The 118,008-nt window shown below is 39.9% G+C and overlaps 7 protein-coding genes across 10 annotated transcripts; 5 read left to right on the forward strand and 2 right to left on the reverse strand.

Moving 5' to 3' along the window:
• Positions 1-3,949: 3,949 nt before the first annotated feature.
• LOC119495891 (1-phosphatidylinositol 4,5-bisphosphate phosphodiesterase beta-1) lies at positions 3,950-36,499 on the forward strand. The gene is made up of 32 exons (XM_037782803.1): positions 3,950-4,290; positions 7,969-8,046; positions 9,717-9,785; positions 11,509-11,649; positions 11,722-11,801; positions 13,869-13,922; positions 15,002-15,077; positions 15,620-15,720; positions 17,549-17,712; positions 19,285-19,431; positions 20,602-20,759; positions 20,965-21,047; positions 21,157-21,241; positions 22,012-22,177; positions 25,235-25,290; positions 26,096-26,192; positions 27,936-28,020; positions 28,391-28,515; positions 28,888-29,042; positions 29,157-29,324; positions 29,411-29,510; positions 29,780-29,884; positions 30,012-30,124; positions 30,203-30,353; positions 30,495-30,548; positions 30,976-31,153; positions 31,398-31,530; positions 32,477-32,553; positions 32,856-32,945; positions 33,082-33,139; positions 33,335-33,421; positions 34,877-36,499. Exons 1-32 carry the CDS (start codon positions 4,192-4,194, stop codon positions 35,027-35,029), a joined length of 3,486 nt encoding a protein of 1,161 aa, XP_037638731.1. The 5' UTR covers positions 3,950-4,191; the 3' UTR covers positions 35,030-36,499.
• Positions 36,500-41,644: 5,145 nt separating this feature from the next.
• napba (N-ethylmaleimide-sensitive factor attachment protein, beta a) lies at positions 41,645-50,887 on the forward strand. 2 transcript variants are annotated; one of them, XM_037783321.1, is made up of 10 exons: positions 41,645-41,886; positions 45,032-45,111; positions 45,687-45,803; positions 47,024-47,070; positions 47,841-47,918; positions 48,030-48,085; positions 48,635-48,719; positions 49,286-49,390; positions 49,687-49,755; positions 49,848-50,887. In XM_037783321.1, the coding sequence occupies exons 1-10, from the start codon at positions 41,789-41,791 to the stop codon at positions 49,998-50,000; spliced, it is 888 nt and encodes a 295-aa protein (XP_037639249.1). In that variant the 5' UTR covers positions 41,645-41,788; the 3' UTR covers positions 50,001-50,887. The 2 variants fall into 2 exon arrangements, with proteins under 2 accessions (XP_037639249.1, XP_037639250.1); XM_037783322.1 differs by lacking the exons at positions 41,645-41,886; positions 45,032-45,111; positions 47,024-47,070 and having other exon boundaries at positions 45,696-45,803.
• A 1,982-nt stretch (positions 50,888-52,869) lies between these two features.
• cdc5l (CDC5 cell division cycle 5-like (S. pombe)) lies at positions 52,870-63,098 on the forward strand. The gene is made up of 19 exons (XM_037782583.1): positions 52,870-53,081; positions 54,192-54,295; positions 54,674-54,835; positions 55,027-55,154; positions 55,455-55,554; positions 55,656-55,782; positions 55,894-55,985; positions 56,255-56,399; positions 56,502-56,693; positions 57,265-57,413; positions 57,503-57,674; positions 57,850-58,014; positions 58,488-58,568; positions 59,004-59,255; positions 60,791-60,898; positions 61,025-61,114; positions 61,205-61,336; positions 61,699-61,779; positions 62,669-63,098. The coding sequence occupies exons 1-19, from the start codon at positions 53,037-53,039 to the stop codon at positions 62,780-62,782; spliced, it is 2,439 nt and encodes an 812-aa protein (XP_037638511.1). The 5' UTR covers positions 52,870-53,036; the 3' UTR covers positions 62,783-63,098.
• A 125-nt stretch (positions 63,099-63,223) lies between these two features.
• Positions 63,224-74,005, reverse strand: supt3h (SPT3 homolog, SAGA and STAGA complex component). The gene is made up of 12 exons (XM_037782584.1): positions 73,904-74,005; positions 71,997-72,100; positions 68,093-68,177; positions 67,464-67,550; positions 66,787-66,883; positions 66,497-66,651; positions 66,303-66,378; positions 65,273-65,385; positions 65,074-65,178; positions 64,801-64,929; positions 63,801-63,890; positions 63,224-63,347 (listed from the first exon to the last, which is right to left on the reverse strand). Exons 2-12 carry the CDS (start codon positions 72,086-72,088, stop codon positions 63,306-63,308), a joined length of 1,071 nt encoding a protein of 356 aa, XP_037638512.1. The 5' UTR covers positions 72,089-72,100; positions 73,904-74,005; the 3' UTR covers positions 63,224-63,305.
• runx2a (RUNX family transcription factor 2a) lies at positions 73,887-77,636 on the forward strand. The gene is made up of 6 exons (XM_037782588.1): positions 73,887-74,017; positions 74,867-75,057; positions 75,267-75,426; positions 75,665-75,769; positions 75,857-75,925; positions 77,164-77,636. The coding sequence occupies exons 1-6, from the start codon at positions 73,996-73,998 to the stop codon at positions 77,493-77,495; spliced, it is 879 nt and encodes a 292-aa protein (XP_037638516.1). The 5' UTR covers positions 73,887-73,995; the 3' UTR covers positions 77,496-77,636.
• Positions 77,637-77,756: 120 nt separating this feature from the next.
• LOC119495793 (follistatin-related protein 1-like) lies at positions 77,757-87,405 on the reverse strand. Of its 3 annotated transcripts, none has more exons than XM_037782587.1 (11): positions 85,142-85,708; positions 84,827-84,901; positions 82,295-82,384; positions 81,555-81,684; positions 80,265-80,294; positions 80,047-80,174; positions 79,799-79,917; positions 79,245-79,357; positions 78,943-79,053; positions 78,686-78,783; positions 77,757-78,221 (listed from the first exon to the last, which is right to left on the reverse strand). In XM_037782587.1, exons 1-11 carry the CDS (start codon positions 85,166-85,168, stop codon positions 78,213-78,215), a joined length of 930 nt encoding a protein of 309 aa, XP_037638515.1. In that variant the 5' UTR covers positions 85,169-85,708; the 3' UTR covers positions 77,757-78,212. The 3 variants fall into 3 exon arrangements, with proteins under 3 accessions (XP_037638515.1, XP_037638514.1, XP_037638513.1); XM_037782586.1 differs by adding an exon at positions 86,609-87,405 and having other exon boundaries at positions 77,873-78,783; positions 85,142-85,216; XM_037782585.1 differs by having other exon boundaries at positions 77,873-78,783.
• A 3,958-nt stretch (positions 87,406-91,363) lies between these two features.
• On the forward strand, positions 91,364-112,277 carry LOC119496237 (gap junction alpha-5 protein-like). Its single transcript, XM_037783406.1, has 7 exons — positions 91,364-91,795; positions 100,351-100,487; positions 106,485-106,649; positions 108,115-108,423; positions 109,338-109,403; positions 109,513-109,661; positions 111,505-112,277. Exons 2-7 carry the CDS (start codon positions 100,419-100,421, stop codon positions 112,013-112,015), a joined length of 1,269 nt encoding a protein of 422 aa, XP_037639334.1. The 5' UTR covers positions 91,364-91,795; positions 100,351-100,418; the 3' UTR covers positions 112,016-112,277.
• Positions 112,278-118,008: the final 5,731 nt, after the last annotated feature.

Raw genomic sequence — 118,008 nt, forward strand, 5'->3', positions numbered from 1 at the left:
TTTTTGTGAATGGAGTCTGGTGGCTATGAAGAGAGCGATATAACAGCTTCAGTTCCCCGTCAGAAAGGGCTGTCTGATGGCGAGGTAACGCGGTGGAAATATTCTAAATATAGCGTACACTTAAACTGAAAATACGTTTTTCTGCCGCTCTAGTTCACAGCCGCCTTATTTCGCCGTCAGACAGCCCTTTCTGACGGGAAACTGAAGCTGTTATATCTCTCTCTTCAAAGCCACCAGACTCCATTGACAAAAACAGCAATTTTACCTCTCAGAACACAGCAATATACATACGACCCCACTTACGACCCTCAGTTATTTCTAAACTTAGCACAGTGAACGTTGACTCAGCTAGTGCTAGTGTGAGTGGATAATGCAGATGGAGTCAACCTTTAAGACATTCATTCACCAAAAACGCCAAAAATTCTCTGGTTCCATCTTTTGGCATGTTTTTTTCTCTGTTTTATATCGCTGTAAATATGATATCTTTGGGTTTTGGACTGTTGGTAGGAAAAAACTAGCAATGTGAAGACATCAGCTTGGTCTCTGGGAAACTGTAATGGGAATTTGTTCACCAGTTTATTGACATAATAATTAACCAGTTCATCAAAACCATATAATCAGATAGAAAACATTAGTTTTACTTTTAGTGGCATCTAACCATGCTGTTTTTGTTGGTTAACTTTGGTTTTATTTGGTCTCTGACATTTCTGCATCGGCTACAATACAGTGGAGATGAATGGAATTAAATCTGTGGTTCTTCATGCAATGAAAAACCACAATTTAACATCTCTTTCCAGAAAATGTGGCAGCTAAATTAAAAGATGACATTTCAAATTTTGCGATCGTAAGTCCAGTTTCAGACTTGCTAAATCAAAATCAAGAGGTAGTAAATAAAACATTTTGACTTATTATCTCATAATCATCATCCCTGTGATATCACAGAGGATGCATTTTATTGCATCTATGTTATCTGCTGTTCTCTTTTACTGAGATTGAGTTTCCTGAGATTTGACTTCAGGGCTTATTGTTAAACACAACACGCAGAGGGAGATATTACAGACGTTCACAGGGTCGTGTCCTTAAATGTCCTTTATTCCTCTGAATCATTACACTCACACTCTAAACCATGTTTCTCTCGTTTACTGGACTCTTCATGCACTAAAACTGCCAATTTTCACATTTTGTATTGAAAGGCAGAGACACGTTGTCACTGCTTTCTGCCCGTTTGTCATTGACTGTTTGGTTTTTATAATAATATTGTTCCAATACTCCGTTATTTAATCTCCACTGTCTCGCCCACTCTCCTCCTTCCTCTCTTCTAATTAGTTGTCTTTGTAAACATGAAAAAAAATCTAATTCCAGCCTGTGTATTTTTAAGTACACTATGTCACCAGAAGTGTGTGGACAGCCTCGTACATATTTTTCGGGGGTTGTTTTTAATTGGCTTATAATTCCAATCAAGGATGATCATAATGTTACAGCATAAAATTATAAAATTAGCTTCCAACTTTGTGTCAACTGTTTGAGGAAGACCCTTTCTTGTTTCAGCTTTACACAAAGCCACGTCTATAAAGAAGGGGTGGGCAATACCTGATATGTTTTATTATCGGTTAAAATATTTAAATCACGATTAAATGATTATTTTTTATCTGTTGAAAATGTACCTTAAAGGGAGATTTGTCAAGTATTTAATACTCTTATCAACATGGGAGTGGACAAATATGTTGCTTTATGCAAATCTATGTATATATTTATTATTGTAAATCAATGAACAACACAGATCAATGACAGATATTGATCCAGAAACCCTCACAGGTACTGCATTTAGCATAAAACAATATGCTCCAATCATAACATGGCAAACTGCAGCCCCACAGGCAACAACAGCTGTCAGTGTGTCAGTGTGCTGACTTGCCCCAAACTGCATGTGATTATCATAAAGTGGGCATGTCTGTAAAGGGGAGACTCGTGGGTACCCATAGAACCCATTTACATTCACTGATCTAGAGGTCAGAGGTCAAGGGACCCCTTTGAAAATGAACATGACAGTTTTTCCTCGCCAACATTTAGCGTAAGTTTTGAGCGTTATTTATCCTCCTTCGCGACAAGCTAGTATGACATGGTTGGTACCGATGGATTCTTTAGTTTTTTAGTTTCATATGATACCGGTATCTTCACTCTAGCTTTAAAACTGAACCATTAGACCAAATGCGCACAAATACTAAAGCAATAATCAGAGCAACAATGCAAACACAGTGAAATATGTCAGTGTATTGGAGGTACAATGTAAAGCCACAAACAACAAAAGAAAATGTCCTTTACAAAATCAAACGCAAGTCCCAATAATATTCGCCAATAATAAAGAGTCCAGAGTCGGGATACAACTCACGATTATTTTCATTGTCGATTAACCTGTCAATTATTTTCTTGATTAATGGATTAGTTGATCAGTGTTTCTCAAAGCCAAACATGACGTCCTCAAATGTCTTGTTTTGTCCACAACTCAAAGATATTAAAATTAAAATAAACCAGAAAATAATCACATTTAAGAAGCTTGAATCAGAAGATTTACTCAAAACGTTTAATCGATTATCAAAATAGTTGGCGATTAATTTAATAGTTGACAACTAATCAATTAATCTTTGCAACTCTAGTCCAGAGTTCAACAAAAAACACACCACTTTTCAAGGATTCAGCAATAAACAACACAAGAAATTCAGTTTGTTCAGTTCAGTTTTTCCCCTCAGGAGTGAATCATCTTCCCAAACAAATCAATTAAGGATGTCTGTTCATTTTGCCAAGCATAAATATTAAATTTTACTATTCTCTGTAGATCACTTAATCGGCTGCATGTTAAAAACACAAGACAGTTTTTTAATATTAAATGTTTATTGTGTGAATTTTCTGAACTAACACCTCGAGATGGGAGTGAGAACGTGTTGCTTTTAGATTTTTGTATGTAGTCAAAGTTCTTGTATGTCTGCTTGTGTTTAAACCACATTTAACATTTGAGAAGTTCTCCTGACAAATGAAAAAAGGGGTTTCCAGAAAAGGATATAAATGTCTTAAGAAAAAAAGTATTGTTTTGGTTTTAGTACAGAAGTATTGCATTAGAAAAAACAAACAATACCCAGCCTTAGTTAGAAGAAGGTGGAATATCATCAGTGTTGTTGCATAACATATTGACGCTATCGTATCAATACCCAAAACGAAGCATCATTAGTATCATCCCCACTAAAAGAGATGAAAAACCATTTCCCCAGTTTAGCGTGGAAGAACTTCACTGGCCTGCAGAGCCCTGACCTCAACTCCACCCTATGCCAACGCTGACTGCAAGCCAGGCCTTATCTCCCAATATCGGTGCCAAATCTCTCCTAATGCTGGCCAAGAGTAAATCCCTGCAGCCAGCTCCCAAAATCTGATGGAGAGTCTGGAGCTAGAAGAGTGGAGGCTGTTACAGCAGCAGCAACAGCAGCAGATTGATGCCCATGCATGCTTTAGGAAGGAGAATCACACATATGGATGTAATGTTCTGTGTCCACATACTTTTGGTAATGTAGTGCATGTAAAAGTGGCCTCGTTTGACCGTAATCCTGGTTTGGCTTGTTATCACCCTCCTCTAAACCGCCCACTCTCTTTCCATTTTTTTCTCCCACTATAGCTCTTGTTTTCCCTCCTTCCTCTTCTTCTCTTTTCATTCCTCTCCATCTCTCCCACTCTCTTCTTTCTTTCTTTTCTCTCTCTATCTCTCCCTGTCGCTCTCCCCTTCTCTTATCCCTCCCCCATCTGTGGGAAGCTGCGGTTTGTGCGCATGTCGCCGATGAGTCAATTTGTGGAGGCAGTGCACGCACGCACACACATATCCTGTCTCCCACGAAGGCATCTGTTTCAGTCTGTCTCTCTGTGAGATGCAGCACCAATAGAGGAGAGAGGGGGAGACAAACAGAGGGAGGGAGGGATAAGAAAAGACAAGAGAGAGAGGAGACACAAGAGAAGGACAAATTAAAATAATAGTGAAAACAAGTGACAGGACAGAATCTGAGCAAAGGAGAAGGATGCCGCTGCAGATGAGCGTCTCTGCCTGACTTCTGAGGAGTTTGGGCTCCGACATGACAGAGATGCGGCATCCAAGTGTCCATCCGAGAGCCTGAGCATCTTCCAGTTTGTGTGTTGGTGTGTGTGTGTGAAGCCATGGCGAGCGCTCAGCCGGGGGTCCATGCATTGAAACTCCAGCCTCCCTCCGTCTCTCACACGCTGACGACCGGAAGCAAGTTCGTTAAATGGGACGAGGTAAGGACACTGAAGTACTTAATGCAACAAAATGTTTTCTGCTTTTTAATCTCATTACATTTTGGGGTTTATTTCTGTAATATGTTGCATATATTTTGTCAGAATAGTATCATTATTATGAATTGAATTGAAATGGAGCGAGAGAAAAGGAGGAGGAAGAGGAGAAGATGTGCCATGTTGTCAGATGTGTTTACTATTCATCTGTTGATTGAGCTTTGGCAGTAAGTACCTGTGGATTAGACGCCAGCAAGACAGACAGGAGAGTGGCAGTGTGTGTGTGTGTGTGCGTGTGAGACGCTATTGTGGTCAGTTTCTTTATTGCCACCTGTTGGAATCAAAACCATTAGTATGCATTTACAATGTGTGTGTGTGTGTGTGTGTGTGTGTGTGTGCATTTAAATATGTATAAAACATGCAGAGCTCCTCCAATGTGCACAGTCAAACACATAATTGTAGGTGTGTGTGTGTGTGTGTGTGTGTGTGTGTGTGATTGTGTGTGTGTGGGTGTATGTAAGTGTGTGTTGGTATGCCGAAGTACGGAGCCTTGACAATGAGAAACGTGCTGTCCGGTTGCCATGGTAACTGGCATGGCTACCACCACCTAAACAGATCTGATGTGTATGAGAAGGGATGGATGGTTCGTGTGTGTGTGTGTGTGTGTGTGTGTGTGTGTGTGTGGGTGTGCGTGTGTGTGTGTGTGTGTGTGTAAATCAATGCATTGAGCCATGTAATATAATATCATGAATGTTACTTATGGAAAAACTAATCTGTTGAATCTCTGCAGTGGTTGAACCAACTGTGTGTGTGTTTGTGTGTGTGTATGTTTTGATATTTGAATATTTTCTGAACATGTACAGCTGGGCTTTATGAAAAATAGAATTGGTTGCTATGCCAACGGGTGACAACCAGGGGATCTAGTTAACCATCTTCTGAGCTTCTTCCTTCTAGTTTTTATTCTGTTGAATGTCGGCTGCACTATTTGTGAGGAAAACGCCGAATCCGACAGCAGAATGCACGACCTTTTCTGAACACATGCAAAATAATACACAAAACTTTATAAGCACCGACATCTATACAAATATTTTCTGTTTTCCCACAAGAGTTCAAATGTTTTTCAACTTTTTCGTGAGCTTTTTACACTCAGTAGATATATTTCTAATTTCTGAATAATCTCAAATTTAGTTGAAAAACCAAATTTATTTCTCTAAACAGTAGAAACAGCCTTTTATGAGCTCTTCCCTAAAGCTGAAACCTGTAATGATTTACTGACACTGTCACCTACCCTGTTCTAACAGTTTAAAACATTAAAACACTATATTTATTTATTTATTTATTTATTTATTTATTTATTTATTTGTTTGTTTGTTTATTTGTTTATTTATTTATTTATTTGTTTATTTGTTTATTTATTTATTTATTTGTTTATTTGTTTATTTATAATCAGTGCCAAAATGCAGAATCTTATCGCACAGTGAAAAATAAAGATGTGGCGGTTCGAAGAGACCCGGGCTCACATCCCTTCTTCATTCAGTAGTCAACACTGTTCTCTGATAATTATGACAACAATCTTGCCATAACCTTAACACAGTGTGTTAGTCTGATTACCTTAACAGTTATTAATTTCTCATGATAATAATCTGTCTTCAAACTCAGTTAAGTACTCAACCATAAACTCAGAGGATCCGAAAAATGCAATAGAAATGACCTATTCTGTCATTTAGATATGAAGTCTTTGTTTTTAATTTATTATTATTATTATGGTATCCATCTATATGTTGGTGTCAAATTAATAAAAAATGCATATTTCACCAAATGTTGATCAGGTTATGCATGGCACAAATATGACACATGATGCCTCATCACCTTTGCTGTTTGATTTAAGTTAATTTTCAGCATTAATCAGATAATGTTTGTTTGCTTTGTTGTGTTTTAGAGCACAGATGAGCTCCTTCCTGGATGCATCCTGTTCTGTAGCCCTGAATATCATAAAGCACACTGTTTATTTTGACTACAGTGTTGCTTATATGCAGCTTAAGTTGCTGAATTCAAGCTATATTTGACCTATCACATGAAGTCTTTTAATCTTTGATTTTAGACATCTCATTTTGGATTAGCTGAAAGTTGGACGCTATTTGATTCTGGCCAACATTTTCAGTCCAAAGCGTTTCCACCAGTGTCTCTAAAATTAAGCCACTTCTATCCGACCTCTGACTTTAGGTAAAGCTACTGAAACCATTACAATAAAATACTTGTTTAACTGACACAGTGGACTTTGGTGCTAATTAGATTTTTACTAAACTTCTCAAAATCATGCATCTTTGCTCCATTATGTATGTGTTTATTTATTTGTTGTTTAAAAAAAGTAGCTGTAGGTGTCTTAATTATTGCCTTCTTGTCAATCGTTCATTTTGACTTCAATTTGGCTGCAAAGATAAAGATAAAAGCACAATGAGTAGGATTTATCGGTTGCAGTTGTAGGTTGCTGGGCGGCTTTAGTTCAGTGGGTAGTGCAGGACGTCCTTTAAACGCAGAGTTTGTGGTTCGATCCCCGGTTCCTACTGTCTTCGTGTCCTAGTGTCTGTGGTTAGGGTGCTCGCCAGCGGGTGAAAGCCAGCCCCAGATTCAATCTTCTTTTTGAACAAGCTTTATCCGCTTGGCGTTTCGCCTCGCTATCTTTACATTTTTTCAGCGCTGTGTCTGCCATTTTCGTAGCTTCCTCTTAAAGGCGTGCTTACGATCTGGCACGTGGTCGCTACGTTTTTATAGAGGTTGACACCCAGAAACGTCCCGAACCCAGCAAAATAAGAAACTACATGGCAGACGGTAGAGTCTCTGTAGATACAGACACCGCAACTCTGTCTCCTCCAAAATGAAGTTCCCATAGAACTAAATCGCATCCTCAATTACGTTCCAACCGGATTACGGACGCGGTTTTATGATTTTTTTGGCAAGTTGTTGATGTATAAATTTGTATTTTAATGATAAATAACAATTCACTAAATTTATTTCTATCTATTTCTTATATTTTGTTTTACAAAGTTAGAAAAGCGATGTCCTGATGTTGCCTTGCACATAAAATAATGATCCCAGTCTCTTCCACACAGTGAGACATACAGCTGATTAATTTAACGCTGGTATGGGATTGGTACTCGGTATCGGTATTCGGTATCGGCCCAGGTATCGCTATCGGGACTGAAAAAGTCTCGTCGGTGCATCCCTGATATCCACATGAACCGGTCCTCTGAAGGCTCTGCTTTATATAAAAGTGCAAAAGCTTTTCAAACAGCATAAACATCAGGACAGCTGCACTGCCTGATTCCACCTGGAGCCAATTACAAACTGGCATGGTGGGTTACTATGGCAACTGGGACAATAGTTGGATGTCATGACAACTGAACTGAACTTTAGTGAGATTTTTTTTTTTTTTTTTTGTCCGAAAATCACTCATCACCGATAATGTGTTGCATAATAGTAATTCTGCCTTTTCTTCAGTGAACAGTGAGCCGCTCCATTGTGAGATGAGATATACAGCATAAAGTCGTACTTTCTACGGGCACCAATGCTTTATGTTATATTGTGGGAATGTTTGAGTGCATTATAAAGTGTAGGATATGTTTGCAATTTGAAAGCTGTTTGCTGTTGTCATGATTTTTTTCTTCTACCTGTCCTCCTCTCTAGGATCTGTCCACCGTGAATCCGGTGGTTCTCCACGTAGATCCACATGGATTTTACCTCTACTGGACCGACCAAAACAAGGTTGAGCACACAGACACATGCACCGTATTGTCTCTACCTGGAGGCCTATGTTGTTAAGGAGCCAGATGATGAGGAACACATTTAGTTAATTGATTGAAAGTCCAAATTTGACTCATCAAAATTCAGTCCTCAAGTCATCAAACCTGGGCCTTGGGTTACCTTACCCCTTTTTATTTGATGCACTCCTCATCTGAATTAATTGACACTTGAAGAGTGCAGGTTGCTACTTTAGTGAAATCTCCATTTTAAATGAGACTCTCCAGATATTTAGTGAATAATTTTCCATTTTAATATTTTACTAATTACATATTAGTTGAAATATACAAGAGCCGTGGTCATTAGTTCCTATCCAGCCGATAGCTGCATCCATAACAACAACGTCACTAACCACGGGTTAAACTGACTACAAACAAACTTTAAAGATGGATGTGAACACAGCTTCTCTTTGGAAAGAAATGTGCTAATACAACACCAGATATCCTGATATAGAAAATGGCAGAGTGGTGCTGATGCTACATTATCCGTTCTTTTCGTACGTTCGCTATAGAGAGGCGACGTCCCTCCCCTTCAGGTGGACCCCATGGGACCTGATTTTGGTTGATAGTAGTCAACGGCAAGAGACAAATCATTTTTGATCCCGTTTGAATTCCGGCATGAATCACATATCTGATGTTTATCAATTTAAAACATCATTTTGCAAGTCCAGAAAGTCTCAGTTCGTCGTAGTATCCTTTAGTTTAGTGTGAAACCGCTCAGTGAACTACATCTCTCGTCTCACACAACATACGTCACCAACACTAGCTAGATAACTTAGCTATGTTCCACACACAGATGTAGCCGTTATCTGACCGGATGTGTTTTATCAGAGACTCCTGGTCTCTTTATCAGCCGGGAAGAGAAAGAAAGATCAGACATGTTGCTGGTGTGAGTTCATCGCAGTAGGAAACACACAAACATCATAGCTTCAGAGAGAGAGTTGTCACTTACGCTACTTTTGGGTGTGTCGTCTTTCTAATTACGTATTTTCACAGTCTGATAGAGTTTTACAACAAACTGAGACTTTCTTGATTCCAAAATTACGTTTTGAATTGGCAAACATCAGATGTCATGGAGCAATTCAACAGCATAAAAAAAATGTTTGTGTCTTGCCGTTGACTATCGTTCGGATTTTTTCCGAGATAAGGTCCCATGGTCCGCGGGAAGGGGCGGGGCTTCACCTCTCTATAGCGCGCTGCAGGATGACGTATTGTTGTAGACCAACCAGGAAGTTGGCATCACCCGGGTTCCCTCAACAAAAAGCCAATCGGATGTTTCCATTGGGTTTTAGATCATTACAGAAAATCAGCTCTGTGGCAAACACACGTTTGCAAAAGCAAACAGACAGCATGTGATCATCGATTGTCACAAACACACACACACACACCCTTTCTCTCCAGGTGGGTTTAATTAGCAGGAAACAGGATGAAGCATTAGCTCCAGCTGACTGTATGTATGTGTGTGTGTGTGTGTGTGTGTGTGTGTGTGTGTGTGTGTGTGTGTGTGTGTGTGTGTGTGTGTGTGTGTGTGTGTGTGCGTGCGTGCGTGCGTGCGTGCGTGCGTGCGTGCGTGCGTGCGTGCGTGCGTGCGTGCGTGCGTGCGTGCGCGTGCGTGTGTGTGTGTGTTTTCTGTAGGAGACAGAGTTGTTGGACCTCACCCTCGTAAAAGATGTCAGAACGGGGAGAAGCACCAAAACACCCAAGGTACCATCACCTCTCTGATTAGCACTTCTTTGTGTTATTATTATTTTTATAATGAGCTTTTCTCTGCATCTATTCCCTCTCTATGTTTTATTCTTTTACTGTGAGATTTTTACTTTTATTTCTATTTTTCTACTTTCGTAATGTTTTATTTAATGCTTTGATGTCCTGTCATTATATTTTATCTTCCTACCTCTGGAAGGCTCTTTGGGTATGTTACTTGAAAAGCTCTCTATAAATAACAAAGAATATGATATATATAGTTCAGTGGCGGCCGTATTAACACCACTATCCAGCTTTTAATCGTGATTACAGTGGCTGCTTCTCAAATTTACAATTATCTTCTCCCCTCTGTTACTTCATCCAGATATTGATGTTCATATTGTTTCGTCGCATGTTGTAGCAGAAGAGAGGCTCCTCAAAAACTGGAGGATTCCTCCCAACTAAGTCTTTTCAGTTTGGGCAGAGGAGGGTATTAAAGGGTGGCTCCATTATGTTTTCAAATCTGGACATTCACATTTTGGTCAAAGTACGTATATTTTAGCATCAAAATGGTGTTTTTATCCAATACCTGACGTAGGTTTCTGCATGATGATGCTGCTATATATACCTGTATATATACAGTATATACCAGTCACACAATAACACAAACAAACTAACCGATCGATGCAGCGTTAGAACAGCAACTCCTGTGTTCTGCGAGATAAAATTACTGGTTTTGTGAATGGAGTCTGGTGGCTTTAAAGAGAGCATAGATAACGACCTCAGTTCCTCGTCGGAAAGGGGCTGTCTGACAGTGAGGTAAAGCGGTAAAAATATTCTTAATATAGCGTACACTTAAACTGATATTGATTTTTTTTTAGGTGGCTAAAATATGTTTTTCTGCTGCTCCCGTCCACAACCGCTTCACCTCGCCATCAGACAACCCTTTCTGACGGGGAACTGACGTTATATCGCTCTCTTCAAAGCCACCAGACTCCATTAACAAAAACAGTAATTTTACCTGTCAGAACACGGGAGTAACATCGGCCCCACTTACAGCTAACGTTGACTCGTAGTGCTAGCGTTGAAAATCACAGAAAAGAACGCAGATGGACCCGCCCTTCAAACTTATTGTGATGACGCCCAAATTCTTAAAGAAATACATAAGTTACACTGGAAAGATGGAGTCAATTAGTTGGAATTATGTCCACTAATAAAAGTGAAATACAAAGACCGGCTTATTATTTTTTACTTTTATTCATTGTTGTTTCATGATGATATTTGGGGCATTCACTACGTTATACTTTAGTATTTTATTACATATTATTGGATCAAAGGAGCCTGAGATTGTTTTGTACATTCATGACTAAATACATTTTGTGTATTGAGCGTATTGGATAGCGTAGAGACAATCCTGTATGCGCTCCAGAACCAACACGTTGGCAGTTTGCTCGGGATCAGCAGTATTCCCACATGAAATGGCACATGCCACTTGTGCCAACTTAAACTGACAGCCTCCGCAGCCAAGAAGCAAAACACCACGTGTGCCATTAGCATGGTAAACAACATATTTAACACATCGCCGCGTCGTGACTGAGTTCTGCCTTCTAACAAACAGCAGTTTTAACATGATTTTTTTTTAATGTTTAACCACCTGATATTTCACTCATTTCTTCATCCGTCTCCTCTGTGCATCTCCTGCATCTCCCACGACAACTTTTTATTATACCGTGTCGTCCAATAGGAGGCCAAGCTGCGGGAGCTGCTGGATATTGGGAACCTGGTTGGCCGGCTTGAGAACCGAATGGTTACCGTGGTTACCGCCTCAGACCCTGCGAATGTCAACCAGCTCAACTTCATCGCTTCACAGGAGGAAGAAGCCAAGGTATACCCAAATCACTGATGATGATGATGACGATGATGATGATGATGATGATGGAGTGTCTTGTTTCTGTAGGCGTGGTGTGAGGAAGTGTTTGCTCTGGCTTCCAACCTGCTGAGCCTCAATCTCAACAGAGACCACAGCCTGTTGAAAGCGTGAGTACACACACACACACACACACACACACACACACACACACACACACACACACACACACACACACATACACACTCACACACACTTTGAGCACACTTTATCTTCAGTCTATTTACTTGTTCTGTGTCTGTGTGTCCTTTTTCCTCTGTGCCGTAGAGCTCCATTGTTGTCCAATACTTGTTAAAAACACATCAGTGAGTCACACTGTTGCTCTGGGTGACATGTTCCTTCATCACCATCAACACTGTACTTTATTTTGACTCAGTCCCACGTACACCGTCCTGCTGCTGTAAATACTCACTAGATGTACAGTAGATTAAATTTTGTGTTAATCCGCAGCTGAAAATAATCCCCAGCAAAGAGGGAGGCATCATGTTTTCAGGTTGTTCGTCCGTCCCGTTCTTGTGAACGAGATATCTCAGTAACAAACATCCACTTGGATTTAAGAGAATGAACTGATTCGATTTTGGTGGTCAAAGTCAAAGGTCACTGTGACCTCACAAAACACGTTTTTTTGCCCATAACTCAAAAATTCTTATGCTAATTATAACAATTTCACACAAATGTCTAACAGGATAAAATGATGAAGTGATGATATTTTGGACAAACATGGATGTGTGCTGCAACTTGACTGGTTGGCGGAGACCTACAACCACGAGGTGGTATTTCTAGTTTCAACAACTAGAATGGCATTCGGAGAGCACAGACCTCCGCCAACGCGTGACTTTAAAAACAGATCACAGCTCACAGCTGGCGGTACCGTGAGGTGGTCGGCTTGTTATTAACACGGTGTGTTTCCGTGTAACGTATCGGCGGATGCCTCTCTCATCCAGCAGCCTTGTTATGTCTGAATAACGTTACACTACGTTATCCCTCATCCCGTCATCTAACGCTTTGTTCTTTCTGACCGCGGACGGCCAGCAGTTCCCGCACACACATCCACACATGTATCTCTCTGCTCTCAGAAGGAGGCGGGGTCACGCGTCATCAACACCTCATCAGTTACACTGCACCCTGTGGTCTTAATGTTCTGGCTGATTGGAATCCTTAAAAATATTCCTGAATCCGGATCATGATCTGGATCGCCACCAAAATCTAATGGTTTGTTCATTGTGTCACATCCTCCAAATAATGTCATTCAAATCCATAGTGAACTTTTTGAGTAATCCTGCTAACAGACAAACCAACAAACCAACAAACCAACAAACCAACGCTGAAAGCTGAAAACGGTGAAAACATAACCTCCTTCCTAGGCCTTCAGCCTTGGCGGAGGTAATAAAGATATATATTTGTAACCCGTTTTAAAGATTTACATCTTCAGCAGGAACTAATGCATTGTTGGTTTTCATAGGATTTGTTAGTAATGACAAAAATATAGCATAATACAAGTCATATCCTTGAAAGGTATTTAAAAAAAAAAATTTTTTAAAACATTTTTAATGAGACCTTTTTTAAAATCTTATATAAACTCATCAAGTTACTTCAGATTTCAAGTAAATTTGGATCATCAGGATTAACAGACTGTTGTCATACACCGCTCCGTAGCTGCACTGTTGGTTCCAATAAGCATAAAGGCATATAATATCTCATTCTTATGTATATGGTGCTAAACAAGTGGCGGTTACTTTGGTGAAATCTGCATTTTGAACGAGGCTGGACCAAATTCTCTCGGAAGTATTTACCTACCATTTTAATTTTTTAGCATCCAACATTGATATTGTTCCCATCTGCATGTAGCTCTGTTTTAAATATGTGATCGGAATAATTTGGATCTGTTTGTGACCTCCATCAGAAGATAACGTAACGTTGCCCCGTATCAAATAGAAATATCACTTCATTCTTCAATGTCTTTGCAACAAGGACACTAAAAGGATGTGTTACCCTGCAGACCTCTGTCTGATAAAGTGAGATATCTTTGCTCAACACCTCCAGCATAATGTTGCTGTCTGTCTGAACTGTAGGTGGGGGGATTGAAGAAGATTCATTGACGTCTATGTTCACGGTAATTTTGCACGTTGTGACATTCATATCTGAACTTGTTCTCTGTTCTCTGTTCTTTGTTTCAGGTATGTTCGGTTAACTCTCCAGCCGAACGCAGAGGGGAAAATTCCTGTCAAGAAGTGAGTTCTTGATTATTATTACCCTCCTAATCTTTAATCAATGGTTTCTGTGTTAACTTTGAGGCACACGTTACAGTAGCTGGTGCAGAGAGGATGTGAGAAAATAGCCCGACGAAATCTGTAGAGACACGCACAAACTGAAACTTTGCTCTTTCCTGTCCCTTGCTTCCAAAAATAAACTTAATTCCATGTGCACTTGGGAAAGCAAAAACAGGGACAGGATCCATGAAGGTGCTTAATTCAGCACTGACCTGGTAATCAACCGCTGCCAGAGCAGGAGATGGGATAATACAGTTATGAAGGAAAGCTGTACTTTAGAAGCAAAGCAGAATTAAGGTCAGTTGATGTATCTTGGAAGTCGAGTGGAGGAGAGGTGAAGTTATGAGAAAAATTTGAAAGTTCGGGGAGTTGAAGGAGAGAGTTTAGGGGATGTTGAGGACATTCATGTTGTCGGGGTAGAATTTGTTGAAGGGACATTTTGGGAGACCTGGAGGCAGAGGTGTGGACTCGAGTCACAATGACGATGACTTTAGACTCAACTTGACAAAATAAAAAAAGACTCAACTTGGACTTTAACACCAATGACTCAAGACGTCAGATGGACTTGAGCCTTTTGATTTGAAAATACTTGATACCTGTCATTTAAAAAGTGTGTGTACGAGGACCAATCAACGGCCCGGTACCGGAGGTAGATGTTGGGTTAATAGATAGATAGATACTTTATTGATCCCGAAGGAAATTTAGGCATCCAGTAGCTTAAACAACACATCCAACACCAATACACCTTAAAATGAGATCAAATCTAATTGAATAAAGTAATAGCAGCAGAAACACAGCCGACACGCAGCCAACACACGTCTAGTGTGAACACCGGACTGCTGCATCACGCAGCCACCATGCGACGCAGACGCCAAGCGCTCCTGACGTTGGTAGTGTGCCCATGGCTTTAGAGGAGCAAATTTGGAGTAGTTAATTAAAGGGAGGAGATATTCTAAGAAGCCAAACTGTAGGTTTCGTGTTGGTGACATGTTGTGGTTCAGGGTGAGGTGATAACGTTGTGATGTCATTGTCTATTACAGCATCGTTCGACTGTTTTCGTCAGACAGAAAGAGAGTAGAGAACTCCCTGGAGAGCTGCCGACTGCCATACGGACGGGTAAACACTTCAAATACGCTTGTGTTAATATTAGTGGCAGTAAACAGTGGAAATACATGAGAGTTTATAGTTTAAAAATGCCATGAAAAGCCTTCCCTTTGGATAACTACACATAAGACACACAGTCTTTTTAAAGTCTATCCTTCATGTCTCTGTTGAGGCGTTTATCTGATGCTTTTTGTCCAGAATGACTCAGAGCACGGAGGGGTGGAATGAGCTCAAATATATCTGGGTCATCAAGTTTTGAAGCAACCAGTGAAAAGCAGAAGAAGTCAGATTCCCTACTCGCACCGAATCTCACATTTAATATTCCTGTGAGCACAGAGAGCTTCTTTTTAATGGAGAAGAGTTGGGAAATAAATCAAAGATGAGGAGAAATGTTTGATTATTTTCAAGGTTTTAAAAGAATTTTTTTTTTTACAGCAGAGTAGGAAGAGGATAAAACACAGAGAGATGCTGATGCAGTGTCTTTGACGCTGGCAGTTCCAGTTCTGGCTAATTAAAATAAAGTGGTTAATGTCCATGTCCTATATATCTGACAGGGTGACAGTATCAAACTGGAGGACTTCACGCTTGAAGTTTACAGGAGCTTTTTGGACAGTCTGTGTCCTCGTCCTGAGCTCAGCAACATCTTTAAACTGCAGTAAGTATTTAGAAAATCTCCCGGTTTCACAGCTTCAGTCGCTGACCTCTAATCAGCTCAAAGACGTGTTAATGTTAAACAAGCTACTCTGCTTTTTTTTAAAGTGTGTTGTTATTTGCTTCAGGCCAGTTTCTTTGATATGGGGAAGGATGATGAATAATGACTCATCATCTGTCCCACTTGTACATAGAGAGGGATTAAAGAGAGGCTGCGTCTTTCACTTTGGAGTGTTAATCACAGTATTAGCTCTTATTATGTTCAGCAAATTATTATCATTATTGACTAATCAATTGATGATTTTCAATGAATTAGTCTAGAAAATGTAAAAAAGAAAAACAAGCAAAGATGCCTATCACAAGTTCTTCATCTTCCGCATAATCACTTTTAGGGGTGCAACTAACGATTATTTTCATTGTCGATGAATCTGTCGATTATTTTCTCGATTAATCGATTAGTTGTTTGGTCTATAAAATGCACAAAGCCCAAGATGACGTCCTCAAATGTCTTGTTTTGTCCACAACTCAAAGATATTCAGTTTACTGTCATAGAGGAGGAAAGAAACCTGAAAATATTCACATTTAAGAAGCTGCAATCAGAGAATTTTTACTTTCTTTTCTTAACAAATTACTCAAATCAATAAATCGATTAACAAAATAGTTGTTGATTAATTTAATAGTTGACAACTAATCGATTAATCACTGCAGCTCTAATCAGTTTGTCTGAATAACAGTTTAAAAACAGGACAGGATTCAGTTTATGATGATGTGAGATTAAAAAAATCATACCAACAACGACACATTTCAGCTCTAATTCAGACAGAAACATCCACATTTCCTCTACGGTAATGAAATAGGTCTGTTTATTCATCAGCTTCATGTTTCTTAACTCGCGCTAAGCTCTTTAACATGTAGTTTAATTAAAGAAGGAAGAGCCTATGTGGAAATAACATGTGGATGTGTTGCCACTGTATTGGACCTCTTGTTTTTTCAATACTTTTTAAGCAAAGGCCAAAACCTGCGTGCTGCGATGACGAAAGTCAAAACAAAGATAAATGGATTTCCAGCACCGTAAATCCCTCAAAGTAAAATAACTGCTTGATCTCTCCGTGTCAGTCTGGCTGACCTTTCAACCGGATGTTGGGATGTCCTCTGACGGAAAAGATGAAGCAGTAAAATAGTCTGTGGGACAGATCATTAAATTGATTAACCTCACCTTCATATATTTACTGTATATATATATATATATATATATATATATATACATATCTGTACTGTATATGCAGCTGTTGCGGCCCAAAAAGTAGGTGCTTGGGAACGCTTGCAGCCGCGACGGCCTTGCACTTGCCTTTCAGCACGCCTGCCATTGACAACAATGGATTTGAGCTTACAAAAGACGTGGCATGTGTTCGGCCCCCAAGGCTGTTATCTATGCGCTCTTCAAAGCCACCAGACTCCATTGAAAGAAACAGTAATTTTACGTCTCAGAATACAGGAGTTGCTGCGATCGGTTAGTTAGTTTGTGTTATTATGTGACTTTGGTTCGTTCAGATTCACCACAGTCACACAATAACACAAACAAACACCCAAACTAGCCCTTTAAATGCAACATTATGTTTCTTAAATTTACTAAGATTAAATAGGTATTGTATTGTTATCACATTTAAATTCATAGATTTGCACATCACACAAAGGAACTGTAAATGTCCGGCCTCTTTTTAAATCTGGCCCTTCTGAACTAGTATCTGAATATTGTGTTTTAAAGGCTCATGTAATAATGTTCTGAGGATCTGTAGACATCCTTTAGACATCCTGTAACGTCTGTTCTGTAGAGGATGGGACGACAGGACGCTGTCACTCGATCAGATGACAGAGTTCATCAACAACAAGCAGAGAGACCCGAGGCTGAATGAGATCCTCTACCCGCCTCTTCGTCCTGCACAGACGCTCTCTCTGATGGAGAGGTACCAACACGACCAGGCTCAGCTGAAGCAAGGTACACACACACACACACACACACACAGCCCGGAGGGTATCTGCTATTTTCCCACTGTATTCGTAAATAGCTTGATGCCATTAGCTAGTCAGCTGCGTTTGTTAGCAACATGCACTTTTTGTATTTGAACATGGATTAATGCCAGAACCCTCTTCCAACCCACCCACATACCCTCAGAGTGTAAACTGCTAAAATAAGCTCTTGAGGTGCTCACATTTGAGTTGGATCCTGCCAGAAGAAAATTTGGCACCGACCTCAAATCCACCACCACCTCTCACATGATTTATTTTTACTATCTGTGAGATAGAATAGGTAGATTTTTGCACACGTATGAAGTAAGCCTGCTCCCTCGCATCGGTCGTTTTGCTAAGATTCCTTTCGATAAGTAATTTTTTATGCTTTTTTATTAACCTATGAGCACATCTCTGGTAAACACAAGATTTAAAGTGGAGCTTTTGTGTGAGAAACTCAGTTTTACTGATCTATTTATTAAATCAACTCATCGATCAGTCAACTTAGAATTTCTTTGGTCGAGGACAGCCACAATATGAAGTCAAAATGAAGCTGTTATTGTAGGCAAACATTGTTAGTAGGGCTGTCAAAGCTAACGCGATAATAACGCAAATATGTTTTAACACCATTCATTTCTTTAACTCATTAGCGCAACTTGTGATTTTTAGGTTTTAGCGGGCTCAGTTTTAAAGCTAGATTGAAGATACTGGTATCATATGAAACTAGAAAACCTGATGAATCCATCAGTACCAACCAGGTCATAGTAAATTGTATTTCAAAGGGGTCCCTTGACCTCTGACCTCCAATTCAGTAAATGTAAATAGGGACCCACGAGTCTCCCCTGAAAAAAGTCTGAAAAAGTCTGAAAAAGTCTGAAAAATATAAAAAAGAGTCTAAAAAAAAGTCCAAAAAATGTCCAAAAAAAGTCTGAAAAATATTTTTTAAAAAGTCCAAAAATATTAATAAAAGAGTCTGAAAAAAAGTAAAAAAAAAATCCAAAAAAAGTGAAAAATATTTTTTAAAAAGTCAGAAAAATATAAAAAAGAGTCTGAAAAAAAGAAAAAAAAATGTCTGAAAAAAGTCTGAAAAATATCTAAAGTCTCCCCTTTACAGACATGCCCACTTTATGATAATCACATGCAGTTTGGGGCAAGTCATAGTCAAGTCAGCACACTGACACACTGACAGCTGTTGTTGCCTGTTGGGCTGCAGTTTGCCATGTTATGATTGGAGCATATTGTTTTATGCTAAATGCAGTACCTGTGAGGGTTTCTGGACAATATCTGTCATTGTTTTGTGTTGTTAATTGATTTCTAATATTAAATATATCTATACATTTGCATAAAGAAGCATATTTGTCCACTCCCATGTTGATAAGAGTATTAAATACTTGACAAATCTCCCTTTAAGGTTCATTTAGAACAGATAAAAAATGTTTGATTAATCCTTAACTATGGACAATCACACGATTATTAAATATTTTAATTGATTGACAGCCCTAGTTTCTCACTTTTATGTCCTTATATAATGCGTGTGTGTGTGTGTTTGTGTGTTACGTAGGTGTCATCTCCCTCCAGGCGTTCTCCAGTTATCTGTCCAGCGATGAGAACGGAGTCATCCCACCAGAGAAACTGGATCAGTCTGAAGACATGAGCTACCCTCTCTCTCACTACATCATCAACTCATCACACAATACCTACCTGACAGGTACACACACACACTTCTCCAAGGATTTTTTTTACAGGTGTGAGGTGATGATTGTCCAAGAAAAGGTGTGAGTGTGGGCGAACCGCAGTCTGGACTGATTCTAACTATTTAATCATTCAGTTGGTTTTATTTGTTGTGACTCAAACAAACATCTGAAATCTGTGAGCAGGATGACAGTTTGAATTGTGTGAACAAAGCCGACTGTCAGAGGAACATAAAGCTCCACTCCGAGAGCCATTATCGTTCTTCAGAGTGACGCAGAACTCAACAACATCTCAGAAAATCACCTCCACTAAACACCTGATAGGCATTTATAAGAAAAGGGGAGATACCACAGGTGAATAGGGTAAAACATCTAACTAATAGGTATCACCATGAAACTTCCTTAGTTGATTTCCTACATTAGGACAATTATATTTTGTATTACAATTTTTTTTAAATTGTATGTTTAAATATGCAAATGATGCATTATCTTATAACATATGTGCTAATTTGCATACATTTCCAGAACAGAAACCTGAACACTGGACAAAGCCAGGTTCAAAATTCTTGTTTCATTTTGTTGACATATTAGCCAAAGGTTTTTACAGAGGGAAGTTTGAATATCTCTTTTTATCACTCCTTATCACCATGAAACATCCTCAGTTGATTACTGACATTTAGACAATTACTTTTTGTATTACAAGTTTTCTGAAGTTTTCTGTTTAAATATGCAAATGTGACGTTATCTAATGTTAACTTCTGGTGAATTTGGGAGAAATCTACAGACGCAAATAGAATAAGTAATAAAATAAACACCTAAATGTGTATTTTGAAAGTGTTTTTTCTCCACTAGTCTGAAAGAAGACATTTTATGGAAGCAAAATAGCCCCAAATCTTGGTAACATAGAAACAGACCATTAAGTTTATTGTCTATATCTTGCTTTTTTTTATTTAGTTTGCTCATAAAATCAATAAGTAATGTAAAGAAACGGCAACAAAGATCTCCAACTCTGGTTAGAACAAGAAAAACTCAGAGTGACTTTCCCACTAAAAGACCGTAACAATATTGTATTCAGTTATTTTCTTTACAACCTTTCTATCTCTATTGAAGTGTTTCTAATCATCGACAGTGTGGACCAGAGGTAGCTCTGTAGTTTAATCCGTCATGATGTCTTACTTGTGTTTCAGCGGGCCAGCTGGCGGGGAGCTCCTCGGTGGAGATGTACCGCCAGGTTCTTCTGGCCGGATGCCGCTGTGTGGAGTTAGACGTGTGGAAAGGACGAACTGCTGAGGAGGAACCCGTCATCACACACGGGTTCACCATGACGTCAGAAATCCCTTTTAAGGTCCGTTATCAAACTTCCTGTTAGTTCGTGGTCATCGATCAGCTTCACAGAACAACAATACGTTGTCCGTTGAACATGTTTGATGTTTGAGGTACTTTACTGGAGTATTTAATTTCAGGGGGTACTTTTTACTTCACTACATTTATTTGACGACTACAGTTACTTATTGGATTAACTGATCGACAGCCCGGTTTTTATTTTCCAGGAAGTGATTGAAGCGATCGCAGAGTGCGCCTTCAAGACGTCACCTTTCCCCGTCATACTGTCCTTTGAGAACCACGTGGACTCGTGAGAACCTCTGTCATTATTTATTTGTTGATCTATATATGATCTATATGGATGGATTACAATGTAAGATGTTTATCTCTCTATCTTTCTCTCTCTATCTATTTATCAGTTTGAAGCAGCAGGCTAAAATGGCTGAATACTGTCAGTCTATTTTCGGAGAAAGGCTGTTGATCGACCCTCTGGACAAATACCCTGTAAGTGACACACACACACACACACACACACACACACACACACACAGTACAAATGTTATATTAATAACAGTTAATAACTGCTGAACAAATTGCAAATTATTTATGTATGTGTTTCTGGAACATTTCCAAGGGAAGTTGCATGATTTCAATTTAAAAATCCTACTATTTAACAGTGAACTTAGAGGAAGGACTACTGTACATGCTTTCATGTCTGTTTTGATTATATTACTGGAGTGAATATATTTTATATTTTGTATGATATTTCAGTTAAACAGCAGATAGTAGCCTCGAGCAAAGTACACCGTTTGTTACTCGTTAACACCTTCTGCTAGTGTTTGCTAGCTCGCTGTGGGATGTAGCTTGATCGAGCATGCTAATTAATCTATTTACATTCATTCTTTATTGTAAAACATTTCTTTTGTAAATTAGTTTTTCACTTTAAACCCTCAGTTTGCACACAGCTCACATTAATACCTTTCCCCATTAGTTACCATGCTAGCTGGCTAACTCACCACATGGCACATTTCACACTCTATATATTTGAAAATGAATGCATTTATTTGGCAAATGAATGGATAATGTCTGCTTATGATGTGGTAAAATGTTTGTTTCTATCTGCATATGAAGTGATAAATACAGGCTGAGCAGATAACCCTGATATTTCCATTATTATCCCCGTTAATTCCCACACCTGAATATTCCGGGTCTCTATTGTTCGCTAACTACAGCTATGGATCAATCATCATCATCTCCGTTGTGTGTGTTTGTAGCTGGAGTCGGGCGTCCCCCTGCCCAGTCCTCAGGAGCTGATAGGTAAAATCCTCATCAAGAACAAGAAATCCCACAAACCCTCCAACAACACCGACACCAAAAGACTGACGGACCAACCTGCCAATCAGAGCAACGAGCCGGTGTCTCCTAGCAACAACACGGGAGGTAAGACACAAAGACAAAAGCCTAGAAATCCATGTGAAATGTGTTCAGCTGTGACAGTCTTTGTATCAAAACACAAAAACAGGCTTTAATGACGGCTGGTTTCTCCGGCTACAACGACTGCATTTGGCTGAATATTAACACCAAACAGTATTCAGGCTTTCATTTAGCGGCTCTAATTGTCAAGTTTTTTCTTTCAAACTGCTTCCACATGCAGCATGTGTCCACACAAACATGAGTCACCACCAAATTATCTTCAGTTTGAAAAGGTACAATGAGGCGCTGCAGCTCCGGCACTGCCACCAACGATCGCTTTATAAAGATTCAGACAGCCGGGTTTATTTTTATGTTTTTGTTGAACAAATAAAAAGGAGAGAGAGAGACCAAAAGGATTTAGAGAAAGAGGACGAAATGTGACAAATATCACACGTTTATTTAAAAGAAAGAATACCATAAGCATGGCAGTTACAGAGTTTATCTGACTGTAGCTTATAAAACACCAAAAGTTTAATCATAATATTATCACACAAAATTATGGTAATATAATTGGATTCAGAGTCTCCGCAGGCCCCGATCACACCGAGACGCGTCGCTAGAAACGCCGACAAAACTATTGTGGCGTACGCTCATCTCTTGTGCTGCGCCTTGCGATTTTCTAGGGCCTCCACCTCTTAGTCGAATTGTCGACTACTCGGTCGTTTTGGTCTTAGTTGACTAAGATTTCTTTGGTCGATAAGTCATATTTTATGATGTTTTCATGCTGAATGACTTATTTCTAAGAAACTTAGAAGCACATCTCTGGTAAACAGCAGATCTAAAGTGGTGCTTTTGTGTGATTCTTTGTGGAGAAACTCAGATCTGTCGATTAAATCAACTAATCGATTACTCGACAAAATCGTATGAGTCGACTGAGAATTGATTTGGTCGATTTGGTCGAGGACAGCCCTACGATTTTCTAGCGGTTTTTAGACGCACATAAAAGTTAAAATACTCTCACTTTACAGAGCCAGGTGTGGAGTCGCACCGCTCGCTAATCTCACACTTGGCCCAGGCAGCCATCAAATCAAGCAAGAGGCGGGCTTTACTACTTTAACACTTCCTTACTGTTTTGATGCCGGTAGATGCGGTAGGAACAGCGGGACAAATGCAGAACACCTTGTGATTGACAGGTCGCTACCACGGCATTGTCCGGTCTGGGAGTTGTTCGTGTTTTCGTCTTACAACTTTAACCCTTTCACAGTGTGTTTTCACTTCATGAAAGTTAATTATAACCTTTTGGTCGTCTTAAAATGTCTTATTCAGTGTTCGGTTGTATTTAGCTCCGCCCTCTCGTATCACTTGGCTGCAAAACACCATGACGGCTAAAATGCTGAATAGATGCTTCAAAACCACAGTCCACAAACCAACGGGTGGCATCCCGGTGACTACGTCCACTTCTTATATACAGTCTACGGTAGCGACGCGTCTCGGTGTGATCGGGGCCCTAGAAGTTTCTCTGTCAACCATAATTTCTATCACGACTTTGACCAAAGTGACAAACCTGCTCCTCTTGTTCACGCCGGTGTCTTTGGTTTTGTTCTGCACCTCATTGGGGATGTCTCAGTAATGAGCAGGACATCCCAGAAGAGGTCGGAAGCTCAGAACAGCAATTAAACAGCGGTGCAGGCGGGAATTAGGGAGCCTTATTGACTCGTCCGTGTGCACATCCTGAAAGCAGGTCTGGGACTGAGAGCCCAGCCGTACAACAAAGAGCAGCAGCCGTGCTGAAGTACATACTCAGACAGCGGCCGTGACCCAGTCAGCGACCGCTTGAGTGAGCTGAGTAATCACCTGCAGAGCAGTTAAAGCAGTGGGTTGTTTACAGAACCACCGGCATCCGTTTGCTTTATATATTCTGATATTTTGTGTGTTTACTACTTGAAATTGTAGCACAGATTTGTATATTACTCAGATATTATGCATACATTCATTGATTATGTTTCATTCTTGCAGACTGATTGCAGAGGACACTTGTTGTAAACAAGGAAACATTTAACCAGCTGTTCACCATATTGTCGTGTAGAGTCTGGATGGTAATTTAAGGCCTTGTCCACACGTACCCAGGTATTTTTGTAAAAGTAGCCTTTTCTATGCGTTTGGCCTTTCGTCCACACCCAGACGGCGTTTTAGGTTACTAAAAACGGAGCTTTTGTAAACCTCTGAACAGAGTTTTTGGCTCAAACTGTAGCGTCAGAGTGTGCACCGTTATCTCCGTCACTAATGAGACGACGGCAGCATAAATACATCCATGAACATCAGACGTGCTAACAGGACTTTCTACATGTTTACACATAAATGTACAGTTACTCTTCCACTACGTTTATACAGTATATGCATGTGGCCCAAACTGCCCACTGGCTTTGAGCCTGCATCAATTGTGTTTTTGCATTTTCGTCTGGACGGAGATTCTTTTCAATCGTGCATGTGTCGACGGAATTTTTTTGGAGAGGGAAGGAGTTAAAACGCCGTTTACTAGTCCTATAACACATCTGATCAGCTGTTTTCTTGCACCTAAATTTCTCGCATAGAATTAACTTTTTCGAACCCCGTTTCAGGACTTGTTTACATCCACACTAAAACGTTTTCTTGTTAAAACACATAACTTTTTCAACGTTTATGCCTAGCATCCACACTACTCCGACATTTTAACACCCCTAAAACAGAGACGTTTGAAAACGCTGCTGACCCCGTTTTAGTTTTAAAACTCAGAGGTTGTGTTTTAGTCTGGACGCACAGAAACGGAGACCTTTGAAAACGATGACGCAGACGCCCACGTTCGCTTCTTGACAGGTTCTTATCAGTCACGATGTGTCCTTTGCTGATTCGTCACGTGACACTTTTCTTTGTGGTTACTCTCATTAAACAGAAGTGTTTCTATATGATGCTGTTTTATGTGCAGCGAGAGTACAAACCTTGTAATCAGTTATCTTCAGCTGAACACACCTGAAGGTCAGGTTTTTTCTTACTGAAGGGGTTAAGAGACGATGAAGATGAAGACTTGTTTAACTTTAATTTTAACAGAGTTGGAGGCTGAGAGTGAGGAAGAGGATGATGATGAAGATGATGAGGGTAAAAAGGTCAGTGGTGACATCATCCCAAGCTGAGGGGCGGTCGCCCTCACCGCTGTCGCCATTTGTTAATGTGTACAAGTGTTGTTTATTTTCATTGTTTTATTCTTTATGCCATCGTCATCGTTAATCCTTTATGTACCTTAAATGTTGTTGTTGCTGCTTTTTCCTGTCGTTGTGTTTTAATTTTGCGGTTGTCTTTGCAGTGTGTTGTTGTCGTTGTTGTTTATTCTTAATGTGTACTGTTGTTGCTGTTTTGTTTAATTGTCCTTCGTGTTCATAGTGAGCCTGAGCTTCAGCCATACAGTATAAGCAATGATGACTTACTGTTTCCATTAAAAGAACACTCCACCAGTCATTACTTTCCTATAACATTATCAGACTCATGATGTTTAAATGTTTGGTTTGTGAAAATCAGTGCAGATATCATCTTGTTTATTCCACACGTTCTTCTTCCCTTGTCAAAACCTGGAGCCTACATTACCCACAATGCAACTTGACTGCAGACAGGTCGGAGATTCGGTTGCGTTATTTTAGTAGCGGCTCATTTAGCCTGCAGCAGAGATGAGCAGTGAGCTACAGAGGTCTCACTTCTTTCTAACTCCACACCTCCACATTTATTTCATTTTCAAACTTGTAGTCTTCAGCCCCAACCGACGCTGACAAAACAATGAAAACTGTGTCTCTGTTGATCCAGTTCCCTCCCATCATTTGTCCTGCCCATGCAGCCATCAGACCATCAGACCATCAAACCACTGACCTCAATATGTGAGACTTTACTCTTAAACTGTGTTCCTGTTGTCGTTTATTTCAGGGCTCAGCGGAGCGGGAGGCCGTGGCTACAGAGGAAATGTCAACTCTGGTAAACTATGTCCAACCAACCAAGTTCAACTCCTTCGAAGCCTCCAAGAGTAAGAAAACCTGACACTGATACTCTGATACACAAGTTCTCACTGGGCCTCATGCTGCAACACAAAAAGTCAACTCCAGATGCACCAAACGTTCTTAATCGTCCAAATCTGCTCTGAACCAGGTGTGCTGAATGATGGATCCCACTGGATCATAAATTGGAGGCGTGTGGCCGATTGTTATTATTAGCTTATTAGGTAACACCCCCTAAACACTATGTAAGGGCAGGTATTGTGCCGTGTGCAAATACTCTGGCACATGCCCAAGATTTAGAGAGATGCCACCAAAAAAGACCGTAAGAAGAACAAGAACTTCAGCAGCAGTGGGCTACCTCTGGATCTGAGAAGTGAAGCCAATGCTGAAGTGCCTTAAACCTGCATTCTCTCTAACAGCCAGCAGGGGGCGACTCCTCTGGTTGCATAAAGAAGTCTGATTGTATAGAAGTCTATGAGAAAATGAGCCTACCTCTTACTTGATTTATTACCTCAGTAAACATTGTAAACATGAGTTTATGGTCTCAATCTCTAGTTTCAAGTCTTCTTCAATACAGCATGATGTTCATTAGTAAATTATGGTCCCATTTAGAGTCAGATAGACCATAAAGCAGGGGATGCTTTAGGGCGGAGCTATCTTGTGATTGACAGGTTGCTACCACGGCGTTGTCCGGTCCGGGAGTTGTCTGTGTTTTCGTCTTACAACTTTAACCCTTTCACAGTGTGTTTTCACTTCATGAAAGTTAATTGTAACATTTCGGTCATTTAAAAATGTTTTGCTCCACCCTCTCGTGTCACTTCTGGTTGCAAAAAACCAAGATGACGACGGCCAAAATGCCGAACTCAAGTCTTCAAAACAGCAGTCCACAAACCAACGGGTGACGTCACGGTGACTACGTCCACTTCTTATATACAGTCTAAGGTATTTATAGTCTTAATTTGGATCAATGGACTAATAGTATGTCTTTAATAATCCAATCATTATTAATACTTTAAAACATATAATAATCTAAATTTGATTACACGATAATGTGTTTTTTTTAATGTTCCTCAAATTTACAACTTGTATCCTTACAAACAATTTATGTCCTGTAAAAACAAGATGTTTTTTTTTCTTGTCTTGGTAAGAGTGTTCTCGACCGCTCGTAACATTTAAGAACAAAAATAAGAAAACATTGGTGAGTCCCAGAAATCAATGCGTACTAACAACATAAGAACAAATCGTGGATACGAACAGAAATAAGAGGACATTTAGCTTCCTGCATGAGGCCCATAGTTTGATATTTCTCTCTCCAAGACAATTCTTGGAGAGAGAAATATAATTCTCATTTCATGCCTCAGTTCTCTCTGTACAAGGATCAACATCTCACGTCTGGAGGATAATCTCTGATGGAAATTTACAATGATAGAGTCGCATGTTTCTCTGTCACTGATTTCATTGTTTCTATAAATGACAAATGAGTTATCTGATGTGTCATTTTGACCTTTATCACAAAGTTTGGCTCCTTGCATTTGACCACAGAGGCATTAAGATGAACTGAACTGCAAAAAGTTATTGCAATAACTATCTGAAGAAGATGTGGGAATCATGTTGAAAACCAGATAATTGCTGAAAAATGTCTGTGTGTGTTTATGTTTTTGTGTGTGTGTGTGTGTGTGTGTGTGTGTGTGTGTGTGTGCGTGTGTGCGTGTGTGCGTGTGTGCGCGCGTGCGCGTGTGTATGTGTGTGTGTGTGTGTGTGTGTGTGTGTAGAGGCGGCCCGCTGTTACAACATGTCATCTTTTGTGGAGACCAAAGCTTTGGAGCTCCTCACAAAGTCACCAGTGGAGTTTGTGGAGTATCCTTGGCAACAGTTACCGCAGCTACACCACACCATGGCAACCGCTTCCATACTTTGTGTTCCTCTCTTCCTCTTTTGATGCCTTTTTTTTTTTGTATACATTTTCAAAAAATGTGTCTCAGTCACTGGCTTTTGATATGAATTATATTTTCAGTAGCAGCAGCAGTGTTAGTATCTTTGAAAGTCTCATTACCAGACGGTAATGATGATGATGTAAGAAGTGTAGAAACATGTGTTTTAGTATTTGTAGTAATATCTATACAAAAACATATTTTTATATTGTCTCTTGGGCAAATGTTTGACGCGATATGGGGATAGAAAATGATTTAACCGACTCTTTAATTGATCTTAACCTTCCATTAACCAGATATAATAAATCCCAGCTGAGTCGTATCTATCCGAAAGGAACCAGAGTTGACTCGTCCAACTTCATGCCACAACTCTTTTGGAACGCTGGCTGTCAGCTGGTGGCTCTCAACTACCAAACTATAGGTGAGTATCATCATTTAATGCAACAGAGCGGCGATTATCAACCTTTTTTTTGGCAAAGCTTCTTTCTTAAAGGTCGCGTTTGTCTACAGGTTGTGATTCGTCCTTCGCAGATTGTTTTGTTTGAATCTTTTTTAGAGGAATAAAGAGGTCAAATTATCCACTAATTCACAAAAAAAAGGGACACATTAGAAGAAAGCTTATCAAGGCGTCATCTCGCGAACCCCCTGATTTATTTTGTGAAAACTATTCAAACCGATTAATCAAAATAGTTGGTGATTAATTTAATAGTTGACAACTAATTGATTAATCATTGCAGCTCTTGAACTGTTTGTGCTTTGTAGCCCTAAACTCAGTATTATCTTTTTGTTCCAGACTTGTCCACGCAGCTGAATCTCTTCATGTTCGAGTACAACGGTCGGAGCGGCTACAGACTGAAACCTGAGTTCATGAGGCGGCCAGACAAACACTTTGACCCCTTCACAGAAAACACGGTGGATGGCATCGTAGCCAACACGCTCTCTGTGAAGGTACGATGCCGGTACTTGTTAAAGCCCCTATTGATGTGGAGAATGACAACACTGTAAACCATCACTACTATAGTGTATTTATTCACTGACACACGTCTGTCTGTGTGTTTGTAGGTGATCTCAGGCCAGTTTGTGACTGAACGGCGGGTGGGTGTCTATGTGGAGGTGGACATGTTTGGACTTCCTGCGGACACCAGAAGAAAAGCTCTGAAGACCAAAACCTCCCAGAACAACAACGCCGTCAACCCGGTGTGGGACGAAGAGCCGATTGTCTTCAAAAAGGTGCGACGCAGCAGAGAGGATCTAATCTTAAACCACCAACACTGTCTAATCTGTCTGTTAACGGTGTGACTTCGACTCTCTGACAGGTGATTCTTCCAACTCTGGCCTCTCTGAGAATCGCTGCTTTTGAGGAAGGAGGGAAGTTCATTGGTCATCGGATTATTCCAGTGTCTGCCATAAGACCAGGTAGTTATTATAGCCACATTTATCTCATTGATCTCTGACTTTATCTCTGTCTGCTTTAAAGGAATACTTCACCCACGAAATGACCATTTGTGTATCAATTACTCACCTCACGTTATATGACTGATGACTGATGACTGATGACTGATGACTGCGTCTCTCTTTCCGTCTTCTAACTTTCTTGCCAGATTCCTAAATTATTGTTGTTTCACCCCAAATAACCCAAATGATGATGTAACATCAGAATGTGTGTCGGTGAATGTTTGCTTCAGGTTATCGTTACATCAGTTTGAGGAATGAGAAGAACCAGTCTCTGATTCTACCGGCTGTGTTCGTCCACATCGAGGTCAAGGATTACGTCCCAGACACCTTTGCAGGTACGACTTTCTGTCCCGTCAAACTTTCTCCTCATACCAACACTTCGGTCTTTGACATCGTAGAAATGCAGATGTTTTTTTTGTGCGTTTAATATCACACACGTGTTTCTCTGTATTTCCTCTCTAGATGTGATCGAGGCTTTGTCCAACCCTATTCGTTATGTCAACCTCTTGGAGCAGAGGTCCAAAGCGCTGGCGGCGCTGACTCTGGAGGACGTGGAGGAGGACACGCAGACTGAGGTCAGACCCGTTTCTGGTGTTTTCTTTTTTAAAAGCAGAACATTTGGCTGTAATTCCGGTTGGTTGTGTGTTATTCAGGATGAGGCAGACAGTTGTGCCGAGCGTAAGAACGACCTGAAATCAGCTCCGCTGGAGAACGGGCTCAGCCCCGCCGCCGGCCCTGCAGGCCACACCCCCGTCGCCACGACGCCCAAAGCCTCCGCAGCCAATCAGCAAGCAGCTACGACAGGTAGCGTCCACCTGCAAACAAAGACGCACACAAACTTACATCTTTAATATACTAATTTTGATAATTAAGCTCTAGTGCTAAAAGTACAGTTACTTTTGTATTGTTGTTATTGATGTTGTTTGTGTCCTCCGCCCATTTTAGAAGCAGCCAAACCAGCAGCAAAGAGTGAAGATCTGGTTCAAAGTGTTTTGATAGGTCAGTATTTACATGTTGTTGGGATTTGAATACATAAGGAACACCACTGGGAAGCTACAGGATGATATAAAAACCTCAAAAAGAAAAAGAAAAATAATGAACCCGCCCTTTAAATAAATCTGAATATATGTAAAATGCAAAATAAAGTAAAGACAACAAAACAGCAAAATTAACAATCCATCTTTATCATCATGAATCCTTCTAAAGTACTGTGTTCTTCTTGTAGCACACATCTTGGAAAGGCTTATTTAACAGATTTTTGGCGGTGTTTGACTAAAAATGATATGAATAACGTATAATAAACGGCACTATGAAACCCTTCAGTCGTCCAAGCTTCAACAGGAATAACAGAGAAAAACATAACACGCCGTTGAGAAAGACGTTGGAGTTGTATTAAAATATGCTGTGTGATCACTTGCGGTAACAGATGTTGAAGTGTGCGCCGTGGAGAGTCTGCGTCAGTCAAAGGTTTTCCAGAAGGAGCAGAGACGTCAGTTTAAAGAGCTGAAGGAGTTGGTGAGGAGGCACCAGAAGAAAACCTCCGAGCTCCTGCGAGAGTTCAACAACAAGTACAAGAAGATGGCCAGACAGTGCAGCAAGAGCAGGTTCGCACACATCATCATTTCATCTTATTGAGCAAGAAGCTCATGTTTCTATACGGGGATACTGTTTCTTCCAACGAGGACCACTTTGGAAATATGTGTATTAAGTGATGCTTTTAAGTGCTATCCTCTGGGATCTTTGTGTGGTATAAACTTAATTCTTGTAATATTAGCAGTAGTCTAGAACATTTCCTGTGTTTTTTTTGTATAATGTGTATTTATTTATTTCTGTGTATACGTTCATCAGGGGTTCGTGTTCGGACTCTGAGAAAGACGAGCGTCTCCAGCAGCTGAGAGACGAGCAGCAGCAGCAGCTTCTGGCTCTGAGGCAGGAACAGTACTACAGTCAGAAATATCTACAGAAAGAACACATTAAAATGGTAAAAGGTCTAAAACTAACTAAGCCTGTCTCTAACGTTCTGGTTATCTGTGTTTGGATGAACTCATTTAAAGCTCTCGTTCTGTTGACGGCAGTTTCTCTGACACAGGAAGTTCAAAATGAAATCCCCCCAAAAGATAAAAATAAGTGTCTTTGAATGATGGACATTAGCTATAACGGCATATTAGGGCCATTGTAGGTAAATAAATAATAATTACGGAGCCGGAGGGTAATATTCCAAGAAAATACTCTGAAAATTCTGAAATCAAAGTGAAAAAATTCACAAATTTGCAAGATTATAAAGTCATAAATTTACGAGAAAAACACCTTTTCTGTGTTGTTTTCCCTTCACACTGACACGGTGATAGTTGGGCACAATCCTTATAAGCGTCAGTGTGTAACCATGGTAACGCAGTGTGTTCGGTGTTGGCTTTTAGTGTTAGCTGTGCTGAAATATAACACACACCTTTGTGTCGTCAAAGATAGAAGTTGTTTGTTTCTACCTTCCTGTAACTTCTACAATATTAGTATTTATTTAAGTTCAGAAACTGTTTTTTTTGCACTATTTTTCTCGTAAATTTATGACTTTGTAATCCCACAAATTTGTGAGTTTTTTTCTCGTAAATTTGCCACGTTAATATCAGAGAATATCCAAGTGTTTTTCTCGTAAATTTATGACTTTAATTTTGGATATTCAGAGGTTTTTTTTTATGTCCCTAATACGCCATCATAGTACATAACAATATAATTAACAAAAACAAGATTTCAATAAAAAGCTAAGATTCTGTGCTGTAAGATTAGTTTATACGGTATGTTTTACATTTAGGATCCAAACCCAGTGGTCCGGGTTCTGTTGTTCTACGTTCTACAGGCTCTGTGTTACGTTGGCCCGGTACGCTTCGAACATGAACGTAAAATGTGAACCAGAGCTTCTTTTTTTCCTTCAGCTGACGGAGCGACTGAGCAGTCTGGCTGAGGAGAGTCACAACACCCAGATGAAGAAACTCAAAGACATCTGTGACAAGTGAGTTACAAAATGTGTGATTTAACTGATAATCTCTGTGGGGAATCACACAAAGAATTACATTATTAAGAGCTGCTTTCATAGCAGACGTAGCTCGAAGAGCGTTTCCTCTGAGCTGTTCCAGGCAACTTGAAGTAAAATATCAGATACTATGAGACGAATCCAAAACATGATTATGCTTTAAAGTTGAAAAGGATTTTAGAAATGTCACTTTCCCAGCCAAATTTGTTTGTCTCCTCTGTGCGCCGCTTTGGCCGGGTGTGAGTAAGATATGGCCTCTAATGTTCTTCCTGCTGCCATAGGGAGAAAAAAGAGTTGAAGAGGCTGATGGATCGAAGGAGAACAGAGAAGATCAACCAAGCAAAGACCAAAGAGAAACATCTGGCTGAAGAGTACGATCCATAAACACACACAGTATATATTAATCCACTGCACCTCACCCATGATACTCGCTGTAGCTCCTCTTCATGCACTGATCCATGCAGCTGGTCTTGTTTAGCTCAAACTCCTCTGACTTTGTGTTCCCAGGGAGAAGATGGAGATCAATAAGTCCTACGTCAATGAAGTGGTCCAGAACATAAAACGGGTGAGCGGAGGATGAAGAATCTGGGTTGTGGGGTTTTATTTGATGGGTTTTTCTATAGTCTGAAAACTGGCGAGACGATGATGAAAATTTGATGTTTGCGTCACTATCTCTCTGCCTAGCTGTAGCGCCGTCTCTCTGCAGTCATGAAACGCTTCATAAGACTCTTTGACTGTCTGTTTTTCTGTTTGTCTCCAGCTTGAGGAGACTCAAACAAAGCGTCACGATCAGCTGGTGGAGCAGCACAATGAGCTCACGCAGGAGATACAAGACCAGAAACCAAAGGTAAAATACAAATTCTCCCATAACTGCCTGTTTTTGTTTCTTGTCTTTCATAATTAAAAAAAACTCATCCTACCACTTTGAATTCTTCACGCTTGAATGTGCCACACAGCAAGAGATTTCTCGGTTGCGGGGCTCCGAGCTGCTGCTGCTGTTTGAGGCTCCACACCCACACGGTTTAGGATCAGTACTGACGTCAACGCGGGGCGTTTGCGTGATGTAACGTGCCCTCTGGCAGACATGTTGGAGCTGCTCAACTGTTGGCAGTAATGGCTGACAACAGCTGGTTGCTTTTCTTAATGTACCACCCATCTGTCTCAACAGCAGGAAAAAAACAAGGCACTGTTCTGAGTTGTCTCAGTCATCACCAAGATATTTCACTGATTCTGTGTTTGCATAATCTCAGTTTGGTTTTGCAGCAGCGACTAATCATGGTGTCTGCGAAAGGAATCAATCTGAAAGCAATCTGTAATCAATGTCATTAAGGCTGGGCGATATAGCTGGAAAATCTATCACGATAAAATATTTAATTTCAGTCTATACCGATAATTATTGATCATTTTTCATTTATTACCTATTTTTAATAATTACCAGGAGAAAAAAGGTTGAATGGAACTACTTTATTTATCAGGGCACACTGGTAATAATTTGATATACTAACTCAGCAATGAAAAACACACACAAATAAATAAGGATAAATAAGGTTAAAAGAATGATCTCATCTTTATCATGCTGACCGCTGCTTTTTTATCAACAATTTCTTCAACGTCCACACTCATTTTCTCACCCCACACTGTTTCTGTTGTTGTGTCACGTGTCGATGGTGCAGCCAAAAAGCTGTTTTCCCTTCAAGCCCTTCTAAAAACGTTTCCCCACACGGTGACCTGACGTAGGTTTCTGCATGATGACGCTGCTACATGTACAGTATATATACATCCTTATAGTCAGTGTATTAATACAGTAACTTAGATGGCAGTCGGCGTGCTCCCAGTCTGGAGAAGCAGACAGGAGTACCGGCAGGAAGATAAGCAACGTGCTGCTGTGGACGCCACGTTAGTTCAGATCAGAAAGTCACACAATCGATGCAGCGGTAGATCAGAAACTTCCCTGTTCTGAGAGGTAAAACTACTGTTTTTGTGAATGGAGTCTGGTGGCTTTGAAGACAGCGATATAACGGCTTCAGTTCCACGTCACACACCCCTTTCTGACGGGGAACTGAAGCCTTTATATCGCTCTCTTCAAAGCCACCAGACTCCATTCACAAAACCAGTCATTTTACCTCTCAACGTACGTGGCTGCTTTTTGCTCACGGCTGAGTGGGCGTCTCCATTTGAAAATAACTTAAAAGACGGGCCCGCCCCTTTAAGTGAAAACTATCAAAGTCAAGTGTTTATCGCGGTGCACATCGCTATGGTTTTATCGCCTAATGTCAATCCTAACTCTCTTGTGTCTCTCCAGCTGCAAGCGGCCGTGGAGGCGGAGTTTCAGGAGAAGTTCCAGTGTTTGCCCGGAGAGATTGAAGACTTCCTGCAGGACAGGAAGACGGAGGTCAGAGGTCACAGCAAGTCCCGACCGTCGACCCCACACGAGCCTCTGTCAGAGGAGGACTGAAGAAGAAGAAAAATGTGTTGAGGAGTGAAGAAGAAGAAGAAGAAGAGTCGACGAATCGTCAGAAGCAGAGCGGAGTGAATCAGGATCAAAACAGGAGGAAGTAAGAGGGGAGGCGTTGGTGAGAGGAGATGTCACGTTTATAAAGACTGTTACTTTTCTTTTTAATGGAAGAATGCTTTAATGATTTATTTTTTAATTCCATTCAAGCATGCACTTTGCAATCAGAACCCGTTTAGTCTTATTTACCGACATCTACCGTTATCTACCTATCTCTCTATCCATCTATCTATCTACTTACCTATCTATCTATCTCTCCATCTATCTCTCCATCTATCTATCTATCTATCTATCTACTTACCTATCTATCTATCTCTCCATCTATCTATCTATCTATCTATATCTATCTGACAGTTTGTGCAGTGAACATACTATTTTATATGCACATGGAGAGACGTTCGATCACTTGAGCGGTGTTCAACAAATTCCAAGCAGCTATTTTATCTCCTTATTAGTCAGCCAGCCGTCGTCGTCGCCATGATGACTACTATAAAGATCTGAATCAATAACTGCAATAATAGCTATACACCTATAAAGAGCAGCTGGAGGTTATTTTACTTCGGTGGTGGTAAACGAATGAGAGAAAATAAATTACACAATTAGAAATAATGTTGGATACTATTATAACAACACAGGATGATGTGCACAGCCGCGGAAGACAACACACTCACACACACACGCACACACACACACACACACCACAGCATAATGTGAATACTTTACTGTTTACTTTTCAGAATATGGGAAAATACAAACACACATACAATGGTTTTACTTCCATGGTTTTATGTTACATCAATGCATCTAATGTCATGTGATATATCAAGAGCATATTATTGGACCGTTTTTGTTCCTCAGGTCGCTGGTTCCCAACCCGGGGGTCCCGACCCCACTAGGGGTCACGAGGCTTTCTTGATTTTACAGGGTGTAAGACAATTTTTTAAATATTTACAGTTTCTATTAGGGTTGTCACAATATCGGACTTTCACAGCACGATTAAAAGAACGATATTATCGCGATAACTAAAAATGTTAAAATATTTTTTTTACTTCTATGAGTCAAATTAATCTTAAATTTTGTTCATTGTGCGTTTTGTCTCTTTTTTTGAAAAATTAATAGCACTCAAACTGTGATCGTAGGGAGGTGGAAAGAGAGAGAGGTGCTGGATTATTTACACGTTTATTAACATGACTAAAGCCGGGTTTCCACCAAAACTTCCCAGGACTTTTAGACCTTGGAACTACTTCCATCACTGTTTTTATTGTGCTTTTAACAATTGAAACCTGCAAATCACAAATCTCTCTCTCATATAAAGTACAAGAATTATAATTATACATTGTTTATAAACAATCTGTCATATAATACCAATTTACAGTTCACAGAAGAGTGTGTTACCTTACCAACAGAAAACAAGAAAAAAGTAATAATTAAATAATAATATAAAAATATTTTAAAAAATAAATAATAATAAATAAAAATAAATAAATAAATAATAAAATAGAGGGTAGATAAAAATTAATAAATAAATAAAAAATAAATAAATAATAAAATAAAAAGGGGGTGGATACAAATTAATAAATAAATAAAAATAATGAATAAAATAAAAAAGGGGTGGATGCTTATTACCCTTGTCAGGTATGAATTCTGTATTCATATTTGTTAATGTTTCAGTTTCTGGTCTGATTAAAGTAATTTATAAAAGTCGATGATATTCTGCAGAACTTACCTTCCTTCTTTGTCTTTTTAATGAGAACTTTATTTTGTCTAAATCTAAATGTGTCATCACATTTCTCATCCAATTTATATGAGTAGGTGCTGCTGCTCGCTTCCAGTTATAAATCGTATTAATCTGCGTGCCAGCAGACTAACAAATGACTCCTGGAACTTCTTTCCAAGGAATTAAAAGGTTCCTTCAGCCGCTGTTGTCTGCGTTTTCACCGTGGTCATCTAAAAAACAAGCCGTCTCACTGCGACGATATTTACTACTTTGTATATTTATTGGAGGTGATGACTGAAATGCAGCGGAGGAAAATGAAACTAAGAGCATCTATCTCCACAGTAAATCATCTGTTGAGTGTTTGATGGATATTTATTTGTGCTTTAGGACGTAACCGTCGTGAAACAATCAGAAAATAACTTTATTTTCTCCGATTCATTCTCACGGCAACGTCGCACTACGTCTTTTTCTCTCTGTCATTTTTTTTAAATGAGCCGGGAGGACGACATCAGAGATTAAACTTAACTTTTAAAGTTATCAAACAAAAGTACTACCCCCAAACCAGGGCCTTTTTGGGGGCTTAAATGTCCCCGGAAATTAATTTAGACCCTGGTTCCTGTGGTGGAAATGCAAAGAGTTCCTCAAAAGGCTCTTAGTTCCTGGGGAAAGTTCCTGCGGTGGAAACGGGGCTTTAGTCAGGGGTTGTCGGTTTACTGAATGACTCAGTGGTCCCTTTAGGATAAAGGTTGGGAACCAGTGTCCGGGGTTGATTGTTCATCCATATAACAAGTTAAGTATTCAGAATATTAACGAGTATGTTGACGCACTTGATTTTGAGTGAGGAAATCTTCTGAATGTGATTACAGAGGATAAAGAAACTCAGTAAATATCTGTAATTATTAGTATTTTTTTTTATTTATGCTAGACTGCCGCTGGATCTTTTATTGAGTCCTCAAAATAGTTTGATTATTTATTTATTTATTTATTTATTAATTTATGAGATTCTGGGAGGAAACAAATGAATCTCAAAGTTAAGTTATTAAAATTATATATTATCATAGCATGACTGTTAGACATTTATGGACTTTTACTTCAATAATGTTTAAGGGAAAGGAGAGGAAGGTTTGCACAGACAGATTTAAGTACAACGTTCCTGCAAAAATTCACCTGTTTCTGATTGATGACCAGCGACAGCAGCAAACGTCCCATCAGTTCTCTCAGACTGCTGCACTAATTAACGGACAGCTGGACGTCCTGTTGGACGCGGAAGAGCCTCAAAGTCTGCTGCCACTGCATGATTTATTTGTTTTGATGTGGAGGTGGTTTGAATCATTCTGATGATCTGTTTATTTATTGTTATTTTCATGATAATTAAGAACATAAATCATTTATAAAACTGTTGAAGAGAGCAAAGTCTACCTTTTTTTTGTAAAAATGTAATCACTCTTTGTACAGTGATCTTCCAGAAAATATTAGTCGAACACATTTTCCATGTTTTGCTTTTCCTCTAAAAGGACTAAAGCTTCAGCTGTGTTTAACAACCCTTTTTGCAGAGAACCATTTCTTCAAATTCAAGAAGATTGATCCTGAACCGGACCTTGTAAAGGAGCCTACACTGCAATCCTAATAACGGCAATATTTTAGACTCAGAAGTAAAGTACCTCACTATTCTGTTAATCTGTTAATAACATGTTTAAAGTGGTTCTCCAACAAAAATGCCTTGTTGAACGCACCCCCTGCTTTAGTGGTTGAACTGAGCATGCTTTTATTGTCTTGGATTTCTCCGCCAGTTGAATTTGTTTCTTGGTTTTACTGAATGCTATTTTAAGCCCAGTTGGAAATTAAACATATTTGATCTACAAAAATGAGGTGTTATATCAGTTTATATTCAGAGCTGTGTTGTAGTCCAACATCGCAAGCTGTGTTAACTTCTTTAGAGGAGATGCACTGAGAGGAGGTAATTACTGTTGTCAACCACATCAAGACGAACCCACTGCATCACTTTAACTTTGTGTAAGAGCACGACGATGTGGGCTCACAGAGAGGCGGTGTGCTGTAGTCGTCACGGGGGAGGAAGGTGGAGGAGGGCTGTCATTATATGTTCAATATGTTTTTGGTTCTTTTGCGTATTGTGGGTGACTTATTTGTCTATTTATTTACCTTGGCAGTACAACGTTTAACGCTCTTGCACAGTGTGTTACCTTTGTGTTGTCATGTTATTTGTATTTTTCTGTTAATAGTCCATTTTAACCTCTAATGAACCTCCAGTGGGTCCAGTATTACAACGTTAAGGTTGTTGGGTAAGCATTGCTCAAACACACAACTTCATTATTCATTCCTACTCATGATCACAATGTGAAGCTGCAACGATGAATTGATTAGTTGTCAACTATTAAATTAATCACCAACAACTTTGATGATCGATTGATTGGTTTTAGTAATTTTTTAAGGGGGAAAAAGTGTAAATTCTCTGATTGCAGCTTCTTAAATGTGAATATTTTCTGGTTTCTTTCCTCCTCTATGACAGTAAACTGAATATCTTTGAGTTGTGGACAAAACAAGACATTTGAGGACGTCATCTTTAGGGAAACACTGATTCACCATTTTATGACATTTTATAGACCAAACAACTAATCGATCAATCAAAAAAGTGATCAACAGATTAGCTGACTGTGAAAATAATCGTTAGTTGCAGCCCTTCAAGTATGTCGAGGTAATTTCCATAAATAAATTGTTTAAAATAATGCAAACTAACTCTGACTTTGTAAATATAATGTAAAGGTACAGCCAATAGATTTAATCAATATTTTTTGTATTAACAACAGATCAATGACTCTGTGTGATGTGGGAGTTTCACCAACTTTATTAGCCTCTTTTAGCACATTGTTTTAGTTTTACTGCACATTAACTCTGACTCAGACTCAGTTGGGTCGATGATGTCACCAAACAACCACTTGGTGGCAGCAGAAACAAGCTGGAAACACAACACTGACATATATTGGGTCATATTTGTGTCTCTCTGATGAATATGATGATGATGATGATGATGAAGATGATGAAGATGTCCATATTTACTCTCTTTTAGCTCTGTTTTGTTTTTTTCCAGCTCATTCTCCATGAAGAGGACCCGCTCCCTATGTAGATATGAACGACTCATTCTAAGGTAACAAAAACACAACGATTCTTATTTTCAGGTGATTATACACTAAAGAAAAGGTATTAATATTATATTCCATTTCTGCTAATAGATCCCCCTAAATGTTACACACTGCTCCTTTAAAGTGTCAAAAGTTATGCATATGGCACCTTTAACAGTGTAATATTATTATACAATATTAGGCCTGTATTATTCTGTTTTTAAATACGTGTAAGAGCATATATATATATACTGGTTATATATATATATACATACATACGTGTTAATGCAAATTAATTAAATCCACTTTTCTTTAATACATTAATGCGGACTTGCGAGTTTACAGGCTCAGTTTTAAAGCTAGAGTGAAGATACGCTACAAACGTACGCTAAATTTTGCCGTGGAAAAACTGTCATGGCCATTTTCAAAGGGGTCCCTTGACCTCTGACCTCCAGATATGTGAATGTAAATGGGTTCTATGGGTACCCACGAGTCTCCCCTTTACAGACATGCCCACTTTATGATATGATTGGAGCATATTTTTTATGCTAAATAAGATAAGATAAGATAGAACTTTAATCCCGAAGGAAATTTTTGTGCCAGAGATTGCTCAAAATTACAACAAAATTACAACAAGTTCAAGTGTATAAAATAAAAAGTACTATTTCTAGCACCAGTGCCTAATACAATAACAATTAAGTAAGATACATTTAGTAAAATGAGTAAATAAGATAAGTAAAATTAAAAAATGTGGTACCTGTGAGGGTTTCTGGACAATATCTGTCATTGTTTTGTGTTGTTAATTGATTTACAATAATAAATATATACTTACATTTAGCATAAAACAGAATATCTTCCCACTCCCATGTTCATAAGAGTATTAAATACTTGACAAATCTCCCTTTAAGGTACATTTTGAACAGAAACAAAAAAACTGATTAATTTGTAATTAATTGCGTTTGCGATGCTAAATGCAGTACCTGTGAGGGTTTCTGGACAATATTTGTTATTGTTTTGTGTTAAAAAGTATTAAATGCTTAACAAATCTCCCTTTAAGGTACTGAACAGATAAAAATGTGTGATTAATTTGGGATTAAATATTTTAATCGATTGACAGCCATATATATATAATATATATATAAAGATATATATTATATGCTGTATATATAAATATTTTAATCGATTGACTGCCCTAATACAGCCCTGGAATGACAGTCCTAATATATATATATATATATATATATATTTTTATATATATATTATATAATATATTTTTTATATATATATTATATATTTTATATATATAAATATATATATATATATATATATATATTAGGGCTGTCAATCGATTAAAATATTTAATCAAAAAAAAATGTATGTTCAGTACCTTAAAGGGAGATTTGTCAAGCATTTAAAACTCTTTATATATATATATATAGTGGAGTAGAGGTATAAAGCAGCATAAAATAGAAATACTAAAAATTGTAGGCTACTTAATTGGCCTATTTTAGAAAATGTACTTAATAACATTCTACCAATGCAACCTGGAAGCATTAAAACAACATCTGCATGACTAGATGGGACTACCACTAATAAGAGGTAAGTAAGAAAATATGCTGTGTTTTACTTCTCCTTCTACAGCTGCTCTCTCCTGTAGTGTCCAGCAGATGGCGTCATCGAGCCTCACATGACCTTTCTGTGTCTCCGTAGAAGAAGAGCTGCAGCCTCTCAGCATCAGCACCAGCATCCTCCTCTCCATCCTCCTCTTCTCTCTCTCTGCTCCTCCTCTCCTCTCCGTCCACTGCGGAACATCGGCCCGTTCTCCTCCTCCTCATCCTCCGGCTCAACATGGACAACACCGGCAAAGAGAAGGAGGCCATGCAGCTGATGGCTGAGGCCGACAAGAAGGTCAAGGCGTCCGGATCCTTCCTCGGAGGGATGTTCGGGTAAAAGGATGAAAGGATGCTCTCGTTCTCTCTCTGTTTACCTCTCTGTCTCTGTCTCTCTGATTCCTGCAGGCCTCTCAGAGCCTGTTAGTGCTTTCTGCTCTCCGTGATGGAGGATCCTTATAATAATCTTATTATAGCTCCACTGCGCCTCTATGGTGCTCCATTATGAGGCCTCTATTTTATATATATTAATATTATATCTCTATAGGAGCTGCTCACAGTGACATTAAGATTTATCCACGGATTATCATGCAGCATCTTTTATTCTGCAGCTGCATGCCAAAAGATGTGAGCTGTCATCGCAGATAATGTGGCCTGGCTGCGTGTCGTGAACAGAGATGTGATGTGATGTAGATGTAGAGGTGGCTCATCGATGATGATGCTGCTGCTGCAGGACGTGAGCGGGTTGGCACGCAGCGTGAGGCCGAGGAAGAGGTGCAGGAAGGCGGGGAGAGCAGAGCAGGCAGGACGGTGTGATGGTGGTGGTGATGATGATGATGATGCGGGGGTTGGTTTTATTATCGTGTGTGAGAGGATGGGAGGAGGATGGAGTGGGCTGGTGGCCTTCATGTGTGGAAGGGAGAAGGATGTTTACATGTAGATATGATGTAACCTCACATAGATAGATAGATTGACTAGCTGACTAAGGCTATTGATTAACTGATTGATTGATTGTGGTCCCTTCTAGAGTGCTCCAGGTAGAACCAGCATCTTTACCTCATCATTATGTTGAGTAGTTTCAACCTTATATTTTATACATTTACAGTATGTTCTCAGTGTTACATGTAGGGGAATTGTAGACACATGTAGACATGCCATAGTTTGTCAATGTGGAGCCAATTCTAGATATACTCTGTATAGAGTAGTACTATAGTACTGTATCATTATCATATAAGTATATTATTTATTTATTTATTAGGTAAAAAAGTAACTATAACTGTAGTGGAGTAAAAAAAAAAAGTACAATAGTTCCATCTGAGATAGATAGATAGATAGATAGGCTGATTGATCAATTGATTGGCTAACTAAGGCTATTGATTAATTGATTGATTGATTGATTGATTGATTGTGGTCCCTTTTAGAGAGATAGATTATTGAATTGAGAGAGTGCTCCAGGTAGAACCCGCATCTTTACCTCATCATTATGTTGAGTAGTTATAGTAAAACCTTATCTTTTATACATTTACAGTATGTTTTCAATGTTGCTTGTAGGAATTGTAGATACACGCAGATAGATTATATTATTCTGTTTTTATGAATACATCTAAGAGCATTTTAATGTCATAGTTCGTCAATCAATGTGGAGCCAATTCCAGTATACTATACTGTATACTGGGTATAGATTAATAGTAGTACTGCATCATTATCATATAAGTATTATTTATTTATTTATTTATTTTTCAGATTTGGAGTAAAAAAAGTACAATATTTCCATCTGAAATGTAATTAAATAAATCTAATAGATAATAATACTTAGCTGCAGCTCTAATTAAATTAATTCATCCATAAAATTACAGAAATTACAGCGATCCATTCTTATAGACCAACTCTGATTACAGAAAACTTCAATAACCACAAGAAAACATAAAATAAGACCATAAATATAAACTCAGACAACATAAAATCACCGAAATTACAGCGCTCCTTTCTTATAGACCAACTCTGATTACAGAAAACCAAGCTATAAATAAGCACAAGAAAATAAAACCATAGATATAAACTCAGACAACATTAAAATCTTCAAGCCAGTTTATTCTGCTACCTGAGTAACCAGGAGCAGAAAATGCTGATTTACTGTCGCGTTCAAACATTTATCAAGATCTGGAAGCTTTTCAAACTCAAATTAGTTCAATTTAAATCTAGTTGTTGCATCATGTCCCATGCTGTTGGTCACCTTAACCACCATTTTCCAAATCTGTGACCACATTTTGCATCTTCATGATATAAAATTAATATTATAGATAAATAACGATGGTAATATCCTCAGCAAATGGGTCACATCTATTTCGCCCACGTGGGAACCAGCAGCATGTTTCTTTAATGAGCCTCAGCCCCGAGTTAAGAGACTCAGACACTCAGTTGGGGTCATTCAGTGGTTTTGGCAGATTGTGACGATCCGCTATAGAAAATGTGACATTTATTCTATAAAATATGTTTATAAAAATGTCCTTCTTAAGAAGATCAATGCATTGGAAAGTCAGTCAATCAGGCAGCGTTTCAACCTGATTTACTGGTCCAGGTGTGAATCTTTCGGTATCTCACGATTCAATTCAATTTGATTCTCTATTTAGTACACAGTGGTGCTAAACTCAGGATCTTCTTCAATCCGCTGTGCGTTAATATAGGCAGTGTGACAAATTAAATGATGGCATAAAAGCAGGGTGAAGTGAGTATACAGTTATGGAGTTTTTTATATCAATAAAGCTGTCTGAATCCGAATATCTATGTTCAGAATTTTTTTTTTTTGAAGTTGTGAATCAATTCAAGAAGACCATTTTTCCCTATCCCTAAGTATTGGCATAATGTTTTAATATAGTTGTCGTTGCATGTATTTCTCTGCAGCAGGTGAAAGTTTCCTCTGTGAGATGCTGACTGTCGCACTTTTACCTGAAGTAGCAAGCAAGTTCTTGTAAACAACAAAATGGAGGAAATCAGCTTCCTTCAGCAACATCTAGAGCTGCACACAGAGGCGTAAACTTTATTCATTCAATAACGACTCTACGTCACATTTAACAGATGATTATATTATTGCAGATGAAAATACACACTTATAATTACCAAATCACAATTTGCAACCACGCTGCTCTCGATATCATTTTGAATTTGGGATGCATTATTCACCTTAACGTTGCAAACTGTCCCCCTCTGGCTTTGTCCTCTGATATAAAAGAGTAGAGCAGCATTCATGGTCGTCCAGCTGAGTGACATCACTGTGGAGGTCAGCTGAGGATGAGTTTCACCCTGCAGCTGAAACTCTCTAAAATCTCACATTCTCCCTCCTATGAAGCATAAACCTGATGTTTCTTTTTAATGCAGGTTGAACAGAAATAAAACTCAAACACAGTGAGACAGTGAGTCGGGCAGATAGAGTCAGAAAAATGTAATTAATTTTGCCTTTTGTGTGTGTTTATGTGTTTTATAGGGGAAACCATAAGGTGGAGGACGCCTGTGAAATGTACGCCAGAGCAGCCAACATGTTCAAGATGGCAAAGAACTGGAGTGGTAGGTGACACACACACACACACACACACACACATGTCACATGTCACACACTGTATACTAAACAGAAAAAAAACACATAAATCTTTGCTCATATAAACAAACTCCCACTCACACACATTCATTCATCCAGAATTTAACAGGATATAAATGATTCAACAGCCTGCAGAGAGTGATATTACCTCATACAGCAATAAGAGCTTTAAACATTTACAAACAGGAAAGATTCAGGACTAATAAGTGTGACGTTCATAGCTGCAGAAACCAGTGTCTGTGTGTCTGTGTGTGTCTGTGTGTGTGTGTGTGTCTGTGTGTGTGTGTGTGTGTGTGTGTGTGTGTGTGTAGATCAGGACAGATGTGCCAATAATAGCTCCTGCTGTTCAGATGTGTGTCGACAGACTGAATCGTGAACACAGTCACGTAGTTCAGCGAGACTAATAATTAGAAAACGAGGCTGTTTGGTACAACTACTGACTGTGTGTGTGTGTGTGCGTGTGTGTGTGTGTGTGTGCATGTGTGTGTGTGTGTGTGTGTGTGTGTGTGTGTGCGCGCGCGTGCGTGTGCGTGTGTGTGTCTAGCTGCGGGGAATGCATTCTGTCAGGCCGCTCGGCTCCACATGCAGCTGCAGAACAAACTGGACTCCGCCACCAGCTTCGTCGACGCCGGCAACGCCTACAAGAAGGCCGACCCACAAGGTGAGGTCTGACACACACACACACACACACACACACACAATTCAACAATTTATCCATGTCTGCATGGAGATACAAGGACACAAATATTAAAGGTGCCGTAGAATACATTCACAAAATCACAGACCAGTGACATCCAGTAGGTCTTCACAATAGAAAACATAATAGGCCTACTCAGTTGTCAGTTCAGGCGCAGAACGTACGTGCTGACTGGCCGTCGGCTGTCGTCTTTGCGGTGTGTTCAAGTGCAACTTGTCGGCCAAGACAAAGGCGACGTGAGGCGACGCAACCGTCAGCATTCATCGCCGCTAGTTCTCTGAGTCAGCTTGGTGTGTCTTGGCCTTTACGACCAACATGTGAGTGTCCTCAGCTGCCAAATATGAAAACAAGTAGTCTGCAGCACCTTTAACCAGCTCTGAGATGGTATTTAGGAATGGTTGGTATTTAATGACCTTGGTCATAAAGGCTTCTTCTAGAGTCAAAGGTGCAGACCACCTCTAAAACAAACTCTTTATTGACCACTACAACATCTGGTGTATTGGAAGACAGATGTGAGAAAGTGCTTAGGTTACTATTGCAGAAATAAAACATGGAAGGTTTGACACAGAAATGCTTGTACAAACGCTCACACATGTACGAACGCTCACCCAGTTGTTTCAATGATCTGGTATCTAATCTAAGATATAATCTCATGGATTGTTATCTTTCTTCCCAAATAGCACCATCAGTACGTGACGTAATGATTTTCATCACTTTTGTTATGTAAGAAGAGAAACATCAGGCATTAATATTTGTCTGAAAGCATATTAATGATTTAGGATTTCACATCTTAGTATATTTTGATGCTTATACTTTATTGCTTTTATTTTAAAACATTTTGAATGCAGGATTTATACTTGCGTCAGAGTATTTCTCCACCGTGGTATCACTCCTGTTACTTGAAAAGGGAAGCCTCTGTATCACAGTCGGAGTCGGGACCCGGAGGTGGTATTGTTGGAAGATTAAATTGGGTCCCCGGGTTGCTCGAGGAAAATTGATATCTGGGTTATGCTGCAGCAGCAGCCTCTCAGTGACGAGCTTAATAAAATACTACAGGTTAGGAGTCACAGGGGGGGGGGACTGTTTTAATTTGACTAAGCAGACTCAGAAGGCTTCAGCAGACTCGTCTCAGTTTCCTTTTATTTATAACATCCCTCCTTTCTCTCTAATCTGTCTCCCTCCAGAGGCCATAAACTGTCTAAATCAGGCCATTGACATCTACACTGACATGGTAAGCTCTGCCTCAGCCATCGACAATCACTCTTATCCATCCGCCTTTTATTTTTTTTATTTTTTTTATTTATTTATTTTTATTTATTTTATTTATTTTATTTATTTTATTTATTTTATTTATTTATTTTATTTTGTTTTATTTATTAATTTATTTTATTTTGTTTTGTTTTATTTATTTTGTTTTAACAATAATAATAATAATAATAATATTGTTTTATATGTATCATTTTTAAAAAAAAATTAAATTGAGGTTTGTTTTAAATTGTCTCTTTAAAATAATTTCCAATGCAAATCTTTAAATTACTATAATTATTATTATTATTATCATTGTTATTATTATTATTATTATTATTATTATTATTATTATTGTTGTTGTTGTTGTTTTATATGTATCTTTATTACATTTCTAAAATTAAGGTTTTGTTTTACATTATGCAATTTCTTGTTAATAGTTTCCAATGCAGATTTTTAAATTATTATTTATAATTATTATTATTATTCATTTTATTTTTAAATTAAGTAATTGTTTGTTAATAATTTCCAATGCACACCTTTAAAATATTATTATTATAATTATTATTCATCTTATTTCTATTTTTATTTTATATATTCTTTATTAATTATATTTTTTTAATCAAGGTTTTGTTTTAAATTATGTAATTTTTTTGTAAATAACTTCCAATGCATATCTTTGAAATCAATGAAATTTGATCACTTTCATCTTTGAATAGTACCCTGTATGTATTTATGTGTGTGTGTTGGTTACAGGGTCGGTTTACCATCGCAGCCAAACATCACATCACTATAGCAGAGATTTATGAGGCTGAGCTGGTCGATATTGAGAAGGTATGTGAGGGGGGGTGAATAAATATTTTCAGTTTCCCTTACTCAGTCTTTTATATTTTTGTTGAATATAAATGATGATCTTCTGTGCTGACTTGTGTGTTTTGTTTTCAGGCCATCGCCCACTATGAGCAGGCAGCAGACTACTACAAGGGAGAAGAATCTAACAGGTAAATGTGCTGAACGATTAGTCGATTAATCAATCAGTCTGTCAACAATCTATTCATTGTTTAAGTCTATTTTTAAGCAAAACATTTGAACATTTTCTGCTCTTCCTCCTCTTATATTACAGCGATGTGAATATCTTTGGGTTTTGGACTGTTGGTCAGACAGAAAAAAGATATTTGAAGATGTATATGTTACAATATATAATCATGCATGTATATAAATATATATTTCGTCACTACGGAGCTGAGTTGTTTGACAATGACAGTGCATATTGTTGACTGTGGTGCAGTGAGTCCCATTAAAAGCTGCAGCTCTGTAACAATAAGACAAGGTGGTCAGTGAACGACTCCCATAGATTCATTACAGCGAAGCCCGATGATCTTTACAGAAGAGTAGCACGTCATCCATCATCTAAATGAGACTAATCTACAAAAGCTCGGCCTGGAAAATATTCCTGTATTATACTTCCAGGCGGTGAGAATGATGGTGGAAACAATAGTGACGCACATATGAGCCGTTAACTCGTTAGTTTCTTTGTTTGTGTGTTTCAGCTCCGCCAACAAATGTCTCCTGAAGGTCGGACACTACAGCGCTCAGCTGGAGCAGTACCAGAAAGCTATTGAAATCTATGAACAGGTAACAGCTGAGTGCACGCCGTTTGTAAAGTAATCGCTTGTTTTAGTATATATACTATATATAAACAGGATCAGGGCACAGTGAAGAACTGAACAGTTCTGAAAAGCTATATCCCAGAGCCTTCCCTCTCTGCTAAACAGCCTCGTCCTGCATTAGAAAAGTTAAAACAACAGGAAATAATCTGCTCAAAATTCATCTAAGTCACTTGTTTTAAACAAGATTCCTGCAGTTATTGCGTTCCCTACTTGGGTTAATTATACTGTTTATTAGTTGTTATTGTTACACAGTGAATATAATATGAAATATCCATCAAATATTTGGTATATAATGGTTTGGTTAATATGTGTAATGTGTGGTTGTGATGTGCTTTAGTACTACTACGGAGGCAGCTATATGATAAGACGCTATGTCATGTGGGCAGCATTTGAATCCAAGACTAACTTCCCTATGGGTATAAAGTATATCGTATCGTATTGTACATGTGAAAGCTCATAAGAGATATTTTTATCATCTTATCTGATCACATGCTGTCATTCAGTGTGTTTCTGCATGTGTGTGTGTTTCAGGTTGCTATGAGCACCATGGACAACCCTCTGCTGAAGTACAACGCTAAAGAGTATTTCTTCAAGGCTTCGCTGTGTCATTTCATAGTGGACGAGCTGAACGCCAAGGTAACACACCTGTGTGCACACCGGGGAGATTGGATCTTTCAGACCCCATTCAGAGGTGGTCTGGGCCACATTGTTTTAGCATAGTGAATGTGTCCTGGGTCACATTAAGGACATCTACTCAGCTGACACGTGTGTTACTCACCGAAGTGATCCACAACAGCTTATGATGGAACAGTGTTGTTTCCCCTATATTCATTCTGAAGCAGCGTTGTGAAAATGTCAGACAGACACTTACACACTTGTGTGTGTGTGTGTGTGTGTGTGTGTGTGTGCGTGTGTGTGTGTGTGTGTTGCAGCTCGCCATAGAAAAGTACGAGGAGATGTTTCCAGCCTTCTCAGACTCCAGAGAGCTCAAACTCTTAAAGGTAAGTTTATTTTTTTTCTCCATCTCTCTCTCACCATTTTTATTCTTTTATAAAAGCAGCTCAAGCTTAAATAAAATGTTGTGTTTCCACAGAAACTCCTTGATTCCCACGAGGAGCAGAACAGCGAGGCGTTCACGGAGGCCGTTAAGGAGTACGACTCGGTGTCTCGTCTGGACCAGTGGTTGACCACGATGCTGCTCCGCATCAAAAAGACCATCGCGGGAGACGCTGGGGACCTGAAATAGACCAGTTTAGAGATGGGGGAGACAAGGGGGGAGGGGGTGGGAAAGAGAGAAGAAAGATATAGCGTACAAAAATGAAAGGAAGAGAGTGTAAAGGTGTGTTTTGGTGGAAGAAAGGTTAAAAAGAAGGATAGTCAGAGAGATGAAAGGGGGAGGGAGGGACTGAGGGAGTTTACAGTTGTACATATCAGTCTGCATGTGACCCCCAACTAGCTAAGCTTCACCTTTAATCCACCTTTAGACGACCCCGTGTCCCCGGTCCTACAGTATTTTTCCCGTAACATTGAACAGAATTGTACTTAAAAGAGAAATATATAAAAGGTGAGTGTGTGTGAGAGAAAGAGAGAGTGTGTGTGTGTGTGTGTGAGTGTGTGTGTGAGTGTGTGTTCGCTGCAGTAAGGTCAATTATACACTAATTGATGGGAAAGTGTGAAGCTCATACCAGATTTAAGGATTATATGTTATTAAAAAGGGAAAATGTTATTTATGAGATATTTACTGTCAATACTGAAAATATTATTTATGTTTATTATGGTACTCAGTGTTACGATTTGTCTTAATATTTTAGGTATTAGCCCCTCTCCTCCTCCTCATCTGTTCTTCCTCCTCCGTCTCCCCTCGTCCTCTCCTCAGCCCTGATATCACCCGTTGTGATTGGTTGGTTCTTTGTGTTCTGGCCAGCGATTGGTCGGTGCAGTTAGCCACCCGTGCTTACCCCGCCCCCTGTCACTGCCTCGTTTGTGCATGTCTGTTGTCATGTTGATGTAAGTGTTCTCCGTGTCGTGCTAACGTGTGAACAACATACATGTAGCCTGGTATCATTTGTGTGAAAATCAGTAAATATGTACCTCAGATACCGAGTTTAAATAAAAACATCATCGCTCCAGATATATCTGACTGCTTTTTGGTGTATTTTCAGGCGTTTAGTATGAATATAAGTAGGCGGTTGGGCCTTGCTTGAGGTCACAAGGTCACATCATGACAGTAGCACTGAATGCAGTTAGTTTAATGCAACAACTAGCAGGCCATTATGTCATGCAGCAGCAGTGACTGTTCCCAAAGTACAACATCAGTCTGGGCAAAATCAATGCTTGATTTTAGTAATATTTAAAGCTTGTTTTAAATCTTAAAATGAGTTATTCCCTGTACTTTTTCTATATCATTAAGGGGGGGTTTGGGTTATATAGATGAGGAGTTTGGAGCTACTCTAGTACCTTTAACCTCCTCACTAAGAAACTGTAGGCAAAGAGGCTGAAAGCAACTCTGAACTGTAAAATCATGGTAATAAAATCATGTGATTGCTGAGGTATGGAGTCTTGAATTGAAATTAAATCCTGCAGAATCAGCACTCCATTTCCCAGCCTTGGTCTAAATATTCTGTGTAAACTGCCGTTTTTTTATACTGCATATGTCTATGCAAATGTATTATTTGCAAGTGCAAGTAAATCTTACAAGAGGGTACTATTGTATTTAAGAAAATGAGGCTGACTCATAATAATAGAGATGACCTAATGAACATTATTGTTTATAACAGTTTACTTTTTTCATTTTTTTCATTTTTTATATTTTTTAATTTAAGTTAATTTAGTTTATTTTGTTTTTGTTTTGTTTTATTTTATTTTATTATTACAGTTTATTTTTTCTGTTTTTAATTTTTTAATTTAATTTAATTTTTGTTTTGTTTTATTTTATTTATTTTATTTTTCCTGCGACACTAGTGGCCAATCTAATGCTCCTCACTCCATCCATCTTCAACCGCTTATCCGGGATCGGGTCGCGGGGGCAACAGCTCCAGCAGGGGACACCAAACTTCCCTTTCCCGGGTCACATTGACCAGCTCTGACTGGGGGATCCCGAGGCGTTCCCAGGCCAGAGTAGAGATATAATCTCTCCACCTAGTCCTGGGTCTTCCCCGTGGTCTCCTCCCAGCTGGTCGTGCCTGGAACACATCCCAAGGGAGGCGCCCAGGAGGCATCCGTGCTAGATGCCCGAACCACCTCAACTGGCTCCTTTCGACGCAAAGGAGCAAGGACTCTACTCCGAGTCCCTCACGGATGACTGAGCTTCTTACCCTATCTCTAAGGGAGACGCCAGCCACCCTCCTGAGGAAACCCATTTCGGCCGCTTGCACCCGCGACCTCGTTCTTTCGGTCATGACCCAAGTCATGACTGCTTACCTTATGCTCATTTCTTGCAACTGTGACACCCCTAGATGACTTGTATGTACTAAACATTGTCACTGATAAGTGCAAGGAACGTTGTTTTGCTCCCTTTTGTAGCCATTCCACTTTGGGTTGATGTTTTCCTTTTCTACCATTGGCAATGCAATGCGACGTAGCAGCTTGAATGACATTTTAATAACTGTGTGGCAGACGAGAACAGATGTATGACTGTACAACTGATTTTAGGCTGAGTCATAATAATAAAGGTGCCCTAATGAGCGTTATTGTTTATTACAGTTATTACTTTTTGAATTAAATTAAATTTTGTTTTGTTTTATTTTTGTTTGTTTAGTTTTATTTTATTTTATTTTATTTTTGTATTATTTTATTTTATTTTATTTTATTTTATTTTATTTTATTTTATTTTATTTTATTTTTGTATTATTATTATTTTATTTTATTTTATTTTATTTTATTTTATTTTATTTTATTTTATTTTATTTTATTTTATTTTATCTTATTTTATTTTATTTTATTTTATTTTATTTTATTTTATTTTATTTTATTTTATTTTATTTTATTTTATTTTATTTTTCCTGTGACTCTAGTGGCCATTCTACTGCTCCACACTCTAGTCCCCAGCAGGTGGCGGTACTGCGCCTCTAAGCCCCAATATCGGCCAAACCCCCTGAAACCAACGAGGAAGAGCGAGTCTGCGACCCAGTTTCCGGTGTGCAGCGCGTCGCTAGCTGCCGCTGAACATCCTCAGATTCAGACTGAGAGTTCAACTGAACTTTAACTCCGCTTTCCTCCAGAACGGGTTGAGAATCAGCTCTAACTGTTCCCCTGACGGAGGAGACACAAACCAGCCGCCAACATGCCGAGAATCATGATTAAAGGAGGCGTGTGGCGCAACACGGAGGTAACTGCTGTTTACTAGCATGCTGCTAGCGGCTAGCTGGTTAGCATCATGCTGGTTAGCATGAAGCTAGCTGCTTACAGTTGATCTGTATTGATGCAAACTGTGTAGAAAGAGCTCATCTAACCTCACTGTGTGTGTGAAGTTGTTTAACTTGTACCATATGTAGTTTGCAGAGATGGCTACGCAGTTAGAAAACATGACTGCAGCCTGCAAGACTGCTAATGTTAGCAAGGGAGCTAACCTTAAGCTAACTAGCATAGGAGAGCAGTTAGGATGTCAAGACTCAAGATTCAAGATTCAAGACTCAAGACTCAAGCCCTTTATTGTCATTGTGTAGTACAACGAGATTAGATTGTGACAGTCCCATAGGTGCTAAAAAATATAATGCAATAAAAAAGAGAGATAGTGCAATATAGATATACAAAAATATATATAAAATATAATACAATACAAGATATATATTGATGAGAAGACAGTTTTGCCAGATTATTGCACAAAGTGTCAGTCAGATAATTATATAATTAATGCACAGCATCATATAATTATTCATGCATGTTATTGCACATATTCGTAGCAGTAGGTTTACAGTATTTACATTTCAAAAGTGACCAACGTGTTATTGCACATTTACATTGCACATGTTCAACTCAGACAGAGGAGACATCAGAGTTCAGAGGGTTCATGACAGTTGGGAAAAAGCTGTTTTTAAGTCTGTTTGTGCAGATTGATCTGTCTGTCAACAATAGGGACGTCTTATAGAAGGGTAGAGAATGAGCAAAGCAAACTACACAATACTTATCAATAGTAGCTTAAATAAGTGGGAGATGTTTTACTGCACATATATACATGTGTGAGGTGGATATAGTACATGTAGTGCAAAATTAAATACAAAGTATACAGTAAAGTTGTACTGCAGTTATGCATCAGATCATGTAAAGAGGATGAATGATGTTTGAGTCCAGGGTTGAATAAAGGTTAAAAAAGTAGTCGTATTCTCTAAGTGGGAAGCGTCACATCAGTGTTGATCATTCGTGTTTTATAAAAGATCTGATATAATGACAAGATAATACTTATTAATTTGCCACTTTCCTCATTTGCCCATTTATTCAGGATGAGATCCTCAAGGCAGCGGTGATGAAATATGGGAAGAACCAGTGGTCTCGTATCGCTTCCCTGCTTCACCGCAAGTCTGCCAAACAGTGTAAAGCCAGATGGTGAGTCTTGATGCAAAGACATGTGATGGCAATGCATTCATTCAGTTTTCAAGGTGATAGCAGGACTTGTAGAAGTAGATATATTATCTATTAACAGTCCTACACTTGGGAACACAACACCACATTAATGGAATGAATTACAAAGCATTGTGAAACTCCCACTGGATGAATTTAAACTGTTGATTTTGGACATTTTCAGATATTTCTGCCATTGCTTCCGATGTTTTTTGTTGTTGTAATTGGCTATATGGTGTGTGTTGCCTCTGTACTTCTGTCCTTTGCTGTTCTGAAGTCTCTCCTGTAAAAGAGAACTCATATCCCAATTAGATTTCCTGTTTAAATAACCGTTCCTTACCTTGGTTTTGTGTCTGTCTGCAGGTACGAGTGGTTGGACCCCAGCATCAAGAAAACAGAATGGTCCAGAGAAGAGGAGGAGAAGCTGCTCCATTTGGCCAAGCTGATGCCCACTCAATGGAGGACCATTGCTCCCATCATAGGACGCACTGCTGCCCAGTGCCTGGAGCACTATGAATACTTGCTGTATGATTTCATATTATTTAAAACGCATTTATACACTACATAGGCTTCACATTTATAATTATGTTGTAGAAGAAAGGCTCTCTCAGCCCTTGACTTTGATTGTAGGATAATTTGCAATACAATGTCTGAAGCACTTTGATTATATTAGATGCTGTTGATTCACAAATTATGTGTATTTGTGTGTGTTTTAGAGACAAGGCAGCGCAAAGAGACAATGAGGAAGAAGTGGGCGACGACCCCAGGAAGTTAAAACCAGGAGAGATCGACCCTAATCCTGAAACTAAACCTGCCAGACCCGACCCTGTGGACATGGACGAAGGTATGTTAACACTTCTGTTTAAACTTCTTCCGATCCAAGGGACAGACTGCACCCTGGTCCTTCAGAATATCTACTTATGGTCTCACAGTTGTCTTAGATTTCTTGTAGTGATTGTTAAAGCTTTCATTTACTCTACAAAAAGAATTTAGTATCCAGCTAATCATGCTGCTGTCATCCTCTGGAAGGTTGTATCAGTTCAAATAAATCAATGTTTGTTGCAGGAGACAGCAGTTTAAACTTATCATACTGTATGTGTTCTAACAAAATAAATGAATTGTCTGTCCGTCTCACTATCTGTAGATGAGCTGGAGATGCTGTCAGAGGCCAGGGCTCGACTGGCCAACACCCAGGGCAAGAAAGCCAAGAGGAAGGCCAGAGAGAAACAGCTGGAAGAAGCCAGGTTAGATACACACAGTATTTACAAATACTGGGTTTGTTATTTCTTTATTCAAACATTATTCTCTGAAATGTAGTTATTAATTTCAACTCTTTCTGCTGCAGACGGTTGGCTGCTCTGCAGAAGCGCAGAGAGCTGAGAGCGGCAGGAATCGATGTTCAGAAGAAGAGGAAGAAGAAGAGAGGAGTAGACTACAATGCTGAAATCCCCTTCGAAAAGAAACCTGCATCGGTAACCACAATCAGCTGTTTTCCTCTATTTTCAATTAAACCCACAACACAGACACAGCTTTATATATGAATAATAATAATGGATTAATTGATTCTTTTTGTTCACTTTAAGGGTTTCTATGACACCAGCATGGAGCAGTACAACGCTCAGGAGCCAAACTTCAAACGACTCAGACAGCAGCACTTGGATGGAGAGCTACGCAAGTCAGTAACATTACACGCCACGTTTTATACACGCAGTTTGGATAACACAGGATCACACACGATGCTTACACTCATACAAAAGTACAGTAAATACAGAACATTAAATGACATGGTCACGTTTAGGGCTGTACAGAATGTCTTTTATTTACATTCAAAGCTTCTATTCGAATGAAGCTTCAAATGTCTGTCGTCATATTTTGGGAAAAATTAAAACGTTTTAAAAATTTCATAAATAATAATAAAAAAACATTGTGTGTGTTTGTTGGCAGTGAGCAGGAGGAACGCGAGAGAAAGAAAGATAAACAGAAGATCAAGAAAAAGAAAGAGAGCGATCTCCCATCTGCCATCCTGCAGACCAGCGGCGTGGCCGAGTTCACCAAGAAACGCTCCAAACTGGTTTTACCTACACCACAGGTAACCTCTAACACCTGTACTCTTTGTAACTTATCTCTCACCGGTGTAGTTGGTTCTAAAGCTGTAAATGCTGTAACTATTTATATTTAATTTAATTCATAGATCAGTGATGCTGAGCTGGAGGAAGTCGTCAAATTGGGTGTCGCCAGTGAGGTCGCCCGTCAAGCTGCCGAGGAGAGCGAAAGCGGTAACTCGGCCTCCTCCGCCCTCCTGTCAGAGTACAGCGTCACCAGCGCCATGTCAACGGGGCAACGTACCCCACGCACCCCCGCTGTCCAGGACAGGATACTGCAGGTAACGGACACACACACACACACACTGAACATGAGGATACTTTAAACACACACACTGAATATATGAGCACTTATTTAAACTCGTAATGCTACACTGAAGATGAACACACACACTGAAGTCTGTAGATTCTCAGAGGACAGCATGGCTTTTTCTATATTGTTCCTCAAGCTCTCGGTGTCTTAATGTGGTATTTTAGAGGGTTTTTTTTATTGTTTTTATAAATTTTCCAGCAGTAAAAAAAATGGTTAAATTTAGCACCAAATCCATATGGAACTGCGCCACAACTCGGTTTCAGGGCTGTTTCACCACTAATGGAAATTAAAAGACATTTAAACTAAAAATAAATACATAAATAAATAATAGTTATGATAATAGATTATTCAATACATCTTAATCTCTAATCTTTTGTTTGTTTTCTGAACTGATCTATTGCACTTGTTTACACACAAATATCAACATGAGCTAAAATCATCCTCCATCATCATACACAGTTTACATAACCCTCTTTGGATATAAAGAAACTTTCTGTGTTGAATATTTACTACCTTTGTGTGTCTGTCTGTGTTTTCAGGAAGCCCAGAACCTGATGGCTCTGACCAACATTGACACCCCTCTAAAGGGAGGCCTCAACACGCCGCTGACCGAGAGCGACTTCAGCGGAGTGACACCTAAGGGACAGCAGATACAAACACCCAACACGGTTCTCACTACACCATTCAGGTAACAACACTGCCACCTCTGGACTGATACAACACTGTGCCTTAAGATGACAAACTGTAAATGTTAACATTCATGGTGATCTCTAACAGAACCCCCGGACAAGGTCAGGGACAGGAGGGCATGACCCCTCAACCTGGAGGAGCGTTGACCCCGCGTGGGGTCGTGACCCCAGGTTCGACCCCCGCCCGCACTCCCCTGAGAGACAAACTGAATATTAACAGCGAGGAGCAACTGGCTGACCCGGCATACGCTAAACATCTGGTAAAGACGCTCTTTAAAGACATCACTGTCACATTCTGGTTGTGCAGTTTGTGCAAAACAAAACTGAGACTAAAGAGTTTGATAATAATTCAAATAAGAAAATGTATTTAACTGCTGTCTCTCTCTCTCTCCCTCTCTCTCTCTCTCTCTCTCTCTCTCTCTCTCTCACGCACAGCAAAGAGAAAGCCTGCAGCAGCTGAGGCAGGGCCTGTTGTCACTTCCTGTTCCCAAGAACGACTTTGAGATTGTTCTTCCGGAGAACGCAGAGAAGGACCTGGAAGAAACGGAGGGGGAGACGGGATTCACAGAAGACTCTGCAGATGTAGAGAACCGCAAGCAGGTATGCACTCTCTCTCACACACACACACACACACACAGCACCGTAGAACTTTAGAGTTTTGGTTTGGTGATAACATGAGCATCTTTGTGAGTGTATAATCTCATCTAAATGACATAAACCCATGTGTGCATACGGTGTCCAAAATTAACTTTTTGACTTATCGGCCAAGGGAACTGGCACATTAAAAAATCCACCGGTCATGAGTTATCCTCAGACGGATAGCGCTGTTTGTTCTGCGTGTAGAGGGTGTGTGTGTTAGGTGCTGTCCCGGGCACTGAAACGCAGTGCAGGAGTCTTTTATTATTTTATGTGTTGGCATAGGCTACAGTATATTTATGTATTCATTTGTTTGTAGATCTACATATGAGCAAATTTGTTCTTATGGACTAACACAAATTTATTTGATTATTATATAGTCAGATATTTGTCCTCATCTCTCTGTGTGTGTGTGTGTGTGTGTGTGTGTGTGTCAGGCTGTACGGGATGCTGAAAGAGAGAAGGAGCTGAAGCTGCGACACACTTCTGTTCAGAGGAGTCTCCCCAGACCCACCGAGGTAACAAACACACTTTCTTACTGAAGATTTGATCAAGTTAACACCGCTGACCCTTTGACCACATCTAGCAGGACGGTGTGTGTTTCATCATCCGCAACCTTCAAATTCCTGGGCAGCAATACAAATTATTTGCATTTTGGAACTTGATTTAACTCCACAAAACGCTAAAGACATTAATCAGATGATCATTAAATAGACATTTTTTTAAGAACCCAGTCACACAGACCAATGATCTGACACCGCAAGTTAGTATGCGTCAACTGTAAAACAATCTGACTGTCAACTTTAGAACTTGAAGTCTGAGACTGACATTGTTGTATGATACCTCTGGTTTGTTTTTAGGCTTGTTGTTGTGTACGAATAACCCAGGAGAATGATGAACACGATGCTTTTATTTGTAATAGCATGGTGATATCAGCTCGTCTGTCTCTGCAGGTCAACGAGTCTGTCCTCCGTCCCTCCTCCATGGAGCCGTTGTTGGACCTCCAGCTGGCCGAGGAGCTGATCAAACAGGAAATGATCACCATGCTGCACTTCGACTGCCTGCACCACCCGTCGGCCAACTCAGCCAGTCAGCTGCAGCGCGGCAAAACCAGAGGCCCCACCTCTACGTCTAACAACGCCTCGCACATAGCGTACCTTGAAACGCATTCCTACAAGCCAATTAGCACGGAGGAGATGGAGCAGGTAACACACACACACACACACACACACAACACTGTTTTCACTTCAAAAGGTACTCAAACAATTGAATCAACTGATTGTTTCAGTACTAGTTTGGTCCGTAGACTGTGGCTGCGTCTGTAATCACATACCATGCATGACATACCCGATACGTGTACTATCGTTCAACTTACTTTTATGTGAATGAACAGTAGTGTGCATCTTTTCTGACACACTGAACTGTAATTACCACGTCAGCTACATAACGCTACAGTCACTTCCTGAGAGCCTCCTTGCCGTTTGGAGACGCGTAACCATGGTAACCCGTACAAACTTCATGTGACCAAACAATGATTTGTGAGAATCATAAAGTCTGAACTCGTTTAAAAACTGTATTTCGCCTATAGCAAAGTGGAATCTTATACTTACACTTAAATTGAAGCGTTATTGATGTTACAGAGCGGTCTGTCAACGTCTGTTATGAACGTTGTTGTTACTACCGCATTGGCTTGTGGGATACTTATGCCGCCGTAGTGTCTAGTGTTTGCATACTGTAATATTTCACCGGAAATAGTACGCAATACACGTACTGTTGGTTTCATACTAAGGTTACGGACATATTAAAAAGTCTCACATACTGTTTTAGCGTACTAAATAGCAGGTTAAAGTGGGATTTCGGATGCAACTTGTAAATAAATAAGAAGTGGATGTTGCCACCATGGCGTCTCCCGTTGGTTTGTGGACTACCGTTTTGAAGCCTTGAGTTCGGCATCTTTTGTTTTGGAGCTACAAGTGACCGTATTAGGACAAGGGGGTGGAGCTGGATAAGAGCGAGGCCCGCTGGTGCCTAGATAGCTTGGTTAGCATTGTGCAGCCGTAATTCATGTTAACTGTGATATTAATTGGGATGCTAATTGTGGCTAGCGAACAACAGGCTTAAAACAAAATGTGCTGACAGGAAAAAATGAACAACTGACTCCTTAAGGCCTTTACACACCGGAGGCCTGACGAATAATTGGCACTAAAATGCAAAATACTCACCTGTGAATATTATATGTCTAGGGCTAGTGAATCTGGTCTACACTGCCTTTGTTAAGGTTGAAAGGAGTAATAAAGTTTGACGTCCTGTTTCGGACTATGGCGCCTCCGTGTTGTTGTTTCATTAATATAGCCGCAACCCGTTCTGCACAACGTGATTGGTTGATGCCTTTCTTTGCGGTGCGAAAGCTCCGAAAAAATTGACTGCTACGTAATATTCACGTATTCACTCATGTCAAGAGCAAAATTCGAAAAAATATGTTGACATGTGAATTAATTGTACAAAAATAAACAATGCCAGTGTGTCTTTGAGTACAACCGAACACTGAACAACGCCGTGGTAGCGACCTGTCAATCACAAGGTAGCCCCGCCCCAAAGCATCCCCTGCTTTATGGTCTATGTGACTCTAAATGGGACATTTACAGTGATGGATGTCATTACAATCTGTATGCAGAAATTTGGTATATAAGAAGTGGTTATAAATCATGTTGTGCACCCGTGTTGGTGTGTTTTTTAACAGGCAAAGGCTCTACTGGCAGCAGAGATGGAGGTGGTGAAGGCAGGAATGGGCCACGGTGATCTGAGCATGGAGGCCTACACTCAGGTGTGGGAGGAATGCTACGGACAGGTAAGCGTCCCTCTGTCATCTGGCCCCTTAAAGAGAGGTTTGATATCATGTGAGGATGAAGGTAGCTGAAGGCAGCCTTTGGTCCATAACTGTTGTTTCACCTGCTCTGCCTCTCTCTTCCTGCAGGTTTTATATCTACCCGCTCAGAACCGGTACACCAGGGCCAACCTGGCATCAAAGAAAGACCGTATTGAAAGCCTGGAGAAAAAACTAGAAGTGAGAAAGCGCACACAGAACCTACAGATACATCTTAGTGAAATGCTTCGTTAGAGTTCTGATGTAAACCCTGTATCTGTCTCCCTCCAGGTGAACCGTGGCCACATGACCGCGGAGGCCCGGAGAGCCGCTAAACTGGAGAAGAAGCTCAAAATCCTACTGGGAGGGTTTCAGTCCAGAGCTCTGGGGCTCCTGAAGCAGCACGGTGAACTCTGGGAACAGGTAATGAACGTTACAGAGCTTTAAATCTGACAGGATATACACTTTAAAATGAATCCCACTTCAAAGAAAACACCCTTATTTATTCTCCCATTTTAGCGTATTGGAGTGATTAGCCATGTTTAATCTGAAGAGATTTATTGTAGTTTCTTTTCCTCCATTCCAGACATTAAAGGTGCCATTGATCACATTCATTAGCTGAAAGATGCATCTGTGAAATATTAAATATTGACCCAAAATTGACCTACTTGAGACTGTAGATTATAGTGGCGTCTAAAACACTGTGTAATTCTTGTAAATTATAATAACTGAGTTGTATGAATGGATTATTGTGATAATAATGTTATACTCATGTTGTCCACAAGGTGGAGCAGTCGGCCACAGAGCTCCAGACCTTCAATCAGCTGAAGAAAGTAGAGGATACTGCGATTCCCAGGAGAAAAGAGGTAATACACATATGATCACTGTGCATTCAATTGACCCAACATCCTTTAAAGGGCCGGTGTGTAACATTTAGGGGGGTCTATTAGCAGAAATGGAATAAAATATTCAGAATGTTTTCTTTAGTGTATAATCACCTGAAACTAAGAATAGTTGTGATTTCGTTACCTTAGAATGAGACGTTTATATCTACGTAGGGAGCAGGTCGTCTTCACAGAGTCCACCATGTTTCTACAGAAGCCCAGCTCAGTTGGTTATAATCTGCAGCCTCACCATTAGAGGCCTCTAAATCCTACAAACTGGACCTTTAACTCTGATCACATTAACCAAAAGGCTTATGTTGTAGTGCTGATAACTGAACTGTTTGTTGACTTATGATGGGCATTTTCCACATTTTGCTGACTTATTATAGACTGCACAATTGAATTAATAAGATGATTGTTAATTGTATCACTATAGTGTATAATATTCGGATAAAGATCTACAGCTTGTGAGGATTAAATGTGTGGAAGGCCGAGTACCAAATATCATCAGTAGATTCAAATGTGTCTATATACTTCTGTTGTATCTAAGGCTGCCCCCTCGACTAATCCATCGTTTTGGTTTTAGTTGAGTCTAGATCTTAGATATCTTTAATCCATTAGTCATTGTTTTATGCTTTTCAACTTGTGAGCAACTCAGTTTTACAGATCTGTTTATTAAATCAACTAATCTTGTGTTAGTCACGATGTCTTTGGTCGAGGAGAGCCCCTAGTTGTATCAGTGTATCTAACATTGGCTCCTGTAGGAAAACAGAAAGCTAATTATCTCTGTATTCAGACGATCTTTTTGCTATATACTTATGTCATAGCGTGACCGGCGACTGTCTGATATCTCTCTCTGTGTGTGTTTTAGGCCCTGCGGGAGGACGTGGAGAGGCAGATGGAGCGAGAGCGAGAGCTTCAGCAGAGATATGGAGAGCTGCTGATGGACAGGGAGGGACTGATCAACAGCGCTCAGAAATACTGAGGCAAACACACATTTAACAAACATTCATACACGCTACACACACTTAAATAGTCACCGTGAAGACATTGATATCAAGCTAACAGCTGCTCTTAGAAACAGACACCGATATAAACACAAACAAGTTCTCGCTCTTCCGCCCTCCGATTCGTTGTATTCAACAATTCCGTCATTATTTTCAATATTCGCGGCAAACTCCAGAGATAAGCCCCGCCTCCATGTGCTTATGTTGCTATGATGTCACACTGAGTTTTGAGCATGCTCAGTTGTCCCTTGTGTTTCTGTATTAGTGACCAATAAAGTTTCTTTTCAATGACAACGTGGCAGTAAGTCTTTTTTTTTTTTTAAGTTGAGGATTACATTTTACACAAATACTAATGTGATATATTTTAACAAAGCTAATTCTTTGTGAGCCATTCGGTTTCTCTGAAATACAAACGAAGGCTTACTGAAAAGTGTTTATTACAACAATAGAACAAAAAAAGACAATTATTTGTGAAGGAACTTGTAAGAATGTGTTGCATCTTCAGCAGGCGAGGAAGGCCATCCCACTCCTCCAATAAGCACTCTGAAAGAGAAAGGTCAGTTGTAGTTCAAACCTGTCTGGGGAAATTTGCAAGCTCTCACAAGTTTAACTGATGCAACACTTTGACCTAAAGAACGGTCGTGTCTAGAAGGTAGACCACGAAACCTGATCTAAGATCTGCAGAGACTCGCTGCCTGACGACCTATCCTTACTTTAACAAGCTCACGAGAGTTTCCCCAGTTTCTATCCACTACCTGACGAAGATCTAATAGGTCGAACTTTGCATCAGTAAAACTGATGCGGCAGTCTGAGATCACCAGATCACCCCACGATACTTATATCATGATACGATCTTATTGCGATTCATAACATTTTGAGATATGAATACCTTTCGTCAACTTCTGTTTTATCTAATAAGGTATAGTTTTCATTCACATATCTTGAGGTCAGAGGTCAAGGGAATCCTTTGAAAATGGCCAAGCCAGTTTTTCTTACTGTGTGTCTGTAGTTGTATCTTCTAATAGCCTCTCTGATGTGACAGGGCTGGATGGCTCCACTAGGAGGTTCCACTGTAGCCGGACAGCTCTGAAACACACAACAGACTGAAGAGTCAACATCCTGAACTTAAACACGTAACATAGTTCAGGTATTAGATTCAATATGTTAGTGTTTAAACAAAGGGACTTCTTATTTCTCATCCCGACACGTACATATACTTACTGTATGTAAATACATATGCACTTTAATAATTTAGAAATGTCATAAAAAAAGTATTAGTGTTGTATCTGAATTTAGAAAGTCATATTTGGACTTTTCGAAACGTTTGACATAGTATACCATGACTTTTTTTCAAAATACTATACTATGACGTTTTTTTCGACATACTATAATATGACTTTTCTTCATGAATTTTTTGTACTATGACTTTTTTGTACTATGACTTTTTTCTGTGAAATTCTTTTACATACTATACTATGAGGTTTTTTGAGATATTATACTATAACTTTTTTTTTAGAAAAATTTCGACATACTATACTTGACTTTTTTTGACGTCATATGACTTTTTCGAGAAATGTTTTGACATACTATACGATTACTTTTTTTGAAAAAATTTCGAAATACTATACTAAGACGTTTTATCACATTTTTCGACATACTATACTATGACTTTTTATCATGAAATATTCCGACATATTATATTATGACTTTTTTTCGAGAAATTTTTCGACATACAATACTGTGACTTTTCTCTTGAAATTTTGACATACTACACTGACTTTTTTCGACATACTATAGTATGACTTTTTCATGATTTTGCCTATGCTACACTATGACTTTTTAAAAAAAAATGTTTACATACTATACTATGACTTTTTCAGCACACTGACTTTTAAATTTTTTTTTAAATTGTATATTATGACTTTTTTTCTTAGAAAATATTAAAAAGGAAATCCACTGAATATATACATAAGAAGGTCGCAGACCAAACACACACCTTTTTGCGTTTCCTCTGTCTCGCCCTGCCGTCCAGACTGCCGTTACCCTGTGGGAGGGGCTTTGATGAGTGGGAGGAGCCTGGAGTGGAAGGGGGAGTGGCTTCAGGTGAGTCTGGGTCCTTCTTTACCTGGAAGGATGAAAGACAGATATCATTTACTTACTAAAACATAACTGGTATCCTAGTTTTAGTGACTGAAAACAACTGAATGTGAGATGATGACATTATTGTGTGCGTGTGTGTGCGTGTGTGTGCGTGTGTGTGTGTGTGTACCTCAGTGTGAGTGTTGTAGTGGATGTAGCTGCTTGAGATCACATGACTGATGGGATTTGTTTTCGCGGTCATTTCTTGTTTTACCAACAGAGACAAATCCACAATCTGAAGAAGGAGAAAGATTCTATAACTCTGGACACGTATAAAGTAGATAGTGACATTAACAGGATGTGTGCGACATCATGATTCAACATGTTACCTGGGCAACAGTCTCATAGGCCAGGTACGACAGGATCTCCATGGCGATGCTGTTGGGTTTCAGCTCTAAACTGCTGCAGTCCAACCAGTCACGAAACTTTGACGCCTTCTTAGCTGTTCACACGCACATAAAACAGAGCAGACATCCAGGTGGACGACATCACCGACTGAATCATTCATATCCAGTTACGTTTTTTAAGAACCATGCTCATACACTAAAGTTCAATGGGTTATATGCTGAAACAATTAGTCAAATAATCAATTAGTCAATGGAGATAACATTTTTGATAATGGATTTTTTGTATTAAGTCAATTAGCAAGTTCTTTGCCAGTTCCAGCTTCTCAAATTTGAGTATTTGTTGCTTTTTCTCGTAAAACACAATGCACAAATATAAATGCAGAGTGGTTTGTATTTATAAATCTCTATATCGGTGCCTGATTTGTCAGCCGTTTACGCTAATCATTAATGCGCGTAAGCTGTCACATGTACATACAGATAAATGATCAGATATACATTTTTCTCTGCGAAATCCATAAATGTTTCATTACCGCCATCTACTGGAGAGCGCTGGCTCTTCGGTAAAAAAGTCTCAATAGGATTCACAGCAATCCGTTTAGATTCATTCAACACATTTACATTTTAAAATGCTAAACTGACAATTTGCAAATTAATTTAAGTATTGCAAACGGGGTTTGTTTTAATAAAAATATGACAATATATTTGTACAACTCTTGTGTTTATTTATAAAATGACGATATACGAGTTGTAAATTAGAGGCACAGATACAGATAAAAATCACTCTGCAATTATTTGTGTTTTACGAGTTACTTAACTTGACATTTATTTGTGAATACTTATGAGACGGTTTTGACTCCATAGGCTTCACCCATTGATGTGCCTTGTTTAAGTTTGTTTAATTACCTTTCCATATAAACCTGTATCATTAAAGTGCATGCATCGCTGGTTATATCAAATATTCCTAAAATTAGGATTATTAGAGAGAAACTTAATTACTCGATTAAAATCTTACCAAAGCTGAGCTGTCGACTCTCAGAGAACTCCGAGTACTGAGCCTGGTCCATAGCTCGAGTCTGACGCTCCAAACGCTGAAAATACAGAGACATACAAAACATTAAAACATCATACTCATTATAAATCATTATAAATCTGCCAGTGTGTCATGAACATTAAAAACGTTAAAAAGACATCATGATGACCTCTGACCTCCATCCGTTCCTGTTTGATGGGGTCTACTTCCTGCCACTCAGCCAATGACAGGAGCTCGCCGGTCTGATCCATCCACACCAGAAAATCCTGGGCCAATCGTTGCCTCCGCTGGTTACCGCCGGCAACGCCTCCTGCAGCACCAGCCGTCCTGTCTGCAAACACACACACGACAAAAAAAACAAGTCTCGGTTCATATTAATCTGATATTTGGTTCTCAAATACAGCTGTACTGTAAATCGATCCGATTAAAACACTGTCATGACGTGAATATGTGAGCGTGCAGTTACCGGTTTCTTGCTGCGTCTCTTCTTCCTCCAGACTTTTCAGTAGTTTGGATTTATAATCTCTAAACTGGAGATATTTCAATAACCTCGACACCTTCCTCTGGTCAAGAGACAGAAGAAGAAAAGTGATGATAATCTATATTAATAGTTAATCATTTTAATATTTTGAAGTTAAGATTTATACTTTTCTTTTAATAAGTAAGAATCCTTAATGATGTTAAAGGTGCTAAATCCAGAGCATTAATATAGCATCAAACAACTACTGTCTATTGCTAAAGATATAGAGGAGTAATGTCTACCTGCTGTAATCTGAGCTTCTCTGTGCTTTGTTGACGTCGCCGGACCGGCCGCGCACGCTTTTAGTGCATGTGAGCGTGCCCCGCTGGCTTGCTCACGGCCGCTGCTCTCATACGGCGGTTACAGCTGGTAACGCCGCCTCCACTGATGCGGAAGCGTAGCGCCCACCCTCCGGTTCCCCCTCAGGTAAACACTTCTCTGTCAACACTCTCGCTGTTGTTTGCACTTTTAGCACCGTTAGCTGTGAGCTGCTCGCTTGCCGTCGCCATGTTGAGAGTCGCGTGGAGGCGATCCCTCAATCATAGATACACTCTGAATTTGGAATTTAGCACCTTTAAGTTTTGTGTATTTAATGTGTTTTGTTTTCTGTGTGACTTGTTTACCTTGTCCCTTCTCATCTGGAACAGGATGTCCTCCGCTGAAATGACCCTCGACCCACGAAGAGACGCCCCCTCGCAGGCCTGATGCAGCTGATCAATAAACCAATCCCATCATGGAGCATTAGTTACGATCACAACTTCCAAAAAACAGTAATTATATTACAGACAACGCTGCATTTGTGAGTTACTGGAACATGATTTCTTTTAGTGCCATGTAGGTTTATGTTATGATGACGTGAACGTGTGGCAGGTCAGTATGCATCTTCACATCGTATTGAGTTGAACTTTTAGGCGAATATCACCTCAGGCGCATGTGTGACCAAGACGAAGAAACAGGCCCGGCTCCACGAGGGTGCAAAAGCTTGCATTGTAATATAGTAGTAATAATAAATATTACTTTTTAAAGGAGTAATAAGTCAAAAGGATTACATTTCCTGTGCAACTTGCCTAACAAAGTCTGTTATGTCACTATCTATCGATGAATGATGGTGACACCTGCAATTACCACTTAGGTGCCGCCAAATAGAACGAACCAGAGATCTTGGAGATTGTAACTTCAAGTAAAAGATCTGAATACTTCTTCCACCACTGCACCACAGTGTTTGTGTAAAGGTGTATTGTATTTATGTTACCATAGTAATGAGCTGTGTGTGCACAATGTCCTCCACCAGAGCTGCCGTCTCGTGCAGAGGCCTGCGAGCGTCTCCCAGAGCGAACCTGACACACAAAGACGCAAAATGTTAATGAGAGTGACGTAGAGATGAGCAGAGTTTCAAGTGAATTCGTGTCCAGTACAATTTTTCCATGACAGTATTAAACCTCAATACTTTTTTGGTACCAGCTGAAATGCGTCTGTAGTACCAAGTATGGAAAAAAGCGAGTACTGGTGTTGAATGTTTGCTCGGCTTTGAACAGTTTCTGATTCAAATCTAAATTCTGATGATTTTGGAAAGAATTGTATTCAGCTGAAGTTCTTGTGCGGCTGCTTGTGTTTAGACCACATTAACATTTGTGAATGTTGTTAAATTAAAAACATCTTTGTAGAAAAAACAGACAACATTTTGCTGTTGGCATTTTTTTTTTTTTTTTTTTTTTTAACAGACCTTAAAGCGAGGGTCGACAATTTATTTTAGAAGCTGATTTTTTATAGGATGTTTGTTGAAGTTCTCATTACATCCCGACAATCAATAAATCAAACGTTCTGACAAAAGAAAAAGAAAAGAATCAGCCATCTGTGGCTGTCGCAGGCCTGTAATAAGCCCACCAATCATGAAATATAAAAATATTTCATCATGATTAATCACATTTTTTCTGTTCAAAATGTACCTTAAGGAAGATTTGTGGAGTATTTAATACTCTTATCAACATGGGAGTGGACAAATATGCTGCTTTTATGCAAATGCATGTATATATTTATTATTGTAAATCAATTAACAACACAAAACAATGGCAAATATTGTCCAGAAACCCTCACAGGTACTGCATTTAGAATAAAACAATATGCTCCAATCATAACATGGCAAACTGCAGCCCAACAGGCAACAACAGCTGTCAGTGTGTCAGTGTGCTGACTTGACTATGACTTGCCCCAAACTGCATGTGATCATCATAAAGTGGGCATGTCTGTAAAGGGGAGACTCGTGGGTACCCATAGAACCCATTTACATTCACACATCTGGAGGTCAGAGGTCAAGGGACCCCTTTGAAAATGGACATGACAGTTTTTCCACCAAAATTGAGTGCAAGTTTGGAGCGTTATTTAGCCTCCTTCACTAACAGCTAGTATGACATGGTTGGTACCGATGGATTCATCGGTTTCATCTTCACTCTACCTTTAAAACGGAGCCCACTACGACCTAAAAGCTGCAAATGCGTTAAAGAAATTAGTGGCGTTAAAACGAATTAGACGCATTATCGCTTTACCTTTCACAGCCCTAGTTTACACATGTACATGTCGTCTCTCTCTCCAACCCTCACCCACTGAGCTCGACAGGCCACACACACACTTTGACCACAATTTGGTCAAACCTCAATTTGCATCCAGAGAAGCCACTTCCACGATGGCAGTCTGACCTAAACCCACATCCTGAAGCTCTTTCCTTCTCCCATTCCTTCTCTCTCCCTCCGTCTCTCTCTACATACAAACACCAAACAGTCCCCCCCTTGTGGTCTCCACTCCCCCCCCCCACCCTCGTTATCTGCGCTGTGATTGGCTGTTTGCAGCAGTCAATCACACAGGTGAGAAAGGCTTTGGTTTGAGGTTGTGGGCAGGTTGGCCTCAGGTTCGGAGGTTGGCTTCAGGCTGAGCGTTGGTTTTAGGTTTTGGGGTTTAGTTTGGTTTCAGCCTCTCTGACCACCGACACCATCTCTCTGAAGCCCACACACACACAACACAAGGTGAGTACCCCAAAACACACACACACACACACACACACACACACACACACACACACACTAATGAGAGGCCACATCATCACGTATGTGGATTCTCTTGAAAAACCCACAGAAAGTGGTTTTTCATGTGCAGATAAAAAAAAAAATAATAATAATAAAATCATAGCAATAGTGTGGACGGAGTGCAAGTGCATTTTGCAAAATATGTATACATATTTATTTAATTTTTTTCATTTTTTTTAATCTTAATATTCCGGTTACAATAAGCAAAGTTGTACAACTCTTTGTCCTTTTTTTACCTTTTCATCGTCTACTCATAATAAAAAAAAAGATTAATTAAATAATAGTTTATTTTCTTGTGATAAAATATTTTGAAGAAGACGACTGTGTCAACTGGTTTCGGGAAATGTACTTTATTCTTTTGTTAAACTACAACTACAATATGTTAAGGCTGTAACTCTACGTACTCTATGTACATTTTAACAGAAGGTTCACGAACGGAAGGACGGACAGACGGAGCGCTATATACCCCCCTGACTACGTTTATTATTTTATCAAGGGGACATCTCCCCATTGTGCATTTTGTCTGACCAACAGTAGATGTAACAAAGATATTCAGTTTACTGCAAAGATAAACAGCAAATCCTCATAAATGGAGACACAGGAACTACTGTAGGTCACATGAGCTAATTTTTGCCTAAAAATGTCAGAAACAATAAATAGATTATCAAAATACAAGGAACACAATCAAGTATTGGTATCTATGAACTCAAAACAAGTTGAATATCAAAGATATGCACACATGCAGTGTAAAAAAAATGCATGTGGAAAACATTCAGTTAACACAATGTTAGCGTTTTTCCTCTTTCTTTTTTTTTAAATCCTGACTTCGACTATAAAAGTGTGATTTATGTTATCTGAAAATGTCAAAGTTGTACTGTTAGATAGTTGTCCAAAGTATGTCTGTAACATATTTCAAGACTTTTGACCAATCAGAACAAATGTTGTATTTTTCCTCATCATGCTAAATATAGTATTTGGGCACAAATGGGTTAATTTTCACTAAACTTCATGTTAATCACCTTTATTGTGTAATTATTCCATTAATTAGTCCAGAGACTTTCTGGAGTCTTAACTAGTGATTGTAATGTTGTGTACTGCAAGTCTAGTGATGATTGATTGAACATGCCTTAACAACGCCTGCAATGGAATGTCTCCCTTTATAACATCTAATGGTTTGTTTAGTTTGTAAAATCTTTCTTACTTAAGCTTATACTTTGGCAAGTAAACAAGCAGTTACTAGTATTTATAGTGTAAAACACAATGTATCATAAATGAAGGGTAATGAACGAAACATTCTCTCTGTGGTTTGTTAAACAGGTTTTTATGGCTTCAAACAGTCTGTTCAGCAGCCCGATGCTGTACTGGGGTGAGTCTCTGTGTGTGTGTCTCTGTGTGTGTGTGTGTGTGTGTGTGTGTGTCTCTCTGTGTGTGTGTGTCTCTCTCTGTGTGTCTCTCTGTGTGTGTGTGTCTCTCTGTGTGTGTGTGTCTCTCTCTGTGTGTGTGTCTCTCTGTGTGTGTGTCTCTCTCTGTGTGTGTGTCTCTCTGTGTGTGTGTGTCTCTCTCTGTGTGTGTGTCTCTCTGTGTGTGTGTGTCTCTCTCTGTGTGTGTGTGTCTCTCTGTGTGTGTGTGTCTCTCTCTGTGTGTGTGTCTCTCTGTGTGTGTGTGTGTGTCTCTCTGTGTGTGTGTGTCTCTCTCTGTGTGTGTGTCTCTCTGTGTGTGTGTCTCTCTGTGTGTGTGTGTGTGTGTGTGTCTCTCTGTGTGTGTGTGTGTCTCTCTGTGTGTGTCTCTCTGTATGTGTCTCTCTGTGTGTTTCTCTCTGTGTGTGTGTGTGTGTGTGTGTGTGTGTCTCTCTGTGTGTGTGTGTGTCTCTCTCTGTGTGTCTCTCTGTGTGTGTGTGTGTGTGTGTCTCTCTCTGTGTGTGTGTCTCTCTCTGTGTGTGTGTCTCTGTGTGTGTGTGTGTCTCTCTGTGTGTGTCTCTCTGTATGTGTCTCTCTGTGTGTTTCTCTCTGTGTGTGTGTGTATGTGTGTGTGTGTGTGTGTGTCTCTGTGTGTGTGTGTCTCTCTGTGTGTGTCTCTTACATCATGCTCTGCAGCTCTGGGATGAAACTGGTCCTGGAAGCCGGACGGTCTTTAGAACTGGAGGCTTGAGAGCCCGCCATGGGACTGCTCATAACCACGGCCACCTGACGACACAAACAAAACAAAGAAAATGCATTAAACTAGAAAATGTAAATTAACTGAAGAAGCGTTTTAGATTAAACCAGCCAACTGTATAAAAAGAGTTAAAAACATCTACAGCAGTAGAATGCAACATACACATTAACGCAGCAGTAATATTAAAACAGAAACATCAGATATAATAGGAAAACACTGTCAATGAACATTTTACTGCATTAGAAATACTTTTACTTTTCATTCTTTAGGTAAATGCTGATAATACTTGCATAATTTTACTTCAGTAAAGTTTTGAATGCAGGACTTGTACTTGTAGTGGAGTATTTTCACAATGTGGTATTAGTACTTTTACTGCAGTAAAGCATCTCGACACTCATTCCATCACTGCCCACCGGTATCAATACTGACAGAAAGCATGCCGAGCTGTGTTAAGGTCGTTATTATCGTTTTCAACAAACAATATTTAACACTCATTTTCACGCCTTAAAGTCTAAATTGTTTGTTATAATGTTGCATAATGTCTAACAGTGTATGTAAGTTATCTAACAAACCAACGCTTCTTAAATTAGAAGATTTTTGACTGGAGTTTGGTGTGACTATATAACACTATGAGTTTAACCTAAAACACAACTAGTCAGCTGTGTCGTACAGAACAGAAGCTGAGAGCCTAAAATAACAAGATAGCAGAACAGACTGGAGGCAAATCATCACAGAGAGTATTCAGACACACATAACGACCTCCAGAGGGGACAGGTGAGGGGACAGTGAGAGGACTGTGAGGGGACAGGTGAGAGGACTGTGAGAGGACTGTGAGAGGACTGTGAGAGGACAGGTGGGGTGACAAGAGAGGGGACAGGTGAGGGGACAGGTGAGGGGACAGGTGAGAGGACAGGAGAGAGGAGATGGGACAGGTGAGGGGACAGGTGAGAGGACCGGTGGGGGGACAAGAGAGGGGATAGGAGAGGGGACAGGTGAGGGGACAGAAGAGGGGACAGGTGAGGGGACAGGTGAGAGGACTGTGAGAGGACAGGTAGGGGGACAAGAGAGGGGATAGGAGAGGGGACAGGAGAGAGGACACGTGAGAGGACAGGTGAGAGGACAGGAGAGAGGAGAGGGGACAGGTGAGAGGACAGGAGAGAGGACAGGAGAGAGGAGAGGGGACAGGTGAGAGGACAGGTGAGAGGACAGGAGAGAGGAGAGGGGACAGATGAGTCAGGTGAGTCAGGTGGTGTAACAGGTGAGAGGACAGGGTGAGGGAACATAGAGAGGGGACAGTGATGGGAACAGGAGAGGGGACAGGAGAGAGGACAGGAGAGAGGACAGGAGAGAGGAGAAGGGACAGATGAGTCAGGTGGTGTAACAGGTGAGGGGACAGGTGAGAGGGGACAGTGAGGGGGACAGGAGAGGGGATAGTCAGGTGAGTCAGGTGGTGTAACAGGTGAGAGCACAGGAGAGAGGACAGGTGAGAGGACAGGTGAGGGGACAGGAGAGAGGACAGGAGAGAGGACAGGTGAGAGGACAGGTGAGAGGACAGGAGAAGTTACTGCGGTCACACCACCTGTCCTCTGGTGGTGTAACAGGTGAGGGGACAGGTGAGTCAGTGGTTCAGGTGTGTGACCGCAGTAACTTCCCTCCGGCAGCAGAATCTGAATGATAAAGCAGCTCAGTTTCCTCTATTCAAACACTGCGGTCAATAAAACACAAAGACGAGGACAGCAGAGAGAAAGAGACAGACTGGAGGAGGAGAGAGAGAAAAGACCCAGAAACACTTTAAAACACTTTAAAACACTTTAAAACACTTTAAATCTCACCAGTCGATCAGAACACGTTTCTGTTGCTGCTGTTTGTTCATCAGCTGTTGACGATTAGTTTGATCCTCGGCGCTGTCTGATGACGTAGCAGAATGAGGAAGCGCTGCGGTTATGGTAGTTGTAGTTTTTTACACTTTCTGGTGAAAAAACGTCATTTTACGTCTCCCCGATGGTTCATTAAATATTTATTTTAATTATTATTATTTTTGAGAAATACCAAGCACTCAATTTACTAAGTAATTTGTGAAATACATTTAGTTTAGCAGCTATAATTAATGGTGAACAACAATAATACCTTGATACAGCTAATAAGATAAGATAAAACCAGACTCTAGCCCTTTTTATGTTCATAAATAACTGAATTTATTATAATATAAATAAACAATTGGTCCCTGATATTGTAGGCTTAAAAGTGTTTAGTCAGTTTTACAATTTACACTTTTATTAACAAATAAGTGCGGCCGGGCAGATGAAAAACTGCAAGAAAGAGAGATACAGGGGTTAAAAGTGTATTTCTTTTTTTACTTATTTATTTATCTATTTTTTTTATTTTTTATTTTTTTTTATTTATTTGTTTGTTCATTTGTTACCTCAATGCAGAAAATTATGAAGGGCACCCACCAGCATTTCTATTTATTTTTTTATTTTTTTAATTATTTTTAGAGGGCAACCAGCGCCAAAGAGTTTAGAAGCAAAGTGATGAAACTCTGGTGTTTATTTGACAACTGCCGCTGCCGCCATTTTGGACTGAAAACACTTATTATATTTATCTTATTTTATTGTTCAACACAGGCCATTTCGGTAGAATATGACAATGGAATAGAAATATTTTTGTTTTACTTTTGTACGGCACTTTTTAGGTGAACGTTTTACTGGCGTCTGGTAATCTTTGTTGACCACATGAATTTTGATTACAGCAAAAAAAGATATGTTAAAGTCTAATATGGCCGACATCCCTTTCAGATCCTGTGGTGAAGCGTCGGCCAGCACCGTCGCCCATCAACCGCCAGCTGGACAACCAGGAGGTGAAGTCCCTCCACCAACGCAGCACGGCGCCAACCAGAGGCCTCGTACAGACCGACAGCCCAAACTTCCTCTGCAGCAGCCTGCCGCAGCACTGGAGGTGTAACAAGACCCTGCCGAGAGCCTTCACTGTGAGGAATCATCTACAGTATCTATCTATCTGTCTATCTATCTGTCTGTCTATCTACCTATCTACCTACCTATCTATCTATCCATCTCAGTTCATAATGTCAAAGGTCATCGAAATGTATTTGGGACATTTTGCCCTGTGCTTAGCCTTCCAGGCTGACCATTTTGTCAGATGATAAAGGCCCGATCCTAACCTTTCTCCATCCTCCAGGTGGTTGCCGTGGGCAACGATGTGCCAGACGGCGTGGTGGTCACAGTAATGGCTGGCAATGACGAAAACAGCAGCGCCGAGCTGCGCAACGCCACGGCGACCATGAAGCAAGGCTACGCCCACTTTAATGACCTCCGCTTCATCGGTCGCAGTGGGAGAGGTAGATGGAGAGACACTCCACTGATACAATAATCACAGTAATATACATAAACATGGACGAACACAGGCCTCGTTTCAAAGTGGCTCAACAGCAGTTATGAGGACTCTTTATGCAAATATGTTACTTGGTGACATCACCACGTTACAGAAGAAAAGGCGGGACTTCAACAAGGCATTTCAGACAGTTCAGTACTTTTAATTCACCCGTACACGTGTATATGTGTGATTTTTTTCTCCAGGCAAGAGTTTCACCCTCTCCATCAACGTGCTGACCTCGCCGCCTCAGATCGCCACCGTTCACAGAGCCATCAAGGTCACCGTGGATGGACAGCGGCTGCCAAGACGTCAGTATAAAAATAACATGATGGTTTGATCCAAAGCTTTCAGTCAATGACTCTTCTTCACTTCTTCTCTTCTTCTCCGTCTCTCAGGACAGAGGCAGAAGGAGGTGAAGTCAGTAGTGTTCAGGTCACTACACAGCAGCAGCACGACATCATCAGGTACGTTGTTTAAATCATTATTTTTTTTAAATAGAAACCAACCAAGTCAGTGTTTACTTTCGCATACAGAACTGCAAATATGTAACAGTGTGCATATGTATATAAGCATGTTTTAACCTTTATGTTGTATGCCTATCGAATAGTAGTTATAATAATAGGTGTACTTTTTGCATAAAATCTTGCCCAACATTTATTATCCACACTAATGTAAGTGTATTATGATTTATGATTGTATTCATAATGATTGTATGATATGTATGATTATGATGATGTAGTTACTTCCACAGTACTAACTGTTGGGTAGTTTGATCAATAATAATTCCATTATATCACATATTTTAATGTAAAATATTAATCTGTAAAGTGATTAATAACTATAGCTGTAGTAGAGTAAAAGTACTATATTTCTATCTGAAATATTGTGAAGTATAGTTATAAGTCATCGTCATTATTAGTTTTATTACTGTTTATTTTAGTGTTTTTTGTAGTTTGGTTGTTTTTATTTTATTTTTTGTTAAATGTTTTTATTTTTTGTCATTTGTAGTTTTATTGCTTTTGATTCATTTTTTAATTTTTTGTTTTGTTTTGGTTGGAATTAGTTTTTTATTCCCTTTTTGATTTGGATTTTAATTACATATTTGTTTTTAAATACATTTTTTAAAAAGTATATGCTGGAATACCTCATAAAGTACCCCAAATAGTACTACAGTACTTGAATGGATATCTAGTATTACTGAGGGAAATGGAAAATTTAATATAATATATAATAATATCATATATCATATAAAAATCCAAACTTCCGAGCTTTTTGCAGAAAAGAAAATACATTAAAAAAATACATAAAATACATAAATAAACACATACATTTTAAAAAATATTTTAAAAAATAAAATAATAATAATTATAATTAATTAATTTAAAAATGAATAAAAAAAATTGATACATAAATAAATATAAGGGAAAATTTAATATAAGATTAATAAATAAGGGGATTAATACAAAGATCAATAAATAAAGAAGCAAATTAAAACAGAAATATTAATTTATGTCACAAATGATCAATTAATTAATGGCTGGATTTATTTCTAATATTATTTTTGCTACATTTAATGACAATTGCTTATTTATTGAGTCATTTATTTTTTATTTAAGTTTTTTTTAGTTGTTTCCACGGTCGAGAATGGACTTTAATGCTCAGTATTATTTGTTAAACTGATGTTGATGTCATCGCTCTCCAGATTGTAGATCTTTTGCTTCCTCTCCGTGGTCCAATGAGCCGTCGTTCCTGAGTCAGGTGACCTCCTTCACTCCAAATCCCAGAATGCACCACCTGCCTGCCCTCTCGTACTCCAGCCAGCCCTCACCGTATGCCTCCTACCTTCCTCCTCCTCCGCCTCCACCTCCGCTCAGCCACGGTGGTCCCTTCCAGCCGGGCAGCTTCTACTATGGACCGAACCAACCGCTGCAGACCGCAGGGGAGGACCGCAACGTCGTCACGGCTCTGAGCAATTACATCGAAGGGGCGTGTCTTTCTCTACGAGGGGAGGAGCCTGTCTGGAGGCCATATTGATTATTGATCACTGTATGTGCCTTTAAACCTGACTTTTTGCAGTGATTATGCTGTTTTTATGTATTGCTTTTTATGAAAAATGTATTATTTTATTGTTTCTGATTATTATTTAATAATTATTAAATATTGGTTTAAACAAAATTAATGAATTTATAATGTAATAACATTCATGTCACAGTTTTTCCTTTTCTATTAAAGTCTTTCAGGATTTGACAATTAATTTGTTACACATAAAGTTTTTATTAGAGCAACAGTTGTATAAAAAAAATCTACATTAATTTCACAATCCAAATACACAAAATATAATATCTCATTAACAATGAAACAATGAACCCTGAATTAACGTCCTGATTGTTTTATCAGCCTCTAAAATCTAATTTTGGCTGCCTCAATCAATAATCAGTATATTTGGAATTTTCTTTGCTGATTTGTGGTGACTTCAATTTTAAATATTTTCTCTTAAATAATGAACAAAATCAACATTTAGCCAATTTAAACTACCTTTACATAGAAAACAGAGTTGAAAGAATCTTTGTAAATCAACTTCTCCTGCGGTAAATGATCAATAAAAAAAAACATGTGGTTAAAGTATAAAAACATTCTCTGTATATACCAGCTTGAAGAAGATTGATACTAAAAATAAAATCTGTATTGGGTTTGAGATGTTCGTCTTATCTGGAGCTCAGCTGCTGATTGGCTGCTACAGATGCAGTGACCTCAGGTCTCCTGTTGGAACAGGTACAAGGGGCGTTCACTTATTAATCCATTAATAGCGATTAATCGCAAATTAATGGCACATTTTTTATCTGTTGAAAATGTACCTTAGAGGGAGATTAGTCAAGTATTTATCACCCAAATATGCTGCTTTATGCAAATGTGTGTATATATTTATTATTGGAAAACAATTGGTAGTGTATTTATCAATTTATTTACCAAAGTTGTGCTAATATATGTTCTTAAATATTCTTCTTTGTGGTGCATTCAAGGACATTGTTATTATTCTGTTCAAATGTAATAATGCTTTTATGTTAAATTATGTTGCAGTCTATTTAATTACACTACGTTCTGCTGTTTGCATGAAGAAATAAATTGTGTATAACGTCTTGAAAATAAACAGTAAAGTACGGAGAATACTTTCCTCTGAGCAATGAGTAATTTTATTACATTTAAAGAGAGTAATGTCTGTCCACCTGTAAAGCATTGAGTTCAGCTACTCTCCTGCTCCACTCCTCTTCTGTCATTTCTTCTTCTGCTCCTTCCTGAACATCCTCCTCTATCTGATGCTCTCCTGAAACACAGACGATCATATTACAAAGATTAAAACAAACACCAGCTGATGGAGAAGGAAACGCCTATAATCCCCAAACAAAGGGGGAACCTAGCAGACTAATCTATCCAAACTATTATTATTACATTACATGTGTTTACATGTGTGTGTCCTCCTCACCGTTGCAGGTCAGAGCGGTGCAGACCCAGTTCCCACAGGCACACACACACTTGTTACAATCCATCCGAGTTTCAGCTCCGTCCTCGAACACTTCGTCCTCCAGAGCGCACTCTTCATGCACACACACGAGAAAAACACAACTATTAAACTGCAGCTTCGACATTATCTGGACAAAGTGTGTCTCTTAGTTAGTGAGATTCAGACTGGGTTTCTGTTTGTGTATTATTGGCATTTTACAAAACATAATCTGGTCCTGGAAACAAGAAATACATATGATATGTACAGTATGTGTGTGTTATTACTTCTCTCATATGGGTGGTAGGTTGGCGTCAGACAGTTGATGAACTCCTTTAAACTCAGCTTCCAGTCTGCGTTTTCATCCGACAGCTCAATCAAAGCATCGACACACAGAGACCTGAGAGACAGACCGAGAGGAAGCGACGTTAATGGAGGATTGTTTACAGAAAATCATATTAAAAACTAATCAAATTTGCTGTTCAGTTGTTGATAAGTGACTATATTTATTTTTTGAAGCAGAAAAGAAGGACCATAGTTTCAGCACCAGTACCAGAAGAAACTGCTGTAAGGACACAAAATATATTTTGACGCAAAAGAGCAAAGCCAATATTGTGCACGTGAAGCTGAAAGGGTTCATAAAAACATACAACAAACATGCAGTATCAAGTCACAGTATAATATTTCAAACAACATACATGCAAACATTAAAAACACATAAAACACACAGTATCAAAACTAAATGTTCATAACTGTGTTGGTGTCATAAAAACGTATTTCCTATTGTATAAAAAGGAAATTATGCTTTATTTATATATATATATATATATATAACATGTACCTGAGCAGCATGTTAGTCTCCAGAGTGTTAGAGTACGTGAGGTTGAGGGCCGTCTCGTTGTGTTTCAGGAAGTTCAGGAACTCGTTGGAGTCGAGCTCTGAATCCCCGTTATCGTACGTCTGTAACACACAAACACACCGTTAGATTTTAAATATCTCATCAGCTCGTCATTTCTCATGTTGTCCAGTTATAGTCCGAACCTTTAAAAACAGAAATAATTATTGTGTATTTTAGTGAAAAGTTGTGACCTTGAAGTACGTCTGCAGGTGATTGCCTGAGGTCACGTTGGAGGTCACGTTGTTAGATTGAACCTCCTCCTGAATCCACTGGATCACTCTCTCTCTCAGCCAATCACGATCAGACAGGAAACACACGACTACACACACAAAAATAAAATCATTAATGCAAGTTCTCTTAAGGCAGATTTAACATTTCTTTATAATTCTGTAATAAGATGCAGACTTACTGGGGCTCACATCTGTGTTTGTTGGTTTCTCTGCAAATAAAAACACACAAACGACTGTCACAACTCATATACAGCTTTACCTGTCTGCAGGTGTGTGTATGATATACTTAAAGGGCAGATTTAGGTTACCAAAGTAAGCTAATCAATAAGGTTATGAATAATGTGAATGCTAGCACTAGCTGAGTCAACGTTTGGAAATGACTGAAAGGGTTAGTTGGGATTGTTTTAAGAGGGGTTGTACGTATACTCCTGTGTTCTGAGAGGTAAAATTACTGTTTTAGTGAATGGAGTCTGGTGGCTTTGAAATGAGCGATATAACAGCTTCAGTTCTCAGAAAGGGCTGTCTGACGGCGAGGTAAAGCAGCTGTGGACGGGAGCAGCAGAACAACGTATTTTAGCCACCTAAAAAAATCAATATCAGTTTAAGTGTACGCTATATTTAGAATATTTTCACCGCTTCACCTCGCCTTCAGACGGCCCTTTCTGACGAGTAACTGAAGCCGTTAACTCGCTGTCTTCAAAGCCACCAGACTCCATTCACAAAAACAGTAATTTTACCTCTCAGAACAGAGGAGTTACTGGTCTACCGCTGCGGTTAGTTTGTCTGCGCTATTGTGTGACTTTCAGTTCAGTTTTTTATTTGTGCATGTAATAAAATAAAACAAAAGAGAAGAGACATACAATAACATAAATAAATACACAGGTTGGTTGAAAAAAAAATCTGAGGGCTTGTACAAAAAAAACGTGCAAACATTAACATTAAATTATTATAATTTACAAACAGATTTAAATATTTTTTAAATATTTAAAAGAAAGAAAAGAATATTATTTCTAAACAAGAAAATACTAGAGATAAAAAAAAAATGGAAGGAAACTCCCAGATTATTTTGTGTGACTTTCTGATCTGAACTAACGTGGCGTCCACGGCAGTACGTTGCTTAGCTTCCTGCTGTTAATCCTGTCTGCTTCGCCAAACTGGGAGCACGGCGACCGCCATCTAAGTTACCGTATGTAACGTTAACACTGACTATAAGGATGTATATATACTGTACATGTAGCAGCGTCATCATGCAGAAACCTACGTAAGGTCACGTGGGGAAAGACTCTAAAACAGACGCACTTTGACCAAAATGAGGATGTTCAGATTTGAATACATGTGAAACACCACTGGGAAGATACAGGATGATATAATGAAATAATGGATCCGCCTTTTAAAGTGTGTGTGTTTGTGTTTGTGTTTGTGTTTGTGTTTGTGTTTGTGTTTGTGTTTGTGTTTGTGTTTGTACGGACCCAGACAGTGTCCTCTGTGCTCCACATGTATCTTGGTCTGGGTGCTGCAGGCGTCTCTGTGCAGCTCACAGTGATTCCTGTAGGATCTGTCGTTGCTGCCACACACCCAGTGCTCCTTCACATCACACTGCTGCAGAGGAAGAGGAGGGTCAACACAACAACACATCGATGCAGATACAGTCTCTGCTGAAACAGTGGTCAACAGCTACTTGTACTTTAGTGTTTTCTTCTACTCCACTACATCTCAGAGGGAAATATTGTAGTTTTTACTCCACTACATTTATGTGATAGATTTAGTTACAAGTTACTTTACAGATTAGATGTCTGTACACAAAACACGTGAAAGTCGCGAGACAAAACAAACATTGTGAAGGCGTCACTTTGGATCATTGTGACAGAATTTATCACTATTTTCTGAATTTTCTGCAGTCAATTAATGGAGAAAATAATCATCCATAATTAAAATAATCATAGTTAATAGTTAAAAAGTAGCTCCAGCTCCACCAACTACAACAGTAATATCCTGCTTTTATATTAATGCATGAGTAATAATAATCTAATGATAGAATATATAATAGTAGAAGAGTCACAGGGGACATTTCTATACATTTAATACTTTAAGTACATTTTCCTGAAGGACATTTACATGTAACAGAATATTTATACAGTGTGGTATTAGTATTTTTACTGAAGTAAAGTATCTGAATATTCCTCCACCAGCAGTATTCAACAGTTTTTACCTGTAAACAGCGACACACTGGTTCTCCTCTGTCGGTCGATACGCACTCTCGACCTGCACCGCAGGAAGTCCTGGCACACACCGACTGATCCTGACACACACACACACACACGCACACACACACACACAGAGAGACACACACACACACACACACACACACACACAGATATATCACATGATCATGGTATTTCTCTTTTATATAGTAAACAATGAAACAAAGTGAGAAGTGTGCGTTTCAGACTCCAGATGGTGACCTTTAACCTCCCACTGAGAGAGACCCACACTGCTTTGAATGACAATGACTCTCACACACACACACACACACACACACACACACACAAACACTTATTATTATTGAGGCAGCTGGACAACAGAGCAACTCTTTTTTTTTTTCTTCAAAAGCTTGATCTTATTTTTTCTTCAAACCTCTCTGAAACAGATTTAACAAAAAAAATGAACATTATAACCTTCATGTCGGATTTATTGCAGGTCTGTTGTATTAGACTTTATTCTGATTGGTCAATCACAGCGTTCTACGGTCTGTTATTTCTTTACAGCAGACCTGTATATGCTATGTATAACAGGCCGTTGCTATGTATAGCAGACCGTTGCTATTTATAACAGACCGTTGCTATGGCCAACAGACTGTTGCTATGTATAACAGATCGTTGCTATGTATAACAGACCGTTGCTACGTATAACAGGCCGTTGCTATGTATAACAGACCGTTGCTATGTATAACAGACCGTTGCTATGGCCGCAGTTCTAATGTCGGACTCTGGAGGACCGTTTTTGTGTCAAATTATTGATTTCTTCAGTAAGTAGCCGTGTAATAAGCGGGATAATGTACAGCTAGCGGGTCATTGTTGTGAAATAAACCCCTTCAGGGCGATGCAACAGTGATCGGCTCGCTGTATATTATCCCCTACGTAATATATAATAGACTAGGTGTACCTAATAAACTGCCAGCGGACACACTTTAACACACTTTAGATTAGAAACATAGATTATCCTAAACAGATGCTCACATTCCTGTGTACTTACAGGTCAGCAAACCCGACACACACACACACACATGCATGTTTGTACTTGTGAGGACCCTCGGTGACATTTATCATCATAACTACATGTCTGACTCTGACGACTACTTCAACCTAAAACTATTTATAATCTGAAGCTAAACGGCCCAGAGAAGAAGAAATTATAATTTTGTAAAACGTCTTAACCCCCAGGGACTAAAACTCAACACAAAGATGATACAAGAACGAGCACAAGAGAAACATCTGCTGCCTCCAGCTGACATCTGCTGCTCTGCTAACCTGCTGTTAGAGCAACCAGCTGACTGCAGCAGAACACACTTTAGTGGTGTGTTGGTGTAATTATAAGTTCCTGTCTGACCTGTGAAACTGTTTCTCCTCCTCGTTTTTAATCTTTTGTCCTCTCAGTGTGTCTCTCTTTCCTCTCGTCCTCCCTCACTCTCACTTTTCATCCCCCATTCATCCTTATAACTCTCTCTACTTATGCTTCCCATTTTCCCTTCATCACTTCTCCATCTATTCTTTCTGTTGCCGTTTTTATGTTTATTTTTTTGCCCTTTCTCTCTATTTACTCTTTCTCATCAGTCAGCATTTTGTCGCGCTCCAATGGCGCGTTGACGCATCAACCAATCATATGTTTTTGTTTCACCCTGTTCCATCTAAAAGAAATGCCGTTAGACAGTTCCCAGTGCTGTTTAACAACGTAATACACCAACGGGTGCTCGAGCAACTCTTCAACGGTGACTCAGCGTCAATGTAACTGGCCACGCTGGCCGTTTAGTTGCTTTTGTTGCTTGTAGTTTGAACGTAGCCACAGTATAAACAAAATACCATTACTGTCGTTTCTGCTTTGATTTTGCATTTTGTGACTCAAAGGTGATAAAACAGCTGCAGAGGAAACAACGGAGTGTGTTTAAACCTGAATTACAGCTGTAGGGGCTGAGATTAGAGATTAGAGATGAGCTGCTGACAGCCATAATCACACACATACCTGAGGACCTGCTCACCTCCTTTCAAAAACAGTTTTCAATCGTGCAGCCCGTCGACCTAAAGACTCGCTGCAGGCGATGTTACACATTTATCTCTTTTTCCTCAGAGGTCAGAGGTCAGATGTCAACATCCGTCTTTTCTACAGTGACAACTTGTGATGGATTTATTTCAATCTTTGATGAAAAGAAAATTGGAAATGTCATCACTGGAATTATGTTTTAACCCTGATTCCGGACTCATCAGAGCTCCTGAAACACTCCGGTGTTTTCAGACTTTCTCACGGCTTGCTTTATTATCTGCATTTAATCTTTGTTTGTATTTAATAGAGCCCTCCTGTTTTCATGTTTAGCTGCTCAGAGATACAAGAGGATATATAAGGAAGCTCTTTATCAACCTGCTCAGCTGTACTGGAATGTAAACACAATGCAGTGAATATTTTAATGCTCGTATTGATGGTCATGATTAGTTAAATTAAACATTAACACACAGTGTTGTACTGAGTTTACCTTGGCCAGAGGAGAGGAGGAGACGGGAGGAGAGGAAAGGAGCAGCTGCAGCAGGAGCACCGAGACGGTCAACATCTGGAGAGGAGAGGAGACAAGAGGAGAGGAGACGAGAGCAGAGGAGAGGAAAGGGGAGAGGAGATGTTAGATTTATTAGTTAAATCATCATTAATTAATTAATCATCTATCTAATATAAGGCAAATATTTACAATTTTAACAATAGGTACTACTCATTTTACTCACTACTACTACTTTTGTTACCATGAATACTACTACTACTACTAATAATAATAATAATAATAATAAAGCAGCCGTACCGTGGCAGTTAATCTATCAGTCAGCATTAAGACGAACCAGTCAGGATCCAGTATCTCTCCTCAGTGTTTGATCAGCTGTCAAAAGTAATCATTAACCCAATCAATCAATCAATCAATCAATCAATTAATCAATCAGGTGGTGAAATCATATCCAAATATCCAAATTATGTCAGAATGGATCCATTTAGATGAAGAGTTTATATCCAGCCAACGATCAGAGAAGCCGTCTGCTTGGATCTGAAACAACGTCTGAGTTACAACAAGAGGAGGAGGAGGAAGAGGAGGAGGAGGAGGAAGAGGAGAAGGAGGAAGAGGAGGGATGCTGGGGGAGAAAGGAGACCAGCTGTCCAGAGTCACACACCAAACCCCCCCTCCACTCTGACACACTCTGGAGCTCTGCTTTATGAAGAAGTTAAAGACACGCGACCAGCTGACATGTTCAGACAGCGTTACAACCGAGGGGAGAGAGGAGGTGAAGGTCTTTGATGTCATATTTACTTTTAAATACCACAATGCCATTATCCAATTTAGGAAAGAGGAGAGGAAAGAGGAGAGGAGAGGAGAGGAGAGGAGGGAAGAGGAGGGGTGAAGAGAGGAGAGGAAAGAGGAGAGGAGAAGAGAGGAGAGGAGAGGAAAGAGGAGAGGAAAGAGGAGAGGAGAGGAGAGGAGACGAAAGAGGAGAGGAGGAGAGGAGACGAAAGAGGAGAGGAGAGGAGAGGAGAGGAGAGGAGAGGAGAGGAAATAGGAGAGGAAAGAGGAGACGAAAGAGGAGAGGAGAGGAGGGGAGACGAAAGAGGAGAGGAGAGGAGAGGAGAGGAGAGGAGAGGAGACGAAAGAGAGGAGAGGAGAGGAGAGGAGAGGAGAGGAGAGGAGAGGAGAGGAGAGGAAATAGGAGAGGAAAGAGGAGACGAAAGAGGAGAGGAGAGGAGGGGAGACGAAAGAGGAGAGGAGAGGAGAGGAGAGGAGACGAAAGAGAGGAGAGGAGAGAGGAGAGGAGAGGAGAGGAGACGAAAGAGAGGAGAGGAGAGAGGAGAGGAGAGGAGAGGAGGGGAGAGGAATATATATAAATATATATATTGTTGTATTCAGGCGTTTAGGAGCATCATATTTTTTTGGCTGCCATACCACTGGAAAAGAGACACTTGTAATCATTCAATTGTTAAAGTATAAATGTGATTTAAACCCTCTAACAGCTCTGTTGTAGTGTCGCCCTGTAACCAGCAGAGGACGGAGTCACCATGTTTATTCCCATCAAAACTTTCTCTCTCTTAACACACATGCAGTTAAAGGGTTGATTAATACGGCCTGGCCTCAGGTTCATCTTTCGATAAATTAAATTGGCATTTATTTGATTAAACATAACCACAATATAAACACAGTTTTGAAAGTCTTTGACACAAGGCTCCTTCTACGAGATTAGGTAGTAACGCAGTAACGGCTGCCTTATTTTACAGATGTTATCCTCACACATCGTCCTTTAATGACTCTCTTTGTCCTCTCTCTGTGTGTCGTTTCTCAGTTTGTCGAGTCAAGTTCAACCTCAGAGCGTTTTTTCCTCACTTTTGCTCTCTGGTGTGACAGTCAGCTGTGTGTCAGACGATGAGGTTCAGATAAACCCACCCGTCTGGTGTGCGCTCTGACACCAATGGTGCGCTTCCTAAAAATAGATCAGAGAGGTCAGCCAGAGTGTGTGCACGTCTTCTGCTTTGTATGTGTGTGGGGGGGGCTCTTTTAAGGGAAGGTATGTTATGAGCTTAATGCAAGATGATAACAGAGGTGTGATGCATGCAAAGACACACTGAAATGTGTCCACACACACACTTAGTTGAGGTGTGAGAGCAGTAGAGGAGATGATGACAAGAACTTAAAGTCTGCTCACACTCTCTTTGTGTCTCCACATCGTTGAATCTCTCCAGTTCAACGAGTTTCAGAACACAAGACATGATCCATTATTGTCGTCGTATCGAGTGAAATAAAACACACACATACGCATAAACTGCTGCAACGTATCCTCAACGGTTCATATGATATCTTACGTAAAGATATTCCTCATTTTTTTGTGCATTTTCCAAAGAATTTAGGTCTGTCTTCACAGGAAACAACTTAGTTAGGTTTAGGAAAAGATGGTGCTTTGGGCTGAAATATCTACGGAAGTTACGTAACTTAAGAACGGATGTTACGTGAGAAATAAATCAACTTTGACTTCTGGTTTCACATGGGAGTGAAAGTCTGGTGTTGTTTCTCCTCCCCTCCTCCCTACGCGGAGTTTGTCACTCTTTATACTTCCTGGTACACACATTGATTTCGTGGGATATATATGAATTATAGTGCATTGCTTTTAGTCGGTATAGCTACGAATGGTGTATGAGAACAGCCTGAGTGCTGCAACATCATTTAAAAATATATATATCATTTTTATTACCAATTATTGTTTTACCATTCTTCTATAAAGCTAGGGGTGGTAATCTCACTATCTCCAAAAGTCACTAAATCTTGCAAAAAGAAGTAGTCCGTTGCTTCAGGCCTCCCTCCCAAAACACTCCCCCACTATTATTAATATGAACATAAACATATCATAATGAACGTGAACGGCGAACATGGCTATTGTTAGTACTCACAGCTGTTAAACTAGCAGCTTGTGGAAAACTCTGAGCACCCTAGAGGGCACCTTATCATGTTTTATCTACCATGTGGGCATCCAAGAGGGCACTTTTACTTTGTTTCTTTCGAATGCAGCAAAAGTCCACCAGTGAGGAGGAGTATTTATTTAAAATTATTACACAGCGTTGTTGAATGCTCGACACACGTAAAAGGCACCAGGGGTTTGCGGCAATGTCTGCAACCCACCCAACCCGTCTTGAAACACGGACCAAGGAGTCTAACGCACTCGCGAGTCAGAGGGTGCAAGACAAACCCTGTGGCGCAATGAAAGTGAGGGCGGCGCGCGCCGGCTGAGGTGGGATCTCGGCCCCGCGGGGTTGGGCGCACCACCGGCCCGTCTCGCCCGCACCGTCAGGGAGGTGGTGCGTGAGCGGGTGCGATAGGACCCAAAAGATGGTGACGAGGTGTTAATGTCACGCTGCTGTAAAGTGGTATCGGTGCTGTTGTGTCGGAGCCGTTTTGCGAGTACGAGTACGAGTACATGAGCACAGTATCGGACCCGATACCCGATACTGGTATCTGTATCGGTGCATCCCTATTTATTACTGATAAACTGTCATCCATTATTGCAGGTTTGAATTCTAAATGAGTCACATATTCTAAATTCTGCATGTTCAACCTGAGTGTATGACAAATAACAAGAAAATTAAAGTCAACACATTTGTTGGATCATATTTCTTCCAATTTCACCTCCAGATGCTAAATAGTTTCACACAGAGTTTCATTGTGACGGTTTTATGAGTTTGGCACAAGCTCCTTTCACCGGAAGCTGTTTGGAACAAGATGAAGTCTTTTTTAAAATCAATCCTGTGGTGTCACGCACTTCGTGATGAGCATTAACTGCTGTTTAAAAGTCCCGCTTTGTTAAAAAAAAGTCATGGGTTGCAAGAAGTGACTTTTTTTTAATTAAAATTAAAAATGATATAAATCTTTCTAAGATTTTTTCCCGGTGTTTTTTGGTGTCCTCAATTAACCCAGAGGAGGATCACTGTGTTCACTTTCATTAAATGTGTTAGATTGTTATTATGAGTTTCATGAAAACCTGCTGAAGTGGAACTGAACCAGCAGTTCGTTAGTTCAGTGTTTGACACAAATTCCTTACATCTGAAAGAAACTAAAGTTATTTATGTATTGTGTCACATGTTGTAACCACAGATTCACATGAATTGAGAGGAACTCTGCTCTTCACTACAACACACTCATAAACACACACATAAACACACACTGATATTGGCCCTGAGGAAACCAGAGCGCATTTGACACTATCACAAGTTCTCTGGAAAGAATGCAAAGCCTCCTCAGATTCTCCATGCTGATAAAAGAAGAAGCCTAGAGCATCTTAATACCTCATAATCAGTAACCCCTCCGTCATCTTGCAGTTATGAATGGTCGGAACTTCACTGCACAGTAACAGTATTATATATTCACTAATACTTTGTTAAATAACTTTCTTTATTTTTAGGAAATAATAGAACTTTAAGTTCTAGTTTAACTGAACTGAACTTGAATTATAGTGACATGAATTGAAGCAATAAAACCCTGCTTCTGCAGGTGCTCTGACCAACCAGCAGGAGGAAACAATCCCTCACTGGCTTCCCACATTATAACTGATGACTGTGTTTGTTGGAATCACATGTGGCCTACTGCAGAACATACTGCATACTGCGTTCCTCAGTAATATGCAATATGAAACAGTAAAAGCGATGTATTAAGCAGTATGCTAGGTCAGGCTTTAGCCTTTAAACCAGCTCTTAAAGCACTGGACAAAAAAAAACAACTTGTACCACTATTGCAATATTATTGAAAAATACAACTTTAATTTTTTTTGTTTATGACCAGTTTTTGTTTACTTTATAAGATACTACAGGTTTAAACTATTTATTCCAACAGCTCATAGGGAAGTGAGACAAACAGGATCATCAACGAGGGGAGACTATAGGTAAATATAAAACATTCATCCACAACATTTACTCAAACTGCTTTTTCAGTTCCAGCAACAAAACAGTGGACTGATCTCCCTCCAGATGTTAGAGTCATGTTAAAAAGGGCCGTGTTGTCTCAACAGGAATCTCCTTCCCTCGCCTCTCTGCTGCTCTGTAGCCGGCTGGCGAGTGAGCTATTGTGGAGCTTTTCAACTCCAGAAAGGCAGATAATCACAGGTTCCTGTTAATTTTATAATGGGCATTTGTGTTGTGATATTTAAACAAACAATCCGTCAACAAGGAAATAAAAGCCCCTCGTCTCCAGAACGCCTCAGGGGGCTTTACAACCTGTACAGGATACGACACCCTCTGTCCTTTACAGTACGACCCTCTCATCGGATAAGGAAAAACTCCCCCCCAAAAAAAACTTTTAACAGGGAAAATTTTTTAGAAACCTCAGGAAGAGCAACAGAGGAGGGATCTCCCTTCCAGGGTGGACAGACGTGCAATAGATGCCGTGTGTACAGAGTAACAGCATAATGAAAATACAACATAGACAATCCATATGACAAAAAATAATACATATAATGTGAACATATGTGAGAAGGTGGATCCAGGAGGATGTCAAGCAGCTTCCCGCCGTCGGCAAACAGATAGAGCCAGAGCAACACGACCTCCTCTCCACGCCAAGTAGATAGAGCAAGAGCAACACGACCTCCTCTCCACTCCAAGTAGATAAAGCCAGAGCAACACAACCTCCTCTCCACTCCAAGTAGATAGAGCCAGAGCAACACGACCTCCTCTCCACTCCAAGTAGATAGAGCCAGAGCAACACGACCTCCTCTCCACTCCAAGTAAATAGAGCCAGAGCAACACGACCTCCTCTCCACTCCAAGTAAATAGAGCCAGAGCAACACGACCTCCTCTCCACTCCAAGTAGATAAAGCCAGAGCAACACGACCTCCTCTCAACTCCAAGTAGATAGAGCCAGAGCAACACGACCTCCTCTCAACTCCAAGTAGATAGAGCCAGAGCAACACAAACTCCTCTCCACGCCAGATAGATAGAGCCAGAGCAACACAACCTCCTCTCCACGCCAAGTAGATAGAGCCAGAGCAACACAACCTCCTCTCCACGCCAAGTAGATAGAGCCAGAACATCAGACAGTCTGATTCTGTGGTGGCCTTTAAATCCAAACTCAAAACCCATCTTCTTGCCCTAACTTTCTATTAGTTAGCTAGTTATTCTTTTATTATTCGGCTGGCGGGTCGGTCTCAGTCTCAATGTATAATTGAAACCTAATAGTCTTGCCGACGAGAATAATATTAATTTTAAGCCACTGCCTCTCAATAACCCTCTGATGTTTATGTCCCACAAGCACTGCTGTGTGCCTCATCTGTTTCTTGACTTAAATGTAAGTTTCTCACACCAACAAAAGTGACCAAACAGGAATAGAGCGACACGGAGGAATGCATGACTGGGACCTGCAGCCATTGTGTCCTAATACAATATCTGACTTCCTTTAGATGGTAGACATCACAAACACACACATGCATGCATAAGAGTTGAATAGCAGGCAGCGAGGCACCAGGCCCACTTCCTCCGCTGTAGGGGGACAAAGAGAGAGAGAGGGAGAGAGAGAGAGAGAAGGAAGGAGGAGGCTGGTACAAACTAGAGTCTCACACACATTTCAGGTCAGTCCTCTGGACACAAACTGCTCTCATCTGTCTGCTGCTGCTGGACCGACTGTCTCACCGTCAACCCGACTCAGTGAACTCTTCTCAGTGCATCTGTCTGTCTCTCGGCTCAGAGCCTGAAGACATCTCAACATCTCAGTCAGACAATTAACTTGGACAACAACAGACAAACTTGTGACTGGAGGAAGACGAGTAAACAACTGGAAGACATCTGGACCAAAACCACCTCACATACAAACATCTACTGCTGCTGGTCGCTGAGGATCAGTGGAAGGAAGGAGGAAGTGCCTTGCTCAAAGGCACCTCAACAATAGCTGCAGCCACTTTACCAACATTGTCAAGATTTTCTCAGGTCAACTGTCATCTTAAATCAGGTAAAGTGTGTGAATGCATCGGCTATATGTCGCACTTCTCTTCTGCCTTTCTTCTGCTTTTTTTTGGACATTCTTCAGAATTATATATTCTCTAATTTTAGGGTTAAATATGTACCTACATTTAATATCACAAATTTCAAGTGATGCTCGTTTTCCTCATAAACAGCAACCTCTTCACTGAAACTCTCCAATGCTCAATGGCATACGGTATGAGGCCTATAAATCAATGCTTTACTATAAAAAATATATATATTTTACGCTAATAAAAACATTTAATTGCAGGAATAAGATGATAGAAAAGCATCCTAAATCAGGTAAAGTGTGTGCACACGGCAGACATATATGGGACTTTTCTTTTCTGCATTTTTTCCTGAAATTCTTCATAATTATATATTCTCTAATTTTAGGTTGAATAGTTACTCATATTGAATATCACAAATTTGTTTTTCCTCATTAATTTTATCCCGGCCATCTGAAACAGCAAACTCTCCACTGAAACTCTCCAATGCATCTTTCAATGCTCAATGGTATACTGTGTGAGGCTTATAAATCAACAAAAAAATACATTTTACTCTTGTAAAAACATTTAAATGCAGGAATAAGATGTACAAAGAAGATAGAAAACAATCAAGGTAGCTATAATCAGGAGGGAGCCGCTGTCATAATAAACCAAGCGCACCTTAAATATCTGATATTCGATCAAAAAACTGATTAATTTCAGTGACAGACAGGTCGTTTTCACAACATATAATGTGTTAAAAAAGGCGCAGGTCTGAAAAACAAACCTTGTGAACGTTTCAGGAATTACTGTTAGAAAAACCGGCTACTTTGGGTGTTTATGAACGAGATTTAAGAGCTTCACAGAGCAGAATACGTCTCCAAGTTTGGAGTAAAATAAGGAAATTAAAAATAAATAAATTCAACTATTTTATTTATATTTGTTGGTTTTGTTTCTTTTGATTAATGTCACACACGTTTATCAGTTTTGCCAGTTTGCGGTTGCGGAATATTAATAGTTATAGGTTATAAATAAAGTTTATTATCAGATTAAAAACATCCTCAGGTCTGAGAGAAGTCAGTTGAAGTCATTAATTATTATTATTAACAAGTAGAGGAAATATGTGTGTGTGTTTGTGTGTGTTTGTGTGCACGTTATCGAGACAGGATGCAGAACAATACTGAGCGCTGGATAATGGGCACGCACACACACACATGCACGCAAAAGGTCAGGCGAAAGTCTATACAAGGAAGTAATATTGTTATTAATGATGCTGGGAGCACTTGTGAGGACATAAATCCACACACACACACACACACACACGTAGTTTGTTCAAAGCCTTTGGGTTTCACAAAAACAGGAAGGGAAGGGCATTTAAGGGGCGTTGAATAAATAAGGGGCACGCCAAAAAATATCAGAATTTACGCTCTTAAATTCTCTCAAGATAGTTTTCTTTACTTTCTTTTTACTGGTGTTTTCAGGTTAAAGAAAAATAAAGAACTAGCGTTGGTTTGAGCCGAGTAGATTTTCTTTAACTAAAATTTTCTTGAAAAAAACTGTAAAAAAACTGTTTTTTTTACAGTTTTTTTCAAGAAATTTGACATTTTTTTGTCTGTATTTCAAAATGACAGAAAAGAAAATACAAAAAATAACATGTTTCATTTGTGATTTATATGTAAATGGTCTTAGATTTACAGTATTTTTTGTAATCACAATCGTAATTATCTGTATTTAAGCTTTTCTTGATAATTTTTAAAGATAATTATTCTGTTTTTTAGAGGTTTATTACTCTATTTCAACAATTAAACAATTCATTTATGTTATAAGAAAAGGATTTCATGGAATTCTAAAAATATTTCTTGTAAAAATACAGATTTTTTTTGCAAAACTTCTGAATTAATGTAAATTTGGGCATTTGCAACGTGAAATTACATGTTTCATTTGTGATTTATATGTAAATGGTCTTAGATTTACGGTGTATGACTATTCTAACAATAAATATATGTTAAAAGTAAAATATTTCTTTACAGTAATAAAGGCTAATTATATAAAGATAATTACTGTTTTTTTTTACAGTTTATTTATGTTAATTAACGGACAGTATTTTCCCGTTTTTTAACAACTGGCGCCCCTGCTGCCGTAAAATTTCCGTTATTTTACACCTTTTTTTTGTTACAGTGTAGCCAGACAAGTTACATCCTTTAAAGGGATAGTTCGGGTGTTTTTAAGTGTGGTTGTATGAGGTACTTATCCAAGGTCAGTGTATTACCTACAGTAGATGGAGTTTGGAGAAACAGACAGGAGTAGCAGCACGGGAGCAAAGTAACGTCCTGCTGTGGATGGATTTTAGACACCTAAAAAAAGCTATATCAGGTTAACCTCTGAAGCCCTATGGGTGCTAGAAGGTGTGGTTCACCTACAGACATACCCAAAAATAAACAAGAATAGCTCCACAACTACCAGGTCTATCTGTGTGATCCTGGTCTCTATGGAAAGGTAAGACCTCAGAGAATTCATCCCCAGTGTCAGTAACATTGAGACTGTTACTATGCCTGAGTATACTGTGATGAACCAAAGGACAAATTGACATTTTTATCCTGGTCTAAAATGTTTTCTAGATTAGACAGTGGATAACACCATTATAGCAATGATGCCACTGAATTCAAAACACCCAAACTATCCCTTTAAAGTATGTAATCCATTTGACCGTTGCTATGTATAACAGACCGTTGCTACGTATAACAGACCATTGCTATGTATAACAGGCCGTTGCTATCTATAACAGATCGTTGCTACATATAACAGGCCGTTGCTATCTATAACAGATCGTTGCTACGTATAACAGACCGTTGCTAAGTATAACAGACCGTTGCTATGTATAACAGACCATTGCTATGTATAACAGGCCGTTGCTATCTATAACAGATCGTTGCTACGTATAACAGACCGTTGCTATGTATAACAGGCCGTTGCTATGTATAACAGACCGCACAGTTCAGATGTCGGACTCTGGCGGACCGTTTTTGTGTCAAAATATTGATTCAGTAAGTAGCCGTGTAATGGCTGGTTAAGCGGGATAATGTTCAACTAGCGGGTCATTGTTATGAAAGAATCCCCGTTGTATATATCCCTTACTTCATTGACAGTTGCGATCCAGTCGCTCTTTGATGGCGGGTTTGCCTGCAGCCACTTCCATGTGACGGCTTTCTTGCTCTCAACCAAAAGTAGCATGAGATTTTTCCCAGGCATAATGTGACCCAAGATAAAGTTTTACAACTTTTTCTTTTCCCGCAGGCAGGTTAGGCTCATCTTATCTCATCTTGGTTTTTCCATGAGAAATTAGGACGGTTTGTACAATGCATCTTCTGAAACAGACTTTAAAAACTGAACACCACAGTAAGAAGGTTATGAATACAAGTTGAAGACAAGACAAGATGTTAGTATGCCACTAAAACAGTGAATAATTCTGCTGCAGCCTGTTAAAGGGAGTTAAAAACCCCTTTTCCACCGCAGGAACATTCCTCAGGAACTTTCCCCAGGAACTAGGAACCTTTTGAGGAACTCATTGCACTTCGACCGCAGGGATCAGGGTCTAGGAAGTACTCTAGTATCAGTTTAGGACGAGGAGAGAGCATTTCAGTAAAGTTAGGCTCTGCTGTCAGCTTCCCGACTCATTTTAAAAAAGACAGAAAAAGAGAGAGAGATCGCGAAAGGTGAGCGGTCGAAGAGGGAGACAGCGCGGCGTTTTTTATTTAAGTAAATTATTATCTGATTGTTTCAAGGAGGTATCAAACGGATGCTCTTAGTTTAATTTCATTTATTACATCCAATGTGCATCAGCATATGGAGGACGGAACCTGCCGAAATAAACAATAAATGAATAAATAAATAAATTACTTGATAAATAAATAAACAATTATTCCTTTATAATTAGCAAAAATAATATTAAAAGTAAATGTTGTCATTAATTAATTGTTAAAATGTGACATAAATTGATATTTCTGTTTTAATTTTAATTTTATTTTTGTATTCATCCATTTGTTTATGTCACATTACAAGTCATTATCAGTTAATTAATGACTAAATTTATTTTTAATATTAATTTATCAACTTAAAGGCATATTTATTTATTTATTTATTTATTCATTCATTTATTTTTTATTTTGGCAGGTTCCATCCTCCATACATCCGTAAATATTATGCAGCAGTAAATATCATCTCAGTGAGACAAAACTTAAGGTTTATTTCATTTTAGATAAAACGTGCAGACACAGTGAACCGCAGGCTGCAGAGTGAGTTTACCGCTGTGACCACCAGCAGAACTCGTCTCATGTCATGTTGCTTTAAATCTTTACAGGTTCTTTTAGTTCTTTGAAAAGAAATGCTGGGACTAAAAATTCTTGGTGGAAACCCGGCTATAGTCCCACTGCACTGAAAAATGTGTTCTGCTTATTGCTGAGTCACTCGGTGGTTTGATCTTCACTCTGCAGAGTTTGACATTCATCTGCTGAAGGAGGAAACTTTAAACCTCAGTTCAAGACGTGCACGTACAAGCACGATTTTATCACATTACTGGTTAGCCGATCATGGTCCAGAATGCAACACACACAAGTGTGATGAGGAAACTCGAAACCTCCTGTACACACACACACACATAATTGACTTTTCAGTGAAGTAGACATGTTGAGTCCGGCAGTTAAATATGTTCTTCTCGACTTTTTAATGAGGATGACATTTTAAATCAAGATAACAAGGTAAATAAAAAGACACAAATTATTATTCAAAGCAAATTATTTTCATGACTTTAAAAGGTTTATAGTGGTTTGATTAGAAAGAGAGTGAGAACTGCAGTTTAGTTGTTCAGTGAATGTAAAAACAAAATGAAAGAAATAAAACAGCGCTAAACAACTAAGTGGAAACAGCTTAATCACATTAACATCTGAGTATGTAATTGATTAATTTGATCACACTGATAATAATTTTGTTCTTTGGTTTTGTGCCATTCTTTCGCCTCTCAATAATCTAAATAATCTACCCTACGCTGGTGTGTTGTCCAGGCATCTCAAGAGACTTCCTGGTTAAATAAATATTTAAATAAAGTAAAGTTTGTTTTGTTCGACCACTCCGACCCTTCAGGACAAAAATGTCCCCATTGAAACCACAATTTTAGATCCCACGGACATTACGGCATCATGCGTTCTATTATATCAGTTTTTTAATCTAGAGTTCTGGCTTCAACATTGTATTTTTTACTATTTTTCCACAAGATTGACCCATTTTCTCATGTTTGCCCTGTGGGGCTAATAGGTGCTATTTTCCTGGTTTCGCTGCTGTATTATGGAGCGCTGCAGCATTTTATGCAATGCATCAAAGTCAATGTTGTTGCTAATCATTGACAAATCCCAGACAGTGAAATAAAAATCCCCCTAGTTTAACATACAGAAAATAATTCAATGTGTTCTTCATAAAAACCAAAGAGCGACAAATAAGGAAGGAAACTGCATCCTCGATTACGTTTCTAGGGAAGTATATTTTCTCCAGGATTACGGTCACATCTTCAAACTGTTGGTTAACGTTGTATATTGAAACAAAACAAAACAAAAATGCAACAAAACTACTTGGTTAGGTTCAGTTCTTTTAGTGTCACACGGGGCACGAACAGCGGCGTCCTGGGGTAAAGTCCTGTATTTGTTTGACCCATCCACCACCCTTGTTATACTCGTTATTATACCACGTATCTCTCAATAACAATATTATTCCACATAATTCATTAACGGACGCTCGATATACTACGTCACCGGCTCTGCGTGTCGCTCGTTGTAATACGTCATTCGCTGTGGCCTTCCGTGGACTATCTGTGATACGTCAAGTAAATAAGAATGCAGTTTAGTTGTATGGGAACAGCAAGAGCTGGCTTGCAAGTGCAACTTTGGCCAATTGGTAAAGGAGACTAAATGCTCTGTTGGATTATCTGTCTCAAACAACTTAAAAAAAAAATCTGTACGAGAACAAGAGAAGAGTAGGCAACAAAATATGTCAGCTATGAGAAAATGTCCTCTTACAACGTCATGAATACCAAACACAACGTCACCAGAACGTCACATACAGTCAGATAACCATGACATTTACGGAGCACATTCACATCCCCAAAGAGACAAACTATTTAAATTGTACTGACTCATTGCACTTTGTCTCAGGACAAACATTTATTTAACTCTATCTCTGTTTCAAAAATATATATATATCTATATTTATTTTATCATGATTTTGTTTTTTTCTTACCATAACTTTCACATTGTTGGGTGTAACAAACATTGAAGCCTCTAGGAACTGCTGGCCAAGACTTCTAGTGTTGTTTGTATTTCATAGAGAAAAGAATAGTAGTAGTGATACACACTGCATGCATAAACATACCCATATATATCCACATGGACGGAGACAGACTGTGTGTGTGTGTGTGTGTGTGTGTGTGTGTGTGTGTTTACAGTAGACGTCTAGTTCTCCTTCCCCGGAGACGGGCGGAGGGGAGTGTGGGAACCGATGGTGAAGCTAAACTAAGACGTGGGCACAGACATATTTATTAATGGGGTCAGGGTCGGGCTGGAGAGAAGGTCACGGGGTCAAGATAAGACAAGAACACACACACACACACACATACACACATACACTTGCTAACCACCATCACACACCAACTAGCAACAACCAGTACTAACTATATTCTTCAATGGTTTGTTCACTTCTCAAGTTTCAACCAAATTTCGTGTACATTTCTAACGCATTTTCAGAAAATTGGCACAAGACAATGCAAGTTAACGTGTTTCCATCCACTATTATTATGTGAGTATTAGGAGTTCATGGAATAAACAGCTGGTGGAGCTAATTCTCAAGTCAGGTGGCTTTAATTCACTAAAGTAGAAGAAGAAGAGGGCACAACAAGATGACATAATCAAAAGCGCATCTGACAAAACCTCGAACGAACGAATACAACGTGGAAGACGAGATGGAAATATGATGTCTACGTTTGTTTCATGTGTTAGTTTGAGGAACGTTACAGTTTCCTGATCGTTTTTCAAACTTTTTTTTCAGACATTTTTCTGACTTTTTTTTCAAACTTTTTTTTCAGACATTTTTCTGACTTTTTTTTCAAACTTTTTTTTCAGACATTTTTTCAGACCATTTTTTTTTTTTTTTTTACCTTTTTCAGACATTGTTTAGACTTTTGTTTTACAACATTTTTCAAACTTTTGTTTTCCAACATTTTTCAAACTTTTTTTTCAAACTTTTTCTTCAGACATTTTTTGGACTTTTTTTTCAAACTTTTTTTTCAGACTTTTTTTTTTTTTTTTTACCTTTTTCAGATATTGTTTAGACTTTTGTTTTCCAACATTTTTCAGACATTTTTCGGACTTTTTTTTTCAAACTTTTTTTCAAACATTTTTCGGACTTTTTTTGAAAAATATTTTTTCAAACTTTTTTTTCAGACATTTTTCAGACTTTTTTTTCAAACCTTTTTTCAGACTTTTTTTTTTTTTTTACCTTTTTCAGACATTTTTCAAACTTTTTTTTTCAAACTTTTTTTTCAGTGATTTTTCTGACTTTTTTTTCAAACTTTTTTTCAGACATTTTTCGGACATTTTTTTACAAAATATTTTTTCAAACTTTTTTTTTTTTTTTACCTTTTTCAGATATTGTTTAGACTTTTGTTTTCCAACATATTTCGGACTTTTTTTTTCAAACTTTTTTTCAGACTTTTTTTTACCTTTTTCAGATATTGTTTAGACTTTTGTTTTCCAACATTTTTCAGACATTTTTCGGACTTTTTTTTTCAAACCTTTTTTTCAGACTTTTTTTTTTTTTTTTACCTTTTTCAGACTTTTTTCAAACTTGTTTTTTTCAAACTTTTTTTTCAGACATTTTTCGGACTTTTTTTTCAAACTTTTATTTCAGACTTTTTTTTTTTTTTTTTACCTTTTCAAGACATTGTTTTTACTTTTTCAGACATTTTTCAAACTTGTTTTTTTAAACTTGTTTTTTCAAACTTTTTTTTCAGTCATTTTTCAGACATTTTTCGGACATTCTTTTATAATAAATCAATTAATTCATGTTTATTTCTGATTTATGACTAGAATAACTTGCCACACAGTGCTGAGCAGAGTCTCAAATTGATCTCCAGGTTCCAGCTTTCAGATGATGTTCACCACTTGTATGTGACATCTACTGTTGACCTGCTATCTCCCCCTAAAGACCCCCCGTACTCCCATAAAAAAGACAAAAACAACTCTATTGTGGCTCTCAGAGGGTTAATAGTTAATATGTACACCTCTTATGCTTAAAAAGATTGGCAAGATGGATTTTAGGGTTTGATTTTTTTTTTGGTTTATGATTTTAAGGTCAATTTAGCTTTAAGATGCTTTTAGCGTAAGTGTTTTTCACGGACATTATCACCTCATAAATACAACTTTGTCTTTTGATAAATAAACCACACATGAGATTACGATAAATCTTAAATCTGACCCCGCTGCAGACATGAAACCTGTCTGTGCTCTGTGTTCCTCAGGTGAATCGTGTACCTGCAGAGTGACTGCTGAGAGATAAATAATAACAACAAAGGAGCTGTAAGCGGTCATGGCAGACTGGAGCCTGCTGGGAAACTTCCTGGAGGAAGTTCAGGAGCACTCTACCTCTGTTGGCAAGGTTACGACACACACAGACACGCATACACATACACGCATACACGCATGTACACACTGCACACAGTGCATGCCAGGCAGGCTGTGAGGGCTTTGGTTTAGGACCCAGAAGCAGACACAGACACAGCTGGATGATGGTTGAAAGTCAGGTGGATTTATTGTAATAAAGGTGGTGAGGGCGCTGGAGAAGGCAGGGGACAGGCAGGCTGTTGAGCAGGGTGGAGTAGCTGGAGGAATGAGCTGCGGCGGCGTGAGGATGGCTCGATAGGAGGCTGGCACTGGAATCCAGAAGACAGGAGAACACAATGTTAGATAACAGAAGCACTAGGAAACACAGGAATAACTCTGGTAATTATCATACAGAGCGGCCGAGAAAATACCAACTGGTAGGCAGAACAATCTGGCGAGGACTGGCAGGAAAGCTGGTGTTCTTGTACTGTGGGTTGATTAGGTGATTGTTGACAGGTGCAGAGTGCAGAGTGGAGAGTGAGACCAGGTGCTTGATGAGGAAGCCGCGCCCCTGCCACATCCACAGGCAGGGGAGGGGGAGACCCAGGGGAAGCAGAACACTGAAAAACTACTGGAGTCAAGGCCAGAGACGTGACAGGACCCCCCCCCTCAACGGGCGCCTCCGGGCGCCCCAGGCTTGTCTGGATGCTCCCGATAAAAGTCCCGAATGAGGGAGGCATCCAGAAAGAAGCTGCGCGGGATCCATGAGCGTTCCTCTGGGCCATAACCCTCCCAGTCAACCAAGAACCGGAACCCCCGGCCTCGGCGACGGACGTCCAGAATCCGCCGAACAGTGAAGGCAGGGTGATTGTCGATGATCCGGGGGGGTGGAGGGGGTTCGGCTGGAGGGCACAAGGGGCTGGAAGACACAGGCTTAAGCAGCGAAACATGGAACGTGGGGTGGACTCTCAGAGATGAAGGCAACTTTAACTTGATAACAGTGGGATTAATGATCTTGTCGACTTCAAAAGGTCCAATGTATCGGGGAGCCAATTTATGGGACTCCACCTGAAGGGGCAAGTCACGGGAGGAAAGCCATACCTTTTGACCGGGTTGGTAAGTGGGTGCAGGGGATCGATGGCGGTCAGCAAGGCGTTGATTCCGGACAGCTGAACGGAGAAGGGCAGATCGGACCTCTCTCCAAATCCGCCGACACCTTTGGATGTTGGCTTGGACCGATGGCACTGCCACAGCCTCCTCCTGGACTGAGAAGAGGGGAGGTTGATAGCCTAGAGAGGCCATGAAGGGGGACATACCTGTGGCGGCGCTGGTGAGTGAGTTATGGGCATACTCAACCCAGGGTAACTGTCTACTCCAGGAGGACGGGTGGTGAGCAGTGACACAACGCAGGGCTGCCCCGAGATCTTGGTTTGCCCGCTCCGTCTGCCCATTCGTTTGAGGGTGGTACCCAGAGGAGAGACTAGCTGTGGCACCCAGAGCCTGGCAAAAGGCCTTCCAGACCTGGGAAGAGAACTGTGGTCCCCGGTCAGAGACGATGTCCTGGGGGATGCCATGAAGACGAAACACATGGAGGACCAGGAGGTCCGCAGTCTCTGTGGCTGAGGGTAATTTAGGGAGAGGGACAAAATGCACAGCCTTGGAAAAACGGTCTACCACAGTCAATATGATTGTGTTACCTTCTGACGGGGGTAAACCGGTGACAAAGTCCACAGCTATGTGGGACCAGGGTCGGCTGGGGACGGGCAGAGGGCGCAGGAGACCAGCTGGGGGTTGATGGGAGGCCTTGCTGCGGGCACAGACGGAGCAGGCGGACACGAAGGCACGGGTGTCGCGGGTCATGGATGGCCACCAGAACCGCCGTTTGATGAAGGAGAGGGTGCGGTGGAAACCAGGGTGGCAGGTGAGCTTAGATGAATGGCCCCATTGTAGAACTTGAGATCTGGCTGAATCAGGCACAAACAGACAGTTAGGAGGGCCATTACCTGGGTCTGGATGAGAGCGCTGTGCCTCCCGTATGCGGGTCTCAATCTCCCATGTAGCTGCGGCCACCACACAGGAATGAGGTAGAATGGTTTCTGGCTCAGAGCAGGATTTCTCTGGGACAGACTGGCGGGAGAGGGCATCAGGTTTGGTGTTGCGTGAGCCAGGACGGTAAGTGAGACTGAAGTTAAACCTTCCCAGGAACAGAGCCCACCGAGCCTGGCGGGAATTTAGCCGTTTAGCAGAGCGGAGGTAAGAGAGGTTTTTGTGGTCTGTCCAAACTACAAATGGCTGCTCAGCCCCTTCCAGCATGTGCCTCCATTCCTCAAGTGCCAGGACCACCGCCAACAGCTCACGGTTTCCCACATCGTAGTTGCGCTCTGCCGGAGAAAGGCGCCGGGAGAAGAAGGCACAGGGGTGCAGCTTGTGATCCTTAGGAGACCGCTGAGAGAGGACGGCCCCCACACCTGAATCAGAGGCATCCACCTCCACAACAAACTGCAAAGAGGGATCAGAGTGAGTTAGAATTGGAGCACTAGTGAATAACTGTTTCAGAGTGTCAAATGCTATGTCAACCTCCGGCGTCCAAGTAAAGGGGATGGCTGGGGAGGTGAGTTGTGTGAGAGGGGCCGCCACTCTACTGTAGTCTCGAATGAACCGTCTGTAGAAGTTGGCGAATCCTAAGAATCGCTGCAACTGTTTCCGTGTAGTGGGTTTGGGCCACTCAGCCACCGCCTGAACCTTTGCTGGGTCCGTCTTCACCTGCCCCTGCTCGATGATGAAGCCCAGAAAACTCACAGAAGTCACGTGGAAGTCACACTTTTCAGCTTTTACAAACAGCTTGTTTTCCAGAAGACGACGGAGCACTAACCTCACATGTTGAACATGTTCTTCCATGTTCCGGGAGAAGATGAGTATATCATCTAGATAAACAAAAATGAAGTGGTTCAGCATGTCACGGAGGATGTCATTAACCAAGGCCTGGAAAACTGCAGGGGCGTTGGTGAGGCCAAAGGGCATGACTTGATACTCAAAATGGCCCAGGGGAGTGTTAAATGCAGTCTTCCACTCATCTCCTTCTCTGACTCGGATCAGATGGTAAGCGTTCCGGAGGTCCAGCTTTGAGAAAACAGTGGCCTTGTGCAGGGGCTCGAAAGAGGGGTCGATGAGGGGTAGTGGATACTTGTTTTTAATGGTTATGTCGTTGAGGCCACGGAAATCAATACAGGGGCGTAGGGTGTGATCTTTCTTTGCAACAAAGAAGAAGCCGGCACCAACAGGAGAAGAGGAGGGTCGAATAAAACCAGCAACTAGTGAGTCGTTGATGTACTTCTCCATAGCCTCCCTTTCGGGACGGGAGAGTTTATAGAGACGGCTCGAGGGAAGGGGGGCACCATGGTGCAGGTCTATAGCACAATCATAGGGCCTATGTGGGGGCAAGGTTTGGGCCCGCTGCTTACTAAACACCTCACCTAAGTCATGGTACACAGGAGGGACTGAAGAGAGGTCAGGGGGCTCAAAAGTAGGAGCAGCAGTTAACTGAGAGGGAGCTAGGGCTGACTGGAGACAGTGGGAGTGGCAAAAGGTGCTCCAACTAGCAATAGATGCGGTGGACCAATCAATATGGGGGTTATGGAGTTTAAGCCAGGGCTGACCTAGGACCACAGGAGCATGAGGTGAGGGAATAACTAGCAGTTTTATAGATTCGTGATGATTACCTGACAGGATGAGACTCAGGGGAACAGTGTGATGAGTAATGCGGGCCAGGAGCCTTCCATCCAGCGCATTGACATCCTTAGGAGCAGGAAGGGCTTCAACAGGGATCCCAGCTTGGGTAACGAGGGTGGAGTCAATGAAATTATCATCAGCCCCAGAATCAACCAGAGCAAGAAGGGGGATAGAGTCACCCTGGCACACAAGGGATGCATTAAGTTGCATACGGGGGTGAGGGGCTGATGGAGAGGTGGAGGTGTGGCTCATCAGGGCCTCTCCAGTTCCGGATGAGCCTAATCTTTTGGCAGGTGAGGACAAGAAGCGAGGAAGTGACCAGCCTTGCCACAATAGACACACACACCAGCCTTGACTCGCCGTTGGCGCTCTGAGGGTGAGAGACGAGCTCGTCCCAACTGCATGGGCTCCTCCATTGAGGGTGATGCTGAGGAACTGAGGGGCTGGCTGGTGAAGAACTGGCTGTCAGGGATCACCCGGGGGGCAGGTTTGGACTGGAAAGGAGAAGTGGAGGCATGCGGGCGGCTGGCTCTCTCCCTACGGCGTTCACGAAGACGGTTGTCTAAGCGTATGGACAGGGAAATAAGGGAGTCTAAACTATCAGTCTCATCCCTTGCAGCCAACTCATCCTTAATATTCTCAGCTAACCCATGAACAAACACTCCTTGTAAAGACACTTCATCCCACCCACTCTCTGCTGCCAGGATCCTAAACTCAACTGCATACTCTGCAACTGATCCAGAGCCCTGACGGAGGGAGAGGAGACGGTTAGCAGCCTCTTTACCCTGAACAGGATGATCAAAAACTTTTCTCAATTCAGCTATGAATACCGGGTAAGAATTACAAATAGGAGACTGCCTCTCCCACAAAGCTGTAGCCCACTGAGAAGCTTTACCAGTAAGTAAACCCAAAATAAATGCTATGCGTGACTTATCTGAAACGTAGGTGGTAGGTTGCTGCTGGAACACGAGAGAACACTGGAGAAGGAACCGCCCACAAGCCCCCAAATCCCCAGAGTAGCGTTCTGGAGTCGGAATGAAAGGCTCACGGGCTAGTGGGGCTGGGGTGGCATGCCCTTGTGGAGGCGTTGGGAGCGCTGGTGAGGGGTCAGCTGGTGAAGCTGCTGTGGCAGATGAAGCTGTGAGATGGGCGTTGACCTGGTCCATTTGGCTGCCGAGTTGGATGACATTGGAGGAAAGGGCTCGCAGATTCTCCACCAATTCACGGAGGATCTTGTCATGTTGTCCAACCAGCGAACCCTGGGAGGCTAAAGCATGGCGGAGTGAATCTGTGTCTGCTGGGTCCATGGTGGCCAGATTGTTCTGTGAGGGCTTTGGTTTAGGACCCAGAAGCAGACACAGACACAGCTGGATGATGGTTGAAAGTCAGGTGGATTTATTGTAATAAAGGTGGTGAGGGCGCTGGAGAAGGCAGGGGACAGGCAGGCTGTTGAGCAGGGTGGAGTAGCTGGAGGAATGAGCTGCGGCGGCGTGAGGATGGCTCGATAGGAGGCTGGCACTGGAATCCAGAAGACAGGAGAACACAATGTTAGATAACAGAAGCACTAGGAAACACAGGAATAACTCTGGTAATTATCATACAGAGCGGCCGAGAAAATACCAACTGGTAGGCAGAACAATCTGGCGAGGACTGGCAGGAAAGCTGGTGTTCTTGTACTGTGGGTTGATTAGGTGATTGTTGACAGGTGCAGAGTGCAGAGTGGAGAGTGAGACCAGGTGCTTGATGAGGAAGCCGCGCCCCTGCCACATCCACAGGCAGGGGAGGGGGAGACCCAGGGGAAGCAGAACACTGAAAAACTACTGGAGTCAAGGCCAGAGACGTGACACAGGCAGCACGGCACCAGTCTGACCTGATGTATACGCACATATTTCACAAATCATCCTGTTTATTTTGTGTATCCTGACCCATGGTTTCTGTTCTCCTCCTCGAATAAATAAGCAGATATAAAGTTTATGTTAGTAGAATAAGTCTTAAAATAATGTAAAATAACAACATTTACATAGATTTTATGTAACTCCCTCTAAAATAATATTAATAACTATTCATCTTATCTTAAATTCATATTTTAAGGGTGTCACAAGAGTCCTAATTTCTCAGTGTGCATTATTTCTAAAAAAACAAACAAAACCTTTTCCTGCACATCTACACTCACATTTGTTCAGCTTTTTATGACATTTTAACATCTTATTACAGAAGTTCCTTCACAAAAAGTCCTGATTATTATCCATATTTCCATCTCCTATAGCCTATTATTGTTTCTGAAGGTTTCATATATCTGTCTGCGTTGTGTTTGGCTCCACAGGTGTGGCTGACCATCCTGTTTATCTTCCGTATCCTGGTGCTCGGGACCGCCGCCGAGTCGACGTGGGGAGACGAACAGGAAGACTTCAACTGTGACACCGAGCAGCCGGGCTGCGAGAACGTTTGTTACGACCGAGCCTTCCCTATAGCTCATATACGATACTGGGTAATATACCATCTCATGTCATGTGATGAAAACAGAGACAAAATGATCTCAACTGATTTAAAGGGTCATCCTGGTTGTTAACTACAAGTCACATACTCTTATTACTTACCAAGTTTTAAGACTGATTTGCTTCTCTCCTTGCAGCATGTTCTCCTTTCATTTCAGTACAGAAAATGAACATGTAGCTACTGGGTCCTAGTTTTTGTTATTGTTGTTGTTGTTGTTGTTGTAATCACTTCTAGCATTAACTTTTTATTTTTTTATTTTATCATATGCCGGGTTCAGACAACACAACACTAGATGGTCACTGTATCAGATTAGGTGATTATGTAAGGGATAATGTACAGCGAGTCGGTCGTTGTTGTGAAAGAATCTCGACAGGGCGATACTTCATGGAAGGGGATTCTTTCACAACAATGACCCGCTAGCTGTACATTATCCAGCTTATTACACAGCTACTTACTGAAGAAATCAATATTTTGACACAAAAACGGTCCGCCAGAGTCCGACATCAGAACTGCGCCCATAGCAACGGTCATGCATAGCAACGGTCTGTTATACATAGCAACGGTCTGTTATAGAGAAATTACAGAACGCAGAACGTCGTCACTGACCAATCATAATCGAGTATTCAACACAGCTGTGTAATAACAGGAATTAATGGACGACGGCGGTTGCCTCTGCAAAGTCCATTGATTCCTGATTATGGACACCTCTAATGGTATTAGCCTGCTAATACCAAGGTCACTTGCCAAAGAAAAAAAATGAAGAACATTGATTTATATTTTCCTCGAATCACAGTTTATCTCAAATGAATGTGGTATCGATTCTGGCACCCAACAACACGGCAAGATAACATTTTATATGTGTAACTTTAGCCCACTGCTAGCGTTAGCCTCCAGTCTTCCCTTTGTTTTACCTCCAACTAACACCGTGACATAATCATTACGTCGGTTGTAAAAAGGGTCTATTATCGTGCTGATATTGCATATCTGAACCTGGTTTTAGGCTATCTTTGTGTGGGGAATCTGTCTTGATGATGCATTTAAAGAAACTCCAATGTCTCCATCATTTTTTTTAACACAAAAAACAAAACCTAATTTAACTTTTCCACTTGACGACGTGATTGAATGTTCATGTTAAACCTTCTGCAAAGTGATTTTCGTACTTAACTGGCTGCGTTGAGAGACAAATCCTCCTCTAAATGAAACATGAAAGACCAAAACATGAACATACCGAACATGAAGCAGCGTGGTGGAGCGTTCATTCAGTGTCCTGGAAGTTGGAATCTGGACAGCGGGAACAAAACAAAACAAATTTGCAAGACAATTATTACCTGAATCTGGGTGCAGTAATTACACAGTGATGTAAAGTAGTTTACAATTGTTGGTTTAGTCCTTTAATTTTCAATAACCTTTAATTAAACTGTGTTTTGATATAATAAATCTGTCTGATCTCCTCGCAGGTGCTCCAGATCGTGTTTGTGTCCACTCCCAGTCTGATCTACATGGGCCACGCCATGCACACTGTTCGCAGAGAGGAGAAGAGGAGGAACAGAGAGGAGGAGGAGGATGGAGAGGGAGGAGAGAGAGAGGAGGACACAGGAGGAGGTGACGGAGGAGGGGGAGGAGGAAGAAAAGAGAAACAGGGGAGGAAAGGAGAGAAGGACAGAGAAAAGGAGGAGGATAAAGGTCAATCAGCAGGTCGGGTCCGTCTGAAGGGAGCGCTGCTGCAGACTTACATCCTGAGTATCCTGATACGAAGCATCATGGAGGTACATACGTCATATCCGTTCCGTATCCGTCAACCAAAACAAACCGCAGCGAGCCGACACGAGAAAGTAGAAGACGTTGGACGGTCAGCGTAGATACGACCTGCACCCTCACATGTTACATCCAGCGTGGTAAACACTACACATCCAGTAAAGGATGGAAACACTTTGGGTTTCACACATTGACAGGAAAAGCAGAGCTACACATCACGGCTAAAGCTGCATGCTAACTCTGTCACGGACAGGAAACGATATCGTATCGCGGTAACGTGCGGTCGAGCCGGCCGTCGCTCTCGTCTCCGTGGTCAAATGGGCCGACGCTTCAACTGTAGAGCATCCATATACTGACTTTTATGTTCTCTGCATTGAAACGGCCCCGATGGAGCTGACCATGGATGGATAAAGAGAACGGAGCTGACGGGAGAGCTAGAGACCACCTTGGAGAAGTTAGAGGAAGTAGACATGTGTGACTACGTTTGCTTTTCAAAATAAGGTGTTAACAAAGGGAACTGTTTATACAAAATACATCTATGGAAACAAGATTGATGGATTATATTCACCAGAAGTATAAAACATTACATGTCCTTTATAAATTAAAAAGAAAATACCACTAATTTGTGGAAGAAATGTCTTTATTCTTTGCCCGACAACCATTTTTTCAGTATTAATTTATATATTTGCCAAAGTAAAAGTCCTTAGAAGTGTATGATTCAACTTTTTCCCATGGTCTAGTGTTAAAAAAGTTAACAAAAATCACAATAAATCGCAATATTGAATCGCAATACATATCGAATCGGCACCGAAGTATCGTGATAGTATCGAATAGGGAGATAGGTGAATTGCCCGAGCCCTACTATTTCTACATATAAAACTTGCAGTAAGTGAAAGCTGCTGACTGTGATTTGACCTCCATACAGGTGGTGTTTCTGATTCTCCAGTACTTCATGTATGGAGTCTTCCTCCATCCTCTGTATGTCTGCAAGGTAAAACCAGAAGTCCAAATGAATTCATTCTACATATAAAACACTGATATTCAGGACCAACATAGTCATATTATCTCCCTCTCTCTCTCTCTCTCTCTCTCTCCCTCAGGCCTGGCCGTGTCCACATCCAGTGAACTGTTACGTCTCCAGACCAACAGAGAAAAACGTCTTCATAGTGTTCATGATGGCCGTGTCGGCTGTCTCTCTGGTCCTCAGTGTGATTGAACTGCATCACCTGGCGTGGAGACACTGCTGCAGGTACGTCTGTGTGTGTTGTTCTTGAACACGTTTGGGAGAAGTTTACGTTTAAAAGACCAAAATATATATAAAATAATAATGTAATACAACGTTACTGCAGGTGTTTTCCAGATGAAAACTAAATAATGGACCCGCCCTTTAAGTACCATTTTTTAGGTACTTGAGTCCATTTTCTGCTCCTTTGTACTTCCCTTAACTACCGTTTGGAGTGTGCATGCTCTTTATTGATTGGTCAACGTTACAGTATTGTCATGTTTGTCCATATTAACTTATTGAGGTTTGAGTTTAACAACAACAAAACAGCCTGTGGTTGCAGCGCTTCACAGCTTCTCACACATTATTTATATAGCCAAGTAATAATAGCTCCCTTTCTTTACTGAACAAGCAAGCATTGTCTCATTTTGATCAAGAACAAAATATAAAAGGTTCAAGCCTGAAAGCTGACTCTCAAATTTAACCAAAATAAATGAATAGCTTCCTTTAAAAGGGTGAAATCAACAGTGGTGAATATGCAATATTTAGAGGAAGGGGAACTCCACAGATTTTACACATACAAGTCAGTTTACTCACCGTGAGGGGCACTATTCAGTGAAGACAATTGTTTAATGTGGTCTGTCCCTCTGGGGAAGCTTTGTTAAGTCAGAGGAAATAAATAAATCTGATGATGGTTATCAGGGTGATCTTTGTTTGAGCTTTGAGAGTTCAAATTTATAACAGAAAGCCTGTGTTACAAGCCGAGCCACGGGCATTTATCAGGCAGAGAGGGTCCAACAAAAAGACACTCTAAACTTTATTTCAATCAGTAAACATAATGTGACCTCTGCATGTAAGTATGAGGGGCAGTGGGCTGCTGTGAAGCGCCCGGGGGAGCAACTCGGGGTTCAGTGTCTCGCTCAATAAACTTTGATATGCAGACAGAAACCGGGAATCAGAACGCCAACCTTGTGATTAAACAGCCCAGTCGCACAGCAGTTTGGGAAATAGTCACGAAATTAAACGTATTGATTCGTGCACAATTTTTTTTTCTCGTGATGGTCAGCATATAATCAATTCTGATGTAATCCACATATGTGAACCAGGAAGTATAGCGAGCAACGAACGCCGCATAGGGAGGAAGTTGAGGTGGATGCGTTGGTCAAAAAACACAGGACTTTCACCCAGGAGGAGTGTTTGTGTACCGTATGAAACTGCAAGTCTGAGTTGATTTATTTGTCACATAACTTCTGTACTTAAGTTACAGCTCTTCCGGAGTTATTTTAACCCAAACCGCGACCTTTTCCTAAACCTAATTTGTCTTATTTTGAAAAAACTGGAACAGAATTTGACAGATATTTCAAAAAACACAGGACTTTGCTCTATCCTGAGCAACAGCCGCCCCGATAGTGTTAGTTGTATGAATGTACTCTGTAGTTTTGCAGTGAAGGTCAGGATGCAGTGTAGTATAGAGGGTAGAAAGGCTCTTTTGTAGAACTGGATAACAAAAGCTCTTGCAACATCTTTTCCCACAAATATTTTAAGGCTTCAGTGATTCAGCTTTTACTTCCTGTGATTAAACGTAAAAGCCCAACTGTCCGAGAATAAAGAAAAAACCCTGAAGAGCTGAAACGTGACGCTTCTTCTGGGAATGAAAAGCCAACTTTGTGTCATTAAAGGGATAGTTTGGGTGTTATGAAGTGGGGTTGTATGAGGTTATCCATAATCAGTGTATGACGGTTGGGTTCTACAAGAGCACAGACTGTTTCACAACCTCTTGTTTCAGTTCATATTACAGTTAAAACATTATGTTTACTAATCTAACTATTTATGGTGAGATCTGCTGACTGACTGAATCTCTTCGTTTCAGGCGCTGTTTCTTCAGGAAGAAGGCCGTCGCTTGCGCTAACGCGTCGCTGGCCCGGCAGCTCTCTCTGTCTCCTCCACCGCCGTCAACCCCGCCTCCAGACTTCAACCAGTGCGTAATTGGCTCCACACACTTCCTGCCCCTCCCGTTCCCCAACCACCGCCTCGCCAACCAACAAAACTCAGAGAACATGGCCACCGAGAAGCACAAGATGGCCACCGCCGCCGCCGAGGAGGTGAACCACCTCCAGATGAGCTGCTACTCGCCCGGGTGGCAGGGGACCGCTAACAATGCGATCCGAGACGGCGGATACCTGAGGACGGACAGTAACTCCTACAGCCCTGGGAGCCGGGACATCAGCTGTCCTCCTCAGGTCCAGAACGGCGGCCCAGACGGGCTGGTGCTTTGCCCGAACGGAGGGCTCTGTCAAAAGGACAAACGGAGATTCAGCAAAACCAGCGGAACGAGCAGCCGAACGAGCAGCCGAACGAGAGCAGACGACCTCTCTGTTTAGAAAGAAAGAAACACCGGCTAAATAAACTGAGACGTTTGATTGTTTTATGCCTGAACATATGCACATAATACACATTTAAGACAGCCGGAGGAATCATCCTACACATTTAGCATGAACACTATCTCCTTCTCTGAAATGCTTCGCCGATATTACACTTTTTGACTGACTTTACTGGAGGATAGTTAACTATACAGGCATCCAAAGATTTATACGCCCTCAATTTATCTTTACAGCGCTGCCGTTGGCCACCAGCCCAGCCAACTTTCTCAACTAACACTGGTGATCCTGGAGAGTGCGTGACAGCACATATTGAGAGAAACTAGGATTTAAAACAAGCCAACACTAGGGATGTTAATAATTAATCGTTTAACCGTTAACCGACATTAAGCATTTTAACCGTCTATCGGTTAAAACGGTTAAAAGAATTGTCAATAATTCATTAAAAAGCTGAGAAAAACTCATCATATAAAGGAGAAAAGCTGGTCCACCTTAAGAGAGTCTGAACCGGCGTTACAGATACAGGAAGTCGGCTCCCGTCTATAGCTCGCTTGAGCCTCGTAGCATTTATTCACCGACAAATAAACTGTACACACCCTGTCTGCTACACCTACGTTCACAGCTAGAACGCCACTGACAACACACACACGGTCTGTCGGAAACTCGCTGAAGTTACGCTGCGCTGACAGACCGTATGTGTGTGACTACGGGGAGCACGAAGCTACCAGCAGAGCTACAGATACTAATGTAGCACAACACACACACACTGTTTGTTGGACAATCGCTATCGTTACTCCGGGCAGACACGCAGCTGACAACCTGCTAAACTAAACTAAATGCGCGGTGGACACTTTTACTGGGAAAGTGGCTGCATGTCCGCGACACTACACAAAGCACCGTGGCTGCTAAGTTAACGCTCCCGGACGGTGAACTGGGGACTCAGTTGTCTGTTGTGCTCGCTCATTGTGCACGAGGGTCGGTTATCGGTTAAGAACATTTTTCAAAATTTGCATCCCTACCAACAATACTTGCTAGCCAGCGTTAACTAACGTGTTAAGATAATTATTCTGCCGCCACTTAACGCTCCGCCCACAAAATTACACAAGAAAAGCCTAAAATCATGACACACAGAAATGTCACGCTATTTATAGGCCTTCCCATGAGATCTTGTTGGGTTGCAAAATATTTTACTCAAGCTGTACTAGATCATCTGCTGTAATGTTGATGGAGGCTGATTTTAGCAGATAACAGTGTTTGCCGATCACTCTGTTGCTGCAACTTAAAGCAAATGTTCTCTCTAAAGGACGATTTCTGACAAATGTTCCTTCATCTGAAGGTTTTTGAGGTTGTTGTTTGAGCTGTTCCATAGCGATGTTGTTAAGCAAACTGTTATTTACATCTGATTGACTGATTTACATATCTTGAATCTACCCAGGAAATTAACAACTGAGCCTCATCACATCTATGGAAGTCACAACACACTGGAGGATGTTGGGAACTTTACGACCCCTCAAGCAGCCGATGTTTTACCTGTTGACTGAGCCTATAAACTCAAAGATTTACTGGCTGAACTTCACTGTCGTTGGACAGCGTTGACTTCTTCATTTTCCAGTGAAGTAACTGGTGTAATTTTGTTGAACTGTTGTTGTTATTAGCGCTCAGTAAGTTTAGTTTATCACAATTTTCACCGTATATCCAAGATTCTTGTTTTGAGTTTTAATGGTTTTACTGGATGCAGATGTTTCGTTTCATATTGAATTACAAATGCCGATTGCATCTTCACACCAGCATATTTTTTACCGTTTCTTATGTTATGTCTAAAAGTTATGTTCAAATATTTCATATGTGACCTAAGTTTTTACACTTTAGTCAGTTTGGATGACTACTGTTGAGTTTCTACTGCACTGGCAATGCTGCAATGGCTATGAACACATCTGGAAACACAACGAACTACAATCTGAAATGCAGGTTGTGTGTTTTATTTGCAGATTGTACTGTAGTGTAACAAATGACACTGAATACTATTATCAGTGATACTTTTACAATGTTGGATATTTCCTATATATATTGTAGTTTTATATTTATTATTCCACTTCAATAATGTGAATGTTTTAAAAGCTTTGCAGATAAAACTATGCAAGACCTGTTGGACTCTATTCTGTCTCTAAAATGCTTATTTGCACTTGTGCTTTTCCTACTGTAACATGTCGAAATCTTTCCTGTGGGAAAAAAAATGCCTTTTGCTGTTGCATCAAACACGGTGTTATTTAAACCCAATCTTTTTCTAAACCTAACTAAGTAGTTTTATTTTGAAAAGACTGGAGCAGAAATTGAAACGTGCTTCACGTGTTGCTGTACATTCGTAGGAAAAAGCATGAAAATACATTGCTGATAGTCACTCTGACCATCACGAAAAAAAGGGAAATTAGTGTCTATGAACGAGAATCAAATAGATTAAATGATGTGATTATTTCACGAGCTGCAGTGAGACTGTGTTGTGTCATTTGACGTGCAGTTTGAGGGGGGTAACGACGCCCAATTAATCAGCTGTACGATCAATGATCTGGCTTTCGGACAATCAGATGGATTTCTGGCGTGTCAGAAGTTTTGGCCGACTGTCTTGCAGTTCCACGTCAGATTTCCCGCATGACCGCTGTCAAAAGATCTACAACAGTGTAGTGTTGTGGTATTTGTAGATCAGCCAGTGTTAGTGTCAAGCATCATTATGGCCACTAGAGATCACACTGCATCACCTGAAGCTTCACATTTCCTCTTCTGACTGAGTGACGAACTAAAGAGCTGGTTCTCATGGCAGAGGTCCAGCGTGGACCAGCATCTGATGGGAGACTTCCCAGTAAGGTCATCTGGATACGTCAGGAATGTTTGGGAACTGCAACGCTGATTGGTTTTCTGTTTTCTTTCCCTTTTTTCCTCTCCTCATCTCCCATCTGTGGCACACCACAATCCTCTGTATGGGCGAGGGGACTCTCCACATTACACTGTATGTTGAATGGTGAACCATTATCATGTTTGACAATTGACAAAACCACCAGCTAAAATTAACAACATAAAATGACAAGAGGTCCATAACATTATAAGTGAAAAATAACCTACATAAAATGAAAAGTGAAAGGGAAAATGGTAAGTACACTTACAAAAAAGAAGTGTATTCAAGTGTTCTATTACTTTTTTAAACTTATAATAAGAGAGTGTACTGTACTTTCAGTTTACTTTTATTTACCTATCAGAGATATACTTAACAAAATTATACTTAAGTATCCTTGGCTTATGCTGAAAAGTTTACAGAAAAGTATATTTGGCTAAGTACTATAAGTTCACTTAAAGAAGTATACTTGCAGTAAAAATGATTAAACTAGTAGTTTACAGAGTATACCTTAAAGTGTACTTTCATAAACTAAAAAGTGGGCTACAAGTATATAACTAGTAAACTAATAGTATCCCTATAAGTTCACTTGTAGTATAATTGCAGTACAAAATATAACTTGGATGTAAACTAGTTGTGAACTCAGAGTTTACTACTCTAACATTTAAAGTATACTTAAAAGTGTACTTTTATAAATTAAAAAGTGGGCCAATTTAGTCTCAAGAAGTATTCAAGTAGTACACTTACAAGTATACTACTAGTGCATTGATATAAGTATACTTATTACATAAAGTATACTTGGGACTTGAACTATACTTAAGTTTACTTCATAAAATAAACTTAGTATACTTCTTTTTTGTCAGGGTAATTATTAATTTGAGGAAGAATAATAATTCAATATTTTAAAAAGAAAAAGGAAACTTTGGACATTTAAATAATAAATGGAAATTGTGATATGGCAAAATATGGCAAAGCTTAAATTTAAAATGGCAACATGAATGGAAAAGAAGACCATATGTAATAGAAATGAAAAATTAACTACTTAACCTACTTGGAAAAGCTTCAGTTGAAAACTATAATATAATTTCAGTAGTTAGATAAAAGATGTAAAACAAGAACATTAGTGAAATTAAATGTGTCATCTGAGCTGTAATGCTCCACAAAAACTGCTGTTAGGTCAAATTAGTTCTGTTATGTGGACAGCGGTGTCCTCTGGTGACCGAATATATAACTGCAGCATTAAAATGACCACCTGTCATCCACAGTCCTGTATTCTGGTCATGTGTCAGCTGTATTTATATCTCAGAAGGGAGACCCTTGTTTACAGCTGGCCCTGTGTGTGTTGACAATGTCATTTTTGATACCATATGTCATATCAGATCTGAGCCACACAAACATAACACGCTTTCACCTGGGATGCACCTAAAATACATTGTTATCTATTGTTATTGTTGTCTTATCTTAAAACAAGTAATGCTATTGTAATGTGCTTTTCTTTGCATTGATATAGTTGTTGTTGCAGGTGTCTGGTTTGTAAATGTGATTTAATCCTGATATATTATATTAGACTGAAGTTTATCATCACCTAAAGGTTATTATTCATCCTGAGCATGGCTGATTTCTCTCCTGTCCTTGGGTCACCCATGTTTTGCAGACTACCTTTATTTTTATCTGTCGCCACCTGTTGATCCTTGTCTTCCTGATGATGTCTGTGATCTTAACTCAACTGCCTCTGGGTCTTATTTCCTGTGCTAGCTCTGAAAACACAGTTATTCTGTCCTTCATAACAATAGTCAGTGTTAATGTGTAATACCCATTTTTACCACCTGGTGTCAGTAACTCTCCATCAGTCTGGTTGCTGTGTGTAGAAACCACTGAAGGAGAAAGACCTTTAACACCACTGTGATCCTCAGAGTTACTTTATAGATATAATAAACTGCAGTTATGGCTTTGTGCACATGGAAAAACATGTAGAGTAATTACAGGTATAAAAAAATGATTTACCCGAGTACTGTAGCCTACTTTCTGCTGCGCTATACCTCTACTCCACTACATTTATCATTTATTTGATAACTTGAGTTACTAGTTAAATTATACAAAATATATATAGTAGTAGTAAAGTATATATATATATATATATATATGTTTATAGACTGAAGCTGTGCGATTGTTTGAAATAGTTTCTGTGAGCCGAGTGGACGCACGACTGAGAAAAGGACCTGGAATTTATCGCTTTGTTTTTCTTTACTTTACTTTACTTTACTACTACTACTACTTTAGTTACTAGTTATTAAATAATACAAAATATAATCACAAATACTATATATGTATATATTACACATACACACACATATATACACATATGAATTGAATTAATTAATTAAATTTAATAATACAAAATATAAACATAAATAATATATATACTATAGATATATTTTATATATATATATATACATATATGTGTGTATATATACATATATACACATATGTTAAATAAAAATAAATAATAACAAATATTATTCATATAATCATAATATATATATATATTTATATATATAATATCAATACGAATTTATTCATCGCCAGGGGGGAAATTCTCATAAAATATATAGATACATATTCACATATATACAGTATGTATCGAAATATAAATTAGCCCCACATTTACCTGCTGCAATATTAAAGTGATGTAGACATTAATACATTATAATATTTATAATCCAATAATATAATAAACTAAAATAAATTAGTACTTTTACTTGTAATTAAGTATTTTACACTGTGGTACTACTACTTTTACATTACGTCTTCCACCACATATTAAAATTGAAAAAGGAGGAACATAATAATCCTCAACAGCTGCTTATCTTAATTATAGTTTTCTGCAGATTAGATCCTCATATATGTTCATGAGTTTACAGCCTGACAGCACAAACATTAACGTTTACTCTGCAGCCAGGCAGCCAGGCAGGCGCTGTGTGTGAAGACAGAACCAGACTGATCTGGTCACGTCTCTGCTGCTGACCGAGCTTTGATCGACAGGGAGACGTGAACCCAGACGGCCTTTAGCTGGCTCAGTTCCTAGAAAGACTTCATGGAGGATTACATAACG

Source organism: Sebastes umbrosus, chromosome 10 (assembly GCF_015220745.1).
Source record: "Sebastes umbrosus isolate fSebUmb1 chromosome 10, fSebUmb1.pri, whole genome shotgun sequence".
Classification (NCBI taxonomy): Eukaryota; Metazoa; Chordata; class Actinopteri; order Perciformes; family Sebastidae; genus Sebastes; species Sebastes umbrosus.

What these genes read in the sequence shown, in the direction of transcription:
- LOC119495891 (XM_037782803.1), top strand. Translation starts at nt 4,192, where the DNA reads ATGGCGAGCGCTCAGCCGGGGGTCCATGCATTGAAACTCCAGCCTCCC. An exon ending in AGCAACATCTTTAAACTGCA is followed by an intron (nt 15,721 to 17,548) that starts GTAAGTATTTAG and finishes TCTGTTCTGTAG; the next exon opens with AGGATGGGACGACAGGACGC. An exon ending in AGAAAGAACACATTAAAATG is followed by an intron (nt 31,531 to 32,476) that starts GTAAAAGGTCTA and finishes TTTTTCCTTCAG; the next exon opens with CTGACGGAGCGACTGAGCAG.
- napba (XM_037783321.1), top strand. Translation starts at nt 41,789, where the DNA reads ATGGACAACACCGGCAAAGAGAAGGAGGCCATGCAGCTGATGGCTGAG. An exon ending in TTGACATCTACACTGACATG is followed by an intron (nt 47,071 to 47,840) that starts GTAAGCTCTGCC and finishes TGTTGGTTACAG; the next exon opens with GGTCGGTTTACCATCGCAGC. An exon ending in AAGGGAGAAGAATCTAACAG is followed by an intron (nt 48,086 to 48,634) that starts GTAAATGTGCTG and finishes TGTGTGTTTCAG; the next exon opens with CTCCGCCAACAAATGTCTCC.
- cdc5l (XM_037782583.1), top strand. Translation starts at nt 53,037, where the DNA reads ATGCCGAGAATCATGATTAAAGGAGGCGTGTGGCGCAACACGGAG. An exon ending in AAACAGTGTAAAGCCAGATG is followed by an intron (nt 54,296 to 54,673) that starts GTGAGTCTTGAT and finishes GTCTGTCTGCAG; the next exon opens with GTACGAGTGGTTGGACCCCA. An exon ending in GTCTCCCCAGACCCACCGAG is followed by an intron (nt 58,569 to 59,003) that starts GTAACAAACACA and finishes CTGTCTCTGCAG; the next exon opens with GTCAACGAGTCTGTCCTCCG.
- supt3h (XM_037782584.1), bottom strand. Translation starts at nt 72,088, where the DNA reads ATGAGCAGTCCCATGGCGGGCTCTCAAGCCTCCAGTTCTAAAGACCGT. An exon ending in CCAGAGCTGCAGAGCATGAT is followed by an intron (nt 68,178 to 71,996) that starts GTAAGAGACACA and finishes TTTGTGTGTCAG; the next exon opens with GTTCGCTCTGGGAGACGCTC. An exon ending in TCCAGATGAGAAGGGACAAG is followed by an intron (nt 66,884 to 67,463) that starts GTAAACAAGTCA and finishes TCTCTTGACCAG; the next exon opens with AGGAAGGTGTCGAGGTTATT.
- runx2a (XM_037782588.1), top strand. Translation starts at nt 73,996, where the DNA reads ATGAGGAAGCGCTGCGGTTATG. An exon ending in GAGGAAGCGCTGCGGTTATG is followed by an intron (nt 74,018 to 74,866) that starts GTAGTTGTAGTT and finishes CATCCCTTTCAG; the next exon opens with ATCCTGTGGTGAAGCGTCGG. An exon ending in TGGACAGCGGCTGCCAAGAC is followed by an intron (nt 75,770 to 75,856) that starts GTCAGTATAAAA and finishes TCCGTCTCTCAG; the next exon opens with GACAGAGGCAGAAGGAGGTG.
- LOC119495793 (XM_037782586.1), bottom strand. Translation starts at nt 85,168, where the DNA reads ATGCTGACTGATAGATTAACTGCCACG. An exon ending in GCACAGAGGACACTGTCTGG is followed by an intron (nt 80,295 to 81,554) that starts GTCCGTACAAAC and finishes TTTTATTTGCAG; the next exon opens with AGAAACCAACAAACACAGAT. An exon ending in CTACCACCCATATGAGAGAA is followed by an intron (nt 79,054 to 79,244) that starts GTAATAACACAC and finishes GTGTGCATGAAG; the next exon opens with AGTGCGCTCTGGAGGACGAA.
- LOC119496237 (XM_037783406.1), top strand. Translation starts at nt 100,419, where the DNA reads ATGGCAGACTGGAGCCTGCTGGGAAACTTCCTGGAGGAAGTTCAGGAG. An exon ending in TGATACGAAGCATCATGGAG is followed by an intron (nt 108,424 to 109,337) that starts GTACATACGTCA and finishes ACCTCCATACAG; the next exon opens with GTGGTGTTTCTGATTCTCCA. An exon ending in GCGTGGAGACACTGCTGCAG is followed by an intron (nt 109,662 to 111,504) that starts GTACGTCTGTGT and finishes TCTTCGTTTCAG; the next exon opens with GCGCTGTTTCTTCAGGAAGA.